The sequence below is a fragment of the Passer montanus genome, unplaced genomic scaffold (genome assembly GCF_014805655.1).
Source record: "Passer montanus isolate IOZ18808 unplaced genomic scaffold, ASM1480565v1 scaffold180, whole genome shotgun sequence".
Lineage (NCBI taxonomy): Eukaryota > Metazoa > Chordata > Aves > Passeriformes > Passeridae > Passer > Passer montanus.
This window is the reverse complement of record NW_024365382.1, coordinates 107,809-229,704: the sequence shown is the minus strand read 5'-3', so window position 1 is coordinate 229,704 and position 121,896 is coordinate 107,809. Positions and strand designations below refer to the sequence as shown.

The window sequence follows — 121,896 nt, the reverse complement described above, 5'->3', positions numbered from 1 at the left end:
CTTACCTGTGAGCAAAGGTCTTCATTAGCTTGAAATCTGTAAACATATAACATTTCTTGTTTTATTTTGCTTGCAGCTCAGGACTTCATGAAATTGGGAAGTGCATGAGTTTCAATTTTGAAAAAATAAAGCAAGTTCTTTCCTGGCTGAATAAGACAGAGGTCTTCACTCCTTCATTCCCAACTCCTCTTCCTACTCCCTGCAGATGCTGTGGGAACTCGTCCCAGTATCAGTTTATCCTTGCCATGGGCTCAGTCTGTCAGTAGTGTTTGACATTGGAGCCTGGAGCAGGCTGTTCCCACAACTGGGAAGCAGCAGTGTAAGTTATGCACACAGTCATCTCTTTGGGTTTGTTTGTCTTGAGATCCCTAAAACCCATCATGAGAACATGCCTCTGCCTGAGGTTTAGTCTGATTGGAGACACTGCTGGGAATCCTCTGAAAATGGAAAATACCATCACGTTTTTACAGAATTAAGGACTAATATGGTGCTTGAAGGAAAGGGGGGAGACTTTCTGTCTCATTAAACAATAATGGTTACAAAATGTTAGACTCCCGTGTCTCCAAATTACTGCTTATTGAGGCACTCCAGTGAATCAATCTCTGCAAATAAAGTGTCCCATTTTAACTTCCCTCTAGGCACCTACCAGCCCAGCCTCCTGCTCTGACTCTGAATGCCAAAGTAGCTGCCACTGGCTTCTGAATTGTAGGCTCCAGCATCATCACTGGGACATTTCATAATGGCAAAAGTTAGCCTCAGTTTAAACTGAATGGGGAGGGGGAAGGAGAAAACATCTGAGGAGAGAAGGATGTTTTTTCCTTCCAGTTGCTGTACGTGGGACAGCATGGCGCCCTCCAATGCAGTGTGAGCAGAGCTGGTACCACTTCTCATGAAACTGGGGGTGAGAAGATTTCCCTCCACTCCTCAAGCAGCACCACTGGTCCAGTTACTGCAGCTCAAGTGTAATTTAAGGAGCTGCTGGCATTCCAGAGACACGGGCAGTGGGGACACACTAGTGACACATACTGCTGTTGACTGATCCTTAACTTCTCTTTTTGAATTGCACTCTCAGTAAACTGAGAAAGGAAAGTTTTAGGGCCCAGGGCTAAGAGCTGTGAGGGCCTCAAGGCCTCAGCCCTGAGCCACCTCTCAGGCACTGGTGCCAGGGACATTGCTACTGGGGGCAAACCCGAGCTGAGAAGGGCTTGTCAAAGACAGGTGTTCTGTTTCAATGCAAGCTTCTCTGCTGAGTTTGTACAGCAGCTTATGGGGACACAACACTGAAATGGTCCTGAAAATAAACACAGCAAAACAACTGTAAGGATTGTTTTAAAAAATGCATATATTCTAGCCAAATATTAGAAAAGTGTAATTATATATCATGTCATGTATAATTGATATGCATGTTTTCCTACAAGGAAATCTTTATTTTTTTTTACTATATCTGCCCCAATATCAAAATGTGTCATTCTTGACCCAGATGAGTGTATTGCCATGGCTAACCTTCCTGTGAAGCACAGCATATCTCACACATCCATACTTTCCAAAGACTCTGCGATGCACTGTTGCTAGTTCTGATTGCCCTCTGGCCCTGTTTTCCTGCTGGGACTCCAGGCTGGATCCTGCTGCCTCACAACTGCACAGCCCAGTGGCCAGGACACATCATTTCCCTTCCTGGGCACGCACAAAACCCAGGTGTTGAGAATGGAGGCACCATTTGAGCCCGTGCTGCTGCCTGGCTGTGGGACCTGGTGGTGGGGACACAGCTCATTAGGAAGCTGGGATTATGCAGAAATGAGTAGGAATTTTAAAGACTATGTTACAATTTTTTTTTCAAATTATTAATACTGCAATCTTCTATTAATTTCCCTGTTATTTGTATATGCACTTGAGAGAACAGATACCCCTCATCCATTCTGCCAGGCAAACGCACCCAGGATTTTACCAACCAGAGACTGAGAGAACCCAAGGTTAGTAGAGAGAAAGCTGCAGCAACACCCACGGTCACATGGAATTCTGAGTGCTTCTCCAGCAAATACACGGGAGCAGAGTTCTGTGACACAGGAGGCACACAGACCTTACACTTCACAGCTTCCCTCCTCACCTCTCCTTTTCCCCACATTAATTCAGCAGATGTGCTTCAGTCAGGGCACTGAAAACACAGCAGGGAGAGGAGGGCACTGGTGGTGCCTGGCTGTGTCACACTGCAGCAGCGCAGCAGGGTGGTGAGTGCTGCTGCCTCCCTGACAGCATCTGCTGCTGAGGCAGGCACGGCAGGCATACAGAAAACACACAGCCACAGACAGCTCTGGACCAAGGAAAGGTGGGAAGGGTGTTCTGTGTGGAATTTCCATGGGGTTTATTGAAGGCACACGCTGAAAGTGTCCAGGGACAGAAGACCAGGAGTAAAGGAGGGTCCAGGTTTAAGAGGGGACAGAGAAGAGCATCAGGGCCCAATGATCTGAGGGTACAGGGGTGGTACTGGGGGTAGGAACCAATGGGGAGTGCCAGGGTGGATAGGCAGGGTTACAAGAACCAACAGGGAAACAAGGAATAAAGAACTTGCTAGGATATGAACACATAAGGGTAAAAGGGGCAGGGAGGGCCAACGGGGAGGACACCACTGGGGATAATTAACATGTCATTGCAAAGCATCATGGGGGAAGCCTTTTTTCTCACCCTGACTTCGAGGAGACCCTGGAGCCCATGGTGTGCCCTTCAGGACAGCCATCAGCCTTCCCCGGCAGGCTCATGGAGACCACAGGGAGCAGTGCTGTGTGCTGGGCTTTGCTGCTGTGAGTGTTGCAGTCTGACACTTTGTCCAAAGGAAGAGAGGAGAGCTTGATTTTAGTCTTAATTTACATGACCATCTTACTGTAATTCAGCTCAAAGCTCAGAAACCATGGCAAGCCGTTTCCAGAGTGTGTCTTAGCAGGCAACTATTACATTAATAATGCTTGTGATGTTTGTGTGTCAGAGATGTAACACACAACAAACTCCCCTTGGTCACCAGCAAACAGCCTGGTTTATTGTGTCCAACAGCCTTGTATGGGCAATTCAAAAACTCCTGGTGCTGCACACATTGGTCTAAACTCTCTGTCCCACAGACCCTTAACCAGCCCAATGCTGGTATTTTAGGGGAGTTATTATTTGTCAAAGCCTCTGTCAGTCAGCCCAAAGTCTGGCTTGTGGAGCTGGGCTGGATTTGTTATTTGTAACTGGATTAATGTTCACCTTGCAATGCAACATCTCACCCGAGAATTTTTCTTTACTAAAAATTGTGACTTGTTCTCTGTCATCTATTTGTAGGAGTCCCTAGCAAACAGGATAACAGAAATTTCAGTTTGCATGAATTATCTGTTAGTGAAGCTGCAGCATTTTGGTTTAGAGTCTGTAGGTAAGAACTTCTTAATGTTTAAGTTACAAATCACAGTTTATTTTAACAACAAGCTACTTAACTCCTAAAACTGTTAAAGGAAGTCTACCTACTAGAAAAAACAATTTGTAAACAGAAAAACAGTTTGTAAGCAAAGCTGTAAGTTATGTCTTCACTCTGAACTGAAATCAGAGAACTTTGAAACATTAAACTTTAGGACTGTAAGAAAAAGCAAACTTAACAGATAAGGCAATTTGTAAACAAACAGAGTCTTTATATGAGCTGCTATTTCAAAAGTCCCAGATTTCCATGAGGCAGCCATCAGTTGTTTTAGTTCCATGGCTCCTTGGTTTTTGATGAAGGGACATTGGGCTGGTGCCTGTGGTTTCCAGGGTAAATGCATTTACCTTGGGTTTAGGCAGCTGAATGATCACAGGATCATTGTGCTATTACAGGATTCATTGTAAAACATGAGAACGTGGTATTACCTAAGTCACCCCAGCCTTTTTCCCCCTTTTTACTTTGTACAGTAAATAAGAATAGGAACAAAACATTGGTTTTGAGCAGTATTCTAGTGTAAGAAAATTTTGTTAACATGAATAACAGTGCAAGCAGTCTATTTTTTTTCCTTTTGTTAGGAGTTAGAAATTTTGCTATTGACTTTAACAGCTGACTTTAGGTTTCAAAGTGATGACAGGTGATAGTCTCTTGGTTAGAGACTTTGTAGTTGAAATTTGCCAATGAAGTCAGTAAATTAATATTCTGTGTCTGTGTCAATGGACCCAGAATGTTAAGATGGTTATATTCTTTGCGTCTTCAGGTTTGATCTAGCAATAACACAAGCAGGGCTACTAGGAATACTAAGAGACAAATTATTGATATACAATCTCCCATCTCTTTGACAGACAGCAGCCCATGCCTGAGAGAGGAATGGAACACTTTCTTAATAACTTTAGTAAAATCAGACACCATAGGCTTAGTGATTCTGATTTTAATAAATGTAACAGCAGTGACAAATATTGTACTGTAAACTCTAAGGTGTATTTAACAAGGAATTGTACATTTTTGTAATTCTTATGTGATACCTTTTCAGTATTTTTACTTTCATCTTATATTATCAGTTTATTAGATTTTTTTTGAAATATGGAACGAAATTGGGTCCGTTGAATTGTGAAGTTCTTGAGGATTTTTTAGTCCCTGATCTTCTGCATAAGTTCTCCTGCTCGAATCAAACATTACACATTGCTCTGGAGCGGCAGGCAGTTTCACAACCTGCTTCACATCACTCGGGGTTAATTCACCAGCAGATACAAATCAAAGCACACCGCCAGCAGCAGGCGGCCCTGGGCGTGTTTGGCAGCTCGATCTGGGAGGCTGTGCCCAGGGAAAGGCTGTGCATTGCTCAGTGCCGTGCCACCACCGCACACTGCTGGCAGTGCTGCCATCACCCCCGACAGTGGCAGTGACAGTGCCCCGGCCTGGTGCCGGGACCCGCGCTCTGCATCATGGCGCTGCATCTTCCTGCTTCTGGAGGGCTTCCGGTGTGACGTACAGCAACATCCGGCCATTTGTAGCGACGTCATCTCGGCTCTACCCCCGTGTTGCTGCTCTGGGCAGGGCGGCCAGGCTGTTTCCATGGCAATGAGGGCCTGGTCGGCCCTGGTTTCCATGGCTATGAGGGGCCTGATAGGCCCGGGCGTTTCCATGGCTATGAGGGGCAGGGTCGGCCTGGGTTTCCATGGCAACGAGGACATGGTCGGCCGGGTGTTTCCATGGCGATGAGGGCCTGCTCGGCCCAGGTGTTTCCATGGCAATGAGGGCCTGGTAGGCCCGGGGTTCCCATGGCGATGAGGGGCCTGCTTGGTCTGGGTGTTTCCATGGCGATGAGGGCCTGCTCAGAGATGAGGGCCTGGTCAGCCCGGGTTTCCATGGCGATGAGGGCCTGGTCAGCCCGGGTTTCCATGGCGATGAGGGCCTGGTCAGCCCAGGTTTCCATGAACATGAGGGCCTGCTCGGCCCGGGCAGTCCCATTGCAGGTGGTGGCAGGGCGGTGCCTGTGACCGCTCGATGTCCGGAGCTGCCGAGGCTGCAGAGCTTGCCGGGACCATGGCGGCTGCCATCCCGCCACCTCCCTAAGCAGTGCCAGCAGCCACTGCGAACGCAGAGCGGATGATCTCAGCTTCGGGGGTTTGCCCACTCCCAAGGCTGTGCTGTTTTCTACAGCCGTAGGGAAGTGCTGTTATAAATGAGAAGCTTGACGAGGCCGATATTCAAGCAGCAATCAATTTATTAATTAATATGGTAAAGTATGACAGGTTCAAAGGCCTTCTTCCATGCTTTATTCCCTCGGTTATTTATTAGAATTGTCTTTATAAGTGTGTGGTCAGTTTCCACACATATCACAATCACAGATACACACGTTGTCTGTATGTACCTGACAGGAAACACATCTTTGTGTTTCACAGTGCCTGCTGTGCAGGCTCTGCCTGGCACTCTTGGGATGCCCGTGTCGCACTCCCCGGCTCCACACGGCGCTTTGGCATGGGTGCATCCCTGCCACCCCCCTGCATCTCACTGCACAGCGGTGCCTCTCCGTGCCGGGGGCTGCAGGGAATGGCTCTCTTGGGAGCAGTGCTGATGTGGGAGGGTAATTCAGTGCAGTTCGGCCAGGTGAGGCTGCATGGGTTTTTCACACCTCACCTCTTGGCCAGATGCCACCCACTTTGGAGAAAGACTGACTATCTGGGTAACTTTGGTAATCCCCCACAGAAAACCCCTCATCTGCATTACAGCCGTGACAGACAGAGATTTAAGCCCCCTCCCAAGGACTGAGACTGAGACCCTTATAATTCTGACATGGAGGCGCTGGCCTCGCTGAAGCAGGATGTCTGCCAAGCGTTGCCTGCAGGTGTGGTTGCTGGACCAACAATGGGTCCCGCTCACTGCTGAAATTGACTTGCCCTGTTTCAGAACTGGACTGTCCATGCTTTTCCTCAGAATGGACTTATTCTCCACTGTCCTGTACCTGTTCCGCTCCCAGCAAAGGACTATGAAAGACCCCTGAGTTACCAAGATTAGAGATTCTCCCCAAAGTGACAAGACGGATCTATTGGCCAGACCACGGGGATTTTGTCTCTGTTGGTAGCGATATTCCCCTCCCCCTCTTTCTCTCTCCCTCTATCCTTTATCTCCTTTCTAATCCTTCTATCGCATTTGCTGTGGGCACTCAATAAAAGGTGCATTTGTTTTGATTAATATTGAAATCCCCTTCTCTGTTGTTTTTGAACTCTAAGATTGGTTAAACGAACCATCATGACCCCCGCTTGTACTAGCGGACTGTGACATTCCCCCTTCGAGGCTGCTTTTAATATGAAGTGACCAGTTCGTTCCCAGGTTTTAAGGTCAAAAGCAGTTTATTTTGTTATGTCAAATATGTGGAGTTTTGCCCATGTAATTAATCTAAATAATGTTTTTTCATCATAGTCTATGTCCCATTCCTTAAAGAAAACTTTCCATACCTGTACCGTGGGGTTTTCTGATGTTGAAATCCAGGTGTTCATGATCTCCTGTGGGGTTTTTCTTCTAGTTTCAACTTCTGCACTTTCTTTTCCACACAGCCCTTTGGCTTTGACTTCTTGCAATCCTTGTTACTATTTGTATCCTTGCAGCCTTTGCTGCCTATTTTCAGGCTCGTTTCCAGCCTCTTTAGCTTTTTCAACTTCCCCAGTTTCTTTTCCACACAGCCCTTTGGCTGTGATTTCCTGTGACCTTTGTCTCAAAGCTAGCTCCTGCAGCATTTGCTGCCTATTTTCAGCTCTTCCTGGCCTCTTTTCCAGCTTTTCACTCTGTCTCTTTCTATAATTTCCGCAGGTTCTTGGACTGCTTGTCCTCACATCAGGGGTCACCAGGTATTAAATTAATAATGCCCGTGATGTTTGTGTGTCTGAGACATCACACACGACAAACCCCCCATTGGTCACCAGCAAACTGCCTGGTTTATTGTGTCCAACACCCTTGTATGGGCAATTAAAAAACTCCTGGTGCTGCACAGACATTGGTCTAAACTCTTTGCCCCACAGACTCTTAACCAGTCAAATGCTGGTATTTTAGGGGAGTTGTTATTTGTCAAGGCCTCTGTCAGTCAGCTCAAAGGCTGGCTTTGTGGATGTGGGCTGGATTTGTTATTTAATACTGGATTAATGTTCAGGCAACCAAAGTACTTATTTGGGAAGGATGGGAGTAATTTTCATATACTTGGAAAAATCCTGGATTGAAAATAACCATTTTCAACTGATTAATTTAATTCCCTACCTGATGCATCTTGCCTCCAGCAAGGAAGGCAAAAGCTCTGTGGTTACTGGCAGCAGCTGGAGGTGATGGAAAGGAGGAGGAGAGATGTTCACTTGCCCAGAAAGGTGGAACCCAACCAGGCAGCTTTGGAAGGGTGAAGGTGCAGCAGTAGGAAATGGGAAGCTCTGTGCTGCACTTTGGGACAAAACCGTGAAGGGGCATTACAAAGATCCAGTAAAAACAAACTATTGATACTTCTCAGCACAGTTGTGCCAGACTCGCTGTAAATTCAGACTGGGGGTCCCAGGCCTCCTGTTTCTTGCAGGAGGGCTGTGCTGTCAGGCTGCTGGGATATGTCCTTGCATCCCACACGTGTTCTGCCCCCTCCCAGTGGGGCTCAGCTGCCCAGTGCTGCCCGTCCTCAGACTTCAGCTCTGCTGTGTGTGTTAATGCATTCACCTCCTGCAACCCCAGGACGTCTTGTCCCTGTTCAGGAGAATCACTAGGTTTTATAAAGAGTGCTGGTGATCTCTGGTGTGCTTGAATCTATTGTCAGGGTGACATCAACTGGGAAATGCTGGTAGTGGAGTGGGACTTCTTAAAAAGAAATTGCTTTCCACTCAAAAGTAAGTTTCCCCATACAGTACACGGAAAATCACCTCAGTTCTTCTGAAATCAAAAAATCCTAAGAAAATTGTAACTTTCCATAATCTGAAAGCAAGCATTGACCTCCCTCTTCAAGAGCATTACCAAGATTAATATCCAGTGAAATGATATCTTAATTATTTCCTGTCACTGTAAATTCTTCATAGATGAAATGAGAAGGAGTGGAGCACAGCAGTGCAGCTGAGGGACAGAGTGGAGTTCTCCCTTTTAATCATAAAGGAATGAAGCTTCAATATCAGCTCTTATGGGGGCTAGAGGTGACAGCACTCATACTGAAGGACTGGCTGCTGAGAATGTTTCATTCCTGGTCCTTCTGGTGATAGTAATTGTATTTTAATTTATTATTAAGACTACAGGCTCTCCATTAAAAGGCAAAGCAGTTACAACACAACACTGAGTCAACATGTTTGTAATAATTGTTGTCACAGGCTGCCAACATGTATTACTATGCAAGAATCTAATGGATTTTATATGATCCAGGCATAAAGCACAATTGTGTTTCCTTCTGAAAGCTATCCAGAATTGCTGTAGAGTACCATGGACAATTCTAGAATTCACAGATGAGTGGGAAATATATCAGGATTTCTTCTTTGACAAGAAAGAATGCATATTGTATTTCTGAATGTGTGATAGTTGTGGTTGGAGAAATCCTTCTCAAAGAGAAAGATAGGTAAAGAAATTCTCAGAGACTCAGATCAGCATTGAAAAAAGGTTTCCTTGGGGCAGGAGACCATTTATTAAATTTTTTTAGCCAAAAATCTCTATAGATACAGCTGAGCTTATCTTTTGGGAAAGAAGCTGTATGAGATCTTACTTGGTAATATCTATGTTTGCTTCTCTTACACCTGTTATGTGTTTGCTGAACCACTACAACCAGGGTTTCAATTAAGATTTTGTTCAATGACTAAAGATTTACAGCTCCAGCAAGTGACAGGCATTTTTTCATTGCCTAAGTTAAGCCTTGCAAAGGGAAATTGCCTCTTTTCCACACAGAAAACTGATTGCCCTGAAGGTCATGGGAAAAAAAATGCATTTCTTAGACACAAGCTAGTTTAAAAGATGTTGAAAATATCTCCTGAAAACCAGTCTGCACACACAGCATGTCTTTTGGAAGAAAGGAAAAAGCCAAACTTCCCAGGAGAGAGTGACTCCTGGACTTATTTTGGCACCAGTGTCCCTTAGCAAAAAGGCAGGTGCTGAGCTAGCACACCCCCTGGCTAGCACACACTGTCAGGAAAAAGGAATACTTTTGCCTGCCGTACGTCCACTTCACTGAAGACTTTCAAAGGTCATATAAGTAAAAGGAAGGAACAAAGTGCTTAAATCAAGGAAATAGATCCAGCAATTCCCAAATTAATTGTGAAAGTCATATTGAGCTGGTATGAAGTTTGTGAGTTTCTCTGCAGTGAACAAACTTCTATTTTGTTCCTGGTTGAAACAAAACTGTCATCAGTAGCTCAAGCAATGGAAAAGTGTAGAGCATTACCAGTGTACATTTCTCTGGAGCAGTGGAAGAAAATCTTGGTGATGACCTGACCAAAACCCCATGCCCTGTCTCCCTGTACTGTCAGTGGGAAGGAGGGAGGGGCTGGGGAGAAAAAAAGGTGGTTTTCAGGGCTGATTTTACTTCTCATTATCCTGAGAAGTTAGTAATAGATTCTGTTAGTAATAAATTTCACTTTGCAACTTTACGGTGAGCCTGTTTTGCCCTTGAAGCGTTTTCTGCTGGTCCTTAACTCAGGAATTCTTTGCTCACTTTTTTTTCCTTTTCCCTTCTCTGCCCAGCTGTGGGTGCCTCAGTTGTGTCAAACCACAGCATCCTATGTAATCACAAGGCCAAATACAGCTAAAATAATGAAATACAGGATTCCCCAGCAGGCAGAGGCTTCAAGATCAAAATCCCTAAATTGGTAATTTAAAATGCTTCATTGAATAACACTGTGATACAACAGCCTGTTGAAACCTGTTCCCCAGGATCACTGCTCAGAAGACGTATCTGTTAGCTGATATTGAAAACAATTCTGCATAGGATGCCCAAAGTTTAATCGGGGTAGGTTTTTCAGGCCCTTTCACTGAAACAAATAATGACAGATTACATGTTTCTAGGTGTGCACTGATGAAAATTATAAGAGGAAAAACTGCATTTATCTATTTACTTCCCAAGTCCAAGGGGATAATCAATGGCAGTTGCTTTGGTCAGCAGCTGGTGAGAGTAAAACCAAGAACTACCCTGACACCATCTGGTTTAGTTAGAAAGGCTCTGGGAGAGAGGGAGCCAAGAGGAGACACTCCTTTGGCACACCAGGCTGCTCCCAACCTGCAGCTCCAGCTCTCACTGAGCTTTTCTCAGAACTGCTTGGGCTGAATCAGGCAATTCTTTGCTTCCCTGCATTTTTGTTTCTCAGTGATGGCTCTATTTCCATTTCTTCTGGCTTGCCTGCACCTTCAGCCAATGTCAGTGCTGTACCTGCATTTATATGCGGTCTATTTAATAACTCCTCCAGCCTGACAGGTGGCATTTCTGAGCAGCTTTGCGTCCCTAAGGAAGTTTTTATTTCTTCCCTCCATTTGCTCTCTTCAGCCAGGTCTGTCTTAAGAATAAGCAAAAAATTAAAGCACTCACCCATTTCAGCTTTCTCTACCACACGGTGAAGTCCAAAGCACGTATAATACTATCTGACCAAGCAAATTTGGAGGGACAGCCCTTGATCTTTATATATATGTATTTATGTATTTTTATAAACTTGCAACAGCATTTTTCTGTCAGGTCATGTTTGATCCCTCAACACAAATCAGTCTTGGACAGCATCCATTGATTACCTCGGCAGAACACCCAGGCAAAGGTCATCTATTTTCTTTGTACCTACCAATATGGTCTAGATTGCCTTCTGGTCTAAGGCAAAACTCTACTGCCACCTGCCTGGTTTTAATAAAATGAATTCATATTGCTATTTCCAGTTTAATGCCAGTTTAGTACCCTAAACCACCTATTGGTATGATACCGTGCTCTGTCTGGTTACTGCCTCTCCTTGAAGAACTACCCTCCTTTTGACAAAATATTACAGGAGTAACAAACTAGTTGTTGAAACCTGTTTTCTAAAATAGTTGAGGCTTTTCCATGCTGACACAAGCAGGCCCAGGAATAACAGCTCCCTGTTTTTTTCCTGCTTCTGCAGCTGAGCAGTGTTCAGCAAATGGCCAGTCTGTAACATCATTCTGTCAGTTGCAAAAAGGCTGAATTACTACACTTCATTTTCCTAGCTGGGCACACTAATTTGGGCATGGTTGCACTGGCCCAGCTCTTCAGTTTCACTGATCTTGTGTTTAGTGCTCATAACTCTTTAGATGTAACTGACCCACCAGCTGAGCAAGAAAGACACAAATTTCTCTATAAAAACTCCTCTACCCTGTAGCTATCCCCCAGATTATTATTTTTCTTTTCAGTTGTACCAATGTCACTTCAGGCTCGGTGAATTATGCCAGAGGACAAGTTCAAGCTCCTGTTACAGCTTCTAGTTCCTTTCTGGGTACAGTTCAGCTCGTCTTATTAATTTATGGTTGTTAGCCAAATTGCTTCCCATTGGTTCTGCCTCCCTCAGCTCTTTTCACAGAACAAGTCGAGTTTCGCAGTGAGTTTTGCATCCTGACTGTTCCTAACCCCCTCTCACTGGGGACATCAAAGTGGGCACTACAGATTTCAACACACAGCACTTTCGCTGAAGCCCAACAGGCTAGCTTGCCACAGGATGTGGGAATAACACAGCTCTGAGTTTCTGGAATAAAACATTGCTTTCATTTCTATTTCAACCCTGAAGTTTAAAGAACTGCAACCTGCAGGTGTCTAATTCGTGTCTAGTTAATCTCATTAAATCTCGTTTATTGTATTCTCACTCTTCCAGACTAATTTTTTTTCCATGCATGGTTTCCAGCTTTCACCCTGATGAGATGTGTATAAAACACACTGCTTTCTCATTGTCTTTTGTAGCCAAAGGTTTATGCAAACCAGTTCATATGGAGCAGCTCCTGCAGAGTCCTTGAAAATGAGAATATTGAAAAAACAAATCTTATCAGGATGAAGGGGGAAGCAGCTAACTCACATTATTTCATCCTAAATTACGTTTCTCTAAGTGGGAAGAATTTCAAATAAACAATAAATCTTCTAAGAAACAGATTTTTAGTGCCATCCATGTTTGCTCCCATTACAATCAGTAATTGATTATACTAATATATAGTTCCTATAATTTGCTTTTCATCTACTGAGACAGGGGTATTCTACCTTGATTAGTGAATTCTGAGAGGTAGGTCCCATAGGACTAGAAGTGCAGTTCCTAAATGCTAAATTCATACATTTAGGTTAAAAGGCAGGTGGAAGAGGTAAGAAAAAAATGCCTTAAGATTTCAGACCTATTATAGATGGACAGTGTAACTTTTTTATTATGTGAGCTCATATAGGTGACTAGTAACAGATACTTGAAGCAATTCAGTAGACAAAATGGAAGATTTTGACAAATTGTCAGTCTCCCCCAAGTTGTGCTAAACTAAACAAGCATTTTCTCTGTTTTTTCTGAACAAATATTTCAACTCCTGCAACATGAAAATTACTAAAAACTGATATTTTAAAATATTTTATGTCTAGTAGTTGTTTTATAAGTCAAGAACTGCTGGACTATTAAAAACCAATGTTCTATTTAGCTTAGTTTTTAGCTTTGTCTGGTAACTATTTACATGAGGATTCCAATAATTTCTTTATAGTTATCTTCTCTTTTAAACTGACTTAATTTTTATTAAGTAGCTGCACAAGTTGCTTAAAACTACAATCAGTTACTTCTTTGGATTCTTTTTGTCCCATCACAGCTGGTTAGTGACACAATACCTACAAAAAGAAGTTACATGGACATTGTGTGCCACAAACACAACAACTGATTCTTCTGTCTTTCCAAAGTAAATGAGATCTGTTCTGTGGCTTCCAGACCCATCTTCTGATACAACTGCCACTAGAAGTATTTAATTTTGTTTTCAAAAGTCCAGTTTCACAAGTAAAAGGTAATTTTAATTAAAATCAGACCTCTGCAATATCAGACAATATTTGTTTCTCCCTTTTCAGCATTTTTTAACCTTCATTTCAAGTTATTAATGGGTAAGATGTCAATACTCTAAAATTGCAAGATGTTAAAATTTCAGTTTGGTGCATGATTAGATTCTGTGGGCTCCAATCATGAAATAATGAGGCAAAATGTAATGGAGCAATAATATATCTAATGCACAGGCTTCCATGCTACAACCCTCAAAACCAGTCAATCATTAATTACTTTCCTTTAATTAATTTCTTGTTTAGCATCATTCATATTAAGAATTACTTTTCCAAAGGAAAAAAATGAAACAGTATCAACCCAAATATATTTTAACAGCCCTGACACAGCAATATTAAATCCACAACCTTTAAGAATATGTATGACCTTCAAGAACAAGACTCCCCAGTCCAGTCAGTAAAAATATTCCCCACCAACCTGTGTTCATGGACCATATAACAGTTTCTTGATCAGGCAGTAGAGTCCCACGTCAGCTTATCTTGATTAAGAAAGACATTGTAAGCTGTTAATTGTAATTCCGTACATTGTTTCAATAACAATTTCTGTATGATAGGAATCCCAAAAGAAACTCACACTGGATAAATATACTAATAGCTATAAACCCAAATAATAGGTCCTCCATCAGTATGATACTGGAGTAAGTGAACTTTAAAATCATAGATTAATTTTGGTTGGAAAAGACTTCTAAGATCATCAGGTCCAACAAGTTACTGAAATGTCTAAAAAACAGTATTTTCCATCAATTACATGTTGTTGCTGCTAAGCTAAACATAAACATTTTAAAATAAAGTGATGTGGTAGGTGTAAAGATGACAAAATATTTCAGTCTTGAATTTGGCAGTCCAGAAGTATAATGAGAATATTATTAAATTGTGTCTCAGTAGAAATAAAGTAAGAGCAGTACAATCAGAATTTTATCTTGTTTTTAACATGGACAGTACTAGCAGTTTTGTTAGCAGAGCCACATGAAGTAAATGGGGCCATCTGCAGGAATGAAAAAGTCCAAAATTTACAGGTCAACATGAACCCTTCTGATTTAAACACTGATAAAAGCATAAACAGAATAATTTCACAGGGTTCCATTCTGTCCTGCTACTGAGTTTTCACCATTTGTTTCATCTAAGCACCATTCTGAGATTTACCATTAAGATGTTAAAGGAAGCTGCAACAGAAATAAAGGACACTGAGTTACAGATTAAAAGTAGAAACACATAGGCAAATACTGAGTCAAAGAAGATGCATCTTTAGAATGTAAGCTGAGTTTGCCTTCTTTCAGTACTGAGTTTCTGACTTTAAGAGAAAAGAGAATAAAGGGCAGGTATGCATCTTTGAACTGCTTGTCCCTGAAAGACATTACAAATGTCTGAAAAATTAAGAAGGCAAATTAGCTGTATAACATTTTTATTTTACTATATTGACATTTTATCCACAAATACTTTATCTGAGTAAAAATAGAAAATAATTGTTTCATGGAAAATTACAAAAAAAGAAAAGCAAAACACAAAAGAAATTTGTAATAATTAGCAGAGTATAAGTGTCTTTATTTAAAGAGTAAAAAGTATGCAAAACCCTTTCTGTTTTACAAAAATTGGGAATATTCTATGTTTTCCTTCTGGCAGCAACATTAAATCCTTTGACAATATATTCTACATCTTTTGTTTTACTGAAGACATCAAGTTAGTCACAGATTTCTCCCTCAACTACAGACAGTGTGATAATTTTATACCACTTGAAAGGCTCTTTTTTTACTAATTGGAACATGGTGGAAAAGCAGATGGAGCCACAACAAAGAACCCCAGGGACCATTACTCCTACTGAAAGGCTGCAGAGCAACAACAGGATGTAATCACAAAGGATGGGAGCAGAAGTTTTCCCCACTGGCCTTACCATGTAACAAGAAGAGGCAGGGGGATGAAATACTGACACTACTTTTCAGTTTTGCTGTGTGTTTACCCACAGTCCAGTTTGATACAGAAAGCTGGTATTTTAAGCTTCTTTCCTTTTTATCCTGTATTTTAACTAAAAAGGCTTCTCAAGAACTCTGCTAACTAGAACTAGTGACTTGTACTGGACTTGTGTTTAGTCACGGAATGTTGTTACAAGCAGAGCTGCTGCCCTCAAACATCAGCTTCACATAATTCTTGGTAAAGCAAACCTGCATCTCCTGCACAAGACACCTCCAACACTTGACATCAACTCTAACAGCAAGAAAAGGGGTGATGTTGACCTTTCATGACAGATACATTTACATTTTTTGCTCAGGGCTTACAATTTTTTTAAAAAGCAAAATGATATCAGCATGCTCAGCAGATGGAGTGCTGTAAGAACTCAAGGATGAAAACAAAAGTAAGAGCTACTGAAAGAATCCAGCAAAAAAACTTTGATTTTATAATAATGTCGATGAAAAAACACAAGTTAGAACTATATGCAAACCTTCTAGTCAAGCAAAAACTATCTGCAGATGAGCATCCACCTACAAAAAACCCTTGTCTTCAACACATCTTTAGGATACAAACAAGTTTTTGTATTCTCTGCCTTCTGCCTGCAAGTGTAACCATTTCTGCTTGGCTCAAGAGCAGCAAGCCAGTGCTCTCACTGCTCAGCACAAACACACTTTGTTCAGAATCTCACTGTTCAAGGACTTCAGATTTAAGGTTTAAGAATAGCTCGATCCCTAACAGAGTTAAAGGTCTTCCATTGTAATTATTAAGTGTAACCAGAGGGGGTTTAATTTATAAAAAGTTGGTGAACATCAATGCTGACATAGTAATTATGCTGTTTATTAGCAGGAAGAGGCAAAAGCAACCCCCAATTCATACTGTTCTCAGACATCAAAAGAAGCAGTCTAACAGATGTCAGTATGGAAACTCAAAAGCTGAAGCTGACTTTTTACTGCATGTGTAAGTTTGCAAGAAGCACCGAGTAGCTCAGAATTCAGGATACGTCCCAACTATTTCTGACTCATCATCCAGACTTCAAATTGCACCCAGCTCTGGAGCATGCATTTGGCTTAAGTAGCTTTAAAAATATCACTTGAAGTTCAAAGAGAATTTAATTTTAAATAAAAAGTACCTCTTTGTAGTTAATATACGTTAGACTGTACAATGATTGGGAAATTAAACCACAGTTCTCTGTAAAACTATTTTCAATTTGCTTTCTGTTCCTAACCAGGGACTACTGACTGTGATTAACTTAAGTCTTTGGATACTAAGGTTGACTACCATGCAGGTATAAGCACCTTGCAGAACACAGCATTAATACTCCCCACGAAAACAATCTACTCTTTGGGTGAGGGCTGTTTTTTCAAGTTTTTGAATTACCTGATGGGGAATGGCATGAGGGGAAGTAGTTCACCTTTGCTTTCTGAGAAATGGCCAATATCAAGTATGTATTCCAAAACAGGTATTTGCCCTCATATATTATGTGCATGCTACAATGAAATACTCATAATTGGCTTTTCACCTAAGCCATATCTAAACCTGGATCTTCTTTTTCAGCACTGATCTCCAGTTAAGTCTCAACTTAAGTTTCCTTTGCTTTTAAACACAGAAACTATTTTAAGAACTTGATGCTTTGTAACATTTAACATGTCTTTCAGCTCCACTTGATTAACAGAATAACGAATATATTGTAAACTTTGAAAGCATCAAATGCCATTTGGTAGTTCAGCAGAGAACAAAAGACTGGAAAAGGCTGCATTCACAGAACTGATCAGCCTGGGGACTACAGAGACTTAATTTTTGTTAAAAGTGTTGCAGAAATTACTTTGCACAGCTGTGGTCACGGGCTCCACCTCTCACTAGCTGCAGAAGTTGGGGTGATCCCTTAACTTACATTAAAATATATGCTGTTAAAAGATCCAAATTTATGCACATCTGAGTTCTTTATAGAAATTCATGCTCTATATTGTACAATCAAGAAACAAAAGACGTTTCCAATTCTGATCAAGGTAAGAGCTTGATCCAACTGCTCTGGTTATAGAGGAAAGGCCTCAGGTTCCCACTTACAGGTCCCAGTGCTCAATTATCTTTCTCTGCTTGCAGGGATGCTGTAGCCAGTGCCACTGCTGTAACTGGCTGTGCAATGCCATGGAGCTGCATCTTGGCCAGCTTCTTCTGCTCGCACTCCGTGACCAAGCGGTTCAGCTCTGCCGCGCTGTACCCAATCAGAGTCTTCAGGTCACACACAAATTTGTACACAAACCTCTTGCCTTGCACCTTGCAGATCATGTCTCCATCATAGTAATACCTGCAAAATAGAAATCAGCAAGAGACTTTTAGCATCTGTAATTTTCATACGCATCCATTACTTACTTAGGGTCACCAGAGGCTAAAATATTACTCTTTTTCTCATGGAGATTCTCATAATTTCATATTCCAAGATACTGCTTATATGAGAAAAGGGAAGTGTTGAAAACTGCCTCTGCACCTTGGTATATTAAGGAGAAATAAAACACAGTAATTATTTTACAGGCTACTGGAAGCACCAGTTCAGAAATAAGTCCTAGAGCAGTTTAAGAACAGCTTGGCAGGGAAGATGTCTTATATATAGTGCTTTGCTTTAATAACAAAATACTGTCTTTCTCCTGATTATGGTCCTTTGCTTTTCTTTTCTGAAGAAAAAAATTAATGCCAGAAACAGGTTGAAAAATTACCAAGCAGTTTGTATTATATGAAAGCAGCTATTCTCTCCATACTGTCTTCAAAGATGGAAATAAAACTATAAAGGCATAGGTTGGATTAGTTTTTTTTTGTTGTTTTCTTTGTTTTTTGTTGGGTTGGGGTTATTTTGTTATACAAGGCATACGCTGTCAAAACAACAGCAAATGAAAGCACTTTGATGAATGTGAATTCTGTAATTCTGTGACTAAAATATAAATGTGAAACCTTTCTAATAGTAATTTATGCAAACTGGTGTTTAATATCCCACTGATAAGAACATTATTCCAAAGTTCTTCAGCTGCCTTTGGGATCTTCTGTGGAGCTTGTTGATGAAACCCAAAACCATCAGCATGGTTTACATAATTCTTATGTATCAGAAGGTTTTCACATACGCCTTTGGTACACAGACTCACAGATACACAAGCTGGAAACATGGGAATGGCATTGGAACAATACAGGCTGGGGAAGAGCTGTACTGGAAAGGTCCTGCTTTGGGCAGATTAGACCAGAAACTTCCTCCAGCCCTCCAACCCAAGAGAGTCTGTGATTCTATGAAAACAATTAACATTCTCATTAATATACAAATAATGCAAGACCAGACTAAAGATCCATCTAGAACAGGAATAGACTCCAAGAGACTGAAACAAGACTCCAAGAGACCTAAGGAAAAGCATGAGAGTAAGCATCTACCAATGCTCCTCCTCGCTTTTAGTGACCTGAGGCTCAGGAACTCTCGTAAGTTGCATCCTTCAAAACCTAATATTGTTCAAAATATTTGCTTTTCATTATTTTTTCCTCTAGTCTGTCAAACACAGACAAAAAATAATTCTGGCACCCACAGTACTGTGCCTAAAGAAGTTCTAAGACAAACAAAAGGGTATAGTTTAGCTGTGTATCTCACGTCTGTCAAATGCGAATTAAACACTCCCTATAAAGGGTAAAGAAAGCCAGGATATGATACTTTACCATCATTTCTTACAGAGGTATTTTCAAATAGAAGTTGATATTTTTATATAATGCTAGAGGAGTTTACTTCAAAAAAAAAAAAAACCAATCAAGCAAACAACAAATATCGAAAAGTGAAAATGCTACTAAGTAAAACACAGACCTCAGTCAAAACGCAACTTCACTCATGCCAAAAGAATTTCTAAACCTGCCTGAATAATTTGCAGGATTAGGCAAAAAACATCTTTCTTGAAAACAAATCAAGAGAAATACATCTAACAATATCAGAATAAGAAATCAGAAGTTCACTCTCAACGACTTCAAAGAATGTGGATGAAATTCTCAAATTATTCCAGAGACTAAAATAGTCAGGGAAAAGTAGTTTAAAATTCAGGTACTTGCACTTTTTCCCCTCCTCAAGTACCTCACCCAAAGTGAATCAATAATACAAGCCCCTTTTATCAACGTCAAACTAAAAATCTCAATGAAATGAAGATACTGAAACACTTTCATTTCTTCAGATCACTGTGATGTTGGAATTGCAACTGTTGGAACACGGCTGTCAACTGTATTTTTCAATTTAAGATCCACACAATAAGAACAATGACATGAAACAATGAATATTTGAAATTAGAAAAGGTTTTTACATACAGAAAATTACTAACAATTACAGAGAAGTATCTGCTTTGATCCATAACAAGAGCAAGGAGAACACGTACAGTAGAACATAAAAAGAAGTTAATAGTTCACATATTTTCTTATCTTTCATCAATAATCAAAATTGTTTGGCATGCTACTAAAAGCATAAATATTGACGATAAATAAAAAACAGGTATATTTCTGGAAGCGAGTAACCCAAATTAATGATCTTGAAAAAAGAAAATCTATTTTCAAGAAGTTATTTTACTAGCTTCTTTAAAAATGAAAAAAACCCAACAAAACAAATGCAAAAGCCCAAGGACCAGCTTCAGAAGATTTGCCTTTAGTAAAAAGGCAAGTTTTGCATTATGTTAATTAAAAATGAGGTAGCCAAATGCAAGCAATTCAAACCCCATGAGTTCCTTAATTTTCTTACCTCAAAGCCCGACTAAGCTTCTCGTAGTTCATTGTGGGCTTGTTCTTGCGCTGTCCCCATTTCTGTGCAACCAGCTCAGGTTGATTCAATTTAAACTCTCCTTCATCACCAACCCAAGAAATACAGTCCCGAGCATCTTTGTCTGTCAGAAGTTCTAACAAAAACTGCCACAGCTGGATCTGGCCGTTGTTCCCTGTTCAAACAGGAATAACAAATTTCACTTCAACTTGTCCTTTTCATGTTCCGCTCATGGCTAAAAACTTGCAACCTCTTTGTCTGTCAGAAGTTCTAACAAAAACTGCCACAGCTGGATCTGGCCGTTGTTCCCTGTTCAAACAGGAATAAGAAATTTCACTTCAACTTGACCTTTTCATGTGGTCATGGCTAAAAACTTGCAACAAACATAATAAAGCAGACCAGCATAGACTATATGATGGAAGGAAAACTTTCACTTAATTAATCCCTTCTAATGATCCTTTCGCAAATATTTTCCTGCAAAGTCATCAGTACCCATTTTTATTAAAAAAATTATAAATACAGGAAAAAATTAATCAAGATTTCACATAAATCTTCCCCTAGAACTTAAAAAAAACAACTCCCCCAACATAATCATTTAGATTATGATTTAGATAATCATCTGTCTTTAAAACAGATTTATCAAGAGCTGTTAATTCCTCTTCACAGATACACACATACATGTGTAATAGCTGTTTTTTTAAAAAAAATTTGGTCTCAAATTTTCAACATGAAATACAAGAAACACAAAACAAACCCTCAAATTTCAGTTTATATCAATGTTGCATCTTTCACATCCAATCATTAAGATTTTTTTCTAACTCAAGTACCCACAGTAGAATTCCTAAATTCTCAATGAGATAAAGAGAACAGACCTGATGACTACAGAGAGAAACACACAGTATTCCTCACTAAACAAAGATGCTGGCAAGAATGTACAAATAACAGTAATTCCACAATTAAACTACAAATTTAGCGTGCAGTTTTCCAGACATGCATTCATTCAACTAAAAAAGAAATATGAAACTTTCTGAATTTTGAAGCTACCAGAGCGGGGAAAAACGGAGGAGGAGCACGACAGATAGTTCAAGTAGCAGCTAGGCCACATTTTACAACCTGGAGTTTATTTTCTTCCCTTTTTAAAAACAGAAAGAAGTTAAAAGGTCGAATAAATGCTATGCAGTGGTTTGAGAGGACAGATTGTTAAAGTGATGGGGAAATATATCCATTTTATTTGCTTCAGGATGGAAAAACAGCAGCATCATGTTGACATGGTGCCTGTGTGAGCTGACCAACCTGCCAGGGCTGCCTGTGCTTACCACAGATTTCTGTACCTATGACTCCCTTCACACAGACCTGTACAAACTTCACATTTGGAGCTACAAAGACACATCTCACCCAACAGCAGTTCAAATGAATGGGTCAGTGTTCAGTGCATTAGCATGTAAGAACAGTGGAGGCAATACCTGTTCTGTTCCCAGGAGAACTCCTATCTTCCCCGGAGATCCTCGGAGCTCTCTGTACTTTAGCTGCTTTTGCACTGCTGTTTATCACTTTGATGGTGGTTGGGGTAGCAGGCTGTACAGATGCTGGTATAATCTGCACAGCTGTAGAGCACAGAATGTTGCAGAACATCAACTATAAATTACTCGCACATAAATAGGCATATTTTATTATTACCTGTATTATCATAACATCTAAAAGCTTGTTTTATCCTTTGCTAAAAAGGCACATTGCATTAAGTCACAATGCTAAGTGTAATGTAAAGACCTTTTTACCTCTTATATGAAAATTGCAGTTTTAGACTCATTGCAGAAGTGTCACATTGCAGATAAAACACCAGTTTTAGTTTATCATCATGTGCATTACATGCTTCCACAAAAAGAACACAAACTCTCTCAAGCCCTTGTTTTATCTTCATGCTGTTCCCACATGATCTGCCCTGATGTCCTTTTCTCTAGTCACCAGAAAGCCTCCATACCTGACATTCAAATAGCAAACACCCTCTATTGCAATGGTGGAGGAGGATGCAGATGCCCCACTCAAGTTGGCTTTAACTAGACACAACCACAGGATGTAGTAAATAGTGTGTCTATTTAACATATAAGATACTTATAAATCATCTGAAAATTGGTTCATTTTAATAACTGATGACACTGCTTAGCTGAAAGAATGAGTTTCAAATAACTGGAAAGTTAGTTTAATGTATTATTTCTAATATTGGTTTCTAAGCAAGTCATCTCTTCCACAGGACCTTTCCGTTTTTGGAAGCACTTTTTTATTTTAAATTAATATTTAAATAGATCCATTCATTAATGCAATATATAACCTTAAGCCCTGAAACAACTAAAAACCTCAAATATGTATCCTAGACAGCTTATTTCAAGAAAGTAAAAAATCTACCATCCACAATGTAAGTTATAAACTTCCATAATTCAGGTCAAACACTACCTTTCAGCTAGTAAGAAAATATAGAGAAACTCAATGTCATGTTTTGAAGTTTAAAATATGTCCTCCTCCCTTTCCCTAGCAAAAATACTCTCTCAAGTGATTTTCTAAATGTCGTACTATCATACTTCTGAACCACAGTACAGTGCTAAACCTGCACACAGTGAATTGTGTGAATTAATGCCGACAGAAGTACTTACGCTGATCAATTGTAACAGTTGCTATTTCTCCAGAGTGTTCTTGGCTAGCCAACACATCTACAAATTGGAAAAAAAACCCAACAGGTTTATGTTTAACCCACAAATAATAAGTCACCTGAGGATCAAAAACTTTCTTATTTCATAGAGGAAAGAAATAACAATTTGGCATCCATTTGCAAGAGATATGTACAGTTCATGGTCTTATAAGTGGAGACATTTAACATCTGCCACTCATTTTTAGAATGGTGTTCATGGAAAATTTCCACTAGCTCCATCCCCAAAAACCTTCTGCTATATTATGTAAATGAATACACAATTAGTTATTAAGTCTGGCAAGTTACCTCCAAGCATGGTACGTCTGAAATGCACATATATTTATTATGTTACTGTATTAGGCACATACAATGCATCACTTAGCAGCTGTGCTGTGTACCATCTAAGGATTTCACTTCCTGTGCTTAAAAATCTCCACTTCAATATGACACAGAAATGTGCATTTAGTAACTCAAAATCAATATTTAATTATAGAACTAACAAATTCAGTGCATGCACAAACTTTGAAGCTTTATAAAAAACAAAGGTGGAATAATCATTCACTACATTCCACCAGTTATGAGGTTTGATAAAAGACAGGCAGTGTTTAGTATGCAGGCAATGTTTCATGGCAGCAGACATTCTCTTATCTTGTATTGATACCCTCCTTTTTACCATCAACATCAAGTAAAGGAAAAATGACTGCTCATAATTGGTTTCATAGTTCAAGAAAAAAAAGTCTAAATAAAAAACCAAACTGCCATACACTTTCGAAGAAGTTCCAGGTGGCTCCAGAGGATTTCTCCCCGTGGGACACGCTGGAAGAAATCTTCTTGGCTGAGGTTGCAGAGGTCCCGCCCAGGAATGCTGAGTGCATTGAGGTCGATGTCAGTCATGCTGAACTCCTTCATCACCCACACCACCCAGTGGAGCACCTGGTCTGTTGACCACTGAACTGGGTCTGGAAAAGATGGATGAAACTGCAAATCACCTCATCATACACTGCAAGGTTATTAAATAATAACTTCCATAAGAGTAAAAGCACAACATCAAGAAGCAGAGTTACTGAGACCAAATCTACCTGGAAAGTTGGTGACTGCACTTAAAATGGTGATGGATTGGTGTGGGTTGGTGGGGTGATGGAAAGGGTGAAAGAACAATTTTCTTTAGAGAAAGTTTTTACATCAGATCAATGCCTGACATATCTCAAACACACAAAAAAAGAATTTTCTTCTTCCAGTGGTCTTCAGCTTCAAGAAAAGAGTACCCCCTCTCACAGAATGACACTCTCCTTCAAAGATGTTGATCAGTTTGTGATTATGACAAAATACTACATTCTAAACTCATTCACATAATCTCAGTTTCTGCTGACAAAAACCACCACTGAGTATGTCTGGGATGGATTAATTTTCTTCCCAGAAGCCCCTATTGTTTTGTACTTTAGGCTGGTGACCAAGCCACTATAAATAACACTGAGATGTTTTGTCCACTGCTGAGCAGCATTTGCAGAGGCTACGAAGGTGTGGCTTAGCCCATCACAGAGAATGTAAACCACAAAACTAGCAAGAGAATTTTGAAGAGAACAATGGGCTTGAGTTGGCTGTAACCCATGTTCTCCTTCCTGGCCATTAGGAACACTTAACCTTGTGATGGTGAGTATATCATAGACACCTGTACCAGGAATCCTGTTGGGATAGGGATTGGGATTGTGCAATGTTCTGAAACTGCTGTATTCATTCAAGTATATCTTACCTCTGTGTTGGGTTTTAATGTACCTCGTATCACTCTGTTAAACCAGAATTCCCACGTAATATCAATGACTCTCAAATTAATCTGATATTCAATATTACACCCTCCACACATGGAATATCTAGAAGAACAGACTATCTTGTCAGGCTCTTGGACTCCAATGCAAGGCCTTCTCTGTTTCTCATCCAGCCACCCCAGTGAGTAAACAGGGGGTGCACACAAAACTGAGGAGGGACAGCTGACCTCAACTGACAAGGGCATATTCCACACTACAGGGAATACTGGGCAATAAAACTGAGGACCAGGTTTTTACAAGTATCCCTTGTAGTGTATTTGCGGGGTTCCCAGACGAAGGAAGGAAATGATGAATCTGACTCCATGTCCTTAGAAGGCTAATTTATTATTTTATGATCTATATTATATTAAAGAATACTAAACTAAACTATACTAAAGAATACAGAAAGGATACAGACAGAAGGCTAAAAGATACTAATGAAACTCGTGACTCTCCCTCCAGAATCCAACACAGCTTGACCTTGACTGGCCATTAAGTCAAAACAATTCACATGCATCCAATGAAATCACCTGTTGGATAAACAATTTCCAACCACATTCCAAAGCAGCAAAACACAGGAGAAGCAAATGAGATAATATTGTTTTCTTTTTTATCTGAGGCTTCTCATCTTCCCAGGAGATAAATCCTGGGTGAAGGGATTTTTCCAGGAAATATGACTACCACATCCTTGCATGGAGCCTATCTGAGCATTGGCCTACTGGAGGTGAGTGATTGCTTCTGCATGACCTTTTTAGCCAGACCATCAAGTTTTGGGATGTTAACATTGTATACAGACTATTAAAATATGCCAACAAATAAGAACAAGAAACTGAAGTAGGGACATCTACTTTTCACTGGAGCACAGTGATTACATATTTTCAAATTCTGATATACCAAGCAGATGTCACCTTGACAATTTTTTATTTTAAGATTTAAAACAAATAAAATTGAGCATTAAGAAAAATTAAGAAAGTTAAGATTTAGAGAAAGCAAAGTATCCTAAGTGTATAAACATTTATCTAGGAGCTACTATTTAATTTTGGCTAACAAAGAACAGCTACATGGTTTCATTTTTCACTAATGCTACCTAAAACAGAGCAATGTAATCCTGTGGCAAAAGGCACCACAACAAGGTTGATCTACCAAACATCAGCAGCAGTGAGCTTCCATCAAAAAGCTGCTGATTTGTTCTTATTGAGAGAACACAATCTGCAAGGAAACAAAAATCATTACTTTCTCTAACCACTTCTGTGGTTTCCAAGCTTTCTGCTGCTGTTTTCTGCATTTATTTCTCATAACAATTAATATTTTCCTCCCTTCTAGGTACCAAATATTTGGATTCTAATAGCAGAAAAATATTTATAATCTCTAATAAAATCTACCCAAAACATAACATAAAACAACATTTTAAAGACCTGCTAAATGCTAGTTTTCTATTTGCAGCAAACCAGAGAAGCCTGTAAGAATGAAAACAATGAACCCAACTTTTCTGGATGATTGTTTATTGACTACCCTTGACTCTTAACATCAACACAGCCTGTCTTCTGAAAAGATTCAATAAATAATTTTGGATTATAATGTAGAACTTAGGGGCACCTTATTTCAGCCCAAGTCCCTGTAATATCTCCTCACAAAACATTTTAAATGTTATTCTTTTTAGGAGTCTAATTTATCCCATTTTTTTGATACCAAGAAAACACTATTTTTTATAATCTATGGGTCTCTGTCATAATGAACTAATATGATTTTCCTGAAAAATCTGCACTTCTATGGCCCAAAAATCATTGAACTTTTGAAGCCACAGTTGTGGTTATACGGTTTTCTTAAAGCATCAACATTATTAAAGTTTATTAAAAATATTATTCAACAAAACAACATTGGTTTAAGTAATTTTATTCTAATAATAATGTGACAGCATGATGAAAAGCATTAGTCTGCTTCTGATAATCCCTCACTTTTTTTTTCAAACATTACACATTAAATCCCTGATTATCAACAGACATAACATGAGGAAAACTATTTCTGAAGTGCTTGCCAATGAGAAAACTAAAAAGCCATGAAAAAGCCTTTTCTTTAGTTATTTATCAAAAATATGCTCAAAATATCGGCAAGCTGCATGTCCTGCAAAGACAAAGACTTGACTGGAATTCTTAAATCCTTCCAAACTTCCTCCTAGCCAAATATATTCCAGTTTTACAGGTCTGCTCATGTAGAACAGCTTCCTGATATGTCTTGACAGTACATTTCTGCCAGTTCAGCTGGATCATCTCCCAAACATGATATAGGTCTACATCCCACAGCTCCAGTTCAATCTTAAACAGACATTCAGAGATGTTTTTTAAGCTAACATTAAAAGAGCAACCTGCTAAGTAACAACAACCTAAAGTAACAACATTAACTCAAAAAAATATGATAACCTAGATGAATATTTATTTTCAGTTCTGAATCATCTTCCTCCAGTATGAAGAAGTCCAGCACAGCTTCTCATACAAAATCTAATTTAACAGAATATTGATCATCCTCCAGACCATGAACAATTTGTTTCAGCAACTTTACAGGCAATGCCCCAATACCAGAGTCTGTTCAATTCCACATGCACCTGAAGAGCTTTATCACTAACACATGCATTTTTAAGGAGGGCAGGAAGAAAACTGCTTTCTAAAAACTGCATTGACAAGCTAAGTTTGGCACAAAAGCACTCATTTAAATGAAACTATTATGAGCATTCATTTTACTTTTCCTTGGTTTTTAGATTAGGTATTAGGAAAAAATTCTTCCCTGTGAGAGGGGTGAGGCCCTGGCACAGTGCCCAGAGAAGCTGTGGCTGCCCCATTCCTGGATGTGGTCAAGGCTAAGCTAGACAGTGCCTGGAGCAACCTCATCTAGTGGAAGTTGTCCTTGCCAATGGCAGGGGATTGGAACCTGATGGTCTTTAAGGTCCCTTCCAAGCCAAACCATTCCATGATTCTACAATTCCCTTATGCAGATTATTTGCACTGTACTAACCCATACCACAGGTTTCCTCCTCTGAGGTCCTTGAGCCCAGCCCCCAGCTGAGTGCACCCATAGCTGTGCATTAATACCGTAAGGTATCCCAAGGCGCTCCTGCTCCTTCCGGTAGCCTTCCAGTGCTGCAGCCCATCGTGTCACCTGCTCAGACGTTTCATCTGAAATTGTTGCAATATGTTTTGTTCCATCCAAGGTGATCACTTGAGCCTCCTCAACAAGGTGAGCTTCAGCCTCTGCATGATGAGCATCTGGATCAATCACAACCTCCACGGTCTCTACAGGCTTCACGATTTCCAGGATGTTCAACTTGGGCTCCATCCCTAGGCACGGAAACATAACAAAACTTAAAGATAGTAATGCAAATATGACAAAAACATTGTTTTAAAGCTTTCTGATTAGTAGGGCTACCAAAGTCAGGAAAGAAGGAGGACACAGGAGTGTCATCAAATTTATGTGAGTGTCCTAAATTAAAATTACATACTCTATTATAGAGCACGTACTTTGGTAAGGTGAATAACAAAGCTGTCCCTCCTTCTTCCCCCAGCTTCCTGTCTAATTTTACAGCTTCCTGTCTTATTTAAGTGATCTATTTCACAGATCTTGAACAGAATGGTCAGCATGTGAGCATAAAGTATTTTGGTCTGTAAGAAATAAACCATATAAAAAACCTCAAAACAAAGAAAAAGCAACCTCCAAAAGGACCCAGAACAAGTATCCACAGCTGAGTATATGAGCCATGTCAAATCATGGGGTATTGTTTTAAAGACGAGCAGTTCAAAGGCAAAAGTTCTCATTATCTATCTATAAAGTCATCCTCCTCTCTGGGAACAGAGGTCTGCTTCTTCTCCTGGGGGCAGAGGACCATTCTTCTCTCCTCTGTTTAAACTTCTCAAAGGATCACAGCTACTTTAACATCCGCTTACTTTAGCATGGAAGCCTTTGCTTGATATTGAATTGCACCCTTCATCTCGCCATGGTTTTCATGTGTTACAGGAAAACTCTTTTCTCCACAGCTTTACAAAAGTATTTCAGCTCCAAGACCAAGGCATCTCCTCATCCTCCCATCTGGGACTTGACTTCTTCTTTGCTGACCTTGGAGTCTTCATGTTGTTCCTTTACGGGCACCTCCTCATCCTCCCATCTGGGACTTGACTTCTTTGCTGACGTTGGTGTCATGTCACTCCTTTACATGCTTGCCTCTTGTTCCTTTGTCTCACTCAAGGGAGGACTGAAAGAGTTAACAGGGCCTGCAGATGGTCACTCAGTGCCAGAGGCGGGAACTGAGACTGGGCTGTGTCAGGATCAGCTACATGGCTGGTCTTTGATTTTCTCTGCATTCAATTCCAGCTGCAGGGCCACTCTGCAAAAGCTGCAGGGCTGCCCCTGGTCTCAGCCGCTTGATCTCGTGCAGTGGCTGAACTGTGGGGAGGGGACCTGGTGGCCCAGGCCCAGCCATGGCCCGGCCCTGCTTCAGCCAGTGCTCCGAAGCCTTCCCTGCCTTCCTGCCTGGCAGCTGCTGGGGCCCAGCCCAGGCAGGAAGGGGCTCAGTGAGCTCCCCAGACCCTCGGAGAGGGGCCTGGCCCACGGCAGAGTCTGCCTGGCCTGGCCCACGGCACTCCCTGCCCTGCCTGTTACCTCTTTGCAGACCAGAAGAGAAAGAGGAAGTTCCTGAACTTCTTTCCTCTTTAACATGTGTTTTTCACAGAGGTACGTCCAGCTTTCCAGTGGCTGGAAGCTTTGTATCACTTTTCTAAATGTCTCCCATGCAAAACCATGACAAACATGATGCTTGCCTCTTGTTCCTTTGTCTCACTCACGGGAGGACTGGAAGCACTGAAAGAGTTAACATCTTGCCGGGGCCTGCAGATGGTCACTCAGTGCCAGAGGCGGGAACTGAGACTGGGCTGTGTCAGGATCAGCTACATGGCTGGTCTTTGGTTTTCTCTGCATTCAATTCCAGCTGCAGGGCCACTCTGCAAAAGCTGCAGGGCTGCCCCTGGTCTCAGCCGCTTGATCTCGTGCAGTGGCTGAACTGTGGGGAGGGGACCTGGTGGCCCAGGCCCAGCCATGGCCCGGCCCTGCTTCAGCCAGTGCTCCGAAGCCTTCCCTGCCTTCCTGCCTGGCAGCTGCTGGGGCCCAGCCCAGGCAGGAAGGGGCTCAGTGAGCTCCCCAGACCCTCGGAGAGGGGCCTGGCCCACGGCAGAGTCTGCCTGGCCTGGCCCACGGCACTCCCTGCCCTGCCTGTTACCTCTTTGCAGACCAGAAGAGAAAGAGGAAGTTCCTGAACTTCTTTCCTCTTTAACATGTGTTTTTCACAGAGGTACGTCCAGCTTTCCAGTGGCTGGAAGCTTTGTATCACTTTTCTAAATGTCTCCCATGCAAAACCATGACAAACATGAAGATGATAGTAAAGATATTCATCACTCACATCCTTTTGAAAATGGAAGTCTGAGCACTGAATACCAGAAGTTACTGGGCATGAATTAAGAGCAGTTATTCCAGTTCCCTGAAGACTATTTTCATTCCATTTTATAAGTAGAAAGGTAGTATACTTCCCATTACCTATGGAGAACTAAGGACTCAACCTAGCACTGACACTCAGCATTAAATGCAAATTGTGTCTTACTGAATTATTAATACAAATATAAAAAAGTTATTAATACAAATATAAAAATGTTATTAACACAAATATTATTAATACAAAGGAGAAAAGTTATCTTCTGTTTCATCTATAATGAAGCCAAAAGTAAACAAAAAGTGCACCCCAATGTTGCTCATTTGCTTTGTGATGGAACTCAAAACAGATAACTAATCTACTCCTGTATGAACTTGTCTCTGTTTAAAAATACAGAAATAAACACCTGTAGCTGCTCCCACAGCCCAATATGTACATTGTCTATAAAGAGTGGTGGCTGTCTGGCTGTCCTTCCATTCAAGACATATGGAGGGGGCAAAGCAGAAAGCTAGGTTAAAAAGTAAAAAAATGAAGCTGCTAGTTCCTGAGTATTTGACAAGGGGAAATCCTGTCACATCAGATAATACAAATAAAAACTACAAATCCGTATCCAACTTAATGCTCCTCTTACACAATGGCTTATTCTGACTTCTCATCCAAAGAAAACAGACAATAGACAGTGATCATGGACCTTGATAAGGATTTTCAGTTAGCTACATTTACTTTCAAAACGTAATTGTTCCTAAAGCACACAAGCTTGCTCACCTCACAGGGATGAAACTGACACCTACCTACACAAAAATCTTTTGCCTGCATCGATATTTGGTCTGACATGAGTAACTATCAACCTTGAGGAAAACCTCATACTGTAACTGATACTACTTGACTGAAAGTTGTTTGGGTTCTGGATTTGTTTTTAATTTTGTTACTTATAAAAATGATATGAAATTCCATTAAAAAACATTTCAAATACCATTAGTGCATGACATTTATTTTAATTTTACTTCTTAGAACTACAGTACACAACGAAAAAGACATTCTGAAACTCTGTGACCATTCATTGATTTTCTCAATTTTACAGCTAGGAATAGGAGATTAGGTTTGCTCACAAGTATTTGTGCAGACAAATGTTAACTGCTTACCTTGCCTAGATATTACTTGTACACTGAGTTGCACTGTTCCATCTGTTTTCACTCCTTGATCAAAAAGGCTTCGATCTGGGTCCAGCTTGATAAAAGCATTAAAAATTTAAAAAATTAAAATATTAGTCTCATAGATACAATAAACTAACTTTCCTTTAAATTTTAGAAACATTGGGTGCCTGCAGCAAATTTTCTGAATAAGCATGCAAATATTTTTAGTACTGTCTAGACATAGTACATAACAGAAAAAAATTGATCGTATTTGAAACTTGCCACTATGTTCTGTTTAAGATATTTTTGCCTACAGGAACATTTTTTGACCTAAAAGAAGTAATGCAATAGGAGGAGGTACCTTCACTACCTGAAAATTATCTACAGTTCCTTCTCTGAGTTTTTAGCACCATCATCAAAATTCTTATCTTTATAACAATATTCTCCTGTTATTTCTGGAAAAGCCACAGATATCTGACTGCAACTTCAAATAAAACACAAACCAGTTACACTGTCCAACATGTGCCAATGCCTGTAAAAATGGGGGAGAATTTCTTGAGTCATGCTTTGCTACCTCTATACGTCAATAACACAGAAACCGTCTCATTTAGATCAAAAACAAGATTAGAATTAAGGAAGTTCTGGCAGCAACAAATGATGTGGGCTACCTCAGGAGAAAGTAGTATGGTCATTGCCCTCATTCTTCTTGCACTTGCAAGGTGGTTTCTTAACCTCACACCAGGAACTCCAAGAATATTTTTATTGTATTCACACTGAATTAGTGTGCATATATTAAAAGGTCTGATGATAATGAACCTGACATGAAATTAAACTCTTAACTGTAGTTAATATTCCACATGAAGCATGAATTCCACAGGCAATGGAAAAAAGGGAAAAAGTATGTAAAACACTTCTCTATTACAAAGTTAAATCTTTCATAACCTTTCAATTTACCTGGATATCTTGCAGACAAATCTCATGTGCATCCAAGGAACACTGCAGTCTGGGTTCCAGCAACTTCTTAAGGTTTCCAATGGGTTCACTGATGTCAATAGCCTGACTAACAAATTCTGCGGTGGTGTAGCTTTGCTCGACAATGCTTAAATAGCAAATTAATATAATAAATCATTACTTGCATGTTAATAGAGTAATATAGGAAACCTTAATAAAATTTGGAAGTAAACTAGATAAAAAGTAATACTGACTCTCAAATGTTAATATACTTAATAATACTTAATAGTACTTGCATGTAGAGTAAACTAATTTTATTTGCCTTGCCTGGACTGTATTTAAAATATATTCAAGTTAAAAGCAAGCACAGAAACACAGACAGGGAAAACAGAAGGAAAAAAATGCTCATACGTAGCAACTTTCCATGTCTTTTCACCCGTCAGTACAAGAATAATAAGCTTAACACATAATAGGGACAGCCAGAAGGAAGTACAGCAGCATAGAACCTTGAAAGAACTATGAGCCACATGACATGGTTGTATTGGCACAAGCATAAGGAAATGTCATTGTTATGGGACACGTTACAACAATGACCTTCCACACTCTCTTCATATACACAGAAGAAAACCAGAATGTACATAGACATAGTCTGTAAAGTCTGTTTAAGTGGTAAAAATACACAAGGAACTTAGAACAGTAAGAAACTAGTAAGTGGCTTTGAATCAGTTTGCCAGAATAGGTTCTTAAAGTGTAGTCAACCTGACCAGCCTCAGTTCTTTCTGCCTGTTGGAGACTGAAATGTTATGGTATATGCCTTAAACATCTTTATGAAGGAGTTTTGCCTATTATAGCAAAAGTAGCTAACAAGAACTGCACCCTGAATGGGCCTCCTCACTTGAGGCCCTCAACTGCAAGTTAACAGAGATAAGCTAAAGTGACCTAGGTCTGGGCTGGGGGAAAAGAATACATTCACAAGAGTGCAGTAAATGATACTCACTTCTAAAAATTTTAAAAGGTTTATTAAAACCTTATAAAAAATACAACAGAAGACTGAATAGAGAAAATAGTGCAGCGCCAGAAGCAAAGGATTCTTCCTACCACATGCTCATCTACACAATGAATGTTTTGCCTTTTAACCCTTTAGCCCCTCCCAAAGGTTTGTCCATGGACTCCTTTTTTGCTGTCCAGTGGTGGAGTTCACTTCTTTACATCTTCATTGGAAGTCAGGTGCTGCCACAGTAACAAGCCAACCTGCTCAAATGTCCTGACTACTCAGGTCACCCCGTGATAACAATGCAAGGGGGAGGTAAAACATAACTATAAAACTTCTCTTAACATACACATAACATTTTCCTTTTAATTGTGAGAGTCAACCATTGCATTACTTATTTATCACAAAAGGATTAAGCCCAGCACCTTTGGGGTGGAGGCCACAGCCCCAGGTTTTTCTGGTGCCAAGCTCCCACAGATCCCTACACCAAAGCAGGGAAGGAGGAGAGGGTTTGGGTGTGTGGCATGGCCTCTGGCCAGATGCAGTGAACACCCATCCTCCACTGGGCAGACTGGCCCAGCTGTGGGGCCTTCCACCCCTGGAAGGCCACATCTGTGTGAGGGACAACCATGTCAGGGACAACTGAGGGGGTGCCATAGCTCAACAAAGGCCCCCCACCAAAGGGGGCCCCACAGCCTGCACTGCACGTGGTGCAACAGATCTGCAGTCTTGCAAGGGACTGTGCCAAACCCACTGGGAGGTACCCGTGTGCTCCTACCTGCCCAAATGTTTATTAATCCATTGGATTCTACACTTTTCAGCAGGGACCCTCACTGTAAGAAGACCAGAGGGAGGGAAGCAGTGAGACGTCACTGGGGACCTTGGAAGGGCTGATGTGTTTCTACTTAATCTCTGTCACTCTCCATGACCCCGCCTCCCACCTCTATTTCTTTTTTTCTTTCTTTCTCTTTTCCTCTTTTAGTATTAAATAAAATACATCATTTTTTTTGATCTATCTAACCTAATTTGGTTTTAATGGTGCAACAGATCTGCAGTCTTGCAAGGGACTGTGCCAAACCTGCCAGGAGGTACCCGTGTGCTCCCACCTGCCCAAATGTTTATTAATCCATTGGATTCTACACTTTTCAGCAGGGACCCTCACTGTAAGAAGACCAGAGGGAGGGAAGCAGTGAGACGTCACTGGGGACCTTGGAAGGGCTGATGTATTTCTACTTAATCTCTGTCACTCTCCATGACCCCGCCTCCCACCTCTATTTCTTTTTTTCTTTCTTTCTCTTTTCCTCTTTTAGTATTAAATAAAATACATCATTTTTTTTGATCTTCAACATCTAACCTAATTTGGTTTTAATCAAGTTTTGGGTTATATTTCATACCTTTCTGTGTTTGATCTGTTTTAGTCACAGAGAATTAGTTTTCTTTACTCTTCTGTGCTTAGACCAGATTGCAGCACTATTCTACACATTAACTGACGCTCTGAGCTTCCAAACACAGTAGTGAAAATTAGAAGGGAAGCATTTGAAACTAAAAATCCAGGTTGAAGTAATTAAAACAGAGAGTATCCTACTTCAGTATGTATGGTTTCAATGGCCCTAACAATAGCATAGTAGATAGCAAGCATCATTTCTGCTGTTTAAAACAGATCATCCTGTACAAATCCCATATAACAGTAAAGCAAAGGACTGGAGATATAGAAAGGTCCATCTGAATTACAGAAGGATCCACTGAAGCTGAAAGGTTTGCAGCACACACACAGACATACTACTGCAAACATGAAAATAGGAAAAGTAAAGTACCAACAACATAGCAAGAGATAAGCGAAACAGTTTGGGATTTGGATAATTAAAGTTGAGGAACATGACAGCACTACAGTGATTTCCTAGAGTGGCTACATCTCAACTTCTGGAAAACTGCCATTTAATTAGACAGGAAACAAACAAAACCAAATTAGTCAATTAATTGCTGCCTAAGGATCCCAGAAAGCAAAGACAGTACATTACATACCTTTCTTCTGTGCATTCCTGTTTCTCAGTTCCATCAATCTCAATTTCTATCAGCTCCTCTGCCTCTCTCTTAGTCATGGCTGCAATGTCTTAAGAACAGAGCTATGAACAGAAAATAATTTTCTGTGTAAATCACAGACCAACAAGACTAGACAATATTTTGCATCCCATCACACATTTTTAAAAATCAAATACCAGAATAGCCTTTTAAAGCCAAAAAACAAATCCAAAAGCGAATACATGATTCACAAAATATATTACTATACCTGTTTTCAAATAAATGTTCTAGAAGCAAACATGGGACTATTAAGACATTTGCACAGAGCCCAAAGACTGATTCTGTTGGAGGCACCCAAATTTATAGATTTTTTTTGTTGCTGCTACAGGCCACCTACAGCAAAGCACATCTGAAAATCCAAACTACCTTCCTAGCATGGCTGAAAGATGCTTGTAAATTTAAGCAGCATTTTACATGAAATGCTGCAGGAGGCAGTTAGGGAGAAGATGCATGATTTCTTCACAGGCAAATAAAGTCAACCACAAAGTGTTTGTTGACTATCTCAACTTTCCACCCATGCCTCCCACAGGTGAAAAGCTGATGACACGAGCACAATGAATGCATCTTGTGAAGTCCCAAACTAAAGCAGGATGTTACTAATGAAATGAAGAGCTATTTTGTAATGACATTCTCACTAACACTGCAGATTTTCATGCCCTGTAGAACACTGGAATCTGTTGGGAACATAAGTGGGAAACAAAGAATTACAGCACTTGGTCTGTAAAAACATAGTTAGTCTGGTATTGCTGCTTTTCACTAACCAGCACATATACCATAACTATGAAATATATATGATAAAAACCAGGCCAAATTATATTAACAGTTTACAATAAATAACATAATGAATTCATAGCAAAAGAAGGAAGAATTAGAAGTACAGAGGAAGAAAAAAAAAAACCACTGGAGAAAAAGTAAAACATTATTACTATTTAAATATTCGAAACAGAAGAGATCACCAAGATTTCCATCCTGGAACCATCCTTTCCCAGGTACTACTTTATCACAAACCCAACTGTTAGCAAGAGTATCTCCTAAAGACAAGATAATAAGGATATGAATTAATCTTCAAAACTTCTCAGAAGCCATAGTACCAACTATGTTTTACAGCTGCTACGTAAACTGTCTAAAGAAATTCAAACTACTCATAATCTCCTTCAAAAACTATTTTAAAAGATCAGCTGTCAAGAAATGAATGGTTCCATGTGGTTCATTCTGTAAGAAACTACCAAGGTTAGGAAGTAAAAAACCACCTTACCAACATCTCACCACTAGAAGCAAACCCAGAACCTGTTTGCTGGCTGGGTGAAAATCTCCAAAGGGCCAATGTAGTGTCCACTGAACAGGGCCCCAGGAATCCAATTCCTGTATCATTTAATCTTGTGTATTATTTTCATGATAAATGGGACAGACTGAAACACAGCTTCTGAAGAATGCAGACAGGCTTAAGTATCACCCCCTTGATAGACTTCTGGCACAAATTATTCAATACAGCTAAATGCAGAGTGATGCAGAGTAAGAAAATATTACTGCCCACAGTAGCAGCACAGAATTAGTTAAGGCATTTAGAAGTCCCTGTGGATTGGACTCCAAAATAGTAACTGTTCCTTCCCTCTTCAAAGGCAGTTCATGGTTGAATCTCTCAGGCTTTGCTATATTTCCAGATCCCTGGAGGGGCAGGAAAGAGGAACCCAGGCACAAAAAGCAGGTGCACAAAGAGCAGGTACACAAAGAGGAAGAAAGATGGTTCTGCTGAGCACAGATACAAAGAAGGGAGATGAGTATACAGAATAACAGCATAACGTAAACACATAAAATCATTAAAGTGCATAGAAGCCTAAAGGGGAAAATTACTCAGTCTTCCCTATACTAGCATAAAGAGATTTCTTACAATATAAACATTTCACATGAGGTCTAGCAGTTTGTTCCTGCAGGATGATGCAGAGTTTGAACGTGAATACAGGTTCAGATGGGACTGAACTGCCTGCCCCTTCCCTGAAGGCTACTGAGAGACAAGAAGGCTTGAAGAGCCTGTCGTGCATGGAGGGTTCATGTGGCAGGAACACTTCAACAGCAGCATTTGTAAAAAGGAACATAAAACATGTGGTTGATTCCTGGAAGTTCAGCCTACTGACTTCTGCTTGTTTCTACTTTTTCCTTCAACCTAACAAGCCCTAAGACTTACCTGTTAGCCAAGAAGAAAGCTGATCTCCACTAACATACAAGAAGGCATCTGCCAACAGAGCCTTTTTCCCACGTGACAGCCCAGTGCTATTCCAGTATCTTTTACAGTAAGGAGAGTAGTCCCCCTGCTCTATCTCTTCCCTAGAACACAAGGAGTTAAGCAAGGAATGAGCCCACTGTGAAATGGGCACAAACTCTATGAGTAGAATTGTTTGCTATTCCATCAGGTAATCGTGAGATGGGGTCCAGTTCTGGAGCTCCTACACATAATCAGCTGACACTGAAGCCCAGTCACTGGCGTTATCTGTGCCCCAGAGAAGCTCTGGTGCGTGCAGCACATGGTTCCTACCCATCCACATTATCCAAATTATAGATACCAACACAAAGCAGGTCACAAAGCAGATAGCCTGTCCTTTACAGATCAGCTTTTATAACTCATGAGCCAGTTCAGTTTTACGATGGAGACAGAGGAGCACTGAATAGGGCAGGGGAAAATCACACCAGATTTGACGTGTTTAACTTTCCTATCAACAGCCTGAAGTGAGAAAATAAAGCCAAACTGGAAGCTGTGGCTGTGCACCACGTACCTGGCCAAAAATTAGGAAGCAAGCTATGCAAGATCGTGGGATCAATTAGCTTGGAAAAGACCTTCAAAATTATCACGACTGAGCACCATGTCAACTAGACCATGCCACTAAGTGCCACATCCAGTCTTTAACACTTCCAGGGATGGTGATTCCACCCCCTCCCTAGGCTGCATGTTCCAATGTCTAATCACCCCTCCAGTGAAGAAATTCCTCTTACTGTCCAACCTAAACCTCCGCTGGCACAGCTTAACACTCTTTATTTATTACTGGTTTGCGGAGGAGCAGAGCCCGAGCCCCACCTGGCTGCAGTCTCCTCTCTGGGGAGGGTGAACAGACAGAGGATCCTTCCCGGGCCTCCTTTTCCCCGAGGTGAGTCCCCCCAGCTCCTCCTCCCCAGCCCTGCGCTCCAGACCTTCTCCCAACTCCGTGCCTTTCTCTCGACGCCACCCCTGCCCCTCTAATGTCCTTCTCGGCGCAGAACTGCACACACCACTCGAGGGGCCTCTCACCGCTGCAAGGGGAGAGCCCCGAGACGCCACACATCCAGTCACGCTTCCAGCCAAGGTTTTTACGAGCGGGGATGAGTTTCCCCGCGGCGGGAGCACTCCCATTCCCGACCCCATGAGCCCTGCCCCGCCGCCGCCGCCTGCCCGCGGGCCCCGCTTCCCGCGGCGCCTCCATGGCGTTGTTTGAACCCGAAACGGAAATGGGGCCGCGGAGCCGCCGGGAGAGAAACGGAAACAAAACACGGGCCGGGCCGGGCCGCGCTCACCCGCCGCCGCCGCCACCGTCCGTCCGTCCGCTCGCCCGCCGCGCCGACACGTCCCGCCGTCCGTCCGCGCCCGGGATCTCGCCCAGCTCCGGGTCAGGACCGGCTGCGGGAGCGGGTCCGGGAGCGGGCTGCGCCGGAGTCGGGGCGGCGCGCAGGCCCAGCGCGGGGAAGCGCGCGACGCCGCCGCGCCCCCGCAGGAACTACAACTCCCGGCGGCCCCCGCGGCCCCGGAAGGCCCTGAGGCTCCTTCCCTCGCTCGGGAGCGGCTCGGTGCGGCCACGGTGCGTGCTGGGCGCTTCCCGGAGCTCTTCCCGGGGCTCTTCCCGCGCTGCCGCCGGGCCCGGCGGGCGCTGAGCGGGGCCGGGCTGTGTGTGCGGGAGCCCCGGCGGGGCGGGGGGCGGTGGTTCCCGGCCGTTCCCAGTGTTTCCCGGCGGTTCCCGGCGCGCACCGCGAGGGCGGCGGGGCCGGGCGGAGGCAGTGGCTCGGCCAAGGTGACTCTGGGGTGGAAGCTGTCACCTTTTCTCCTGCTCAGACAGCGCGGGGAGCGGAACTCACGGTTTGTCTGGGTTCAGTCGCGGTTCCGCAGCGAGCGGGCTGCGGAGCTGCTGCCGCGGGATCACGGTGCCCTCGGGCTCGGTGAATTTGCTGGAATTTCCCCTCCCCGCCATGCTGTTTTAAATAACCTTTGACTACCTCTCTGCTTTAAAGTTCAGCTCCAAAGCACATTTTTCTTTCTTCTTACGCATTTATCTTAAATATCATAATATCTTAAAAGAAATCTCTTTGAAATACTTTTCTGGTTTCAGCTCCAAGCCATTTTTTTCCTGCTTTTTAAATGCATTTATTATATCGCTGTGATTAATCCTTTATTCCTTCTTTCGTGTTTTGTTAATGGTTAAAGTAGCGGTGCCATCATGATCCTGCGACAGATCTTGCGGCTTTCCTCCCTCTTCCACTCCGCTGTGTCCATTCAGCTGCGCAGGAACATTGGGCTCTCTGCCATTGTCTTCAACAAGGCAAAAGAACTCGACCCCGTCCAGAAGCTCTTCTTGGACAAGATCAGAGAGTACAACACCAAGAGCAAGTAAGTAAAGGAGATTGTCTTAAGGAGGGGGCTAATGGCAAAAGGGGAAAATCTGTTGATTTTGGCATAAAAACCATCAGACCTGAAGTATTTGACTTTTCACAGCTTGATACTTCTGTAGGATGGTCTGTGAATATTTGTGGTGTGTTTTCCTGCAACACTTATGGTTTCACTAGTGGGAAAGGTTGTTCTTGCATAGCTAATATAAAATACCATTTTTTTTCCCTTAAAAAAGAAAAAATCCGATGCCATTTTTCTTGGGCAGTTAAGCCAGACAGTTAAGGTCTGCATGAATGCACTGCTATGTTAATTTTTACCCGTCTACACACTCTGTAAATAGGGGGAAGAAAGCTAAACAAACCCTTTTTTTTTTTTTTTTTTTCTTTTTTTTTTTTGGCTGGGAAAGACAGTTTTTCTGTAGTCTTGTTTCCAGAAGCTGAATGGAAATAGCCTCCAAAACCAATTGAGAATTAATGGAATTGTCAGGATTGTCCATTTAACATCTTAAGTTAATAAGCAGTTCCATCAAATGGAATCTTAAATTCTTGCCATGTTTGAATGAACTGCTGACCAGGAAATGAAAACCACAGTAATCCTGTGTAATTTATTCTTGGGAAGTATTCCTGGGAAGGAATTAAGATGCTTTTTAGCTCTACTGGTAGAAGATGTGTCTGTCCCTACCTACAAACCCATCCGTGTAGGGAGGCAGATATTTGGTGGTTTTACCAGTTCTAAGCATGGATCCTGTGCTGGTACAACTGAGTGCTGGCAATCTAAAGAATTTAGTTATTTTAGTTTATCTGATGCTTGAATCCCAAGAAGCTCTTTTTTTTTTTTTTTTTTTTTTTTTTTTTTTTGGCTGGGAAAGACAGTTTTTCTGTAGTCTTGTTTCCAGAAGCTGAATGGAAATAGCCTCCAAAACCAATTGAGAATTAATGGAATTATCAGGATAGTCCATTTAACATCTTAAGTTAATAAGCAGTTCCTTCAGATGGAATTTAGATTATTGTAATGTTTGAATGAACTGCTGACCAGGAAACAAAAACCACAGTAATCCTGTGTAATTTATTCTTGGGAAGTATTCCTGGGAAGGAATTAAGATGCTTTTTAGCTCTACTGGTAGAAGATGTGTCTGTCCCTACTTACAAACCCATCTGTGTAGGGAGGCAGATATTTGGCGGTTTTACCAGTTCTAAGCATGGATCCTGTGCTGGTACAACTGAGTGCTGGCAATCTAAAGAATTTAGTTATTTTAATTTATCTGATGCTTGAATCCCAAGAAGCTCCTGTTGTGGAGGGGATTTTTGCTTCTTTAGCATTCAAAATGCATTCTCTTGGCGAGAAAGGTTAAGCTTTACTAACTGAGAGACAGAAGAGGTGCAAATCCAGTTTTGTTAGGAATTCACACCTGGAACAAACCAAACTAAAATCCTGAGTGCCTCCATACTCATCAGTGGTTTTGCCTCATAAAACCACCTTTTGTCTCAAAAGGCTTGGATTTTGATCCCTGCTAGTTGTATTTTCATCACTGACAGCAGAAAACCTTTACCCTGAGAATCTTGTTTGTGTGTAAGGTAAGGAGGCCCTGTCTTGAGTTTTGGAAATATTTTAAATTATTTCCTTTGGAGCAGAAAACCTTTACCCTGAGAATCTTGTTTGTGTGTAAGGTAAGGAGGCCCTAAGGTGTCATATCTTGAGTTTTGGAAATACTTTAAATTATTTCCTTTGCCTGGCTGTTAGAAAGGTTTTAATTTATAAATGGGCTTGAAAATGTAGACTTTTCCATGTGAAATATTAGAACTGAGTTGTTAACCACAACTTTTAATGTTTATTAGGCAAGCTGGAGGGCCTGTTGATGCAGGACCCGAGTTTCAAAAAGATATGACTGAATCCCTTGCAAGACTCCAGCGGGCGTATGGTGAGGGAGATCTCACCAAGTTTCCAGAATTTAAATTTGAGGGTGAGTTAACAATCTTACTGAATTCTAATTGCAAGTAGAGACACGTTCACTCACAGGTTTCTTAAATTCCCCTTTAGTTCATATTTGTACCATTAATTTTCTGTAAAATGCCTTCTGGAAATCTTATGCTTTTGCACAGTTCACATCTGTTTCCATGTGACTCCTGTTTTGATTATTTGCCTTTTCTAGCAGAGGTGTGGTCTTCATTATACTAATGATTAACAAAACTTGCAGTCAGATCAGGCTATCTTAATTGTCCTTCAGACACCCTAAAGAAACAGCTCAAATAGAAATAGCCTAAGTTCTGTATTTTTCTCCTCTTGCCAAAAAGATCAGCAGACTATAATGTGAATATCAGTTTGTCTTAGCATCATCCAAACCGACTTTTTTTGATTTTGTAAGCTCCTCTGGAAAGCCACTGATTTCAGAAAATTAACATAGGACGTAACTTCCTTACTAATATTTTGTGGCTAAATTATATTTATCTTTTTTCTTCAGCTGTTTGGATATGACTTCTGTTGAACTGCTCTAAGTTTGTTTTAGCGTGGAAGGGAAAGGGCAGACAGCATGAGCCTTGATGGGTATCTGGCAGCCAGCTAAGGCCAAGCAACCATAGTCAGCAGATTGTAGTTCTGATCAGACTGTCTGGGAATTCTAATTTAGACTTGGAACACACCTGAATATGTTTTGGGTTTTGGTGATATTTCAGTCAGGTAAAGTTGGTGTCAGGTTCAGATAAAACAGAGTACCTGTAAAGTAGGATCTATGGCTTTTCTGTTTTATTTTTCCACAATTTTAGGGATATAGTTTCTCTACATCAGTTTTATTTCAGTTTTATTCAGTTTTATTTCTGTGTCATATGTGAAACTATGCATATTAAAATTTTACTTGCTTTTGTAAGGAAAATGAATTTGTGTGACCATAGGAACAGAGACAAACACAGACACAACATGACTGTTCTTTTGCCACTGTTGCCTATCCTCAATTATCTAATCTCAATTAGGTTTCAGATTGTAATTGTATGAGTAGGAACATCAATTTTTTACCTTAGGAATGCTTACTATAAGCTGACCCTTGCCTCTAAGACTTCGTATTAACGACAGCAGGCATTGGCAGCCCAAGTGCCCAAAGCCCTGACCTTTGTGAGCCTGTACCTTTGACATCAGGAACTCCTGGGTCAGTGTTTGCCTGTGGAGAGTATCTTGCTGAGTTGAGTTGAAGTTGTGTGCTCCTCTCTGTTAGTGTACTCTGATGATAACTAATGAAAGGGAGAGAAGAGAGGTTACTTGTTCTTAGAGCTATGTTGGAAATACTCGTCCAGTAACGTTCTGGTTGACTTCTTCAGTTTCTCTGCTGTCTTCTCCCCTATCCCAGGTGTCATTAAAAGCTGTTTAGGCAGAATATTACTGAGGCTTAGCCTTTATACACAACTCCCACAAGGTGAAAAAGACCTGTCTCCAGCCTTGTTCTGTTTACTGCTGCCCTCATTCAATCAGTCAGTGGGGGTGTAGACTGCAATGTCTGCTGTAGCTTGCCAATGTAATGGTTAGTTTTCTTTGAATTACAAATTAATTGTGGTGTTTGAAGATGGAATAAAAAGAGACTAATAAGAATTTTCTCTCTCCCATTCCTCCTGTAGAGCCCAAGTTTGAGGAGGCTCCAAAGTGATCTCGGCAACTTGTGCACCAAACAGCAATGTACAGCCATGGAGTTGCTGAACATGGCACCAGTTGTAATTTAATAAATGTAATGCTTCAGTTTGATTTCAGTGGTGTGAAGAAGCTCTTAACTGCATGGTGGGTGTAGCTGGCTGTCATCATCAACTCTTACATGACAGAGGCAACTGAGTAGTGCTGCTCAGTGTTAACTGCAAAATACCTTTGTGTGCTGTGTTTTGATGCTTAGGTATTGTAACACTTGTAATGGTATACCAGGAAGGAACTATTTGTTCTGTTGAGTTTATCCAAAAAGCTTCTGCAGAAAAAAAATCTCCATGAACCTTAAGTTCCTTGCAAAGCCCTACACTAGTGATGGAGGTGCACAGTCAAAAGCATAGGCACAAATGCCCTAATTCTACACTGCATCAATGAACACAAAGGTGATGAAGTTAATCTTCCAGAAGAAAATGAAATCTGCTAAAGAGATTGTAAGATGTGAATTTCTGTGAATGAACTATTGACACAAACACTTCAGCTTCTGAGGAGCTATTTATTTATAATTATTATATCTGAGAAACTACATAAACACTTTGACAGAGTTTTCATACTACAGTTTGAATTGTATTGACATGATTTTTCTTCAGAATGAAACTACATACGCAGTCTACAGAGAAACTTCCACATTGAACACTGAAACACTGCTTGAGCTTTTATTACAGGAAGATTTATTTTGTCAGCATAGCGAGGTTACGTCTACACACTTTGAAATTGTATCAGATTTGCCAAAATAGTCTCTAAGTCCTAGTAAATCAGAATTGCAGGAGAAATTGAGCCCTGACAATGGCTGACACACAAGTAGTGAGGTCATCTATGAAAGTTATTTGAATAGATTGTTCCAAGCTGCAAGAGTGAATCTTGTATTGCTGCATGTACATATGAACAAAATGAGAAGCTTTCACACAGAACTAAATAGAATATACAAGTTAATTTGTCTTTAAGTTTATTTGGGGGTTGTTTTTTTTTGAAATGCCATCACAGCTAGGTTGACTATTGGCAGTTTCTATTGTCAGCATGTAAGACATGGAAACAATATTTACAGAGCAGAGGTCAAAAGATCCCTTGATGTCGTGGTTTAACCCCACCTAAGCATCCCATAGCTTCTGGCTCACTCCCCATCCCCTCCCCCTACTGTAGGGAAGGGAATTGGAAACAAAATTACTGGGTTGAGATAAAGCACTTAAATAATTGAACCAAAGTAAAAATACGAGAAAAAGAGAGAGAAAGAAAACCTGAGAAGCACAAGTGATGCAGAGCACAAGTGCTCATCACCACTTGCTGACTGATGCCCAGCCTGTTCCCCAGCAGCAAAGGCCCCTCCCAGCCAACTTCCCCCCAGTTTAAATACTGGGCATCATGTTTTATCCCTTTGCCCAGTTCAGGTCAGGGTCCTGGCCCTGTTCCCTCATGGCTTGAGCATCTTCTCACTGGCAGAGCATCAGACACTGAAAAGTCTTGGATTTGGGATAAGTACTGCTGAGCAACAACTGAAACATTACTGTGTTGTTGACATTACTGTAACAGTAATTAAAAAAATCCAGCTCTGTACCAGCTACTAGGAAGAAAATTAACTCCCAGATGAAACCAGAAAAGTATCAGCTGCTTACTCCATACCATTTCTGTCACGCAGGATCCCACACTTCCCAATATACCAGCACCTTCCCATCTTTTTATAGATGCACACACAGATACCATTTCCTTAATCTACAGACAATCCCCGTAGAAATCTTTTGGATTCATTCAGTCCATGACTTTTGGCTTATGACAGTCGCAGGAAAGAGGGTGTCTGGTGTTGGATTGTTGCACGTTGAAGCCAGTTCTGATTGCATCACTGCTCTGCTTGTCCAGAACAGCAAAGTTCATTCTTAATATGGCAGTTAAGGGCAGCTGGGTTCAGACCCCCAAAGCTGGAGGGGTGGAAACAGGCACCATGAGGTGCCCAGTGCAATCGTGGGCATGCAGCTGTTTTAGAAGTACTAATACACACCATTACACAGCAATTAACATCACACAATGCACTGGCTATTCAATGAAATCCACTCAAGGCACAAACCAGACTTGCCCATCCTCCTGTCTTAACAAGCGTGCCCAAGTCCTTCAGCAAAAACTATCCCACAGAAAAGTTTGTCCAAGGTAGGAACAACTCAGACTGTCTTCTGCAGGACAGTTTTCACATGCACTACAGGAACTTTATTCTCTTCTACAGTAAAAGTTTTGATTGGGCAGAGGCAGCTCACTTGGGATAAGTACTGACTTGGGATAGTGCTGACTCACCAAGGTGGCCTTTGCTGATGTGCATCCCAATGTTTGAAGGTTCCCCCTGGCCATTGCTCTCAGTGTAGTCTCACAGTCCATTGGATCCATGTGGTTTTCTCAGCTGGTGCATGATACAATATACCCACTAAATGCCACGTTCTTGGCCCAAGTGTCTGTGAGTGTTTTCCAAGTATTTCTAGTTTATTCTGTCAAAAGCTTGGTGTTGCTCAGGGCCCCATGTGAAATCATTCTTCTGAATCTGGGAAACCATCCACTGGAGATGGGAGTAGCAGCTTTCCTGGAAGAACCCCCATTTGGGATTGTTTACCTTACAATTCATGTCTCTAGGGTCAAGGTAGGTCTCCCATCCCAATTCTTCATGCCTTCTCTGTGGTCTCTCAGCTAAACTCACAGAGTATCCCATGGTGTGTACCTTCCATATCCTCCCTCTTGAGCCAACACTTACTGTCATTAGCATGGGTCTGTAGAGATGAGGAATAGAACATAACCTCTTGAATTGCTGAAACTCCTGGGACAGTTTATCTGATAGAGAGAGGAAGAGAGGTTTTCTTCAAATTCCCAGAGATGGCAAGCCACTGTGTCCACAGATGGTGGTGTGATGTCTTCTCAGATTAATGTTGCCAGTGGGTTGGTGTGTACTCTTGGTAGACTCTACAAACTTCTACTACATGAGTCATGTGCAGAGGAATTGGTCTGGATCTGTGGGGAACCTTGTATTGTCCAGGTCAAAATAAATCTCTAGCATGGCCAATTCCCTCAAGTATTGGATGTCTTTCCACTTGCATGGTGACATGTAGTATCATTCTTGTAAGGATATCTTTCCTTCAGGCTTGACAGGACTCACTTCCAGAAGCTGGGGACTTGTGTCTCGCTTGCAATCACCTTGTCAATGCTTGTTTTCTTACAAAGTGATTCCTACCCTTTAATTCAAATCTGTTAGTCCCATTATCCCAGCATTGGAACAGCTAGGTGGTAGTATGCTCATCAGGACAACAGCTGAAATATTTGTGTATATCCTTCAGCTTACTCAGGAATAAGGATTGAGTGGTTGCCTCTGGTTGGCCTGTTACTGAAGTTTGTGTAGGTACAGTACATGTTGGTGGGGTTTTGGTTTCCACAGATCTTTTCTTAACCCTAAAGAAGGCCTGAACCATATGCAACAACATACTGATTGTTACCAAAAGGACCACGTTGGTTTCAAGGGTAGTCACAGGATATGCAAAGTCTTTAAAATTCTCAAATGCTATTGTAATCATCCTGGAGGGGAAGGAAGGTGTTTTTGGCGTGGGCTGGCTCTCTGAGGGTAAAAGGCAGTAGATGTAACTGTGGATAGTTTCCACCAGATGGCTCCCAAAGGACAGTGGGGACACACACCAGGCAGGCTCATGACCAGCCAATCTATCATTTCACAAGCCAGTACAACACAGAACAACACAGTGATAACCTTAGCCCAGGCCTAGAGCAAATTAATCAATATGGTGGCCAGCAAACTATTAAACCAATACAATGAAGGCTTGTAACAAACTTGTTCTAACATGCTCTAGTCAGATCTGCTTTTATCTCAACCTTTCAAGTCACACGTTGGGTGCCAAAAAGAACTGCCAGCAGCTCAGCCCCATGTGGCTGCTTGCTCACTGTCCCCACCCCAGCCCAGTGGGTGAACTAGGGAAAAAATTGGTAAAACTGGTGGGTTGAGAGAACAAAGTTTAATAATTGAAACAAAGTAAAATAAAATACTAATAATACTAATGACAATAATAACAACAGTAATATGAATTGTAGTGAAAAGGAGAGAGAGGAGTAAAGCCCAAGAAAGGCAAGTGATGCACAACAGTTTCTCACCACTCTCTGCCTGATGACCAGCCTGTCTCCAGCAGCAGTTGGCTCCTCCTGGCCAACTTCCCCAGTTTAAATACTGGTGTGATGTTCTGGCATGGAGGCAGTCACCAAGCACCAAGCCTGTTTGAGTTCCAGAAGTGTTTGGACAATGTGACAGGCACATGACGTGATTCTTGGGGTGTCCTGTGCAGGGCCAGGAGTTGGACTTCATGATCCTGATGGGTCCTTCCAACTCAGCTTATTTTGATGATTCTGTGATTCTATGCATATCCCTTTGGACAACTCAGATCAGCTGTCCCAGCTGTGCTCTGTCCCTGCTTCTTTTGCACCTCCTCACTGGAAGACCATGGGAATCTGAGGACTCCTTGACTTGGAGTAAGCACTACTCAGCAGCAACTAAAACATCAGTGTGTTATCAACTTTATTCTCATATTAAATCCAAAACACAGCTACTATGAAGAAAATTATCCCAGCTGAAACCAGGACATTGATACTTTTGTATAACAAGTAGTAATTTGATGTCCCTCACAGAGGCTGAAATCTTCTAAATGACAAAGGACTTGGTATGCTTGAAATCCTAAATGGAGGAAACAAGGTTACAATAAATAATAGTTCAAAGATTTTAAGCAGGTTAATATTTAGTGTACATTTCAGAAGAAACTAAGGCACTGAGCTTGACAAGAAATGTGTCTGATGTACTGTTAGTAAATGTTCTTTTCTGAGACAGGAGGTCTACAAAATGCACTCTACACAGAAGTAGCAACCTGTATTCATATTTATTCATAAATACAGGTATCAAACAGCTCTGTTCAGAGCATCTGATTTTTAAGTGTATTAACAATGATAAACAGATACCATAGCTTTTCAAAGCTTTATCTTTCTCACTTAGAGCAAACAGATAGCTGGTTTCAGGAAATTTCTTATATACATACTAGGTCAAGGATTAAGCTTATGCAATTTAGTATGTTTTGTTTTGATTAAGAAAATGGGTGGTGTTCAGGGATCCTTTAAAGTTACATCAGTATTACTCATGCTACTTTAACTCCTCTTGTCCTTAAACTGTAGATAGTGATATTAAGTCACTCCTAGTTGAAGTTTTATTCCTTTTGCACCAATGTGAAAAGCTGAAATGATGTGTTGCACTTAAGACCATGCAATAGGAAGCTGTAAATGCAGACAGATAAAGTGTCGCCAGGTACGGGCACAGCAGGAGTGAGGAGTTTGTGTATATATGGAAAGACATTACAGATCTAAGGAACTTTGAAGATATTTAAAGCTTTTAAAACACACTAGTGAACACAAAAGCCTTGCCTTTTCACTTGTAGATTGATAGTTCGTCTTCTTTCTGTTAACAGAGCAGGAAAGGAATATTGGTTAAATAGCGACTTTTCTGGTGCTGGGTTTACCCCTTTGGAACCTGATATATGAATGCATTTTTCCAGATTTCCAGAAATCCTCAGGGATTTTTTCCCCTCCTCTTAGAAAAAACTAAAAATAACAAATCCATTGAATGCTTTTAGATATCAGTCATTATCTCATAAACCACTGCCAAACACCTTCTCTAGCTCATCTTTCCAAGTCTTCCAGTTACACGTTTTGTCTAGCTCATGGCCAGAACTAAAATAGCTTGAGGAATTCTGACTTACTATTACAAAATTTGAGTGAAATAAATCCATATCAAAGTAATAGACCAGGCACTGTCAGAAAGTTTCTACCAGTTATATTTTTACAGAACACTTTCTGAAATGACTTGTAGATATGGATATGAGAGCAGTTCAGTTTGGTTCTGATTGTCTTTTGTCTAGTTTGAAGAGGAGACACATGAACAGCTGAGTTAGAAGTGTAAGCTGTAACTGTGTAAAAAGACACATCTCTGTGTATTTACCACAGTAATGTAATGATTCACTTTCTGACCAGCACACTGGTTTTTATTAAGGAAACCAGCTAGAGTGTAGAATCAGGTTTATCTCAGCGTCAAGAAAGCTATTGCACAAAAATCATGTTACAAAGGCTGTAAAAATCATTATAGTTACTAAATCATCTGAAATGTAAATGAGGTTTGCAGTGATTTATGTACTACTTGCATACTTACTGGGAAGAACTTTCCTCTGAAAAAGAAAGGAAAAAAAAAGAATTAGCACAAGAACAGTTTCCTTAGCTGTTTTAAAGTTCTTTAAAATAGTTATTCCTAGAATATTCAGCTCTTCAGTTTCTAGAAGGAGTTCCTGAACCAAATGTCTCTTTTTGGTGTAGTGAGTTTAGGCTGAAGAAAGATTAGGTTTCAGGTAGAAATGAAACTCCAAGTGAACTTTAACAAGCAGCTCTGTAGCCTCTGGTAATTTCAGGCAGCTGACCTTTTCAGACCCCAATGTTTGGCAACTGTTTTTGCTGTGTTTAAGCCTATAGGTAACCAATGTAAACGCTACAGAGAGGGTTGCTGGATGTCAAGCTTTATGCAACAATCCCTAAAAGCAAACTTTTTCCATGACCCAGAGGAAGAAGACAGTTAATCTAGTTTCCCTTTCATCTAAACTTAGTTGGTCAGGCACTGTTGACTAAAACAAGTTTAATTTTACTTTGGCTTTCTTAGGGATTCCTTATCAAAACGAGGGTGGAGGGGTTCCAAGAACCAGAGTCAGGCTCATTGCTTTCCCTAGGTTGTTGTTTGGCAGCCTTAAGCAATTGCGCAAACATCTCCACGTCATTTTAAAAGTACCTTTTGCAGTTGATGTTGGCACAATAAAAATGTCTGCACAAAATGTTGCTGTTTTAATGCTCTCCAGCTCTAGTACATGGAGTTAGAACCTTCATGGAAAGGAGGACATCATCAGAATCATAAAATCATGGAACAGTTTGGGTAGGAAGGGACCTTAAAGATCATCTGGTTCCAACTCCCTCACTGTTGACTAAAACAAGTTTAATTTTACTTTGGCTTTCTTAGGGATTCCTTATCAAAACGAGGGTGGAGGGGTTCCAAGAACCAGAGTCAGGCTCATTGCTTTCCCTAGGTTGTTGTTTGGCAGCCTTAAGCAACTGCACAAACATCTCCATGTCATTTTCAAGGTACCTTTTGCAGTTGATATAAAAATGTCTGCTCAAAGTGTTGCTGTTTTAATGCTCTCCAGCTTTAGTACATGGAGTTAGAACCTTCATGGAAAGGAGGACATCATCAGAATCATAAAATCATGGAACAGTTTGGGTAGGAAGGGACCTTAAAGATCATCTGGTTCCAACTCCCTGCCATAAGCAGGGACACCTTCCACTAGATCCAATTGCTCGGGACTCCCTCCAACCTGGCCCTGAACACTTCTAGTGATGGGGCATCCACAGCTTCTCTGGGCAAGAGAGAGTGTCATGGAAACACTGCTAAATAAAGACATTTTTTGACCCGAGGAAGGAGTGATTTTATTCTACTTACTTGCAAAGTAGCCCTTTTTTTGGGCATAGAATACTCCAAGGCCACACAGCACCATCACCAGAGCCACAATTACTACAGCCACAATGATACCGCTTACATTGAGGTCATCTGTAATTATAAAGCAGAAACCCTATGTTCTAAATTGTAAAAATTTCCACTGGCTGGATTTTTCCCTAATTACCACAGGCATTTTTGTGTCTATAGTTGGGCTTTGGCCCAAGATGCATAAGTTAATTAGTAACAACTGGATGTATTTAAGTAGTAAAAAAGCACTTATGTGCCAAGCTACTTTAATAGAAGTGCTTGGTACACATCAACTGCTTAGTTTGAGTCAAAAGTAAGGAAAGAATAAGAAGGACCAAGGGATACATATTCATTATCATATCTACCCCAGATAAGTATTACCCAAGTCATATGTCTCTGAGGAAAAACATCTTGAAGTCTTTCTAAGTGTTAAAGCAAGTTTTTTCATATAGTTAATTTGCTTAACACAACTGAAACAGCTGATGGCAATTGAGTTCCATTTCTAAAGAACTCTTCAAATGAGATTTTTGAAACGCAGTGATTTTTAAAAATTTAAATGGCAAGGCTTTTAAAATGCAACACAATAAAGCTGAGATGCCTGAAATTAAACTCTACACCAGGCTGCTAAAACATCTGGCGATTTTTATTTTGAAGGTGATGGTTTGACTTCAACCATGACAAAGACCACACCCATAACCTGATATACTCACTAAGAGCTTCAGACTATCATTCATTTTAGGGAAATCAAAATTATCAAGAAACAGAAACATTTTCATAGGTTTTTGTTATGTTTCCAATTATTTGGTTCCAAACTTTAAGCATATTTTAATATATGGTTGAGATTTTTACCCTAAAACTTAACAAATTTTTGTACAATTTAGGCTGACAGCAATTTAGGATTTAGTGCATGTTTTCAAAAAGTGATTCTATCTCAGTAGCTTGAGGAACATGTGCTCATAATCCACCAAGAATGCATTAAAACCCATGACACAGTGATTTTCAGCTAAGTTCCATGAAAGCACCATGTGGAACTTTGCAGTTCCATGTGCTACTTTATGGAACACTTGGACAGGATCTTCCCTGCAGTAGTTATTAGGATTTGTTACCATTTGCTTTCCTATGATATCTGCAAGAACCAGTTGTATATTTTGCAAAAGAACCCTCACACATTTTGGGTTATTACAGACTGTTAAGATTTCCCATGAATGAATCCTAAAAGGGAGGCTTTATGTAAAGAAAACACCCCAGTGGACTGGCACACTCTTCCGTAAGCCTTCCACAAAAGCATTTGGAAATATTAAAGTTCTCTTATGGCTGATGCTTTTCTGTAAAGTTCAGTGTTTAGCAATTGAAAAGCTAATTACTGCGATAAGGAACTTATTATTTCTCCTCCCCCAAATGCCATAATCAAATAAAAAGATTTCATTCAATCTGGTCTTAGATTCTTAGTTATACCAGCAATTACATAAATCCTGCTGCAAGACTGTTTTCCACCATACGTTTCTTTAACACATACCAACTTGCATTCGCTTCACTGAGCATTTCTGAGATAATCCAATCCCATTGGAGGCTTCACAGAAATACTCTCCAGTGTCATTCTTTGTAACTGTATTAAACAACTGTTAAGAAAAAGTCCAAAACCATTATCAGAACGGGGGGGAAAATCCCGTAGGATAGAAATTTTGACATGTCAATTTGTTTTAAACAAAGGAAACCCAAAAAACCCTGATGGCAAGTAAGAAATTCTGGTCCATTACAACCCTGTAACAGCTCCCTAGTCACATTCCCTGGTCCTTCAACTTCTGCATTTTGCCTAAGAGGTTCCTTTAGATGGACATTTAACTCAGTGGAGTGTATCTACAAAGAAATCAATTTTCAGTGGACCAGAGATTTCCAATAATATTCACTTTTTTAGATATGCTCTCATTTCAGAGTACCTGAAATCAAACAGTTTCTTCATTTTGTCAAAACAACAACCCCATTAACAGATCCTTCAAAAAACTTGACACATACGATGCATTGTCAACTGAAATTTTTCAGACGTAAAGAGTTGTTTGGGTCGTTCTCAACCCTCCAAAAATGCACTTTGTCTTCTTCCAACAGAGAAGTGCTAAACCATACTATTTATCAAATAATACTACTGTAAAAATGAAAATGAAATGCAAATGAGAGGGTAGCAGAACATCTCATCCCACCACAATAGAGCTTATCTGTTGCTTGTTGGTGCAATAACTCAGAACATCTTGCTCTCACATGAGCCTTGGTGAAGTAACTCAATCAGGACAGTTTATCTTGTAGTGAATTATTTCATCGCCATGGGATTGGTGTTTTCAGCTGACAGTAAACATCTTGCTGTGGAAGCAGATATGGAAAGACAGGCTGGAATTTCTGACTGACATACAGTTCACTTTACAAATTATAAAAGCTACATCATATCTTCACAAAGCAGAAATCTGCACATTCCCTGGAAATGTGTGGGGTCTCCCCCTCAAAGTCAGGGCCCCACTTTGTGGTTACTCTCCTGGGGGCTGAGTGTAAGGACTCTGTGTATGCTATCAGCAATTCAGAGGTAAGTTACACTGACTCCTAACCTATACTATTCCCTTGCTAGCTGTAATATAAGGTACCTTAATTTCATGCACTGTTTTATGTAATCTACTAGTAGTTCTTATATTTTACACTGTGTAATCAGTAACTGTTTAAGGCCTCTTGTCTGTTACTTTCTGCCAATTCAATAAGTAACTCATTTTATAACAGACCTAACTGTCCACTCTTAAGAACTTGTGAGCCAGAGCGATTTAGGTGCAGGTCACCTAAGTAGAGCTGCTGCAAAAAAATCTAAGCCTGAGGCAGGGCTTTTCTAAAGCTCTCACTTGATCTGTAACAAAGAGATGGATAGAAACTGACCTCATGACAATTCCAGTACTTTTATTTTCTTAATTATTAGACTTGTTAACGGTTTATTTTTAATGTATGCCATACTTCGATATTTTCAGAAGTGACCTGATTTCTATGATGAGCATTCAGAACATCTGAATGCTTAGTCATACTTCAGTTTCCATGTTTAGTTTTGCACAAGAATAGTGCTCTTAGAACAACTCTTTACTTCTGAAAAATCTCAGCTCCCTAAGTAGCATCAAGTTCTTTTGAAGGATCAGCTAATGGGGGAAGAATGAGAGAGACAGCCAGCTCTGAAGGAAAATAAAACCCAACACCACAACCCACGAAACAAACTACAACTAAAATGAAGAACTAAGCTTACTTACAGTCCCAAATCATCCCCTCTGACTTCACAGGTCCTGGATGGGAACTTGTGAATTGCACTGGATTTCAGAGATCCTGTACTGCCCTGAGTGCTGCACTCCCCTTGAAGTCTATGAAGCTACTATTCCAAATTTTAAGGTTCTGTCAAATATATCTCTGCTGCCATACTGAAACCTCATTCTCACCTGGCACTAGTTTACCAACTGACAAGGTAAAATTTGTCATATATTTCTAGATTCTCAGTTATCACTACTGCAGCCTTGTACCTCACCCAGTTGGTGTATCATTCAATGTCTATGGATTGTCACTGGTTTGAGACAGAAACCACCTTCTACATTTCTCAGCACATTGCAGCATGACACTGACCTCCAACAAAGACCCTGTGAATTTTTGGATTTAGACCCCCATGCATCACTTCACTGAACAGTAAATTTGGTCTCCTTGATAGTTATCTATGACAGAGTTGGTTATTAGACTTACCAGAGTGCCAGACTTTCTATTCATGGTGTAAGTTATGTTTGCTGCTCTAGCACTGCCTGTTCCTGTCTTCTCCAGCAAGGCAACACCATTCTTGTACCACTGGTACTCAGATGGAGGGGAGCCCTCAGTTTCCTTACAACTCATCTGCACGACCGTTCCTGTCATTGCGGAGCTGGGTACCTCACACACTGGAGTAGTCGGAGCAACTGGACAGTGAAATCGAACTTGTTACACATGTACTTATACTGTCCACGTGTCAGAGTCTGAAATAGTTCATGCCTCAAACATTGATATAAAATTTTGCCCATTATAACAAAAACTGTATAAAGAAGCTACAACCAAAGAAGACTCCCTGAAGATACCTGACTTGGACTTTGGACTGGAAGTCAAAGTGGTGAGATTAAATAAAGTGAAAACTCATTCTTCAATACCCTGAAACAAGTAAGTAAACAAGGAAAAGAATGTGAGCCAAACCCAGCAGCCGTGCTAAGAATGATCTCCGGCTTGCTCTGGGATGAGGAAGGCCGTAGCCTGTCACTGAAGGGGGAGACAGGAATGCAACATACACACACTGAGGTTCATGCAGCAACAGCCAGAGTTTATTGATGTGTGCCCTCTTTGTGCGGGCTTTGAAATTCCCATCGCTTACAGATATTATTGGTCAAAGGTCTTAACTCTGCTCACTGGCCAATGATATGGATGCATTCCTGGTTCAAAGGGATTGGCTGGGATCCCCTTGTTTGAACTTGAATTCAGCCTATCAACTTAAAACCTGGGCACTTGTTACTCCTTATTCTCTAACGAGCTAGGCTGGTTGAGTTGGTGTCTCTTATGGCCTAATGATCTGTGCAGCTATAGACCAGCTATAGCTGTCACAGTAGCCTACTGGCCCATTTGCTGGGAGTGGGTTTGCACAGATTTCCCCCCCAGCCAAGGTGGGGGAGGAGGTTTTGGCGTGTTGTAACCTCTGCACAGGGGCAGGGAACCCATCCTCCTTACACAACCTGGCTATGGAACCCCCTACCTTGGGAAGGCCACATCCACAGGACATTCACGTGGGAGGCAGCTGAGGGGGTGCCTTAATCCATCAAAGGCCCCCTGAAGTGCTCATTCAGAGTCATTCCTGAAGCCTTGTACCACAGGACTGCACGTGATGCAACAAACCCAGTCTGTTGTAAGAGACAGTGGCAAACTCCCCCTGCCCCCCAAGGGAGAAGCCTGGATTTTCCTACCTAGCCTGAGTGTATATTAACCAATCAGATTCTGTGCTTTCAGTGGGGACCTTCACCACCAAGAAGACCAGCTAGAGAGGATCAGTGAAACATCACTGAGATCTCTGGAGTGGTGGTAAAAAAGAATAATTTTCCTTATTCTGTCCCTGTTACTCTCTGTCCCTCCCACCTATTTCTTATTTCTCTCTCTCTCCTTCTCTCATATATTTACTATTAAATGAACCCATACTACTGTCACTGATATATGGTCTCATTTGCGCCTTGATTTGGGCAGAGGCATTTCTAAGAACTTTACTAATGGGATCATGACAACATGACAGCAGTCTGACAGTCATTGTGAGGAGGTGAGCACTTGTGCACGTTTGATAACTACCACATCAATGAAATGAAGTGTAGGAGAAGGGCTGGAAGGCACAATCCTGCTACTGAGAGCACAGTAAAATTTATGAGTTGCTAAAAATGAAAGAGGTGCTTACTGCCAGCCTTCCCCCACCATATGCTGTGTCATCCTGTCTCCAATCTGCTCATTTTCATCCAACCCCAGAGAGTTTGTTTCACTTTCTTTCTTGTGTGCAACCTCTTGTTCACAGACAGAGATGGGATAACTTGGAATCTGTAGTCCAGCAATTGGCCCCTTCCCTACCCTAGTATTTAAAAATGGAAGTGAGGAAGAGCAAAAAGAGGTTTTGTATTAAAAGGAGTAAATGTTTGAGTAGTGAATGTCAGTAACATTCACCGAGACATCAGCAGTCATCATAGGCACTTTATAAACCCCAGTCTGAGGAACAAAACTAATTGTTTACTACATTCCAGTTTAAATTAAAAATTAACATTACCCCACACATATGCAGGAGAACTGTTTGTTCCTTCTCGTATGAAGATGAACATCTCTTTTTTGATTTTTAATATGTGAACAAAAAAGAAACTTATTTTTTTAATTTTTTGGTACTTAACATTATATAGAGGAAAAATAATGGTGAAGAGGCATCCATGGAACATTTAAAGAACAACTGACACCTTAACTAGTATTGATAATTTTTTCTTGGTTAATTTTAAGATAAAAAGCAGAAATAAAGAAAACCAAATAAAATACTAATTCATATTAACTTTCAAAAAGGTTAGTAAGCAACACATGCCCTCCCCCCACCCTTTCTCCTTGGCCCTTGAAGACTTCAACTTTAAATTAAGAAGGCACATTTAAAACAGCAAAGCTGTTGAGAAAGTAGAAGAAAGTGGGGTTACCTCATTGTTGATGCTAATCAGAAGTTCATGCATTTATCATCTTTTATGAAGAACTTATAAACTTTATGTATAATTTTGAATGATCAATTATTATTAGTTTTAATAGGACAAATATAGAATCTACAAAAGCAAGTATTTTCTTTTGTCCCTGTACAGCTAAAAAAGGAAAACTATTGGCCTCTACCACTCATCTAGTGCAACAAATTCCAAACCCAATGTGAGAACAATGTGTTCAGCATTCACTTTTCCATCAATTCCTTAACTGGGAAAGAAAACAAAGACCCACAAAGAAAACTGCTCCCCAGCAGGCACCACCATCTCTCCTCTAAATAAAGTCCACTGATTGTCAGTTCTCTGGCTGTCATTGCACAAAAACTCTCTCCTTCCAAAACCAGGACAAGACTCTAGCATATTGGAACGAACTTCTGCTTATGAATATTTGATAAGTGTTGACAGATGCTGACTTTCCAGTGCCAAACACCATGATCATCTTATCCAGATTCTCAGTCACTGAGCGACTTCAGTTTTGAGAACTGAAACTCACTTTGATTTAATAAAACCCTAGTTATGTCCCTTTCTAATGCAAGTGTGACTTTTGCCAAGCTGTTTTGTGATGTTGTAGAATGTTCATGTGCAAGTGTGTTTACAAACCCAGCTGAAGAAGACCCAAAAACCCAGCAGCCACACACTGTGTGGACAACCCTACCTTCAACATCCCAACACCCCACCATCCAGTTTCTTTAAAAAGCCTAAGTAATAAAGTTTGTACCCAATACTGTGAGAGTAATAGTAGCCTCTCCCAGGCGTTGCCCCTCTTCACTCTTGGCACTGACTTCACAGCGGTAGGTCCCGGAATCCCTTCTAGTCACGTTCCTAATTCGGATTCCTGTATTCAGCATCTCTGCTCGGCCTTGAAGATCACCTTTAGGGAGAACAGACAGAGAGGTTTCTGCTCTTTGCTTACAGATTCACAGAATCACAGGATGATTTGGATTGGAAGAAACCTTGAAGATCATCTGGTTCTATCCTCATTGCCATGGGCAGGGACACCTTCCACTAGACCAGGTTGTTCCAAGCCCCATCCAACCTAGGCTGGAACTTCCAGGGATGGAGCAGCCACAGCTTCTCTGGGCAACCTGTGCCAGTGCCTCACCATCCTCACAGGGAAGATTTCCCTTTGCATATTTCCTCTACATATCTAACCTAAATTTCCCCTCTTTCAGTCTGAAGCAAATATCTGTGGCTCATTGGCTTATTCTGAAATCATATACAATTTATTGATATTTTATATGAAACTATTGCTCATTTGTTCAGTGTTAGTTACCTATCAGAAAAGAGCAATATGTAATCCCCTTCTCAAAACAGTATGAACCTTCCATTTAGTCCAGAAAACCACCCTCAATTCAAAAAAGCTCCACCTGCCATACATTATCCACTTGGAAGATGGAATGCATTTTTCTGCAGGTGTTTCAAGAAAATATGTATAGCAGTAGTAAGGTGACTGAAAGACATCCCTTTTCACTAGAGACATGGCAATCACTGACTTAATTACCTTAAAGAAAAAGTTGCGAGTGAGACCACAGCAGAGTATTTGACATTTTAACTTGGCAAGAAAAAACTTGATGGATTTAGCAACAATACTGCCATCAGACTTCTAACAATGAAGAATTTTTTTTAGTTCTACAGCTTATTATGAAAGTTACATGCACACACAGAAGCATGAGTTCTAGTGTTTCTCTAAATTAAATACATGCAGGAAAAAACCAAGTTCATCAAGGTCAACACATCTGCAAGCTCTACAAATTAACAAAATCTCTGTGCTTTTATTTTACTTCTCAACCTTAATTTATTGCGTACAGTGTGACAGAGACCCATATGTTCTCCAACACACAAAGCTTAAGTAAGTCCTTTTCAAAACATGCAAAGAGAAATTCTACTTCTGAAAAGAATACAAATAATTTATAATATACAGCTGAGTTTATATTTTATGTATATAAAAAATGCTGCATTATTAATATCTAAGCCTCCTGCTTTACAGGAGGCTTCAGAAACCTCTTTTTAGGATAGGAGTGCAGAGCCTGCAGTAGTTTAGGGGAGTTTACATCCACATGTAATTTCATTGTTGAAAAATCCCAAGGAATCTGCAGTACCATTTTTCTTAGTCTTTAATTTCATTATATTTAACTTAAAAGGTAACTAATAATTGATGATTTTATAAAGAAATGCCCTTTTTTTTCCCCAGAGAAGAATTCTCTTTCTCAAAATGACAGCTCTTCTATATGAACAGTCAAGAGCCTTCTTGTTCAGTCTTATTCTTGATGTTGTTCCCCAAGAAAGAGCCAATAGCTATGCTAGAGAATGACATGTTAAACCATCTGTTTGCAGTACTGTACCTGTAAATTCACTATTGTAGTAGACAAATGAGACTCCTTGAGGTTGGATTTTCTTCCACTCTATTCTTAAACTCATCCCTTTTGAAAATTTGTGTTTGCAACTAAGAATAGCCTCTAGAGGGAAGAAAAAAAATGAAGACAAAAGGGAAAATTAGAGATTTTAGTACTGTGTTGGTATACATTCAGGCTCCATGAAATTCATGTTCATCCTTCAAAAGAACTTGTACAGTCAGCAATGGCCAGATCTACTTCTCGAAGTGATGCTTCTCCAGATTTACAAACACAGTGGGGAAAAAGAAAACAGTAATTTTCTTATACTTCAGTGGCTTTTGGGTCAAACTTCAGATGCTGGGGATTCCCATGCTGGATAGGGTTTATTACTTTCCCCATCTAACATGGGAATATCTACTTTGATTTTTTATTACTACCTTCATTTTAGTTTAAACATTTCTGAGCAGATCACCCCTAAAATAAGGAACTCTGACCTTGTTATAAACATATTTTTTGAATTACCATTCTGAGTCCAGTATCAATAGCTTTTCTGTTTAAATGTATAACTTAATCTGTTTAAATGTATAACTTAATGGAGATGAAAAATATTCTAGTAAGATGGTTAAAGAAACAAATGCAATATAGACCTTGCTACCTGTAAGCCATTAATTTTCCAATACAGGCCACAATATCCTGAGCAAAAGCCTTTATAGTTTTGACAAGGCCTGTCTAGCTTCCATAATGCAAACATGCACTGCTCAAACACAATCAACCATCATCCTCCTTTCCAGCCTAAACAAATGAGGCTGGAAGGCAATTAAGAGCTACAGACAGATCTACTCCCTTGCCCTTCAGTCTGATTTCCTAGGTCTGCTCTGAAAAGAAACAAAAACCCAGACTGGTAGCCTTGGTGATACCTCACAGGGGAAAAAAATATCCAGACTTGAAAGAAAAATTGAGGCAGGAGGGCATTCCTTGCCAGAAACATGTTACACGTGCACTGGCTGTTTTGAAAAACATACTGTGCACTCAGGAAGTCTGAGGTTCCTGACTTCAGGTTGAATGTATGGGTGGAGGCTTCCTGAATCTTAAGATTTGCTAGTTTCCTTCCCATTTTGTTTTTGTATCCTTCCAACAAAGAAAAACCATCATTCAAGCTCAGCTTGCTTTTGCTACTGGCCTTGTGACAGCTGGCTTGTCAGATGAGCTGGTCTCTATTAGCTGACACAGAGACAGCTCAGCTGAAGTGTTCTCAGCTGAACAAGTCACCTCTGTCTCAAACGAGCTGCCCCTTTCTTGCATGCCACATGTTTTTGTTTCAGAAAAAAACCCCAGCACTGATGCCCACCCACTAATCTTATTCAGAGAAAAGGAATGGATGGAAGAAAGGGAGTGTGCACAGAACAGAGACAACATAAAATAAAATTGTCCTTAGTTATAACACCCCTCTTCTGCTTTTTCCCATAGTAATGGAGTCAGGGAGAGGTATTTTCCAGACTTGCATTAAGGTTGGTCCACAGGATACTGTGCATCAGCACTGGTACTGCTAGGCCTGCAAAAGCCCTCTGGAATCTTGGAGAGATCTGCACAATATTTAATTTGGATTTACATCTGGTCTGGAGGCTATCATTGGTGATAGAATATCTCAAGTTGGAAGGAATGTTAAGAATCAGTGAGCCCAACTCCCTGCTCCTTGCAGAACTACCTAAAACAAAACCATGACTAGGAGTGTCACCCAGATGCTCCTTGAGCTCTGTCAGGCTTGGTACCATGACAACTCCCCTGGGGAGCCTGTCCCAGTGCCTGACCATCCTCCTCTACAGTAAGAGGAGTTAGAGGAGAAAAGGAAAATGCATTTCAGACCAGCTGCACTCAGTGGAATAACTGTCTATGGGCCCCACCATCTCTTAGTGCTGCTACACAGGGAGAATTTGGCTTGGCATCTGGGCTGTGCTAAACTGATTCCATTCAACGTACAAATAGCAAAAGAAAAAATGCAAGCCATATACCATATAAAAAGACAGAACTTAATCAAGTTTTAATATTAGCTGAAGCATTTCTCTCTGCTTTTGCCTGCCTTGAGCTCTAAATGCATTCTGTCAAGACAAGAATACCTAACAGAAGTCCAGATGACAGTTTTAGAGATGTCTAAAATATCTGATTATTACCTCAAGAAGTTGAATAAGGTTTAAAGCTCAGAGAACATGTTTGTTTTTTTTTTTATCCCAAATTCCCACCTCTCTCCAATCAAATGAAAAAAAAACCCAAAACAACAAACCCACATAATTCACAAACCTCACACAACAGTACTCCCCTTTCTCATCTATCCAGCAAACAGGTTTTCCTCTTTGCCTCTGTAAGCTCTCCACCCCATTATTGGAAGTAATTTGCTATTTTATATATGACATGTATATATATACATATATAACTATGTAAACAGCCATTACAGCTACTGACAAGTAAAAATAGCCATTAAATTATTGTTACTTACAATTAACTAACTTATATCTGTTCTCTCTAGTCCCTTACTTTTCTGTCTTGTAAGATATTTAATGTTTCTCCTTTCCATCAGCTCTCATAATATTGTGTGGAAGGAAACCAGGCAGAAGTTACAGGACTGACAAGCAAGTCATAGAACCACAGAACAGGGGAGGTGGAAAAGGATCTCTGGAGAGGAAGAAAACCTCAATAGCCACCCAGCTTCTGTATACATAGTTTGCATGTATTGTGTGTATATTAAAAATTACCACAACAATGCCCATACTGTACCTTTAAACTCCTCTGCTTTTACATTTTTGTTATCTGTTTCAATGGAGATTCCAGACACACCAGGATCTGCAAGGGGACAGCAAAAAAAGACAATTTAGCAATAAACATTTGTGACTTCACATGTGCTTTGGCAGCTTCAAGCAATATTTCTGAGACCTCCTCACACTGTACAAGTTAGACATTGCCTACAAGAAAGAGTACAAACTAAGAGCTAGACCAGGGCTGGCCTTGAACAGTTCATCTTTTTTCTTCAGGTTCTGGCATCTGTAAAAAATAAGTAATATTTCTTTTTTTACAGTGGCATAATGATATTTGCAGGTAACAAGTTCTATATAAACAGTAAACATTTTATACTATGGCAATGTCTGTTTATAACTGGGGAGGCATCTATTAATCCGTAAGTTTATTTTCCATAACATTCTTATTACAAGTCATGCATATCTTCTGAAGAATACCACTTACAGATTCTACAGGGTAAAAAATATGTGCAGTAATTGGCAATTATGCCAAATTCTTCTTGAAATGGGAAGGAAGACAATCAAGATTCATCTAGTTTTAACTCAAAGAAAGAAAAACATCCCCATACACTCTTGGACATCTCATTGTTGCATTCCACTAAGGGGGAACTGCAGGGAGTGGTTCTAAAACAGATGGCTGAGGATGGAATTACGTGAAACGAGGCAGGTATTATATCTGAGAACCATTTATTGGTAGTGAAAAGTGTTGCAGTTCGTTTGAGGGGGCTCCCGTACTAAGGAAGAATAGAAAAGACAGAAAATGAACAAGGAGAAGGAAAAAGAATGGGGAGAGAAAGAGAGGGGGCTGACTGAGAGAAAAAATGGGTTTTACCACCAAAACCTTAGAGTGGGCCATTGACATCCCGCTGTCAGGTGGCGTGGGCACGCTCCCTGCCTCAGGGAGCCTTTGGCGCTCCCGGAGCAGAGGCACAGCTCCTGCATAAACAGGCAGCCAGACACACCACAGGCTTGGAATGAACCGTACATTTTCAATGAGTGAGACAGAGCATACCATTTAACTAAAATGTAACACCACAATTCACCCTTTTTTTGTTAGAAAGAAAAGATAAAAAGAAATACGACAATTAACAATTTAAAAATGAAGCAGTAATTACACAGTTTCACAGCATAAAAATAAATACAATTGCAGTGAGGATTATGTTTTAAACAGCCCATTTGACTTGATGTTTGCTTTCGGTGGTAGGCAGCAAAGATAAAATGGGCATTTAATTGTAATAAAGGGGTTATGTGAGTCCATATTGCAGATTTTTAAACTATTTTAAAGCATGGGCGAGTGAGAACCATTTATTGGTAGTGAAAATCATGTTGCCCTATTAAGGAAGAATAGAAAAGACAGAAAATGAACAAGGGGAAGGAAAAAGAATAAGGAGAGAAAGAGAGGAGGGCAACTGAGAGAAAAATGGCACCAAAACCTCAGAGTGGGCCATTGACATCCCGCTGGCAGGTGGCGTGGGCACGTTCCCTGCCGCGGGGAGCCTTTGGTGCTCCCGGAGCAAAGGCACGGCTGGCTCCTTCATAAAACGAGCAGCCAGACATGAGGTGAGAGGGCTCGGGCAGGAGGTGCAGAACCCTGGGCAGGGTCATGGTGGAGACGGTGGCGACAGGCTGGATCAGCAATGCAGAGTTGGAAGCAGGGACAAGGCAGGCAGGGAGATGAAGCAAAGAGAGCATCGGGCAGGAACGCAGGCAGGATGGGCGACAGCTTGAGCACAGGAGGGAGATGAAGTGGGAGGAAGTGGTCAGCAAGTGCCCAGCCCGGACAGCAAGAGAGCGAGGGCAAGCAAGGGCCAGTGAAGGCAAAAAAAAGATAAAATGGGCATTTAATTGTAATAAAGGGGTTATGTGAGTCCATATTGCAGATTTTTAAACTATTTTAAAGCATGGGCGAGTGAGAACCATTTATTGGTAGTGAAAATCATGTTGCCCTATTAAGGAAGAATAGAAAAGACAGAAAATGAACAAGGGGAAGGAAAAAGAATAAGGAGAGAAAGAGAGGGGGGCAACTGAGAGAAAAATGGCACCAAAACCTCAGAGTGGGCCATTGACATCCCGCTGGCAGGTGGCGTGGGCACGTTCCCTGCCGCGGGGAGCCTTTGGTGCTCCCGGAGCAAAGGCACGGCTGGCTCCTTCATAAAACGAGCAGCCAGACATGAGGTGAGAGGGCTCGGGCAGGAGGTGCAGAACCCTGGGCAGGGTGATGGTGGAGACTGTGGCGACAGGCTGGATCAGCAATGCAGAGTTGGAAGCAGGGACAAGGCAGGCAGGGAGATGAAGCAAGGAGAGCATCGGGCAGGAACGCAGGCAGGACGGGCGACAGCTTGAGCACAGGAGGAAGATGAAGTGGGAGGGCTGGACACAGGAAGTGGTCAGCAAGTGCCCAGCCAGGGATGGGGACAGCAAGAGAGCGTGGGCCAGTGAAGGCAAAACTGGGGGCAAAATAACCAGCTAGTCAGGGCAAAATGACAAAAAGCTCCAAAGCTTTTCACACAGTTACTTTTATACCCCCTGGCTCCTCCCAAGGTCTGCAATGCTGAGGGGAGGTCATTGGCCCAGCCCAACATTCCACTGCAGCCCATTGCCCTTTCACCATCTGACTGGAGAACCTCTCTGGAGGTCAGTGTCCTTAGTGGTCTCCTACTGACTGCATATTTTATGTGAGATGGCTGCCAGGAAAAGTCTCCCGGGAGACGGGGCTTTCCATCTTCTCCTAGCTGCCTCCTGCACTTGTACAGCCCCTCCCCCCACACCTCTGGTAATTTCAAATAATATTAAGACAGAGCTCAAAATTAAATTGGTTCCTCACACTCATGTATTGGGAACACTGAAATTCCAGAAAGAACAAGTGAAATAACCACTAGATCCACATCAACCTCCACCCAGCTACCAGGAGTTGGGTACAGGTATTACAATTAATCCACATCAGGCTAGCAAGTGCTTAACAACAACTGAACACAGTTCTTTACAGAGGTGTACTTTTGGCTTGGTTAAAAACAATCTTATTTTGACTGATAGAAACTAGGAAAATAACAAGATTAGATGTTCTTAAGCACACAGACCTCCTTCATCCATCCATCCATCCATAAATTATTAATTTCCCTTTCCCCTGCTTAATGGGGAAAGAGTTGCACACCCCCTAGCAGATGAATATCTAGTCTTGACCTGTGGACAGAAACAAATTAACAATCTCTTGATTCTTATGGCTTTCTTGTAAGAGTCGATTACTTTTGTTGAAGTTAGTGCCTCACTTCTGCCTTGAGTGAGTCCATTTGGGCTTTCAGTGCTCAAAGTTTTGTTTGTTTGAAGATATCATCATAGAATCTCAGAATGGTTTGTGTTGGAAGGGATCTTTAAAGGTCATCTAGTTCAAGCTCCCTACAAATGAGCAGGAACTTCTTCAACATGAGTAGGTTGCTCACAGCCCTATCCAGCCTGACCTCGAATGTTTCCAGGGATAGGGCATCCATTCTATATTTGGGTAATGTGTGTCAGTGTTTCACCACTCTCTCTGTAAAAACTTTCTTCCTTATAGCTAGTCTGAATCAACCCTCTTTTGGTTTAAGCCATTACCCCTTGTTCTAACCAATAACAGGCCCTACTAAAAAGTTTGTCCACTTCTTTCTTATAAGTCCCCTGTAAGTACAGAAAGGCTGCAAGAAGGTGTTCCCAGAGCCTTCTCTTTCATAGGGAGAACAACCCAAATTTTCTCAGACTGTTTTCACAGGAGGCATGCCATATCCCCATGATCATTTTAGTGGCCCTCTGGACTTGCTCCAACAGGTCCATATGCTTTTTGTGCTGGGAGCCCAGAGCTGGATGCAGCACTTTAGGTGGGGTCTCACCAGAGTCAGGCAGAGGGACAGAATCCCCTCTTCCCTGCTGCCCATGGGGCTTTGGATGAGCCCAGTACACTGGGGGTTCCTGGGCTCCCAGTGCACACAGCTGGGGCCTGTCCAGCCTCTCACCCACCAGCACCCCCAAGTCCTTCTTGCAGGGCTGCTCTGTTCATCCCCAGCCTAGACTAATACCAGGCGTTTGCCTCGCCCAGGTGGAGCACCTTGAATTCAGTCTTTTTAAATCTCATGACATTCCCAGGGGCCATTTCTTGAGCTAGTCCAGGTCCTTCTGGATGACAATCAAATCTTCAAGTGCGGCAACAGCACCACTCATCTTGATCTTGGTGTCATCAGCAAATCTGCCGAGAGTGCACTTGATCCCTTTGTCTGTGTCAATAATGAAGATATTAAACAGCACTGATCCCATACACCATAGTACCCTATCACAGTTTTCTTCTCAATTAAAGATCATTCCTTATAGTTTAAGTCCAACACAACAGAAGGAATTCTTCATTCATTCTGTTCCTATGGCCTTTTCCCTCCTTAATTTTCTAGAGTTTTTTTCAGCATCCTTTAGAAATACAAATTACAGTTCTACAGATGTCTATAACCACTGCCTCTGAGTCATGGAGCAACACTCAGAAATGGTATCTGAGGCCCTGGCACTGTAGCAAGAGTTCAGTTATTCATTCACTGTAAATTGTGGTGCGTTGAACTTGGGTGGCTGCTGGACACCTACACGGCTGCTCTCTCACTCCTCCTCTTCAACATGACCAGGGAGAAAATAAGATTAAAACCTCGTGGGTCAAGAGAAAGACAGGAAAGAGAAAGTCAGGGAGTTTAGTTAGCAGTTACCATCACAGGCAAAACAGACCAAATTTAGGAAAAAATAATTAAGTTTACTGCCAGCTTAAAACAGTAGTTGTGGGAATGTGCTCTTCTCTGCTGCTCCTTCCTCTGCATGCTCTCCCCTACTCCAGCATGGGCTGCTTTCTATAGGTCACAGTTACTGCCAGGAACCTGCTCCAACATGGATTCTCTGTGGTTCTTTCTTGCTATCTCACATCCCCTTCCAAATACATGTCCAACAATTCCTGTGTCTAAAAGAACACAGACTCACTTGACAGTGTAAAGTGAATTTTCATGTGTGCATATTACCAAAAGATCCAAATTGTGTATAGCTATCCTGTCTGTAATGTTTCAATTTTATCCACTTTATGTTACCCCAAAAGGTATAATCAGAAGTTTATAATATGAAATAAATAAGACATGAAGAATTCTAACAATGACATTTACGTACTCTGAGAATACTGAAATAGCAAAAATATATTTGCATTACAAATAGAACTTGGAAATTTTTTCCATCCCTCCAAGAAAGAACACTTTCCTACTGAACTTTAAAGAAAGAAATTTCTAAAATCCTCTGTATAAGCCCCCTCACACCCTGTTGAAACCAGAGAAGGAAACCATTTCTCCAACTCCTCCCAAAGCAATAATTTCTCCTGCAAGTCCATACACAGCCCAGCTCCTTTTTTTTTTTTTTTTGTTCAGGCTAGGTCTAGAATAGCCTGGAATTAGTTAGTATTTTCTTTTTAACCTATTAGGTCCTATTTAGATTTATGGGGAAAAAATTAACATGTGACTTCTACCCAAACCATATTTCTAGAACAATATCCCTCTTGCCCCCTCTTCCTCCATATTCTAGATGCCAATAGTTAACAAATCACATTTATCTATTGAAATAACATCTTCCTTCATGACAGGGAGGAGCATTTTATTCTCATATTCTAGATGCCAATAGTTAACAAATCACATTTATCACATTTATCAATTGAAATAACATCTTCCTTCATGATAGGGAGGAGCATTTTATTCTGAGACTGTTAACAGTTAACAATTGATAACATTTCAAAAGCAAACCTTTCTAGGTGTCCAACATGTAGGAAAACAATTTATAAATTATTGTCTCATCAGCCTTTTCTGTGTGGACACAAAACAGCTCTAGTACATGCAATTCACCACTGTATCACATTCTCTGTTTCATGGGCCTGGAAATTTCTCTCCTCCTCATTAATACAGGTGTCATGCAGCTCACTGTCATGATGAAAATACTCACAGAATATGAAGCCACAAAAGGAAAACACATTTTATGACTTCCGTGGCAGGACCATGGTATTTACTTTCCACTGAGGAAGTCATTACAGAATTACTTTGCATGTTTTTTATTGGGAGCTTGCAAGTGCACAAAGTCTCCATATTTACCCTTACATCAAGGGATTCATAGAATACATGAAGATTCTATTGTACAATACAGTTAAGTGGAAAATATGAGAAAGAGGGGGAGAAAGGGAGAGAAAGAAATTCAACATACACACAGCCCTCCTCCTCACACACACAAACCACACAGATACATGACCCTTTTCAAGAAATTTAAGAGTTCAAACAGTAATGTAAGGTGGTGCAGAGACAGCTGACTATATTAAAACCATTATATATTCTGATCAAGCAGAAAGATAGGAGAAGTCCTTAAAGCTAGAGCATCTCTTCCCTTAGACATCCTTCAAGAAATGTCTGTGCCAAATATTCAGAATCCAAGTCTTCAGCTTTGGATTTTAAATCACCATGTAAAGAGCAATAGCAAAAAGATAACGTATTACTGTACCAGTAAACCTTTTATTCAGGCTACTTTTTAAAGACCATGAAAAAAGAAAAGAAAAAAAAGAGCTGCTTTTACATGTCAGTAGCTATGTTTGCTGAGTAAACTCCAAAAAAACACACTTTCCATTTGATAAACACTCACAGCTGTAAACTGAAACTACTAGCTAGATGAATCATTAAGGAAAAACATATTAGTCAAATCAAATCAAAAGAAACAGTGTGCCTGGAAGAAATTACATGAGAACAGAACCAAAACAAAGTTATAAGTACAAGAGAAAAAACGGTCTTGCATTTGTTTTGCCAAGTTCTAAACAACAGGTGGTCTAAAACAAAGTTTAACAAAGGGTTTCTGAGGATACTGTAAATTTAGGAAGTCCACTATCTCAAGAATAAAGCCAATTCTCTTACTGAAGTCCCTGAAAGAGAATAGGAAACCAGACATCTGTTTGGTGTTAGCATCCTTCAGACGTGACCACTTCAGGGTAAAGCCTCAGCTACACGATTAGGTGCTGATGCAAACTTCTGAGCCATGGAACTACCCACCACAAGGCACTCAAATGACACCCGGAGTTTTGTCATTGTCATGTCATTTAAGCACACCTGTTTTGGCTCCCTTTTTGCCATACTTCACATAATTCATAGAATCACGAGGTTGGAAGAGACCTTCAAGATCATCGAGAACAACCCATGCCCCAACACCTCAACTAAACCACGGCACTGAGTGCCACATCCAGTCTTTTTTTAAAAACTCATCTAGGGATGGTGACTCCACCATCTCCCCAGGCAGGCTGTTCCAGCCCTGGGCACTGTCCAGCCACAGTGTCCCCAGCCTACAACACTTCAGGGGGTTATTGTGGCCAAAATGCAGAACTCAGCACTTGGATTTATTAAACGTCATCCTATTGGACTTTGCCCATCCATCCAACTGATCCAGGTCTCTCTGCAGAGCCCTCCTACCTTCCAACAGATTGGCACATGATCCCAGCTTAGTGTCATCTGCGAATTTACCAGGTACTGAGGTCAGGCTAACTGGCCTTTAATTAACAGGATCCTCCTTCTCTTCCTTCTGAATGGGTGTCACACTGGCCAGCTTCCAGTCATCTGGAACCTCACCAGTGAGCCAGAACTGTTGGTAAATGATGGAGAGCAGCTTTGCAGGCTCATCTGCCAGCTCCCTCATCACTCTGGGATGGATTCTGTCTGGTCCCATAGATAATGAATATCCAAGTGTCTCAGCAGTTCTCTAGGAAAAGTAGCCTACAGACTACATAGTCCATAAAAGGGAAAGGGGAAGGAAAAGCTGCCTACCTTTGGCCAGGATTAGTTATGAATTATCAAAAAACACCCAGACTAGTAACTCCCATTCTTTTTAGTAGTTCAGGATGTGGCAACTACAACCCAAAGGCTACCAACCCTGCTTAGAGTGGCATCAGCAGGCTGGACCACGTTAACTCTGACAGTTGTTGACAGGCACTCAGGGCTCAGGTGCACCACTCTTCCCCACCCACACACCTGTCAGGGTCTGTGTTAAGCAGTCTTCCCCTTCCCTAAGTTCTGCTTGGTGAATGCCAACCTCCAGCAGGCATGCTGGAGAGAGACTGGGAGTATTCACAGCTGGAGTATTCTGCTGGAGTCCCCTGAGCTACCCAAAGCCCTTAACCCATCTCTGAAACTGGTGGTTTAGGCATCAAAATATAACCTGAAATAACTGGAATAAACTCAGCTTCATTATGTGAAGCCAATCACATGTCAGTATGGTCAACCATGTCCTTCCCTGCTTTTGGTGTAGGGATCTGTGGGAGCATGGCAGCAGAAAAACCTGGGGCTGTGGCCTCCACCCCAAAGGTGCTGGGCTGGGCCCTGTCGTGGGTGCTTTTCCAGATGCTTCACACAATAGTGTCATTTTATCTCAATTTGCCTTAGGTGGTTTAACCCACAGTTTGGGGTTTGCAGTCAGGAAGCCCATCCAGGGTGGGCTTTGCTGGTGCAGTGTTGTTATACACCTTTGCTATAATAGGCAAAAGTCTTTCATAAAGATGTTTAAGCCATAAACCGTAGCATTTCAGTCTCCAACAAGGTCCCTTCAATCCAAACCATTCTGTGACCCTGTGATTAAGTTAACAACATAAACACAGCATCAAGACCTCAAATTTTGAACAACAGCTAGAGGAAGTTATCCCACATCACTGGGGGGAAAATAGGCAAAAGAAACTCAATTTCAGTCACTCAGTTACCTTAATCCTCAGCTTTGTGGGGACTGTTAAGTGAAATCTGGAAAGCCAGCACATTCGTCATGGTGTTTTTAGTCTTAGTTTTCAAGTTAAGAAAAAGAAAAGGAAAAAAACCCCTTTAAAGTAAAATAACAAAAGACTTTTGTTAAGACTTTTGAAGTTTTCAGAGCCAATTATCTAAAGTTATCAGTGGGAGTCCTAAGAATTTAAGGTCATGCTAATAGTTAATTTAATTTTAGAGCCCCAAGGACAGCTGGCTCTAGAAACACAAAACTTGAAGTGCTTGTAGAGAAGAAAGTGGAAGGGAAAAAAAGTCAAGTGGCACAGGGCAAGAAAGCAAGAGATTATTTAGGTCAGCCTTTCTGAAAAACTGAACACAGAAGTACAACAATTCTAGATAAACTCAACAGTCTCCTAAGCTTTTCTTTCAGTAGTCGCCAACACTGAAAGAGTACTGCATGAGAAGGGGAAATACAGAGGAAAAAATGATAATGTAATGTTTTATAATCAATGATCAAAATGTAAAATTTAATTCCCTTCAATGTTAATATTGCTTCCTTCTTTTCTACTCACACAGAAGAGAGGAAGGGCTTGAATGCACAGAATGTGCAACTTGCAAAGGTTCAATGTAGCATGGAGTTTATTCCAACAGAGAGACATCACAGAAAGCATATGCCGTTAGCCAAATAAATATTTATAGCTCACACTTTTACAAGTCTCCAAACACCAGTACTCCTCTTGTCTCCATGGCAATTCGGAGGGAGCTTCTGCAAATGGGGGATGGGGGTTTAAACTAGTCAGGCTCTCAAAAAAAGGCTATTTTCCAGCCACCTCCTGGTCCTGCTCAGCAATGGTTTCCACAGCAACTCATTGGCAGCTCAAAGACAGCTTGCAAATGCAGTGAGAGCCTATAGCTGCTTCAGCTGTTGCTTATTTAAAGATGCATCAAGATGCTGAGAACCTGTGTCTAGTGCCACCATTTTTCAAAAGACAATGTGAATAGGCCATTGGTGTAGAAGCCCCTTACCACTGCTGTCCCACCCCCCTCATGTCATACAGCGCAAAGCTGAAGCTGAACAAACAGATCTCCCTCTGCATTTCTAGGGGTAACAATCCAGCAGAAGCACTTCCCTCTGCAAAAACCTTGTGAAACTGCACAATGTTACTAAATTTGCAAAATAAAGCTTGGTAACCAGTGCAAACCAGCGTGTTCCTCTGAAGTCAATAGCACCAAGATTGATTTACATCAATTGTAAAATCAGCTCTGAAACATAAGAGAGTTGGAAAACCAGAAGAAACAAACAATACCCCACCACTCCCCAGATGAGCACAACCATTCTGGCCCCCAATTTGTGATAAAGATCTCTGAAGTCTCCTACAAACTTTAAGTGACTTTTGCTGGAATTGCCAAACAATTTGGACAGAATAAACACTTTCATGAAGTCACCTAATTTATAAACCTATAAATACACCCACTATTTACCCTAAAATCCTGAAAACAGATTTTGTTTACTTTCAAACTGTATCAACCAGTATTATTTACAATTCCAGTATACTCCTTATGAAACTGGAGTCCTTGCTCATTCAGAACCAGTGAAGTCAGACAAGTTCCCTTACTGGAGGAGCATGTTTCCAGATGTTTAGGAGGAACACCTTGACAGTATAATTTAAAATTGTTCTAAGTAAATACATTAGTAAAGTGAGGAGGTGTCTCATGCTGTAGTTAGTCCTATTAATTTAAGCTGGAACCAAATATCTTGTGCATCATAGAATCATATAATGATTTGGGTTGGAAAAAACCTTAAAGATCATCCAGTTTCAACCTGTCTGCCATCCTCAGTTCCTCTCAAATGGATCTTCTCAACGCTTTTTTGATTAACCTCTATATTTCTACAAAACACACTGCAGAGGATGAGTACATACAACACCGTATTAAATTCTGGCTTCTAAAGGTACAAGAGTAGCTAACTAACCAGAATTGTGCACAGCAAACATCTCAAATAGCAGGCAGGATAGCTAATTTGGCCAAATACAGACAAATGCCTCATTTGCAGCAAAGTATAATGAACAAGTCAGCATTGCCACTTTATATCCCATTATGTTTCACCAATGAAGGAGATAAAACATCTGAAATAGTTTAAATTTTTTAAACCCCCTTCTCTCTGAAGCAAATATTGACCTAGAATATACTTCTATATACAATGTGTGTAAGTCCTTGAGGTGATTTTTTAAAATGGCGTTACATATGCTTTTTCTCATTCAAATTTTGCTGACTTTGGGACACAACACTATGACTTCATTCTATTTAGCACGCCCATTAAAAAAAACCAAGCAAACAGGTCCTTCCAACATGGGTAGGCTGCTGTGTAAATATTCAGCAAGGGTCTTGTGCTTTTGCTGACTTTGGGACACAACACTATGACTTCATTCTATTTAGCATGCCCATTAAAAAAAACAAACAAACAGGTCCTTTCAACATGGGTAGGCTGCTCTGTAAATATTCAGCAAGGGTCTTGTGTGATGAATTTAGGATTTCTGAGATGTTTCCAGTAACTGGGGATGGGAGTGGTGGTTTCACTTGTATAAATGTCACTTGAACCATGAATTTTAGGACTGCATCCTATCAGGCAGCACTGAACTTAGTTTTTAAGCTTTTGTCATGGTTTCACTTGTATAAATGTCACTTGAACCATGAATTTTAGGACTGCATCCTATCAGGCAGCACTTAGTTTTTAGGCTTTTGTCCTCCAGACAAAAGACCAGGTGCTTTGCCAGTATAAGCAGGGAACATGATTACCAGTTCTCACAGCTAAAAGAATATGGTGAACCCTTCCTAAAATCCAAATGCAATGGCCAAATTGCTCATCCCATTTTCATTCACAAGTTCTTTTACATTGCCAAGGTTGCTCAATAGTCCCTTCCTGGCAGAAGCAAATAAAGCCATGTTTGATGACCAATACCTTCAATCGACTTTGTAGTTTACAGTATGAATGCATATTTTTAACTTTAATTCTACAGGCCTTTAATACATAATTTAGTTTTTTAATGCCAAATTTCATAGAAACATCTTCTGTCATATTTGAACAAGACAAGCTCTTCTAATTCCATTAAGGCTAACACATACCAAGAGAAGCTACAGCAAACAGATGTTTTTCACACTCAAAGGAGAAGGTTGATTAGAAGAAATCCTCCGGAAGGTAGAGCTAGGAACAATAGGTCACAGTATAAGAGATGCCAAGTTTTCCTTAAAGGGGACAAAGAAAATTAAAAAACCCAAGTACAAAACACTACAGTCTTCATCACAGTAAAAGCTACACAAGCAAAGCAACATACAGGTATTCAGACTAGAAAACCTTAGAACAACACTGGAAAGTTACACAGGAAACAGGAATAAACAAACTCTATGCCTTATCTATTTTAAAATCAAGCATAAATTTTAACTCGGTGATCATCACAGCTTTCCACAGGAAAGATGTTTTAGGAGCCACATCCTCTGAAGTATTTCCTTGATGAAACACTTTGCAGCTTTGCTTTAGAAGAAAGGAAAGCTAAGTACATGAGCCAATAGTCACAATTCAGTGGTTTGCTCCTTCATATAATGGGATTTGAGGATCTTGTCTGCAGGTACTTAGACTAAGCTGTTTCACTGTCTCAAAAATTGTCCTAGAGAGATTTATTGTGATAGTGTATTCCACCATCCTCAGCTCTGTGCCCAAAAATGGGTATTGTATTTTTAAGACCCTGTGGCCCAAGACCTGGTGTGTGGGGGACCAGAGGGATGAAGAGTTTTGCTTTTGCATGAGCGTTTTTAAAAGCTGCCTGCCCAGCATTTTCATGGCTCTGCGCAGTGTGGGTTTTGCTGGGCTGGTTTGGTTTTTGGCCCAGGCAAAAGGCTTTTCATTTCCTTGGCTCAGAGACGCTGCAGTAGCAGTCTTTGGGCTGCCTTGAGGTGAACTGAGCAGCTCCTTGTCAGAGACCAGGGACATTGTGTCAGCAGGAGTAGAGCTGCCCTACTCCAGTGCAAGCCATACTCCATGAACCATGCCAAGCTGGGAAGAAAACACACTGAGAGGCTCCAGCCCAGCTGCTTTACCTGCCGTGATCTGCTGTACTTTGTCCTGGGGAGAAGGCTGATGCCAGATGGGCCACTGGGCCTCCGTCTGCTGCTGGAACTGCTCCGTGAAAGCTTCTGCCTTCCCAAGATGGAAGCTGACACCCTCCTGCATTGCAGGTTGAGAGCAGGTAATCTCTGGCATTTTGGGTCTTTGTTCCAGTGTGTGGGGAGTGAAATCTAACAGTTTGATATCTAGCAGTTATTTACTTTTTTTTCCTGCCTTGTGGGCATTCTGTTTGTTAGTAAACTGTTGTGCAGTTTTGTTATTTTCATCTATTAGTATTCTTTTCCTATAGCTGGAAAGGAACTGTTGGAACATTTTAGAGGAGGCAACTCATCCCAGAGTTTTCTCCTTTAAATCATCTCAAACTGAGACAAAAATAAAACAAAGATGTCAGCAATCCTGCAATTCTGTAAAAACACAATAAAATATTTTTAAAGCCATGTTGGTTTTTTTTTAGAGTAAACCACACATAATTAAGGATTCTGCCCCCTCCGTCACTACTAGCTCCAGCACAACTTCCATGCTTAAAAGTCTGGTGGTTAAAGTGGCTGTCTGCAATACCTTAATAACATATATAATATCATCAATTTAGTTGTTTAATACCAAATTTTACAAAAACATCTTCTGGCGCATTTGAACAAGATTGAGGCCACTCTACTTCCATCAAGGCTAACACATGCCTAGAGAAGCTAGAACAAACAGAAAATGTTTTTCATACTCAAAGGAGAAAGTTGATTAGAAGAATTCAACATTCCATTTCTAGAATACCTGTTGGAGTCAATAGATCAACATATTTTATTAAGCCATGCCTGCCATATAAACATATATGCTGCTTTAAGCTAATGCTGTCATATACTTTGCCTACTTCTGCCTGTATTCCCTTTATAACCAACTGCTTGTGGAATATTGATGCTTTAGAAACTTGGGTGACACAATTATTGTTAAAGTTTCCTTTAGAAGTCACAGTATCATTAAGGTTGGAAAAGACCTCCAGGACCATCAAGTCCATCCTGTGACCAATCCCTATCTTGTCTCTCAGACCAGAGCACTGAGTGCCATGTCCAGTCATCCACTGGACACCTCCAGGGGTGGGGACTCCACCCCCTCCCTGGGCACCCCATTCCAATGCTTGAGATCACTTCTCAAGAAGAGTTTCTTCCCAATGCACAACCTGAATGTTCCCTGACACAACTTGAGGCCATTTCCTGTTGTCCTGTCACTTGTTCCCTGGGAGAAGAGCATGGCCCCACCAGGCTACACCTTCCTTTCAGGGAGCTGTAGAGAGTGAGAAGGTGCCCCCTGAGCCTCCTTTTCTCCAGGCTGAAAATTCCCAGCTCCCTCAGCTGCTCCTTATCAGACTTGTGCTCCAAACCCTTCCCAAGCTCTGTTGCCCTTCTCTGGACATGCTCCAGCACTTCCATGTCTTTCTTGCAGTGAAGGCCCAGAAATGGACACAGGTTTTGAGGGGTGGCCTCACCAGTGCCCAGGACAGGAGGATAATCATTGCCCTGGACTTCCATGTCTTTCTTGCAGTGAAGGCCCAGAAATGGACACAGGTTTTGAGAGGTGACTTCACCAGTGCCCAGCTCCTGATTACATTAAGACAAAATAATACCACTTTGACTGAAGAACAGTCCAAGGACTATACTGGGAAACACTCAGGCAGATGCACATCAGCATAAACACTGTGATCACAAAATAAGGTCTTCAGAGTTCAGCTCTAAATTCACAGAAGAGTTTTGTATTCATAACAGGATCTAGGTACATTTACAGATTTATTCCCACTGTTGTTGCAGGGCTGAACTTATTGCAATGAGTCTGGATGGTACAGGGCATCAGAAGTTCAATGAGTGGCCAAGAAATCAAAAAAGGGAACAAGATGGCTTGTTGAATAATACATTGCCACCAGCATTTCTCTTCCCAAAGAGAAACTCATTGCCAACTCAGTCAAAGTTCAACAGTTTTGCAGGAAGAACCTTTGAAAAATAAGCCCGTAAGTTTTTATTGTTTATGTTTATGAGCATGAGCTGTTGTTTTAGAGCAGAAATGGACTAGGTTCTTTACAGGACAAAAGTAATTACTCTTATACAGGAAAGATTATCCACTTGAGAGTTTACAGATATGTAATGCAACTCTTTATGCAACTCTTCACAGCCAAGTCTATACATATCTTCTACTTAAACAGTCTAATTTTATAACAAAGCCTCTTGTCCCATTTAGCCATAAAACTTCCTTGGAGATTATGTGTCCACCCAGCACATGTATCCCATCCCACAGCAGAGGCAGCTTAAGAATGAATTGTCTACCCTTCAGTTAACACAACTGGCAATCAGCTTAGGTGGCCCAACAGTCTAAAGTGCAAAGAATCAAAATTTACTATTAAGACCATTTTATGGAAAGAATAAGGGTACTAGAGCACAAAAGTAACCCAGAGCATGCACCTAAACACACCAATACATTCTACAGATATAGTTTTAGAGATGTTTTTTGTCTTGGTTTGAAAGACAGGTGCCTGCCAAGCAAGGTAGGAACCTCCCCTGGAATCGAAAATATGACACCCTTCTGTCCAAATTATTATAACTTTGAAATGACAAGGCTTTCAGGTAAAGATATGGGAAAAGGAATAACAGTTCTTTACTGGAAAGTGTATATATATATATATATATATATATATATATATATGTATAACAACATGTTGTAGATGAATAATGAGGTGGTTGGCTCTCAAAATTAAGGGGTGAACATTACATGTATGTAAAATTAAGTTTTATAAATGTATAGTTATGTTACTTCAATGTGTCGTCCCCCTCAGCATGTGTTATCATGGGATGGTCTTGGCAATCTGGGCATTTGGGAAGATTGGCTTGTTACACCTGATCTCCTATCAGAATGTAAGAAAGTGACCTCCACCACTGAACAGCAAGGAGTTGACTGACAAGGCTCTGGGAAGGGGTAGAGATATAAAAGACAAAGCACCCATCTTGAAGATGAGCCAGCCACGTGGTAGCCAGCCATGAGCAGGCTTCCAGTGCTGTTTTTCCTTATTTAGTCCTCTTGTTGCATTTTTTGTTTAGGTTGAAATAAACCTTTAAAAATTTTTAAAGTGAGCAGTCGTCTCTCAGAAATGCAAACAAACGACAACAAAGAGAGAAAAGCCCTGGAGACCCTGTAACAGCGCACTCTCCCCTGCGGTGCAGTTCCGCTCGCGGCCAGCAGGGGCGCTGGTGGCTCCCGGCCAGGCAGGGCCAGGGCAGTGATTCCTCCACGCCTGCAGGGGGCGCTGTGGCGCGGGCTCGGCCGCCTCACGGCAATGGCGGGTGGGCTGGCGGGACAGAAAGAAAAGGGGATTCCTTTAAAAACTCATGATGCCCCTCCAGATGGCAATATGGTCTATAGCAGGAACCTCAGAGCAGAGGGCTGGAACAGCAGAGGCAAGCACAACTGGGGTGACAAAGCAAGGTGTAGCAAAAACTCTAGCAGCGGCATGTCTGGGCGGGCACGGCTGTTAGGTTGAAGTGTAACAAAAAGCTGCAGAAGACAGTGGAGCTGCACAGCGGCAGCCGGGAGATGCTCCCTCAGCAATGGGCCGGGGTGCCAGGTTTTCTCCTGAGGCACCCCGGCTGATGGTGAGGGTCCTTTCTGGTGAGGTTGGGTGTTGAAAAGGCACCAGTACAACAGGCCCTCTTACCATCAAAGGCTCACACACAGTAAGAGAAGCAGCGAAGGACAGAACTCTGTGGAGGCAGCGAATTCTCCCTGCAGCAGCACCAGCCTGACCATTCTTCTCTGTCCTGAGAGCGAGCAAGGAGCTGAGCCCAGCTCCAGTGACCAGGCCCCCTTCCCCAGCCAAAATCACACGGAATCTCTGCACTTCCCAAGAGAAAGCCCCCCAGCTAAGAGGGTGGGCCACCCTTCCCCCTCCTCCTCCTCCTCCTCTCAACCACATCTTTTGTCTCGTAAGTATCATCATTATCATCTCTTAGGCAACAAATGGAAGAAAATTCCCTGAGAGAAAGGAAAAAAAAGGAAAAATACTAACTTCCAACATTTTTTACTCATTTTTGCTAGCTACTAGAAGGCTTCAGTTATGAGACAGGGCCTCCAGAGACAAGTACTGTCTATACATCGTAGTGGCAAACTGCTGTCTGCCTCACATAATAAGCATTAAAGTGCTGTTTTTCTGGATGTTATAGATGAGTAGTGCAATGGTTGGCTCTCACAATTAAGGGATTAATATTATATGTATGTTAAGAAGTTTTATTGATGTACAGTTATGTTATTGTGACATGTTCTCCCCATAGTCCTCTTTCTCCTCCCATTTTATTGTTGTCATGGATGTCCTTGGTGGTCAGGGCATTTGCAGGGAGGGCAGGCTTGTTGCAGGGGGGGCACGGATGGCAACACCTGACCTTCAATCAAATTGCAAGAAAGGACTCTCCTCCAATGGACAATGAAGAAGAGTTGACTGACGGACTTTGGGAGGGGTTAGGGTTACCTGAATGCTGCACCAGGAGTATAAAAGGTGGAGCAGCCATTTTGTGGGTGAGCACATGGCGGTTTAGTCCCACGCTCCCAGTGCTGCTATTTCTCCTTTTTCAGTCATTTGTTGTATTTTGTTAAGGTTTAGTAAACCTTTGAAATTTTAAAGTGAGAAGTTGTTTCTCACACTGCATATGTTTTTCTCATGTTTTTACAAGTATGCCAAACACAAACGCTTGTCCAACTCTAACAAACATACACAAGTCCACAAAACACCCGCAAGACTGTCTCTCAATTCATACTGGGCATTTTCTGCAGGCTGAAATACAATAATTTTGGTTTGTTTATTATATTAATTTGAGCTAATGTAATTTTTCAGGAATTTTCCATCATTACCTCCAAGTAGTATATTAGAAGTTTGTGAACAACAAATATAGCCTGTTTTGTTAAAATTATTTAGTGTCAAAAAAACTTATAATACATAATTTTTCCATCCAGACAAGAATATGTTTTGAATCTGATCTGATCTTTGAATCTGAACCAGTGGTTTGGATGGGGTCAAAAGCATTTTCAATCCTTAAGATTGAATCCACCTTAGAGCTATGAAATACATCTACTGAAACTTCATACTTGCAGGGTCTGTTCTTTCCATCTCAAATCTCACCATTTTGTACCTCTTTAAACAATCAGAATCAAATGGTAGCTATTTGAATTCAAGTTTTATTTTCCCATCTCTTACTTTAAAAACTGCTAAGTTTTGAACTTCTAAAAAGGAATAACTCAAAAGGTTCAGTACCAGATTTTTTTTTTTCATGTTTTCCCCTGCAAATAATCTTTGGGAGAAACTGGATGCCTGCTTTAATTTTTACTAACCAGAAAGGTTTACAGACTTACTAGTGGTTCAACAACTATGACTGTTATGACTTGCTCTTTTCAGAAATTGCCATTTCCCCTTCTTCTTTCTCCAAAAGCTCCTCCACCTCCCACTGTGTTACAAAACAACAAGTGAACAGGACCAGATGTTCAGCTGCCAAGCTTACTTTCTTCCTGATTTAAGAAATTTTATGTAAGTACTTGAGTGCTTGATGATATATTGTGAGCATAAAGGTCACAAAATGAGTTGGAGTCCTCCAGGAAAAAAAGTGACTTTGGAAATATAGGTGAGCTCAAGCAATGGCAATCATCCAGATGCTTCTCCAGCCTCATCTGCTGTCTCATTCTTTGAAATACATATTCCATTCTCTAAAAAATACCCCATTTAGATGAAGGAAACAAATAATTTGTCTTGATTACAAGACACCATAATATTTGCTTTAAGCTTCCTGAAGTTTAATTACAGAACAATCACAGTGCTTTGAGGAAGATGTGAGAGGCTTTTCTGCAGAAATGTTTTGCTGATGGCTCTTTCAAAAGTACTGGGGATGGGAGAAGACATGCTAGAAAGTAAAACTGTAACAAAGTTAGCTTAACAAAAGTGGGGCAGGAGAGGGGGTGAGCTAACCGGAATAGAATGAATGACTTGAAACAAAATAAACAGCTTCTACATAACATTTCCCTCAGTTTCCATTAAAGTGCTCTCCCCGTGGTACTGAACTAGAACTAAACTAGCCCCTGAACTAGACAGTAAGAACTTGTAAACCATCTCTTTTCCCACATATATGCAAAACTGCCACAAAGTTAACATGATGGAGAAAAAACCCCAGCAAAACAAGAAAAAACAGCAGTAAGACAGCTCATTGTACACATCCACAAGGACACTATTTTATGCAAATTTTGTTTTGCTTGATACTGTTATATAACTTCAAGGGAGTTTAGTCATTCCATATGGTCCTGGCAAACAGTCTGCAAGGACAAATACATATGTCTGCCTTGTGCTTCAATTGCTTTAATAGACAAGATATTTATTTTCTAAGTAACCTTCCTTTACATAAGCATTTGTACTGGAGTCACCTCTAGCATTTCTAAGGGAAAGTATGACACTAAGCCTTACTTTAAGAAAAGTCTTCCTAAAAGGGTTCACCATGTGCAAGGAGTAAGTGTCCTCAGAAGTGGTCCAACATGAGGATTACATTTTGAGAGTTGATGGATTCTATGTAGATCATACCAGATGGAAACGTTTACATCCCAGCTGCAGAACTACATTGCTAGTTGTTCCTGGCTCTCTAAAAGCACCACCAACCCAAATCTATTCCACCTTGAACAAAGGAAGCTTGCTTACTGCTAGTGCAGAAGGTTCACATGCATGTTGCTGTCTATCTTCGGTGAAAAACACTACTGTTATTTACTCACGTGAATTTATGAGGAAACTGAATTTTCCTAATATGAGATGTACAAGAAGATTCTCCCATACTTCACAAGAGGACTTCTCCCTAGTGACCACCACCACTTGAGAAGAAATTAAAGCACCTGGGGTACCCTTGGAGGAGGGGAGTAAGTGTCTGCTGTAATGTTTTTAGTTCACTTCTTTAAAAACAGGTCTGTACACACCCCAAATAACATTTGAAGTTAGTCAGTGAACACAGACAAGTTTGGTAGCTCTAGGTCATGAAAGATGAAACCAGGTGTTCTGTTAAATCAATCAACTGAAAAGATGATGCCAAAATTCAGCTACTTCTGTAGTCTTACCAAATCATTTGCACTGGCATCAGCCAGTTTCTGAGGCAGAGCCTGGCAGCTACCAAAACAGGCTGCAGGAATTACAGGTGTAATACAGGAAGTAATCACATAAATGTCTTTGTATAATTCAGTTAAATAGCCCATGGGAAGACCTCATCCAGGCTCAATTAGATCTGCAAATCACAGTGGTAGTTTAACTGTCATTATTAATGCCAGATGCCCTATGATATTCACATGAGATGCCAGAAATATGTATCCTACAACATGAACAAAGAATTGTTGCAACTTTAAAGCTGAGAAAACAGTATCTCAGAGGCCAAGCAATAACAAAAGCAAGTTTTCCTCTTGCAAATGTCCACCTTAAAAAAGAAACAAGGAATTGCAACTGCCTTGATGTAACATTTCCAGGCATGTTTCTTGTCTCCTCTATACAGTGAGGGAAGACAGCCACACTCATTTTCTCTTTTGCACATCCAAGAGTAGTCTGTGGGGCCAGCAACCTAGAAGAATGATACCATGGGGCCAACCAAGGAAGATCTCTCTGCCTCCTCTCTGCTGGAGAGAGACAGGACAGCAACACTTGTGGCTGAGCCCTCTCAGTAATACAGAGCCCGTTCTAAGCAGCATGCCCAGGTTTAAGGAAAACAGCATGACTTGCTGAAATGCAGCAAAAGCCATGATTTCTGAGAGACGTGCCAGTAACTCACAGCCAGTTTCTTGTGAGGCGAGAGGATCTAAGCAAGAGGGCAAAATTGTAAAGGTTATTAAATAAGCTAGAGAGAAGCACGTAACCCTTTTAAAGACAGAAGTAGTCTTTCCTATCATGTCAATTTGTGTCAGTTTTAGAAGCATATGGGTATCTTGTGCAGTCTCACCACAGTCATAAATGGAAAAGGCTTCTTTGGTCTAGAATCTCTGTATCTGAGTGAAAGATTTCTGAGAAATAAGGAGTGGGGTTTTCTTGAGCCAAAACAAACAAAAAAAATATCACCTTACTTACTGCTCAAACTACCCCAGTGAGCTTCATCAAATATTTAGTAAGACTACTATTTATTGCCTCTGCATTGTCGTCACATACACATATTGTACTGCATTTGCTTCCAGCATCACCACCTGAAGTCTAATTTCTATGTGCACTAATATTAAGAAAAATCACACCTAGATGCTTCTCAGAAAGGCCATTTGGTCAGTATATGCTATCTCCTCCCATGAAGCCATGATGATTAATAACAATTTCTGTACATATTCTGTCTTGCCAACAGAGCTCATAAGTCTTATGTTGTGGCACCTTTTACAACTTTGAGATGTCAATTCCAGAAGCTTGTGCTGAGAGAGAACATGATTAAAGACTCCCAGCTCCCTTACTTTCCCTAAATTAAAGGCGGAAGGTAAGATCAGCTCACAGAAAATACAGTCTCTGAAGGTCATGAATACTTCTTAGCAAGTTCTCAATTAAAAGCAATTCAAATATCATCTGCCTTGGCTATGCTGATGCCCTGTGACCAACTTACAGAGCTTTTGATTTCTGCAGCTCAGCTACCAAGAAAGTTCTTTATACCTCCTCCACAATTTAACCACAGAATTGCAGAATCATTTAGGCTGGAAAAGATCTCTAAGTTCATTGAGTCCAACCTTTGACCAATCACCACCTTCACAACTAGACTAGGGCACTGAGTGCCACATCCAGGTGTTTCTTGAGCACTTCCAGGGATGGTGACCTTACCACCTCTCTGAGTGCCCATTCCAATGCTTAACAACCCTTTCCATGTTCTTCTGATGTCCTCCTCCTGACTCAGCCTGAGGCTGTGTCCTCCCTCCTGGCTGCCTGGGAGAAGAGGCCAACCCCTATGCTGCTTGTGAGGTATCAACCACTACTTCCTTTTCCTCACCAGTTTCTGCCCATTCCCCACCATCCAGAGCACATAAGGAACAGCTCAGCCCATATGCCTGACTTGGACACCTGAATTACTCAGCCTTACTGTTCACGTAAACACACTCCAGCCACAGGAGCAGCAGCAGACTTCTGGTTGCCTGGATTTCTTCCTAGGTTTCCTCTGACTCCCACAAACAATAGGCATTTGCACACCCATGCACCTACAATCAATTTCTTAATGAAAATACTTCTTATCAGCACCTTGCTTGTAAACTTGCTTTGCATCTAGTATTTCTTTGGAATTGGGACAGGAAGGGGAAAAAAGCCCACCAAGAAGAAACCTCCAAGTCTGATAACAATGTAGGCACCAGACTCTGATGCACTGTATTGCACATTCTATCATTTCCTTAGCAGTCAAAGGCAGCACTGCCAACAGACGACTAACCAGAAGGCTGAGCAGCCTGAACACACTGAAACCTGTCGCCAAAAAAATTCACAGCAGTTTCACCTACTCAGATATATCATGCAATTAAGAAGAAATGAAGATTAAAAAAAGAGAGAAAACCATGTTTTTTTATTATTATTAATATTAGTTACTATGTGAAAGAAAATTTCTGCACTAGCTGTTCATTTAACAGCCCAACATTTCCATAAGATCTTGTAGGAGAAAAAAGAGAGGAAAAAAAAATTCTAAGCCAAAGATCTATCAGACATGCATAACTTCAAGTATCTCCACTGCAGAACTCCAGGAAAAAAAAAAAAAAAAAAAAAAAGAGTTTACACACACAGAGCTTTCTGTTGGGTAACATTCTCTTAAGAGAAATGAAAGGTAAACCTCAAAATATACCCAGCATCAGTACTGTGGATGTTCCACATCTACAATGGATTGAAAACCCTTCCTGGGCTGGTCCTAGGTGGTCATTTCATTGGAAGACAGTGCGACATAAGTCTTTTCAAAACAATATTTTCATGTACAGCCCTCTCCCCAAACATCAGTAAGACAAAAAACCGTAGAACAGAAGCACTGTAAGACATGATCTGAAAGTGACAGCCTTAGTCACAACTGGCACTACTAACAGTAGTGTTAATTCAATGGTACTCTCAAATCTCCTATTACCTATTATTTATGTGTGCTTTCCGGCTGGGGAATCTTTGCTCAACTTATTCTAACCTTACCCTTTTGGGGTATTAACTATGGTACTAACTCCCTAAGGAGTTAGGACCACAAAGATACTAGAAACTCAAGTCTGTTCCGAAGATGCAGCAGCCAGTGCTGGCAACAGAAAACGCGCTCCCGCCCCTCGTTCATTCACCTTGCAAAGGCCATCAGAAAAACAAACTATGCAGTCCGCATCCTAAAGTTGCCAGGCCGGCCTTAAACAGGTTACATCTGCGCGAAAACATGGAAAGACACATGGAAAGAATCAGCGCACACCGCCCCGGCCGTGGCGGGGGACGCGCTGGTTTGCGTTTCGCTCTTGGAGACGCGCCTTGGCTCCTCTCGCTCCGGGATGAGGGAGGGGAGGCGACACCTCCGGGAGCCATCCCCCTCAACATCCCCACGGGGATTTCGCGGGGACCGTCCCCCCCAGCCCAGCGCCGCAGCGGGTCGGGAGGCCCGGGGAGCTGCCCGGGGCGGCGGTTCGCCACGGCCCCGCGGGACGGGGACGCGGCCACTTACAGCTCAGGAGCCCCACGACAAGGAGCAGCAGACGGCGGCTCGCCATCTTCCCGCGGCGGCGGCGTGGGGCGGTGCCCGGGGCCGGGGGCTCAGCGCCCGCCGAGCTGCCACAGCAACCCGCCGTGCTCTGCCGCCTCCGGAGCCGGAGCCGCCCCAAACTTTTAACGTGTCCGAGGAGGCGGCTCCTCGGAAGGCAGGAGCCGGGGCTTGAGGCGGGGATGTGCCCTGGCCGCCCGCCCGCCCCAGAGCGGGGAGCCGCGGCTCCGAGAGCATCCCTCTCCTCTGCCGCCCCCGCAATGCCCCCGCGCATCCCGGGGACTGTGCTGTCTTGAGTCCAGAAGTTCTCCTCTCCGTTTTGTTAATTTATTTATTTTTAAGCTGGGATATCTTCATAGACTCAAGGACATTTGTTGCAACAGAATAAACTTTTCGTTAGGAAAGGATTCGGTTTCTCAAAGAAGAGCGTTGTCCCTGTTGGTGCGTTTCCCTCAGGCAAATCCCCCCAGGGAGGAAGTAGGGATAACGGGCTGGAATCACGGAACAAACATTTGGATATTCCGGCTAATAAAAAAAGCCATGTGAGGGCGAGGCGCTGTTTTAAGGCGAAAGAAGTCACAGTGACTCCTTGTGCCTCTCTGTACAGCTGGATTGGACAGAATCCCACCTACAGCAGGAGATGGGTCACACGGTGACCTTCAAAGCATTTTTATTATGTTATTATTTTATACCAGACTAGGAGAGTTTTTTGTTAAATATACAGGTGGTGTAACGGTTCTTTAAATTTATGAATCAAGGAAAATTACTAATCTTGACAGTTAATAGTGTATCCGAGTAGTTTCCAGTGACATCTTAAAAATGCATTACCACTGATGTAATGCAGTTCTATAACAAGAAAAGTATCACAAGTATTTTTTTTTTTTGGTAATCAGAACAGCAATGTCGGCTATATTTTGTTAGAGAGCAACAAAATGAAGCAAGATAATTTATAAATAAAATCTCTAACAGCTATTTTAACAGAGAGCAAAGAAGTAGGATGCCATGATGCTCTTCATGGCAAAATCTTCTTAGTTTATTTCGAACATGGAAAAAAAATCTATACAGAACACAAGTAATATTTCTTTTAAAAAATCTGCATACATATATGTATGTATGTATGTATGTTCACTATATGTTACTGGCATTATGACATGCATTTAATAAAATCAAAACTGTCCCATTGAAAACAGAAAAGTTTTTTGTGTGTCCCATCCCATCATAGCTTTAGGCAAGTACAAAGGTTCATTGATTTCAGTAGGGCTGTTTTACTATTTAGTCAGACAATGATGGAAATGTTTTCTTGATATAACATTTAAATATGCCAAGAGTCTGGTGGAAAAGTTATAAACATGGGGAATGTTAGGAAATGGCAGTATGGAATTAAAGGATAGGCGATAGGATGTTATTAATACTGATGGTTGATGAAAAATTAACATGCCCTGGCTGTGTGTGCTGGGAGCCCAAAAACCCCCCTGTTTGCCAGGCTGCATCCAAAGCCCCGTGGGCAGCAGGGCAGGGAGGGGATTCTGCCCCTCTGCCCCGCTCTGCTCAGACCCCACCTGCAGGGCTGCATCCAGCTCTGGGCTCCCAGCACAGCAAGGACAGGGACCTGCTGGAGCCAGGCCAGAGCAGGCACCGAGGGGATGGGGGGCTGGAACACCTCCTGGATTAAGGCAGGCTAAGAGATCTGGGGCTGTTCAGCCTGGAAAAGAGAAGGTTGCATGGATAACTCCCAGCAGCTTTCAAGTATCTGATGGGAGGCAGGAGAGGGATTCTTCATCAGAAAATGTAGTCATAGGACAAGGAATAATGGGTTCAAACTGAAAGAGGGAAAACTTAGGTTTACACATGTGGAAGAAATACTTTACAGTGAGCATAATGCATGGATTGCCCAGAGCAGCTGTGGCTGCCTCATCCCTGGAAGTGTTCAAGGCTGGGTTGGATGGGGCTCTGAGTGACCTGGTCTAGTGCAAGGTGTCCCTGCCCATGGCAGGGGGTGGAATGAGATGGACTTTAAGGTTCCTTCCAACCTAAAGCTTTCTGTGATTCTGTGAGTCATTAACACAGCTCTTATACTATAGTAAATCCATTTAAATGAAAAGGTTTTATACAAGCATGAGGTCAGACTAAAGTTACTTTCTTCTGTTCGCTATTTCGTTTCTCTTGCAAGTGAAGCAAATTCCTAGTGTTTCCCCCACATTTCTCTGACTTTTTCTAGTACAGCTAATATTTTCTTTCCATTCCCTTCTTTTATTTCAGCAATGACTAGATCATAGTTTCTCTGCTTGCTTTATACAACTACAGGAAACACCAGCAATTAAATGTTAGTATTTTGAAGGCATTTACAGGATTACTGGAAAAGTGGTTGCAATACATATAGTTAATTTAATACATACAGTTTTTATCTATGTCCTTTGCTCAACAATTGTATTCTTAAAAATCCTATTAAGTATTTTATTAGAAGGGCACAAGACTGCTATCCATATTTTTTACCTTTTAAAGTTGGAGTAGAAATGTTTTCATTAAATAACACATAGAGACCAAAATGGAAGGATTTGTTTGAGATGCAAAGTTTAACAGTTATTCTTGGAGAACTTTCCATAGACACTCCTTTTTAGAATAATAAAAATAGTCTATAATTAACATCTGCACACAAAATGCTAGTCAAGAATAGCTATCTTATTTTGAGATAGCTGTTCTAGTATATCTAGTATGTCAAGTTCTTTGTATAGAAAAGCCTTGAAAAATGGAGTGTAATTGCAACATGATTTCAAGATTTGGATGTTCTGTAACAATCCCAGGAATTAATAAATTGAAAGACTGCCCTCATTTTATTAAGCAATATTTTAGATAAATCTACATTCTTACATTGCAATGGAATTCTTCCTTTTTTAAATGAAAATTTCTATTGCAAATGTGAAGTGCTAATGATAATCTCTTTTAATAATGAGTTTACCTTTTATTATTGCAGCATCACTCTGTTACGGTCCAATTTTTAAAATTACTAGAAATGCCTCTGCTTGAATTAAGGTGCAAACAAGACCATATGCCAATGTCAATAATATGGGTTTTATTTAATTATAAATATGAGAGAGAGAGAGAAAGAGAGAAGGAGAGAGAGAAAGAAAGGAATAGAAAAGAGGTGGCGGGACAGAGAGTGACAGAGACAGATCAAAGAAAGTATCACTGCTTTGTGAATTCCAATGTTCTGTTGATCCTCTCAAGCAGGTTGTCTTGGTGGTGAGGGTCCCCCCTGAAAAGCATAGAATCCAATGGATTAATATACACTCAGGCCAGGCCAGCTGAGAATGCCCAGGTACCTCCCCTGGAAGGAGGCAGTCTCTTGCAGCAGGCTCTGGATCTGTTGCATCATTTTGCATCCATGCAGTCCTGTGGTGCAAGGTCTCTGGAGCACACTTTCAGGATCTTTGATGGATTATGCACCCCACCCCCAGCTGCCTCCCATGTGAATGTCCCATGGATGTGGCCTGTGGGGTTGGGGGTTTCACAGCTGGGCTGGTTTGTGTAAGGGAGGATGGGTTTCACTGCCTCTGACCAGAGGTTCCACCACACATCTGAAACCTCCTCCTCAGCCCTTGGTTGTGGGGAGTCTGTGCAAACCTGGCCTCTGTGGGCTGTGGTCTCCCCATCCCAAAGCCAGCCAGGGATGGTCCTCTGCTGCGTTTGGCTTTCTTGTGGATGCATTCATTTCCCTCAGCCTTGTTTGTTTCTCCCCAGACTTGAGATGATTGAACATAATGTTGCATTTTTCTTATCTAGGCAGCTTAACTCACAGTGTAAAGTTCCAGTCAGGCATCTTCAGGGAGGGATAGGCTTCTGAGCCTATACAGTTTTTGCTATAATGGGCAAAACTCCTTTATAACAATGTTTAAGGCATGAACCACTTCAGTCCCTGACACACTGTCGAAGAATTCTGTTCTCCTCACCTAACAGAAAAACTGTTTTGAAAAATAATTTGTAAAAATTCTGTGAAAGACCATAAGCATCTAGCTCTTCACTTGGGAAACATTTCATCTTTCTTAGCTGTAGGATGCTAGAAATTAATCAAGAGAAATTAAGTTATGAGAATTCTCCTTTTGATGATTTCTCCACTCAAAATATATTTTATTTTTCAGGAGGAACAAAATCTCTCTAGATTTATTCTTCTACAATTTGCATGTTGATTTCTAGAATAGCTTTGATGTAAAATAACAATAACAAAAAATCAGTACAACAAATTAGAACTGCTAAATTTGGTTGCAAAGGTGTTGCAATGTAGGTACTCAAACACCTATCACAGATAGATTAGCAAGGAAGATGACTGATTCCTCTTCTCAAACACCTGCATAGAAGAGGGGCAAAAGCAGTGCAGTACATGAAGAAAACTGGCTGTTTAATTAGCACCTTGAAGAGTAAGATGCTAATTTCTATGGAATCTCTTCTTTGTTATGGCTTACATATGCCAGACTAGAAGATAGTTGCAGGAGAGATAATGAATGTTCATCCCTGCACTGCCATTAAAAATAACTTTAGAAAAAAAATTTAATGAAAGACAGTGTTTCCCTAGTCAGTCACATTCAGGCATATCTCAAGTTTACTCATTGAATTTAAGCAGATTAAATAATGCAACCCTCATTCCATGTAAGAAAGCACATATTTTTATCCTGTTGATAAGCAGGTAGTATAGATGTCTGATGATCTGGGAGTAGCTGTTCTTTTGTCTGCAGAGTGAAATGCCAGTCAAAGCATAAAGGATTACAGTTCTGTGCTGCTTTTCCTTTTTGTTCCTGTGCTTTCCTACCATGATTGTGCTTTAAATGTTTTAGTGTCTCTTGGTTCATCTATAATAGAAGATAACCCAGCAAGTTTGCTGATAACTGTGCCTGATAATTGTAAGAGTAGCAGTGGGGAAGATGTAGAATATGGAGCCCCAAAGGGAGAAAATGAAAGACACAGGAAAAAAAAGTATTCCTGTGCATAAGCATGCCTATCATTCTTTATATGGACAGTTGAGAGCTTACTGTTGTTGGAACTCACAAGGTTCAGGCTTTGATCAAGAAGATACCTTTGAATATTTTACCATATTTTTAATGAAGAGGAAACAGATTTTTTCATATTTCTAAAAAGAGAAATGTTATGTTTGAGATGGTCAGAGATGCCATTTGAGATTTGGTGCCATAGCCTGTGCATAAGATCTCTGTACACATCTTTTTTCTAAGCACACTACATTGTTGTCACATATATTTGCTTTAATAAATGCTGAATACAGTAGCACACAGCTGTGAAGTGACCATTCTGATGTGACTCCAGGCATAGCTAAGGAACAAATTGGTGGAATAGTATTTTGTAAAACTGCTAAAACAGACTCCATTTAATTTAGCTCAATTGCCAATATGTCTTTTTTACAATCCATATCACAATTTTTTTTTCTAAAATCCATTGACTGATGCACTATGCACTTTTTGTGCAGCTTTGACTGCCAGCCTGCAGTACACTGAATCTATCAGCTTGAAAACCTTGTCCTTTAGTGTAAAGAATAATCAGCAGCCATATGTAAGTGTGTAGACAGGCTGATATTTCCAATTTAAGGGACACTTCTTTTCTTTTGCCATTTTAGTTATCACCACACCTGTTTTGTTACAATGTCCTGGGGTATTGCTTTAATGCCTGTCCACTCCCCTGGTTACAGAAGGCCTTGTCTCCTTTTCAGTTCTGTGGCTTTTGATTATTTTTTATAGCTGCTTCATGTGAATTATTTTAACTCACATCTGGGGGAAAAAACCCTGATTTATCTGACAAATTATCTGCTTGTTTTGTAATTTGAAACTAAAAACTAAGTGAGCAAGTATATTTTTGAGAAAAGAAGCAAAAAAATATTTTCAGATACTTTTTTTTTACAGTCATTGATGGCTGTTTAAAGACACAGCATGCCATGGATTAGTTGCCAGGCTGTAATGCAATGGACTAGAGTAGTGATAGAACACTGTATTGCTATTAAACTGTTAAAATATTTAATATCTACTGGGACTGCCAAACCTGAACCAAGAAGGACACAAAATGTGAGGGTAGAACAAGTAAAGAGCAATACAAATTACGTGTTCTCAGTCGTGTTTTTCAGTGTAACCCCCTACAGCCCACCTTCATTTTCTGGAATGTTTTGTATGAGTTTATATTTGATTTGCAAAGTACAGAATCAATGCCTTTTACTTTTTTTTTTTTTTAAACTGAACTTTCAAGATTACTGCCACTGAGTAGGCAGCTCAGTAGCAATTAAAGGTACATTTCCAAAAATGATCCATCACATAGGATGGCATTGTGGGACAGAATTCAGCCTAAGCAACAGTGGACAATTCATTAGCCACAATCCTGCTGGTGGAGAATTCAGAGTTATTTTGCCACAGTGTTCATAATGCTTTACTGCTCACTAGGTAAAAGCATGCCTGGATGGCAGAGCTCAGATTTTTCACAGAAGGGTTGTAAAGCATTGAAATGGGATGCACAGAGAAGTGGTGGTAGTGTTTAGAAAATAAGTAGATGTGGTACTTTGTCATATGGTTTAGTCGATGTAGTGGTATTCAGTTAAAGATTGGACTTGATGGTCTTGGAGGTCTTTTCCAACTTCAATGATTCCATGATTCTATAATTCTATGGTGTTATGAAGAATACACCTCATAAGATGTAGTTACACTGCATGTTGTCTTACAAGGCTTTTTCTGCTTCTGGCCATGGATTACTGTTCTCACTTTGCTTGTGCATGAAGATTAGTAAAAGAAATAATGTTAATCATATGAATAAAACATTATCTTTCAGCAGTACTCATCCTGCAAACGGTATCACTTTAGCAACCTTGCATTCAGTGCTACAGCCTCTGTCTCAGGCACATGGTGGTGGGATTCATGGAGTTGTCCTGTGCAGGGCCAGGAGCTGGACTGCAATCACAGTCATAGATTCACAGACTAGTTTGGGTTGGAAGGGGCCTTGAAGGTCATCTAGTTTCACGGACAGGGACACCATTCAGTAAACCAGGTTGCTCCAAGCCCCATCCAACCTGGCTATGAACAATTCCAGGGATGAGGCAGCCACAGTTTCTCTGAGCAAACTGTACCAGGGCCTCACCACCCTTGCAGGAAAGAATGTTTTCCTTATATCTCATGTAAACCTACTCTCTTTCAATTCAGGCCATTTTTCCTTCTTCTGTCACTACAGAATTGTAGTGACAATTGCTTATCTTTTCTGCAAGTTTTCTGCAGGTGCCGGAAGGCCACAATTAGGACACCCTAAAGCTTTCTCTTTTCCAGGCTGAACAGCCCCAGATCTCTTAGCCTGCCTTAATCCAGGAGGTGTTCCAGCCCCCCATCCCCTCGGTGCCTGCTCTGGCCTGGCTCCAGCAGGTCCCTGTCCTTGCTGTGCTGGGAGCCCAGAGCTGGATGCAGCCCTGCAGGTGGGGTCTGAGCAGAGCGGGGCAGAGGGGCAGAATCCCCTCCCTGCCCTGCTGCCCACGGGGCTTTGCATGAGCACAGGGCCGAGGAATGTCCAGCCTGTCACCCAGCGGGGTGAGACTGTCACAAGGCTGTCATGAGCGGGTCCCGTCCAAGGCAGGGCACGTTCCGTGCCTCGGCGCTGACGGCGGCACCAGGGCGCGCCCGGCGGCCGCGCGCGGCACGGCGGCGGAACGGCGCGGCCGCGGCCGGTGTTGCGGGCGGAGCGCGGGGAGGTGGCACCGCGGCTGCGAGAGCATGGCCGCGCCCTGGGCCGCCCGCGGGCTGCGGGCCGCCAGACGTGAGTGAGGGAGGGAGGGAGCAATTAATGCGGGAGGGAGCCGGGAGCCGGGAGCCGTGAGTGCGGGGCCGGGCCGGGCTCGGGCTCGTACTGCCGCGGTGCTTTCAGGGGCTGAGGTGCCCTTATTAGGCCGCGGGGGAGCTGGCCTGTCTGAGGGAAGGGCCTTTGCAGCCAGGGAGCGACATTAACCTTTGCAAACGACCAACTACCCAGAGTAGTTAGGGTTGGAAGAGACTTCTGGAGATCATCCAGTCCTGCCAGGGCAGGGTCACCGCGAGCAGGTGACACATATCCAGGTGGATTTGGAATGTTTCCAGGGAGATACTCCACACCCTCCCAGGGCAGCTTATTCCAGTGCTCTGCCCCTCTCCACGGAAAGAATTTCTTCTTCGTGTTGAAGCGAAACTTCTCGTGTTTTAGTTTATGGCCATTGCTTCTCATCCTGTTGCTGGTCACTACTGAAAGGAGTCTGGCACCAACCTCTTGGCACCCACCTTTGAGATATTTATATGCATTATTTCAGATATTTATATGCGTTAATGAGATTCCCTTTCAGTCGTTTCCTCTCCAAACTAAACAGGCCCAGCTCCTGCGGTCCCTCCTCACAAGAGAGATGCTTGAGACCCCTCATCATCTTTTTGACTCCTTTTCTTGCCTCAGTGTCCTGTTGTGACTTTGGGCAGGCAGTGCAGGGGCCCAGCGTGGCCACTTGCTGGAGCTGCAAAAGTGCTACCTTGTACATACTGAGACAATAATATAAAATATAATAAAAAATATAATAAAAAACATGGTGGGTGGTCGGTAGTGCTGTAGAAACCAAAACCTGATAAAGAGGCTTTGAAAACTCAGGATGGGTCACAGAATGGTTGAGGTTGGAAGGGGCCAGAGTGGGCCAGCTGGACCAACCTCTGTGCTCAAGTAGGATCATCCCAGAGCACATGGCACAGGATTGCATCCAGATGGTTCTGAAATATCTTCAGTTAGGGAGACTCCACACCCTCTCTGGGCCATCTGTTCCAGTGCTTGGTCACTACAGGAAAATTCTTCATGTTCATGTGGAACTTCTGTGCAACTGTTTCTGTCCCTTGTCCCATTGCTGGGCACCACTGAGCAGAGCCTGGTCCCTGCTCTGGCCCCTCCCTGCAGGCACTGACAGACACTGATAAGGTCCCCTCTCAGTCATCTCCTCTTGAGGCTGAGCAGCCCCAGCTCCCTCAGGCTTTCCTCATGAGAGGGATGCTCTGCTGGGCTCACCCCAGGATTGCTTGCTCCGGGATTATTGCTTACTCAGTGTCTCTGCTGTCACAGGGTACATCTCCACACCAGCCTGCTCTCAGCTGACACCTGATGAGGTGGTTCGGATGCGTAATGAGCTCTTCACCAAAGAGAAGGAGAGACAATTGTCTCTTCACCCACGGATTGAGAAAATTGAAGTGAAATACACCGGGAAGCAGCACCCTGGCAGTGTGTTTGTCATGAACAAGGCTCTGTCTACGCCGTATAACTGTGCCATGCGTAAGTGGATGGACTTCTGACCTAGCCCCTCAGGGTGGATGTAGTCCTGCCAATTGAAATAGAAACAGTTAAATTGTTGGAGGTTTTGTTTCACAGTTCACCCTTCCAGGTCATCTACAAATAGGAGACTTGCAGTTGTTAGAAATGCAGCAGTCTGAACTGCAGATCCTGAAAAATGTGGTCAATAACTAACTAATACTTCAGATTACTTTTTTTTTAAATTTTCTTTAGATTTAAGTGAATGGCATTGCAAGAACTCTGTTCTGGCTTTTGTGGATGGTGAAATCTGGGACATGTACAGACCCCTGACCAAATCATGTGAAATTCAGTTCCTTACCTTCAAAGATGAAGATCCAGAGGAAGTAAACAAGGTAAATTATTACCTTGTCCCGTTGTAGGTGACCCTGGTTCTCTGTACCTTGTCTCATTGCGGGTGGCCCTAATTATGACTTCTTGATTCTGTGTGCACCTTCCAGTTCCATGCCTGTCTGCTTTCTTGAGCTTTGTTGTCATTAAAGTTCATTTTAAAGACATTTTTAATCTCTTTTTAATGGTGCGCCATGGCTATCATTAGCTGGACTAGTGTGTGGGCTGGGTGAATTGTTGGCTTTCCATTCAACTGTTGTATTATTCTGGGATTTCAGATTTAAATATCTCTAGGGTTACATCTGGCTTGCATTCTAAGTGCAGTTTTGATTTTTTAATTTTATTCTGTTTGGAGAATCATCTCTGAATAGAAGTCTAAGAAAGTAATCATAGAAAGAAAGTAATCATAGAAAGAAAGTAATCATAGAATAATGGAAAAGCTTGGGTTGGAAGGGGCATTAGAATCTCATCCAGTTCCACCTCATGCCATGGGCAGGGATGCCTCCCACTAGACCAGGTTGCTCAAAGCCCTGTCCAGCCTGGCCTTGAACACTTCCAGGGGTGGAATACTTGGGTTGACAGCTAATCCAGTTAAGTTTTTGGGGGATTTTTTTGGAATAAAAAAATCTTCTAGGCATTAAATTCGTGTTCTGAAATTCTCTTTGCAGGCGTACTGGCGTTCCTGTGCCATGATCATGGCGTGTGTGCTAAAGCGAGCGTTCAAGGATGAGTACTCTGTCAACCTCGTTAAAGCTCCAGAAGTGCCAGGTGACAAAAGTGTTCTATATCGATTGTCTTCTGCTGCTTCTCAAGAGAGTGTTTAATAACCAAACTTAGAAAAACAATTATTTCCAATGACTGATGGTACTTAGCATTGGAATGTGTATTACATGCTGTTGTAGTTGCCTTTAATTTATAATAACCACACTAAAAACAATTTTGTTATTAATGTTCAGAAAACAGGTCCGTGTGGCCACTGGGTTTCAGACCACTTAGGATTTTAGCTGAAATTAGTAACTGAACCTCTGTATTGTGAAGTGACATGAGCAAGGTTTCTAGATGTGATGAGACATGTTTCTGTGGAATTTGCTCTAATAACTGCATAACCTTGTGCATCACTTCAGTTTCTAAAAATAACAATGTCTACACCAAACTGGAAGATTATTGAGGCACGAACAAGCTTAGTAACAACTTCTGCTCATCCATGATCTGATTTAAGATTTAGAAAAGTGAGCAAATGCACCAAAGAAGAGGTTGTTTCAGTAACAAAACCTGCTTAATTATACATTTAATATATGAGAAGGTTGGTTGCTGGTTATGTGGAGTGCTATAACTGCTACTCTTTTTAGCAATTTTAGCATTTGTTGTGATTGATAAGAACAGGTAAATATTTCAGTTCTACCAGAATTTGGAATAATCTTGGATATACTTAGCTATATCATTATATGCATGTATAGAAATAGTGTGATCTTACTGGGTTCATAGATTTGATTTCTAAATAGCCATTACTCAATATACACAAAAAAGTGTACTAACAACTGCCAGATAAACTTGTGTTGCCTTTACCAGAAATTTGTGCATTGCTTGTGTCATGGATAAACAGCTGTAATATTGTCTGATTTCTCTATGCAAAAAAATTCCTCTTTATAATTTAATAGCTCTCATTTATTGTATGAGGCATACAATGGAAAAGCGGTGAAGTATTTTTAAAGTGAGTGGTTTTATTTTTTTCTGCAGTGTTAGATGCAGCTTTGTGAAGCAGTTTATTTTTCCCCCTCTTTATTGGGATTCTATTGTACTGACGTTGCATTAAAATGCCTTTCAAATTACTTTCTCATTCAGTGAAATGAAATTAAAACAATACAAGTTCAATCTGTCATTATACAGTATAATCAGAGCTGAAAACTTGTTTTATGTTGAATTTCTAGAAGTAATTATGTTTTTCTTTTTCTTCTAATTTATTGTGTTGTAAGAATATCGTACGATTGTGAAATGCATACTTTGTTACAAACATGAATCTTTTTATCTTTGGATTGGAAATGCAGTGATCTCTGGAGCTTTCTGTTACGATGTGGTTTTGGACAGTAAACTGAATGACTGGAAACCAACAAACGTAAGTGCTTTTCAGGCATAAACCCAAAAACTTCTATAGCTTGTGTCCTTGTAAGTTGTTCTTTTTTGACAGGGGAGAAGAGACAGAGCTTTTTTTCCAAAGAGTAGTCTTTGGGAGCTGATCTCTGCATTTACCCCACACTGGTGCTCTGACAGAGTGCTCTCACATTTCCTTTCAGACAAAAATAAACCTTGTGCTGTCTTCCACATGCTTTCAGGCTTTAGGTTTGTGGAGCTAGAGAAAAATTCTAGTCTGAGGTACAAGTTCAGAAACAGTTGATAGAGCTGTGGGCCTCAGTGCCATATTTGTTACTGTACAGATCTGTTTCTCCTCAGCTGCTCTTGCCTGGTAATGTAGATGCAGCCACAGTCTTTGTGTGAGTAGAGTCTCTGAAAATAAAAATGTGTATAAGGCATATTTTCTGGGGGTTTACAGCAGAATCAGTTTGCTGTTGAATCTAATTTGCGAGCACATTGAGCTGCAGCTCTCCTTAATAGCTTGCTTATGTTTCATGCTCTGCAATAAATCTTATAATCTGAATGCTCTAAATCTCAGAACCATTTGTGATCACAAATGTTTTACCCATCTGGGGCCCATTCTTGTTCTTGTGTCCAAAAACCATTTTTTGTATGGCCAGCAAAACAAATTGGTACAATGCAGAATTTTTCTTCAATATGATCTTGTAGCTGAAGTAATTTAATTAGAAATATTTTCTACATGACATTTTAAATGTAATTCCACCTCATAACAATTTCTTATTTATGAGTAAATCTGAATTACGCAGAACCTCAGACTCTGGTTCAAGGTGACAAATTTTTATTTATTAAATGTTTAGTACCTTTTTTTAGCTTTGATCTATCATAATAGAGCTTATTTATAAGTGAAGACACTACTCTGGGAAACAAGATTTGTAGATGAGTATTCAACAGTAGCAAGACTGTGTATGTAGTACCATGTAGTGAAAACCTTGTATTAAACTGCCTACGTGGGCAGTTTAATTAATCTATATTGTTTTTGATTGAAAAATGCCAATTTCTCATTGAAATGACTGGACATCGATTCTGTCCATTAAAACAGTGATGATCTGTAGTGCTCTTAAGATAATAGTAAGACACTCTTGCAGTAAAATTACTGTATTTAGGGTTTATAGTAGATGATCTGTGTTGCTTTGACTAATATTTAGTGTTTGCTGTGCTTTATCTGCTCACTACAGCTGTGAGAAGGTGGTTACAGTTTTCGTGTTCTTTTATTAGGACAACTTCCGTTCTCTTACAAGGGATGCCAAAAAGCTGATCCATCAAGACCTGCCCTTTGAAACACTGCATGTTGAAGCAAAAGTAGCACGTGAAATGTTTCAGCATAATAAGTGAGTGAATTTGCCTTTCTTTCAAAGGGGCAATTCCAAATCAAGTCAAATCTCTGCTTGGTTTTATAAATCTCAAATAAGATGTGATGGGTGAAGCAAGAAGGTACTTCTCCCCTGCTCTGAATGAGCCTGCCTCCATTCTCCTCCCAGCAACTTACTCACACCAACTTAATTAGTTCTCGTTGTTCTCTTCAGAGGCCAACACCAGGCACCTCTACTGGATGTAGTTTTGTGACAAACTGAAAGACTGAGGGTTCTTTTGTTCACTAGTGAGCTTCAAGATTCAACTACTATTAAATTGAAACTCTGGTGGTTAGCCTTGACATGGTAGCCTTTTCTGAAAGGCTTCCATATTTAAAGAAATGTATATTTTTCATGTCCTGGTATCTTCAAATGAAGATTTAATGAAATGCAGTTTTTGAATTGTGCAGGGATAAAATACTTTGGTCTGTGCTATGAAAAAAAAGGTTTGTTCAAAACCTCCTGTCTTCTTTGCTGAAAAAAATATCTCAGCCATGTTTCTGGTCCACAGCTTTTTTGGCAGTTGGAGAGATGTAGGGGAAAATGAGAAATAATTTATCATTTTGTGAACCAAAATTAATCTACAATGAAGCTAAAGTTGCAAAATAGCAGATTTTTTATCTTAATGCTGAAAGTAATTTTAATGTGACATAGGGATCATCATCTCCACTTTGTTGGCTGCATTGACAGTAGGTGGGAGCTGACTTTTGATGGTACTTTTATATTGTGTATAGAAAGCACAGAGAATGCTTACTTCCCTGTATTACTGTTAAGGGCTACACATTGCATCAGGTCAGTTTAGGTGGTGTCATGGTGACTTCTAGTCTTTCAGGTGACCTGAAAAACTCTTATTTGTAGTAGTAGTAGGTCCATTGTATCTTTCTGAATAAAACTGCTGTGGGAGCATAGCCCTCTTATAAAATATGCACAGAATAGACTGGAGTACATGTTTCAATGGGAAGGGAAACATGTACAACAACCACCTAGTTCAGCTGCCTGACTGATGTGGGGCTGACAAGTTACAGCAGGTTATTAAAGGCATTGTCCAGATGTCTCTTAATCAGTGACAGGTTTGGGGCATCAACCACCTCTCCAAGAAGCCTGTTCAGTGTTTGAGCACCATCTCCTAAGGAAATGCTTCCTGGTGTCCAGTTTGAGCTGCCTCCCAGCACAGCATTAAATCATTCCCAAACATCCTGTCTCAGGATCCCATGTTGACTGTGCCTGATGATTGCACTATTTTTAAAGTGCCTTTCAGTAGTTCTCAGTAAAATCTCAGTAATTTTTCCATGAACTGAGGTTAACTAACACGTCTGTTAATGAAGCACGTCAGTATGTGTTCTCATTAGGAATTTAAACCAATCTCAAAGCTCACATAAATACAAGCATGATTTTTAGGAATTTTAAATGAATTAAATTAGTTTCTGAAGTGCTCTTATAAGAGCAAGGTGTTAAAGGTGAGGATTTTTAAATTTTTTTTTTCTCGTCCAGATACAAAATGGAGATGATAGAAAGAAGAGCTGCTCAGAATATGGAAGGAATTGTACCATTACATAGGTAAGCAAAACTGCCCTCCCATTCTGTAATGATTCACTGGAACATTTGAGTATATTGCAAGTACTCTCTGCAAGTGAGAAGAGCCAGTTACTTGGGATGGTTTTAAATTTAAAGATCACTTGTATTCATTACTGTCTGTGGTGTGTCTAAAGTTGCTAGTGTGGTTTCTTTGCTTGGTTTTTTAAATATAACCATTATTTTGTGATACTTTGTGATCCAATGTTTCTATTTCTTGTTATGTTAAGGATGGTAAGTGCCAGAGAAGTCTTACTGTTTTCAGTGCTTTTACATGAAAACAAAATAAATCTCTAGAGCTTGACAGGCTAAATAAAACACAAACCAAATACTGGTTTGAAAGCAAGAGTTAGCATTGTATAATGGATTTTTCTTTCAAAGTTGTCAAGATCTTCCTAACTTGCAATCTGCTGCTTTGTAGTGGTGGAGATGAGAACAGAACAGCATCCTGGGGATACAGTGTAAGATACAGAGTTCTTAGTCTGGAGGCAGGATAAGTGCCTGTATCTCAGACAATTCTCTGTCCTAGGCTGTTGTAGGATATTCGGTTGTGAAGATGTCTAAAGAGTTCCTAATTTGTTTTTGTTCCACCTTGAGGAGCATCATCTATCTAAAGGAACAGATGTTTATACAGTGGTGGTTCTTGAAATTTTAGAACAATGTTGTGTCATTCATTCCTTCATCCCACTCTGATCTGCTCAATAAAGGGGAAAATGGGCTTACCTATTGCTTTTTAGGAGAGGTTCATTCTCAGTATTTCTTTGCTGTACTATGCTGTTTCTCTTTTCTTAATTGATTTGCATTTTTCCAAGAACTGGAAAGAGAAGTACCTGTGCAGGTTGTAAACACTGTACTGTGGAAAACAGGTGATCTTGGAGACAAATCTTTTTCTGGTGAATGACAGTTATCCCAATTGTAGAGCCAACATGGCATCAAAGACTTTTTAAACCTAAGATCCTTTCCTAGACTTGAGGTTTTAATTTTCTAAGTTCATTTAAGGAAATTGTGTGAGCTGTACTTTTGGTTTAGGAAACTTAAAAATGCTGAGCTGGAGATTTGTTTAGATTTGGTTTGGGATTTGTGTGGACTTTCTTTCTGTTAATTGGAATTTGCTAATCAAAAATAAAACCTCATCTCCTTGTATTTCACTCCAAATGCATTTGGCCTGTAAACTGGGTTTTTTTTCATCTCCCCAGGTTTGGTGACTTCGTAGATGTTAGTGAAGGTCCTCATATTCCAAGGACAAGTTTCTGTTTCCAGTATGAGATAACAGCAGCCCATAATCTTCAGACTGACCAGTCTGAATTGATAAGGAGATTCCAGGGTGTGTCCTTGCCAGTCCATTTGAGGGTAAGCAATCCATTTTGCACAGGTTTTCCTTCTTTAAATTAGAGCATTTTACCGTTGTTTCCATTTTGGTTAGGTGCTCTGTTGGTAGCTAAATGGAATTCATAGTTGAGAGCCGTAGAAAGGGAGGCCCCTGATGGTGACTGTGTTGGATATTTGGGGTTCATTTTCCTGAAACAGTTGTGGATGTGCAGTCAGAATTAGAAAAGTTTGCATGAGAGGGCCCATAATGTTATTTTTTAGTATGGAAGGTGTTGTTTTGGTTGTATAATTCCTGCATGGATATTTCATTCTGCTTGCCTAAGTTGTGCATGCCAGTCTTCTGACATCTAGGCTACTGACAGTGCTTAAAAGAGCAGAACTATGTGTTTATACTCATGATAAATACACCATTCAAAGGATTTCATGACACCAAAGTAAAAAGCAGCAACAGTAAAAAATGTCCTAGCTCTAATGAGTCTTAAACAAAGAACTGAAGGTGGAGGCAGAAGTCTTTATTCCCATTTGTGTTGACTTTCATGATTTTGACCTTATGATCTAGCACATGTACTATTGTCTTAGTTGGGGAACTTTTCAAGGGTTCCTCAGCTGATCTCTGTGTTCCCTTCCTAAGCATAATTCCCTTTTTTGCCTATTAATTCCTCAAGGATTCCACACAGTGGGTGAATCATAGAACCATAAAATGGTTTGGGTTAGAAGGGACCTTAAAGTTCCTACAGTTCCAATTCCCCTTCCATGGGGAGGGCACCTTCCACTGGACCAGGCTGCTCAGAGCTGCCTTCAACCTGGCCATGAGCACTTCAGGGATGGGGCATGTGATGGGTGGACATTTATTCAAATCTCCCACATGAATATGGGCAAATTGGACACCAAAATTATAAGTTGTTAAAACGGAACATTTGAACTGGGCATTAATATGGTTTTATGCTATCTTTTCTATAAATTTGTCAAATCTATTCTGTGATAAGATTATTTTTTACCTCTGCTAACATCATTTAATGACATTTCCCACAGGCTCACCACACCGTGTGGCACAAACTGGTGGAAAGATCGAAGAGGCTGGTAAGTCTCACTAGAGGTGAAGTACAGGTTACCAAATACAAAGGTATGCTCTGATAGAGGACACTTTGAATGATTAGAGGTAGGTAGTATACTCAAGAACATATCTTTAAGAATGGAAACATTCACAGGTGAATGGAAATGAGAAATCTAACTGCTTGTTTATTAGAGGATGTGCTAACACTGTCTGAGGTCTGTTATTTAAGAGCATTGCACCATTTAAAAAACATACACTAATTGATTGATATGATTTCTCCAATTAAAAAATAGTTCAAGGTAAATGGAGCTATAAGATATTATAACCCACATATAACCAAATAACCAAGACATATTTAAACATAGGAAGTCTTTGTAAGAATTAAAGAGCAGCTTGTTGTAGAGCTGCTGTAGAGCCTTTTGATCAATAATTTTACTTACTTGTTTGGCAAGAGACAGAAAAACATGTACTTCATGTCTTCTGAAACTTGTTAGCCATGATATGTTCTGAGCCTGCCCCATGGCATCTTCCCTGAACTTAGTTTGAATATTCTTGTTCTTCAGGTTGTTTAATTTTGGAGAAGATAATAGTCTTTGTAGATTGTCCTTTCTTGTTACAGTGACAGTATGAGGGGAGGATTTTCATGATCAAGGAGAGTGAAATAATTTTTAAAAATGTAACAAAATTGATATCTTTCTGCAGGTAACTGAAGAAGATTATTTGGAAACAGCAGAACAATGTCTTGAGGCAAAAGATGGAACTGAAGAAGCAAAACCTGTATCAGTTTAAATTAAGTTGAACCTCTAAATGTACATAATAAAATGTGTCTTTTTACATAACTTGTTGCTGCCTCTTACAAAAATGTCTTGGGTAATTAATTTGAATTCTGTGACGTAAATCATAGATAAGTATAAACACAGGTATATTCAAAATATTTCAGTCCACTTTAAAGGTTTCCCTAAAGAAAAAAAGGGCGGGTGGAAGGAAGTTAATTTTTAATCTGCAGTAACTTGCAAGTTGCCCCTGACCTTACCTTGACAACAGTAATTGCATGTGTCCATCCATATGTTGGTGCCTACTGCAACCAAAAGTTGAGACAAATGGTATCTTAAAAAGATACCCTTAAAAGTATGTAAAAGTATAATTGCCATTGCTTTACCAATACAAAAATAGTAGAATGTAAAAGCCAGAAAGTTCTTGGAGTTTAATGATTTCTTTCTGCTGCACAAGTGCTGTTAAAGATAATTTTCCAGAATAATACCAAGAATTTAGTTCATTACTTTGATCCCTAGTGTACTAAGATTTATTATGCATTTTCTTTTTTTGATATTTGAATATGGTGACTTCAATTAAATTTTGCAAGGGGGTTTTGTTAGATGATGTTTTCTGATGTTTTGTATTTTCATCCCTAACTCATTAGAACTGTTCTCATTATACCAGAGGAAATTTTGATTACTTTTTGAAGTGAAAATATTTTCTCTGAATTTCATCCCAATTATTATTTTTACCATTAACTGCATCACATTAACTATTCCTAATCAGTTGACACCACAGTTTTGTGAGAGCAGGGTAAAGTGAGTTCAGTAAAATACATTTAGGTATAACCCATGTCTTCTCAGGATACTTGGAAAACGGATGGGTTTTTTTCCTCTTGAGTAATGTTGCAGAGGACAGTCTATAATGGTACTAGATGCTTATTTTTTTAAATAAGATTATTGATTCAAAGTTTACCTTCAATGCACACATATGCATTTACACATTCTGTATATTTTCATTGAATTGAACTTGCTGGAGTGTACTTGGGCTTTGAACCTGTTGTTCTGGTGCTGTTGAAGAAGAAACACAGAAGTTTGCTGTTTTTGTTGTTTGGGTTTTGTTGTGGTTTTCTTTTAGTTTTGCTTGGTTGGGTGGTTTTTGTTTGTTGTTTAATGTAGTACTTGCCATCTTTGACTGGTGAAATATTGCCATCTGAATTTTGGAATCCAGTCCAGGTAGTCTGTTTTGAACCTTAAGCTTGCTCTATTGCAACCCAGAAAGGCCCCTGATGTCTGCTTGCTATTTTGGGTATCCAGAATTCCTCCAGGATTCCACCAGCTGCAGAGGAAGGTGAGATGGCTGCTATCACTTAGGAATATACCTTTTTTAACACTGTCTGGAATTTCACAGTTTTTCTGCTATGTTCTTTTTCGGGGGGGCTGGGAAGAGGGGTTTTTTGTTTGTTATATTTGGGGTTTGAGTTTTATTGGTTGGAGCAGCAGGAAAGTCACCCCACAGGTGAATCCCCACAAAAGGGACTTTTGCAAGTGTGCAATTACAATACTGAAAATGTTGACGTCTGTAGCAGACCCTTCCCTGGAGGCTGTGCATAAAATGGTGGAAGCTCAAACTTCTATAGAGCTCTGTGCTATCTCACACCTTGATTTCCATGGGGTCCAGAAGACAGGTCTTCCTTAGGGAGAGATGCAGCTGGAGGATGCCTTTGAAAAGCACCAGGATCCTTGCAGGGCACAGCAACAGTTAAGAGAACTGGGCAGTAGTGTTCATTTCCTTCTCACCATAGTGCATTTGGAAATAGGAATGTAGATCAAAGTCTGTTCTGCCAATATGGGATTCAGAGCCACATGTACAGAGAAGAACATCTGTGGTTTTTGGGGGGATGCCTCATACGGTACTTTGAGTACTCCCTGCCTGATCTGTATTAAGTGATGGCACTGCTGGAAAAGTCCTGAACATTTCTTGAACAAGTGTGAGAACAGATGGAAGCAGTGCTCAGTTCCCCCGGCAGCCAGAGAGCAGCCGGGAGATAAGACCCGGGGCTCAAGGCCATCTCTTTTACCATTGACTGTTGGTGCATAAAATGCTGAAATTGTCTGCTGAGAAGGCTGTTGCAGCAGCTGAGCTAGACTGATGCTTCCTTTCTCTTTTTGACTTAGTTTGGAACTTCAGCTGAGCTGCAGAGTGGTTCCAGCCTGGCTGGCTGTTTGGGGCTGTGCTCAGGGACATACCTGCACCTATCACTGTATTCCAAACTTAAAGATGTGGGGTTATATAAAATACCAAAATGGGTATGGTGAAGCTCTGACTGAGTGTGGATTCTGGATGTTTGTGCACTCTCCTGCCCTCCCTGGGGCCTGGCCCAATCTCCATTGGAAGTAGTCAGAAGACACCATCATTGATCAGTTCAAAAAGAGACAAGAAAGTAGATCTTATTTTCTGTACTGAACTCTATAGGAAACTGCAAAGATTAGAGGTGGATAGATTGGCAAAAGAGATTGCAGAATTTAGCCAAGTTCCCTTCTTGGCTATTTCTTTTTATTAAATTTCTGTGTGTAAAGAGGCAAATTTTCCTCAGCAAAACAACTGCAGAACCAGCTAAAAGTAAGGAAGTATCTAGGAGGACATGATGCTGCAAAGTGGAGAAAGGGGAGGGCAGGGTAACTTAGGCCAACATACATGAGCAGAAGCTGATACTGGCCAGTTCTGATAAGGAATAAATAGGAATTTTTTTTATGGTGAAAGTGGTGTGACACTGGAATATGTTGTTCAAAGAACTTATGAGCACCTCAGCCTTGGAAATGTTCGAGGTCAGATTGGATGTAGCTTGGTGCATCCTGATCTAGTGGAAAATGTCCCTGTCTGTGGCAGGGGTGCTGGAACAGGATTATCTTTAAGGTCTCTTTGAACCCAACTCATTCCAGGATTCTGTAGTGACAGGGGAAAAGGCCTGAAGCCTTCTTCCTTGTTGCAGATCTCAGCAGTAGTTTCATGGCTTCTCCTATTCAAGTTGTTCCTCCTTCGGCATCTTGTTTGAAAGAGTTGAAACTTTTAATTTTTCCCTTTTCTTTACTGGTTTTATCCAAAAAAAGAAAAACCTATATTAAGGTTAAAGCTACGTGGTATCTTAATCCTAAGAGGTGGCAGTAGGAAGGTTGAGCAGTATCAGCTGACGCATATAACTGAGAATTTTTTTTCCAAAGAAATATTCTGTATTTCATGTTATTATGGATTTTGGAGATAGAAGAGGCAACTGGGAGATAGTATGACTTATTTCATAACAGAGGGAATTCAATGCTAAGAAAGAGTTTTTTGGGTTTTTTTTCATACCAGGCAGTAAAGGTCTTCCCTGAGAAATTGAACACATGCAAGTGATGAAAACAATTATCAGTAGACATGAAGTCCATTCATGGTAGCAGCCAGAACAAGTTTCCCTTTCAATTTTAACTTCTGTCAAGGAGTAATCTACTGCTTTTTGGTAACTTATTTAGCACTATTCCACTCACCACAGTACTTTGTTATGTTTGAAGCCAGTGAACTTGCTACATTTATTTTATTAGTTTTTACAGACACAGGAACTTGGCAGCATAAAGGTGTTTGATGGGAAGAGTTATCAGTGGGTATTTCTTGAAGAACACCAACCATCTGAAAATGGTAATGCTATCATGCTGTGGTTTTTCACAAGACTTAACCCCAGTCATGGACAGCATTAACATTTTTTCAGAGTGAAAAGAAAACCTATTATTTTAGTATCTGCTAATATAATATCTATAACCTAACCATATCCACTTTTCTGGGGAACCAGCTATGCAGAAAGAATACACATAATTGGTCTAACATTTGACCGTATTTATAATAGGTATCTATTTCTTAAGTTTGCAAGTTACTCACATTTTAAAGAGATAAAATGTGAGGGAACAAATACTTGATTTTTATGGCATGACCATGAATCAGGATGGTGAGGGGAAAAATCTGTTTTCTTCCTTAAGACACCTTCTATTGACACGTGTCTATACAGGATAGACACTCTGGGATCATCTTTGCTTCAGCAAACCAGTGCTGCTGAATGTGGCCTCAAATGGACAGGGAAATGAAACTGAGCTTCAGTGTCATCCAAGAAATGAGATTGTCTCTGGACTCTCCTCTCTTTTGCCACAATTTTCTTCCGGGTTTTAAAGCCATTTTCTCTGGAAGTTTAATAGGAATATGCTTTTCTTTACCAAAATATGCTGCACCACTTTGGGAATTCCCTCTCAGAGGTAAGGCTATGACTTTGGAAGGGATAAAAGTGGCTTTTCCTTTTTTGTGGGTATGGCTTCCCAACTGGATGCATCCAGGGGAGCCACTTAACCTGGAGCCTGATTTGGAAAACATTTATGCCCTGCAGCAGTTCTGTCTGAGTGTAAAAATCACTTTTGATGAGACTCTTTGTATGGGACACTTATTTATGAGGCCATTGATTTGTAAGTTTCTGTGGTCTTGAGTGCTCTGTGATCATTCCTTGTACTGGGGATTTACAGGGAGAACCTTGCTAACAGAAAGGTTTTCATATTGATACATCACAAACATTAACCATATTTCTTAATTTATGATGAGTACTTTGAGTTTTTTAGTTTTCCCTTTGTTCTTCCATCAAATTAATGTTTCATAGCTAAACTATTCCCTAAGCAGATTTAAGTAGAGATAAAAGAGAGTTTTCAGGACTGACTGTGTCACTCACATTTTGTGACTGTGAATATTCAGGAACTATTTTGACCTTCCATAAACATAACATACTTTCCTGTTTCGCTACAATTTTCTAAGACTTCTTGAAGTTTGTAATTCATAGGTAATCCTAAAGTAAACTAAAGATACTTTCATTTTCTCCTAATGACCCATTGACCCATTTCTCCTAAAGAACGTACAATGGAATATCAAGGAAACATTTTCTGTCAGTTTTTCTCTTACTTATAATTAAATTCTATAGAAATTAGTAGAAGTTGCACACGCCAAGAGTTTAATGCATAATTTTTCTTTCCTAAATAAAAATGAAGAAATGAAATATTTGTGTAGGAAGTAAAACCAAAAGAGCTAAAAAGTGATAAAGTAAACCCCAGGTTGTTGCATTCAAAATGTTACACATTTGACATCCTAGTAAGGACCTGCTAATACACAGAGCTGCTATTTTTTCACTGCTTTTCCAGGCTATACCTAGCAAGCATTCTTGCAAGCATGCCTGTATGCAGAACAACTTGTCTTTTTACATGTAGAGCAGAGGTTTTTCCCAGCATAGCACTGACTGATTCATGATTTCTGTTCTCCTCCCACAGCAACAGTTTGTTCCGTGTGAATTCTGGTAAGAGGCATGGTACAGTGTTAATGCTAACATGTAGGAGTCAGTCATAGGTAAAAACCCCTATCACGATTAGCATTAACAACATACAGCCAACAGAACTCCAGAGACTGGAGTATGAGACATAAAGAACTCAAAGCACTGGGTTTTCCCCTTGACATACCTAAAGAAAGAAAAAAGAAAAAAAAAAAAGAAAAAAATACATATCAAGAAATTATGGCAGAGGATGGAGAAATATCAGAGAGGGAATTATTGCAGTTAAATACACAGGAACGATCTGCTGTACATTTAAACCCAGTCAAACTTGCCATTGTTTTAGCTAGAGAGAGAACCAGAGTGCATTGAGCAGTGAGTGCATTGAGCTTGCTGTGAGCAGGCAGAATACAGACTGCAGCATGGTCTTGCTTAATTTTGTATCCCTTTAGATATCAGTTAATGAAGACTTCTAATATAACCCTTGTTCCTCAAAATGTTTTAAACTCCCCAAAAAAACAAAACCAAAAATGACTTGATTATTCTGATTTAACAAAGAAAAAATGCCTCTCAGAAGAGCTGACTCCTTAACAGGATGTGTGAAGCAGAGCTAAAGCACAATCATAGTTTCTTCAGTATACAAGGTTGATGATTAGGCAACAAATATTCCGTTGGATTCTGGTATAAATAAGCGGAAAGAAAACCTTTTGGACAGTGTTATTTTCTGGTCTAGAATCCATATGCAGAGCTCCTACACCCTCACACCTAACTCTAAACAGTAAGTTAGAATGAGATGAATTAATATAATTGTCTGCATTGAACCGTTTGTTAATTGCTTAATAATATTAACCAGTCCATTAACTGATGATTTGACCATAAAATTAATTTGCTGAATCTTTTTGACAAAAGTTGAATGCTTTTTTACTTCTTTCAGCCTATTATCAGTTCTCCTCTGGAAACAAACAAGGAGATACAGTTTTAGAAAACAGCAATTTCAAAAATCTGCAAAGAAATCACATAATGAAATAGAAAAACACTCAGTAAAAGCAAGGGTAGAGAATCATCATTATATATTAAAGTACCTGATTTATTTTTAGGATTTTCAGTTACTTACATCAGTAATAAGGGTTGAATTGTTGAGACAGTCTTTCCAAGCAGTTTTAAAAAGGCCTAAGTAGTGCCCATTTAGTTCTCTGCTAAGTATGTCTTGATTGAAATATATTTTTCTTTATCTATCCTTCTGAAACAAAATATCAGCTCCTGTGCAGAGTTCATAAATAGTTGAATCTTGTTTGTTTTCTCTTTGGTCTCCCAGTAACCACTTAAAAAAACAACTACCACTTTTTTGTTGTTTAATCAAAAATAACAAGATAGCTTGTATGAGAAACGAGACATTATATATGAGGCAGTTTTGGGGATCTTTTTGTGTATGTAAATTTAAAGAAACTGATGTACTTTTATAACTTCCTTACTGTTACTAACACATGTTTTAAGAGGAAGTTAAAATGTCATAGTAAGAATGTGATCTAATTTAGAGATTTTAGGGAAATTACCTTTCACTTTGTGCTACTCTAAATGAAACCAGCGTCGTTCATGGCTGCAATATGTGAGTGCAAGCAAAAATTCCAAGGTGAATATAAAATTTTAGTAGGCAGAAAAAAAGCGGTTTAGAAATTTCCAAACCTCAAGTTCAAAGTGATGATTCAGAGCTCTGGTGAGCGTTCAGAGTAAACTCCCACTGAAGTTGGGCACGGAGAGCTGTGGTGTAAGATTTGCATTTGTGGGCAGTGAAGTGAACAGTTTTTAAACCTGTGCTAAAATGTTGTGTGTCTACTTGTGGTATGTGTTTGTAAGGTGAAGGACAAAGGCCAGGGGAAAAGGATAAAAGATCCAAGTTAAGGTATTAATTTTTGACGATTTTTTGTTTTGTTTTGTTTTGTGTTTAGGAAGAAAGCAAACCTGTAATTTCTGTCAGCAAAAGGTTATTGTCTTACCTAAATTCATTCTGCATTGAACCTTCTTTGAGCAGAGCCTTGAATTTGATGATATTCAGAAAATCTTTTTAACCTAAATTATTCTTTAATTCAATTATTGTGCTTTTAATGTCTCTAAGTCCCTAAGTCCTTATTCACTTGAAGTCACCCAGTGCGCAATGGTATGTATGAAGGGCTCAATGCAAAACATGAGTTCCTTCTGTGGAAACACTAAATTTATCATCATTAAGCTTTGGAAAAGGATCACTTTAGGCAATAGGACAAGAGCTTTCATACCAAAAGCTTCTGTCATGTCCAAGTCTGCTCCCCTAGAATATTTGTAGAATATGTTTGTTAATTTGCACTCTCTTAAATGTATTCCCGGTTGCTAATCTTTACACCATCCTTCCAAATTCCAATTATTTAATGTCTTAAATGGCTTTTGCTAAAAAGAAAATGTTTTTATCTGTGGTTTACAGCAGCCACTTGTGGTTGACAATACTTTTCACTTCAGTCTGCCTTCAGACTTGGAGGAGAGATAGTTTTGAAGCTGATCACTTAAATAATCTAATAATTGTTTCTCTAGAAGCTGACTGAGTGCTGTACTTGCCCGTGCCAACTTCCAGCAGTATTGTTGAGCAGTGACAGCAGTGAGAGACTTTGGGCAGCACTTGGTCTCTGCAGCTTTACTCCAAGGCCAGACCTTCCTGGCAAAAGCACAGGGCCATAACCACAGATGAGAATTTACTTTGGGGCTTTTCAACTCCCCTGATCTTGGATTTATATAATGGAATAGTTTTGCCTAGGCTGCTATACTTGCATTTCAGTTTTGGATTTAAAAGCTGCATAGCACCTCCAACACTACAAACTGTTTGGCTTCTGTGTGCTGAAGGCAGAAATACAAATCATGTTATCAGGAAGTGGTGAGAAATGACACGTGTTTCCTCTTGCTGAACCTTTGTAACAGCCTTTTGTACAGCTGTCAGGTTTCCTTTACATGAACAAATACCTGTATTGCTCCCTGCTGTCTTCTCAAACAGCTCTCAAATATGGCCTTGACATCAGTGGAAACAGTGACTATCTCCTCAGGTTTAAATATAATGAAATAAAATCCCCTGTTATTTCCCTTGCAACATTAATAAAGAAAAAACTCATAAGATCTGGTGTGACTTTCCTCTTCCCCTTTCCAGCACTGTCTTTATTCCCCTGTAATCAGAATAAAACATGTATCCTTCCTATCTTATCTGCTGAGCTCTGGTCATTAGGTCCCATCCTCTCATCTGCTTCTCTGTTCCTCCATCTGTTGCAGTGACCTCAGATATGGGGTGTGTGTTTCATTTTCAGACTTCATATCTGCTTTCATTGCTACTGCCTCCATGGAAGCTGTCCAATTAAAGTCATATTCCCTCCAGAAGTATCATCAAAAGTATAGTTCAAAGTACTTAAACTGTGACTTCCTTTCCCACCTGTACATTTGGACATTTCTGCATGGTACCTGAAGGTCCTGAGGGGACTTATGGCAGTCCACTGAAGGATTAGAAGCATGTAGCTCATTAATCAGGTTATGTGAATTTAGCCAGTTTTGCCTCTCCAGTTCCAATGACCAAATTCTTATTTACTTATTGCCCAACTGGATGGGTTTCTTTGTCACAAGTCTGGAATAAAATTCAACTTTTTGTCACTGGGTTGATAGGAAGAAGACATGCAAGCTTTGGTAGTACTTCCCAATATAATTTTTCTTTTTAATGAAAAGCATGTGCAGCTCAGGAAAGTAATGCCAACTCTGCAAAATTTAGAAAGATAAAAGGTGTTCTCCAAACAGCAAAAAAGATTTAGAGCTAGCCTTTTGGGAAGCCTGATCTGCTGATGTTTAGGGTTGTGCTGTCACATCTACCAAGTCCTTTTCTGTTGGGAGGAAAGACAGTTCACAAAGGCTAGAAATCTGCAGTGCTCATGTATAAGCATGTAAACTCACAGTCATGTTGGAAGAATCGGACTGTGATAGACCCCAAGCCTGGTGCTTTGGTAGTGTGAGACTGTCTTTTGAATCTGTATTGTTCTGCAATCATGGAAAAACCAATTTTTTTGTAAAAAAAATAAGACCAAAATGGAATGTACCAGTTTCAGAGGTGTTTTTAGCTTTGAATAGCAGAAATCTAATTTTGACTGAAAGAGAATTAGAGTTAATACAATTAACAATTCTATGAATATTTTAATCACCTACAAAATGCTGTTGCATATGAACAGTAGACAACCATCCATTTTCAGATACCCTGTTTACATTTTCAGGAGGTTTTTAAGTCTTTTTATCTAATTTCCCAGAAAGTAAAACTATTCTTTAAAAAACATTAAAAATATTGAATTCAGGTTTTTAAGATACTGGAAGAGCTCCAAAGATGTGCATGTAGATAGAAAAAGCTTTTCTCTTCCAACAATATTCCTGTATAATAAAACATGCCTCTACTTTGTGGCTCAGTAGCTGGATAATCTGTTTTTTAAATACTAACTTTCAGCTACTTTGCTTACTCCTTTGTAAATTAAGAATTGCCATGTTGAAAAACCAGTAGAATAAATTATTGATCCTTGATATTTTCTGCCAAAATTTGAATCCAGAAAGAATTTTTATCATCAAATAAAACCTTAGAGTTTTCACCAGACAGGTATTAATGATGAGCATGGAGATCCTGTTTTGTTGATATGATTAGAGATTTCAAGAAAGCCATGTTGAATTCTCATATAGGCATTTGAATAAGGTTAATTTTAAAAGGAATTAAAACAAACCATAGTAAATGATGCAAGTCTAATGGGTATATTTTAAAGAAGGTATTTCTCTGCTGATTATTTATGAAATAAGGACAAAAAACTTGACACATTATCCAAAACTACTTCTTTGGTCAAAATTTAAAAAGTCACACAGTTAGTTTTCCACACCTAAATATGCCTCTGGCAAGCTGCAGGCAAGACAGTAACTGCAGATGCATCATCATGAAACTCTTCCAAGCAGGCAATTGAAATGCTGTAGAAATTCTGTTCCATGTTGTGTGGTCTTCTAAACTATTGACCTCGGAACAGAAGGAGCAGTGCACAAGCTAGCAAGCAGCATGTGGGCACCTTTCCTGTGTGTGCTGTCCCACCAGATAAATGAGGTCACCATGAAGGAGAATTCAAAGCCAGCAAGGGAGATGCCTTTGCCTTCTCTGGAGGCTGTGTGAGTCTGGATGGCTGGAGGCATATTCCGTAAGGATGCCTGCTAGAGTATTTCTGCATGTGTGCAAAAGTTTGAAGTTCAGCCTCCCTGTTTCTTGAGCCCTCTAAGCCCTGCCCTGGAGGCCCCTCCCTTGGTCTGGTCCCGTCTCCTTTAGCACACCAGCTTCTCATTTTTAAAAAAGAGTGCATGCAAAAATAAACAAACACCAAAGAACCAAGCTGAAAAACCTACCTGCTATGAGGCAGTGTACACAGAGATACAAGCAAAACCAATGCAGCAAGAAGGCCACAGACTTCCTTTGTTCCATCTCACAGGTTAACCATGATCACTCAGCTTGGCTTTTTTTTTTTTTTTTTCCTTTTAAGGAAAGAGACAGCAAAAGAGAGAGACAGAGAAAGAAGGTAAATGAAAAATGAGGCAGGAATATTTGCCACAGAGATGTGTTGGTCTGGCTGGTCTCCTGATATTCCTTCAGCATGAGTTAGGTGAAGAAAGCCTGCTCCAACAACTTGAGACCCTTTATAAGTCATGAAGGTGACTCATAACTAACCGACTTGCCTTGCTTTTAGTAAATCCCCCGCTTTCCTTTTCTTAGAACACAGCTTAAAAAAAAAGAAGAAAAAAAGTAGAGAAACCCCAAGGAAAACAGAAAACTCCAATCAAACTGAGGACTTTTTAAAAATGCACCATGTACTTTCCTTGCCTCAGACATCTTGACATCAGCCTTTGAATTGAGTAATAATAATAATAAATGCAAATTATTGTTTAGTGGTGCTGGTACACTTAAACAGGTTGCGGGTATGTTGTGAGAGAGAGAGAGAGTTCATGCCAGTATCTTCTGACTGAAGAGGGAGTTCACTGTGGTGAGGTGTTTCCTACTTTTCTCTGTATTCCTTTTACATCCAGGGCTGTCCTGCATGGAATTTTTGTGTAACAATTAACCCCGGCAAATCTAGGCAAAAAAACCCCAAACCTCAAGAAATGTTCAGAGACACTGGACAACTATAGCTGGAACAGTTGCAGAACCTCTAAAACCAGGGATATACTTTAGTGAAGTTAGGGTGTATGTGGAGGACTGTAAACCAGTGGGTTGTGGAAACCTGTTACTAAAATTATATAGTATTTTTTAACACCATTGAAAGACCACTGCAGATGACTGGAAAAACCGGTTGGTCTAAATGGACAGGAGATACAGTATTATACAGTCCATAGGCTCTGAACATATTCCCTGAAAAATTCAGTTTATTTTAATTTCTAGCAGCAAAAATGGTGGCTACTGCCTGATTTTTCTCAGACACTGAGGTTTGTATATCTTTTCAAAATTAATATATTTTCGACAGCTATAGCTGGAACAGTTGCAGAACCTCTAAAACCAGGGATATACTTTAGTGAAGTTAGGGTGTATGTGGAGGACTGTAAACCAGTGGGTTGTGGAAATCTGTTACTAAAATTATATAGTATTTTTTAACACCATTGAAAGACCACTGCAGATGACTGGAAAAACCGGTTGGTCTAAATGGACAGGAGATACAGTATTATACAGTCCATAGGCTCTGAACATATTCCCTGAAAAATTCAGTTTATTTTAATTTCTGGCAGCAAAAATGGTGGCTGCTACTGCCTGATTTTTCTCAGACACTGAAGTTTGTATCATTTCAAAATTAATACATTTTAACTGTGAATACAGGATCTTTTTGCCTTGAGCTTTGGAAGTTCTATGATGCTTTTAATAATATTTTCTTTCAGATCTCATTAAGATGGCTGAAATACAATAGTTCCATTTACCAGCCATTGAACTATAAGGAAAAAATTCCATCAAATCCCATCTTAAACATACTGTTGTTCTCTTTGTTTTAGTGTTGTGGTGTGTGATTACAAATGTCTTAATTTTCCACAGTAAGCCCACATAAGTTTCTGGTTTGTCCTCAGGTCTGCACTTCCACAGTTCCATCAGACCTCATTGCTCAGTAACAATGGGATAGGGTTTGACTTCCATGGTTACATAGACGAGTTTGGTTGTATCATTTCAAAATTAATACATTTTAACTGTGAATACAGGATCTTTTTGCCTTGAGCTTTGGAAGTTCTGTGATGCTTTTAATAATATTTTCTTTCAGATCTCATTAAGATGGCTGAAATACAATAGTTCCATTTACCAGCCATTGAAATATAAGGAAAAAAATTCCATCAAATCCCATCTTAAACATGCTGTTGTTCTCTTTGTTTTATGTGTGTGATTACAAATGTCTTAATTTCCCCCAGTAAGCCCACATAAGTTTCTGGTGTTTGTCCTCAGGTCTGCACTTCCACGGTTCCATCAGAACCTCATTTCTCATTAACAGTGGGACAGGGGTTTGGCTTCCATGGTTATAGAGATGAGTTTGAAGCTGTGGCTGGAGCAGTGATGTTTCCCTGACACATCCCAGGCAAAGCAGCTCTTGGAAACACAAACAATTTTGTCTCCCAGGGCCCCTGCTTTGGGAGCACTGCTGGAGGAGAGGAGGGCAGTGAGCTGGGCTGAGCTCTAGTGCTCATGCCCCTGGACAGCTGGGGAGGCTGTGGCAGACACCTCTCTGTGTTCTTCCTGCACCTGTGGCTTGAAACAGGGCTGGATTTCTCTTGGGCACTCACTGAGGAAAAAGAAAAAATCCTGAGCTACTTGGTCCTCTTCCCCAGTGATCTTCCCCTGTGTGATACTTGCTGTAGGGCCAAAACTTGGGGCCAGATTTTATGGGAAGGAAGTGTGAGATTAGACACCAAGATTGTCTCCAACCTGATCATATTACAAGACAATTTCTTAATTTTTATCACATATTCCTTTTTTTTAAACTTGCTTGATTCTCTTGATTTCAGTAAAAATTGAAAACCTATATTCCTAAGGAGATGAGACTTAAGGAATTATTTTGTATGTCTGTGAGCCTATCTGTTGGTCTCCTCTCTAATAACTTGAAATAAGGGATTAATTTGAATGCATTTGATGATGAAGGGGTATTTCAAGGACATTAAGCTCCTATAATTTCTTTTAAAACAAATGTGGAGATTAGAAAAGACATTATTAAAATTCCCTTTTGTGGCAAGGATGGTAATTGGAGCTCAACTCTTATTAAATATCACAATTTTGCAATTCTATACACAATGAGATTTTGTTCATTTTGCCACTCAAAAAAATGACCAGGTTTGTAAGGGATTGTTTTAAATGCATGAAAACACCACTTGATACATTGATTGATACATAATTTTGGATTAAACAACATATAAAATACTAATGTTGCTAAGAACAATATGCACAGGTAATTTAGTAGGATAACTTAGGGTTAGACTGTTTAGGGTTCTGTATGTGCATTTGTGTGAAAGCAGGTAGAAAAGCAGCTCCAAATGCTCAGGGCACAGATGCTGTGAGGTGGTCTGGTGGCATTCCTATTCCTATTCCTATTCCTGTGGTCTGGGGTGCTGCTGAGGCTGTCCCAAGCTCTCTTCCTGCTCCTCTGGGTTTCACTCCCTAAACTTTATTTTGCACCTTTCAGCAATTACCAACATGGTTCTGCACTTGAGTATGGTGCAGCATAATTTCCAGGGAGAGGATAACCACTATTTGTATTTTCAGGTGTGTTCATATGATTCCAGTAGCTACTCTGAGGCCCAAAGCAATATCATCACCTTGCAGGAATAAAAAGTAAAAAAGCCCTGGAGTCTTTCTAGTCGTCCAGTTTACACAGAAGCGTAAATCTCCTGGATGACAGGGCAAAGATGCTTAAGTTTCCTGTCTTCTATGAGCAATACATTCATACAAGGAATAGACTCCAGTCCAAAACTTATGGGATTCAAGGTGAGTTTGAGCTGAGTATGGCACTGGTCAGACCCATAACACTCAGCACTAACTTCACTAGAGGCTCAAAATAACTTACCAGAGACAGGAGCAAATCATAACTTAGGCTCAATTAGAAAATAGACAATGAAGGAGGTGGAAATGTTAGGTTTAATTTAAGTTGCTTAATGACAGAAGTACCATTTTCAAACAGAGTTTCTTCATGAGTAACTGCAGAGCTTTAAAATACGGATCACTAGGAAAGGTAATAAAAATCTACATATAGCAAGCTTCTCTTTTAATTAGCTGCAATTTTTTTCAGGCTGTCCAGATTTATCTTCTCCCTTTTGAAATAAGTTTTGTTCCTTAATGAGGCTTTTTCCATTGAAAATTTCAAAATTGCTAAAACTTGTCTTTGCAATAAAAACTGCCTGTAAATTTTTATTTTCAGTACCCTTTTAATATTTTCATGGAAATTTTGATATTTATTAGACAAGATATTTTTGAACAAAAGTTCCTTAAATGTTACCATTTCAGTTAGCCAAAAGGTATTCTATATGGTTTAATCAGTTCTTGTCACAGTGTGTAGTCTAAGACATTTGAGATGGATGTTTGAAGCTTTTTAAAATCATCTCTCCCCATTCTCCTGTATTCCTTTGCCACAGTTTCTGGCACTTCAAGCTGTGCAGTCCTGGGTCTTAAAGTAAAATGAATTGCTTTTATAGGGAAATATGTTTTTTGTGGACACAAAATTCTGCCCAAGTTATTCATTAAGTGCCTACTACTGTGACAATGAAATTGTACTGACGAGCCAAAGAGAAGACAGATTGTGATTGCCCAGATCTATCTTCCTTTTCTGGTGGAGCTTTAAAACTGATGAACAGTGCCTACTCTTTCCTGTCCATCTTCTTGTCCTTGCAATGGAGATGCTACTTTCTAAATCTGCCACAAAAGGAAGATGCACTTCAGGACCTACTTGGACCTTGTCTTTTCTGAGGACCTAGAGCTAGAGCCAGTGCCCCAGGGGATGTGCAGGCTCAGGAAAACCCTGTGGTCCTCCTCCATTCATGTCAAAATGGACAGTGAGGAATCCAGGAGCACATACCAGAACCAGAATAAGTAGGTGGTGCAGATGGTGGAGTGCAGCTTGGAGGGTGTTCCAGTGAAAAAACTGGGCATCAGAACTTGAACATTGACTCCAAAATCCCCATGCCCAAGCCCTGGAAAGACAGAGCAGTGATGGAGAAAACTGCTGGAAAAGCTGGATCCTAGGGAAAACAGATTTCTTCTACTTCTTTAAAAGAAAGACTCAGTCCTAGAAAGCAATGAAAACTGGAACTAGTAAGCAGTTTTTAATACAAGAAGGAAATGGATGTTAATGTGAATTGCTTTTGAGATTAACTTTACATGGCAGAATTGGCTATGGTCATAAAATACACATTTAAATGCTTCCTGGATAAATCTAGATGCGACTGAATAGTATTCAGGTATAATTTAAAAGATGGTTTTTAATGCCTAAATACTTTGTGTAATTTTTAAGTGCTTTGAATTGTATCCAGACATCAAAGAATAATGTTTTCATTTATATCCTAATGTCATTTTTCCTAACAGAGTCCTCAACTTACAGTTGGAGCTTGCATAGTTTCTGGATGTTTTCTTTATAACAGCCTTTCATTCTTAAAGGAGAACCAGGCTTTCAGTAATTTTAATTTCTAGCAGACTGTGACACAGTCCTTTATTTTTCGTTATGTTTATCTTACATGCTTTTTCCACTTTGTTTCTAGGAAGGAAGGGACAGTATAGGACAGGTAGAAGAGAAATCCCTGCTGGGCTTGGCAGGAGAAAAAAAGGAGTGAGGAGAGGGAAGCGCTGCCTGTGTAATGAAATAGTGAAAGGTGTTTTTGTAGCAGAGTTCAGAAAAGTTGAATTTCCATGTGTCTCCTCATGAAGAACTTATTGGAGCTTTCCTGTTCAGCTGTATAATATAGTCTACAATTGCATTAGGCATTGAAAATATGACTGAGGAATTTAATCACCCCAAAATGTGTTTAGTCCAAGCTGTGACCACAAAAATATGTATGTAACCTTAAGCAGGGATGTGTTATGTTTCTATTGCTTTTTTCACCCTTGGTGTTGGTAGGCTTGGGACAACATGACACCAGCTTGGAGAAATGACCTTCACAACCCATTAGATCCCTCACTAAGCTAAAACATCTGGTATGTGTCCTAGTAGGGATCACATCTAAGCTTCAACCCAAAACTAAGAGAGAATTTTTTCTCTCCTCCTAGCCCAACTGTTGCACTCGTATTTTCACAGAGAAGGGGAAACCAGAAAACTCTGACTGCCTTCACTGCTGTGGAACTTCCTTCCATCTGTAGGCCATTTACTACTGTATACCTTCCCTGTGTGGCATTTGAGAATAAGTACCCTGAGTAGTCAGAACAGTAGTTGTTTGTTTTTTATACAAGTTACACAGAAAAATGTGTTGGTCACAGGTAAATGCCCCCAAGGGCAGACCAGGTATCAAATCCTTCAGCTCTCATTTCCTTCTGAAAGGTCAGAATTAAATTTTTGGGAATCAGAAGAACATTTCTATAGATTATTGATCACTGAAGCTGAAGAAAACTGCAAGTCTGTGGAATTTATTTTCTCAGAAGTTTTATTGTATTTCTGAGGGTTTTAATTTTGGGGTTTTTTTGCATAAGCCAGGTTAGTGCTGTGAAAGAAATGCTGGATTCTCTTGTTCCCACTTTTCCCCAGATAAGTAGTTTTAGATGTGAAATTGGACCAAGGGACACCTGCCTTCAAAAATAATCACTAACTGTTTGAATTTAATGAAAAATTATTATTAAATTCCAAAAGTACATGGTCACATATCCTCAGCAAAAGAGTGGGAAGTAGAACTGCAGTTCAGAAGTTATGAGAATGTAAGACTGAATACAAAGCAAAAGAGTGGCAAGCCTCTTGTTTCCTCACAAGAGAAGAGTTGGCAATGTTTTAGGGGCTATCTGCAGCTTTTTCTGAGTGCTACTGGAAAGCCAAAAATCCTTTCCCTGAAATAGTTTTGCCTATTTTGCCTTTAACGATGATTTGCATGCTGTTCTTTCCTGAGCTGCGTCTGTGTTCTCTTTGGTGGTTGTGTTTACTCACTTTGCCCCATGGTCAGATGCAGTGAGATGAGGTTGATCTTGTAATTGAATCTCCTTCCAGCCTGGTGTTATTCAGTGGTCCCAACAGGAGAATTCAGGTAGAATATAGCACAGATTTCTTGGAAAAGAATGCAAAACTCATAGGTAGTAGACAAAACATTCTGATAGAAGAGGAAGTTAATGGTACATATTTTTGTTTTGAATCTTGAATTTATGATCACTGCTTACCTCTTGTTATGGTGTAAGCTAAGGACCTCTGCCATGCCCTCTCCCCTATATACTGCAAATTTTTTTCCATATGGAACATTAGGATACTTCTAAGTGAGTGCCTACTTTGATAAGCTGTTATCTGCAGAACATTAATAATCTTTAAGAATTCCACAGTGCAAGGTATCCTTACAGCTCCAGAATTTCTCTTTGTCTAGATGTCTAGGAAAATTTAGATACGGATTATGAATTTGTATTGTTTTATTCACAGCTCCTTAACTCTTGCAGTCTGCCCATCTCTAATCATCCAGCAAAAGACTTCAGCAAGAACTAAATCAGAAATATCT

The 121,896-nt window shown here is 40.6% G+C and overlaps 4 protein-coding genes across 11 annotated transcripts; 2 read left to right on the top strand and 2 right to left on the bottom strand.

The window, feature by feature from the left end:
* Positions 1-13,094: 13,094 nt before the first annotated feature.
* Positions 13,095-38,742, bottom strand: GABPA (GA binding protein transcription factor subunit alpha). Its single transcript, XM_039705632.1, has 10 exons — positions 38,499-38,742; positions 35,165-35,265; positions 32,155-32,299; positions 31,210-31,294; positions 27,687-27,932; positions 23,566-23,760; positions 22,767-22,823; positions 21,585-21,725; positions 20,104-20,296; positions 13,095-17,670 (listed from the first exon to the last, which is right to left on the bottom strand). The coding sequence occupies exons 2-10, from the start codon at positions 35,239-35,241 to the stop codon at positions 17,442-17,444; spliced, it is 1,368 nt and encodes a 455-aa protein (XP_039561566.1). The 5' UTR covers positions 35,242-35,265; positions 38,499-38,742; the 3' UTR covers positions 13,095-17,441.
* A 157-nt stretch (positions 38,743-38,899) lies between these two features.
* ATP5PF (ATP synthase peripheral stalk subunit F6) lies at positions 38,900-43,568 on the top strand. Of its 8 annotated transcripts, none has more exons than XM_039705642.1 (4): positions 38,900-39,042; positions 39,663-39,845; positions 41,681-41,805; positions 43,445-43,568. In XM_039705642.1, exons 2-4 carry the CDS (start codon positions 39,676-39,678, stop codon positions 43,471-43,473), a joined length of 324 nt encoding a protein of 107 aa, XP_039561576.1. In that variant the 5' UTR covers positions 38,900-39,042; positions 39,663-39,675; the 3' UTR covers positions 43,474-43,568. The 8 variants fall into 8 exon arrangements, with proteins under 8 accessions (XP_039561576.1, XP_039561572.1, XP_039561574.1 ...); XM_039705638.1 differs by having other exon boundaries at positions 38,910-39,042; positions 39,666-39,845; XM_039705640.1 differs by lacking the exon at positions 38,900-39,042 and adding an exon at positions 39,058-39,252.
* Positions 43,569-44,433: 865 nt separating this feature from the next.
* On the bottom strand, positions 44,434-86,163 carry JAM2 (junctional adhesion molecule 2). Its single transcript, XM_039705633.1, has 10 exons — positions 85,977-86,163; positions 62,450-62,515; positions 59,690-59,803; positions 58,066-58,218; positions 54,823-55,028; positions 52,595-52,697; positions 51,055-51,162; positions 49,729-49,744; positions 48,948-48,981; positions 44,434-48,213 (listed from the first exon to the last, which is right to left on the bottom strand). The coding sequence occupies exons 1-10, from the start codon at positions 86,020-86,022 to the stop codon at positions 48,181-48,183; spliced, it is 879 nt and encodes a 292-aa protein (XP_039561567.1). The 5' UTR covers positions 86,023-86,163; the 3' UTR covers positions 44,434-48,180.
* A 7,499-nt stretch (positions 86,164-93,662) lies between these two features.
* Positions 93,663-103,964, top strand: MRPL39 (mitochondrial ribosomal protein L39). Its single transcript, XM_039705631.1, has 10 exons — positions 93,663-93,791; positions 95,100-95,306; positions 95,538-95,677; positions 96,341-96,440; positions 97,718-97,785; positions 99,039-99,151; positions 100,664-100,729; positions 101,941-102,094; positions 103,106-103,153; positions 103,830-103,964. The coding sequence occupies exons 1-10, from the start codon at positions 93,749-93,751 to the stop codon at positions 103,914-103,916; spliced, it is 1,026 nt and encodes a 341-aa protein (XP_039561565.1). The 5' UTR covers positions 93,663-93,748; the 3' UTR covers positions 103,917-103,964.
* The last annotated feature ends 17,932 nt before the right edge of the window (positions 103,965-121,896 follow it).

What these genes read in the sequence shown, in the direction of transcription:
- GABPA (XM_039705632.1), bottom strand. Translation starts at nt 35,241, where the DNA reads ATGACTAAGAGAGAGGCAGAGGAGCTGATAGAAATTGAGATTGATGGA. An exon ending in CAGGAATGCACAGAAGAAAG is followed by an intron (nt 32,300 to 35,164) that starts GTATGTAATGTA and finishes TTGCTATTTAAG; the next exon opens with CATTGTCGAGCAAAGCTACA. An exon ending in TTCTCCTGGGAACAGAACAG is followed by an intron (nt 20,297 to 21,584) that starts GTATTGCCTCCA and finishes CTGTTTGAACAG; the next exon opens with GGAACAACGGCCAGATCCAG.
- ATP5PF (XM_039705642.1), top strand. Translation starts at nt 39,676, where the DNA reads ATGATCCTGCGACAGATCTTGCGGCTTTCCTCCCTCTTCCACTCCGCT. An exon ending in GAGTACAACACCAAGAGCAA is followed by an intron (nt 39,846 to 41,680) that starts GTAAGTAAAGGA and finishes AATGTTTATTAG; the next exon opens with GCAAGCTGGAGGGCCTGTTG. An exon ending in TCCAGAATTTAAATTTGAGG is followed by an intron (nt 41,806 to 43,444) that starts GTGAGTTAACAA and finishes TTCCTCCTGTAG; the next exon opens with AGCCCAAGTTTGAGGAGGCT.
- JAM2 (XM_039705633.1), bottom strand. Translation starts at nt 86,022, where the DNA reads ATGGCGAGCCGCCGTCTGCTGCTCCTTGTCGTGGGGCTCCTGAGCT. An exon ending in TGTCGTGGGGCTCCTGAGCT is followed by an intron (nt 62,516 to 85,976) that starts GTAAGTGGCCGC and finishes GTCCCCTTGCAG; the next exon opens with ATCCTGGTGTGTCTGGAATC. An exon ending in ATAGAAAGTCTGGCACTCTG is followed by an intron (nt 52,698 to 54,822) that starts GTAAGTCTAATA and finishes TTTTCTTAACAG; the next exon opens with TTGTTTAATACAGTTACAAA.
- MRPL39 (XM_039705631.1), top strand. Translation starts at nt 93,749, where the DNA reads ATGGCCGCGCCCTGGGCCGCCCGCGGGCTGCGGGCCGCCAGAC. An exon ending in CGGGCTGCGGGCCGCCAGAC is followed by an intron (nt 93,792 to 95,099) that starts GTGAGTGAGGGA and finishes CTGCTGTCACAG; the next exon opens with GGTACATCTCCACACCAGCC. An exon ending in GCCGTATAACTGTGCCATGC is followed by an intron (nt 95,307 to 95,537) that starts GTAAGTGGATGG and finishes AATTTTCTTTAG; the next exon opens with ATTTAAGTGAATGGCATTGC.